At 38.4% G+C, this 144179-nt stretch overlaps 4 protein-coding genes across 7 annotated transcripts in view; 2 read left to right on the top strand and 2 right to left on the bottom strand.

Annotated features, from left to right (window-relative positions):
- Nucleotides 1–6566, bottom strand: part of atrx (ATRX chromatin remodeler) — a 106356-nt gene extending 99790 nt beyond the window's left edge. Inside the window, exon 1 of one of the 2 annotated variants that reach the window (XM_088924636.1) lies at nt 6338–6566. In XM_088924636.1, coding sequence (XP_088780762.1) covers nt 6338–6357 — 20 coding nt within the window. In that variant the 5' untranslated portion in view covers nt 6358–6566. The remainder of the gene's footprint in view (nt 1–6337) is intronic. The other variant, XM_088924637.1, reaches the window with a different exon arrangement.
- An 8193-nt stretch (nt 6567–14759) lies between these two features.
- On the top strand, nt 14760–29101 carry LOC148828544 (dolichyl-diphosphooligosaccharide--protein glycosyltransferase subunit MAGT1-like). Its single transcript, XM_088925192.1, has 10 exons — nt 14760–14901; nt 16874–17043; nt 17607–17724; nt 18334–18474; nt 20056–20196; nt 20983–21072; nt 22762–22825; nt 24881–24955; nt 26219–26309; nt 27178–29101. The coding sequence occupies exons 1-10, from the start codon at nt 14770–14772 to the stop codon at nt 27191–27193; spliced, it is 1038 nt and encodes a 345-aa protein (XP_088781318.1). The 5' UTR covers nt 14760–14769; the 3' UTR covers nt 27194–29101.
- Nucleotides 29102–64718: 35617 nt separating this feature from the next.
- On the top strand, nt 64719–73984 carry gpr185a (G protein-coupled receptor 185 a). The gene has a single exon (XM_088925092.1). The coding sequence runs from the start codon at nt 64719–64721 to the stop codon at nt 65724–65726; it is 1008 nt and encodes a 335-aa protein (XP_088781218.1). The 3' UTR covers nt 65727–73984.
- A 4767-nt stretch (nt 73985–78751) lies between these two features.
- LOC148828542 (actin-binding protein WASF3) lies at nt 78752–131237 on the bottom strand. 3 transcript variants are annotated; one of them, XM_088925702.1, is made up of 10 exons: nt 131058–131237; nt 108420–108585; nt 108086–108220; nt 95212–95365; nt 94126–94243; nt 91959–92134; nt 89204–89245; nt 86857–87132; nt 85298–85683; nt 78752–83087 (listed from the first exon to the last, which is right to left on the bottom strand). In XM_088925702.1, the coding sequence occupies exons 2-10, from the start codon at nt 108550–108552 to the stop codon at nt 82930–82932; spliced, it is 1578 nt and encodes a 525-aa protein (XP_088781828.1). In that variant the 5' UTR covers nt 108553–108585; nt 131058–131237; the 3' UTR covers nt 78752–82929. The 3 variants fall into 3 exon arrangements, with proteins under 3 accessions (XP_088781828.1, XP_088781830.1, XP_088781829.1); XM_088925704.1 differs by lacking the exon at nt 89204–89245; XM_088925703.1 differs by lacking the exon at nt 89204–89245 and having other exon boundaries at nt 108420–108588; nt 131058–131207.
- Nucleotides 131238–144179: the final 12942 nt, after the last annotated feature.

Raw genomic sequence — 144179 nt, 5'->3', positions numbered from 1 at the left:
GAGGAAGAGGATGAAGAGAGGGAGACTGCCTAATTGTCTTCTTACACAGGAGTAGAAGAGGCTGCCTGACAGTCTACTAACAATAGAGGAATAGGTGGAGGACAACTAGGTCCTGTACTATACCCAGAAAAGGAGGATACTCCTGCATCCTTCCAAGTGTCCAGAAGGGAAGCACTATCAGAGCACACAGCCTCTGCTGGTGTCCTCAATGCCCCAGAAGAGGGGGTGGCCGCAGCCATTGGTCTTTGATGCAACACACCAGGAAAAGCGATGAGGACATGATCTAAGAGGAGTCTGCCATTTGCCCCACCTACCCTCCTCTGTTTTCTTCTATCGCTCAGGGGATGAAGGAGGCCTTGGAATGGCTATCATCAGTTGGTTGATGGCCTCAATTATTGAGGTATTCAAGAGGACAGTAGCTGGAGACAATATGGTGGTGCAAGTCTGAATCACAAAGGTGGAAAACAACTGGTCTTCTACATCCAATGTTCAGACAAGATACCAGAGCCTCCACTATGCTCTGTATTAGAAGAAGAAAGGAGCAATGAAACAACAAAGACAAAGCCCAAAAGTTACCACTTAAGTATTTATCACCATCACAAAGTTATTTTGAGATGAACAGTCCTAGGCAAGGACAGTTTTCAAGCCATTTCAGGAATACCTCGCCATTTCTCGGTTTCTCCTTTTGCAATACATCTACTGACACATATCTGCAGACTTTTAATTTTCCTAGAACATGTAAAAATGTTCATTCAACTTAACATCTGATATGCTTATGCTTGTAATACCCACCGATGATGTCACTTTAGATTAATCTCCTAAAAACCTTACGTTCCAAAGCTCCAGACTCCATGCACTGGCTGTTTCCCTGGATTCTTGCTGTAAGGTCTGAGCCCATCTGTATTGCACACTGTACAAGGTGATGTGACTGTCTGCCATGCTACACAGAGCTGGCCCATCAGGAAGGTTTTACAGTAACACCTCGTCCGCCTGATATGGGCAAACAACCAAGCTGAAACAGAACCAAGCCAAGAAACTTCAGCCTGACAACAGATTCAAAACCTGCTTAGGCCCATTAGGCAATGGGCAGAGTTATTCATTTTTCTTGTAGCCACGACTACAGAAAGACCATGGCAATGCATCCAGCAGCATGTCTGAGTAAGGAGGTTTTACAACCTCATAAACAGCAAAAGTTTAAAAAAAGCAAGAAATGGATTCACTACAGAGAATAAAGGATAAATTCCTAATGGTAGCCGGGAATGCCATTACACAAATTGAAAACCAAAACACTTTTTTTGCAATAGCTAAACACATGAAGCAGAAATCACGTTTTTATGATACAAAATATCTGTAGTTCAAAAATACAGAAATAAAAAGAAATATGCACATTAATTTCAAAAGATAACAGATACTGTAATATACCGTGTTCCCTTCCATTTAACTATGATTTTATGACTTGGGGCAAACTGTTGAACAGGTTATTTAAGGTGCAAGAGAGGAGAACATCTGGTATAAATACAGTTCTCTCCACTTCATTGTGAATTCATAACCTGTCTCCAGAAACATTCTGTGAAGATGGTACTAAACTGAAACGAAATCTGTTAATGGATTTCTATTGGGTAACTGCGATGTGCAATTGTCCAGATGCCCAGAAAACGTTATCTTTTAAACAACATCATCCCATCACAGTGGTCTCAAACCAGCCACTGCCTCAAACCAAGGCTTTATTGAAATGGTTCTATAAGAGTTAACATTTTGTTTAAACCTTTAACCAATTACAATGCCATAACAATGATATAAATACTGCACAGGGGGAATGAAATGCTATTTTTATATTTTGGGGTTAGAAAGAATCAGCATTGGTGACTGCATTTCAATGTAAAATATACACAGTAACTTGTAAAACTTCCAATTTACAAGTATGCACAGTTCCAGGTTCTGCAATTCAGAAACAGGCAACAAAACTTCCAGTGATATGATGCAGCCTTATTACATTGTAAAGAAGCAGGCTTATGAACACATCTCTTTTAATCCAATAGAAATTTGTAACATTTTTCCTATAACGTCAAAGAATGTATTTTGTTACCAAGGTTTAATAAATGGTCGGAGAAATTGGGACTGCAATAACCCTTTAAAAGAAGATGCCCCAAAGTAACTGAAGTCCAGTTAGTTATTCTTTGCAAAACCACACAGTGGTAAACAATGAAACATAAATAAGAGTCTCAAAGACCACAGCTACAAGAGATAAGCAGAAGCCAACACACTTCACATGGTTAGTACAATATTTTCATGCTTGTTTTATCTAGTCCTTGGATATAGTCACCCACACAATTTCATCCTAACACATTCAAGCAAGTTGACCTACACCTTCACCCACAAACATCCTCTCAGACTCCATCCATCTTTACAAAATGGCAATATTTCAAAAAAGTATGACTGATAAGTAGACTGTTAGGGACTGCTACTGTTATTCAAAAGCTGTTCTGCATTTTGTATTTTTTACTCTGTTAGGCCTAGAATTTACAGAGGCAACAGAAATAATAATACTAATTTACACAGATTTAGACAATCTGGTTCGCTTGAAAAGAAATCAGTGCGCTAAAGCTAGCTGCAAAGATTGGCAAACCAAACTTGAAATCTTTAGAATTCCATCTTTAGTTTATTTGAAAATTTCTGTCATGAAAGCAGTTGGGGAAAAAAAAGCTCGAATATCTGAGTTTGAAAGAAACAAAATCTGAAGCCAGCCATCCCAAATGAATTGGGTGTGAAAGCTCTCTTAAACAAGTGATGAATGGGGTCCATGGCCTGGAACCTTTTAACCACAGTGGGTTTATCCTGCTTAAATATTTTCATCTGACAGCAACAAGCTTTGCTCTTGGTAAAGAACACATTTAAAATCACAGCTTTCTCCACATTTCTTTTGATTAATATTGCCGAGCAAAAGTTTTAAGACATCTCAGACACAGTCAGGAGTCACAATTAGAGTTATGAGCATCAAAAGTTATTCAGAGACACCACTAATGTTTTCTCCTACCATCACACTAACTAGTACTCTAACTTAGTTTGGGTGCCAAAAGTCCAGGCTTCTTATTTATCTATTATTCACATCGATAGGAAACTTGATCATAACTCACGATCAACTATGCGGCCAATACAAAGTATTCAAGGCAACCAATCAAAACTAACTGATTGTCAGGTATTTATCCCTTACACACCCACAGAACTAAATGATTACTTTTTCTGTGACAAGAGGCCTCCATTGGGATTAAAATAAAATTAAAAATTTCTGTAAAATATCATCCAAGTTGTGTTTTTGCAAAATGGAGAAAAAACATCACAAAATGTCGAAAACAATCTAGGTCTTGCCCTTTTTTTTACCAAGTTTACCAGTTGCTGTTTTGTAATTGTTCTTTTAACATAAAACACAAAGAATCTGTAACCACAGTTTAACACAGTAAATATATGCAAATTATCTTCATACTTTTGTAGGCTTTCTTGCTGTTTCTAGCTTGGCACTTCTTGTCTTACAGTAGATTGTATTTTCCCCAAACATACTGAGCATAATATACCAGAGTAATCACAATATCAAACTTCAACTAACAACGTCCTATTAGAAAAACAAAAAACTAAGAATTCCCATCTCAGGGAATCAATCAATGGTTTTGTATAAGGCATCTACAGCCAATAGAGTGAATTTTTAAATCATCCTCCATAAACATGTTTCAGTGATGGGCAAGACAACATAGCTCCCTGACACATCCAGACAATTCTAAACCCTTTTCCCAAGGCTATAGATGCCCCCCAGTACCAGTGTTGGTTGAGACCAGAGTCGTTGATGGAACTGCAAGCTAGCACTGCCACCTGCTACTTTGACTTCTGCTTCATTACTTCAACTCCATCCTTGGAGAGTTTCTTTCACGTTTGAAAATCTGACTGCAAGATGTGGACTGTAGGTACGGGATAACAGCTCGAAGCCCAACTCCAAGCTGCATGGCTCGATCTACTATAGAATGACCACAAGTTCAAAGCCCTTTTGGTTTTTTTTGATCCAACAGAGAAAGCTCATCTAGGAATGAAACTTGAGTCATGACACTTCTGGATGCTCAGGGATGAAGTGGGATTGTATCAACGTTCATTTATAATCCACAATGTTGTTCTAGGATGACAACTGTGAAGATCGTTCACATTCACTTTATTTATGGACTTGTAAATGTGTAACATAAAATCTAACTCGACAGACAGAAGAATAAGTGTGGAGAGCAGCATTGCGGAACTGTGGTTAAGGAACTTGAAACTGAAAGGCTGTGGGTTCAAATCCCAGGTCAGACACAAGTGTTGTACCCTTGACCAAGGTCATCTGAATTATTCCCGTAAAATACTCTGCTGTGCAAATGTAAGATGCTTTGGACAAAAGCGTCAGCCAAACAAATGTATAATAATAAGAAGGGTGTTAAATTCATGTTTCTGTACAATACAGAGATATTTGAAAGGCATACTTTCTACAAAGTCCCTAGATAATTAGCAGTGTGACCAGTAAATTAAGAAGAAACACTGACAAAAAAAAGTACACCACACAGCAGCAGGAAATCACTGTAGATCTCCAAATCTGTGGAGTCTTTAAGAATGGATTCTCCTTTTCAGAGACAACATAACAATGTGGTTAAATACTGACATTTCTCACAGAAGAACTTGGCAGCAAGCAATTAAAACTTTTCAACTTTTAAGTTCATTTTAACATTTACCATTGCTTAATGTCCATTAATACGGCAAAACCACGACTGCAAAACGATCACACCAAGTACGGAAATGTGTCTGTTTAAACAACCCATCTTATTAGCAGTGGACATACATGTCAGGCTGCCGGAATAAACGTATTGCTTGGATGACCATGGTTGAAAGCTCAATTCGTCCATAATGCTTTATTTTGTTTTACTTACATTCAGAGTTATTATATCACAAAATATCTAGATTTGAACTATAAACATAAACGTCATGAAACAATGTTCCAGATTTTCAAACACCTTAATTATGTCAAAATTCAGTAATGCTCAACAGAGAGACATTTAGGCAAACAAAAAACTTTTAATGCAAGAGATGAATTCAGGGTGTCAGCTTTGTAGTCTATTATACACGTCTTTAAAACTGCAATGTATTAAACTCTAACCATTGGTCATTTTAAAAACTAACAGTGATGGTGAAATGTCAAGCGTTTTGTGTCAGAACAAAGACAGATTTTTAAAAACAAATGCACAATGAATATTCTCAGCATAAATCCTAATAGCTTTCTAAACGCAAGAATTGACAGAGGTGTCAATGTTTATATACAAGTGTATGAATATGTATAACCCGTGGTGCGTTATCTTCTTGCTCAGGTTCTCACTCGGAGGGAAATCCAAACAAGCGCTGCAATGGAGTTTTGACAGCAACTTTTGTTATAGCTGCGGATTTTGCTGAGCACCGGAAGTTTAATGCACACCACAAAAATTAACGTTTTTCTCTCCTCCAAGTTATTTTTTTAAACAGTAAAACATAAATTGACACCATCGCAAAAACCACAGTAAACTGCTTCATTTTCTTTTATTCTTTATGTACCCACATAAAACGCTGAATGTCGACCTCTTAGAAACGTCTCACAAAATATTCTATATTCTTCCACTCTTAGAGGAGATCTATGCTCGATCATTACTGCAATCCCACAAATCCCAAAGCGCAAAAGCGGAGTGGGGAAACACTGTTTGTATTGATAGCATCACCACGCTTTCAGAGCGCCCTTCAAAATAGACACATTATTGATGATAACTGTGAGGACAACAGGATCCTGGAAGATGCCGAAACCTAAGAAATCATTTGAAACGATCTAGGACAGAGGTAAACAACAGACTTGAACTGAACTGAACTGGATACATTCGTGAAATCAGTGTTCGCTTCACACTGCACATGCATTGTTGTTGCTTCTATCACTGCAAAATAATTTTAAAAACTTTACACAATATAACTGTGCAGGAGTGATGGTGTAACCATATAAAATGAAGTCAGATTCGAGCACCATGCAGCCTGAACAAAAATGCACAATCGCTAGTGAGAACCGTAAGTGGTTATAAAAATATAAAACGGAAGATAATGCGGTTTACTGGTGTCTGAAATGAAACCCTCCATCCCAAACTACACCCTGCAATCGTTCTTACAAGGAGATCCCAGCATATACTTCAAAATACACGATAAGTGCAACACCGGTGCTAATGCATATAACGCTAGTGCGCACTAAACATTCTATACTGGGTTTCAACAGAAAAAAGGCCCACATAATAAATAAGCCAATTTTTAGTTTCACTCGTACCTCCTGATCTCTGCGGTCATCTCTCGCCGATCGAAGACACGAGGGGCGCGCTTCGCCTCTCATTGGAGTTGATGTCTCAGATAATCTCACCGGTTTCTACTGAAAAAAAAACAGGAATATTGAATTAACCAGATCCAGGTAGACAAAGCAAGCCCGCCATCTTGCCGGATGGCTAGAGACGCACTAAAATGGCGCACCCTGCTCAGATTTCACCTGCTGCCGGATTGGCTAAACTAGCAGAGAGCAGCGGGTTTTTTTTGACTGGGCAAACGCAAAACTCATTGTGCATTGGTTTGTAGACGCGGTTCTCGTATAAACTGTTGAATATCATTGGTACACTCTGCATAGAGAATTGTTTTTTCTCCTGATTGGTCAAGTCTTTATTTTTGTTTCATTCATTTTACGTTTTAATGAAGTGCGGCTGTGATTTCCCCTCTGAAGACTTTTTGTGTATGTGTGAGAGGGTGAGGTTTTGCATAGACAGCTATTATTTTGGTATACTGGACACCATCGTAAATTGCTTCATAAAGTTTTGTAGCTACATTAAAATAATATGACACTTAATATTGATTCGGTTAATAGTCTAGTCATAGTATGTATGCTTTTAACAATTTTTGACATATTATAAAGATAAGCTGGCTTTATGTTGTTAAATAACTTTAAAACATTGTGTTGACCGTCTTAACTGCAGTTTTTTTAATTCCCTTTCCCTGAAATGGCATATTAAGTGATATTAAACCTGTTCATTATCTGAAAGCCGCTCATTCCTAGTAAGCGTTATGGTAACCCAGAACTTACCCTAGTCATGGAAGCATTGAACACAAGACAATAAGAATATTTTCCATCTAACCCATTTGGTAGTTGGCCGTTAATTGATCCAAGGACCTCATCCAGCCATTTCTTGAAAGAAACCAGGGTATCGGGTTCATTAGTAATGAATAATTAATAATTGCTTACACTTACATAGCGCTTTTCTGGATACTCCACTCAAAGCGCTTTACAGGTAATTGGGACTCCACTCCACCACCACCAATGTGCAACCTCACCTGGAAGATGTGACGGCAGCCACAGTGCGCCACAACGCTTACCACACATCAGCTATCAGTGGGGAGGAGAGCAGAGTAATGAAGCCAATTCATAGATGGGGATTATTAGGAGGCCATGATTGGTAAGGGCCAATGGGAAATTTTCTCTTTTCGAGAAACGCCATTTTTAATGACCACAGAGAGTCAGGACCTCGGTTTTACGTCTCATCCGAAGGACGGCGCCTGTTTACGTATAGTGTTCCCGTCACTATACTGGGGGATTAGGACCCACATGGACCGCAGGGTGAGCGCCCCCTGCTGACTCCATTAACACCTCTTCCAGCGCTGTTAGGTGGAAATGCTAACCACTGCTCCACCATGAAAAATATTATGCATCTTGTTTATACATACAATGATATGAAAAATAAAGTACACCCTCTAAAGATTCTGTGGTTTTAGACACATCTGACCTTTACCTAGTCCTCACCAAATCCTAACAGTAAATGAATCTAACCTAATGTGACAAGTAACACAAAAAAATTTATGTTGTCATTACTTATTGAACAAAAAAATCAGCCAACATTCAGAAGCCTTGTGTGAAAAAGTAAGTGCACGCTTACTGCTTCCACATTGGTTAAGAAAGTGATTAGAACCAGGTACTGCTAAACGGCTGCTAATGATTAGTTGATCTTCAGGAAGTGCTTCCATCTGTATGTAAAATCAGAAATTATGTCAGTTTGGTCTGGAGCACCTAGATCACGCCTAGGTCAAAAGATATCCGAGACAGTCTCAGAAAAAGAATCATTGCTGCTCATCAGTCTAGGAAGGCTTATAAAGCCATTTACAAACAGTATGAAGTCTATCATTCCACAGTGAGAAAGATAATTAAGTTCCAGATGGCTGTCAATTTACCTAGGATTGGGCATCCCAGGAAATTCCCACCAAGTTCAGACCATGTGTTGCTCCTAGAGATAGCAAAGACCCCCAAAGCTACATCTAGTAATCTACAGGTATCTATCAAAATAGTAAACGTTAGAGTTCATGATTCAGCCATTAGGAAAAAAATGGATAAGAATGGCTTTTGTGGAAGGGTATCCAGGAGAAAATCCCTTCTCCTCTCTGAAAGGAGCATTGCTGCACGGTTTGCAAAACAGTACCTAAATGAACCACAAGGCCTCTGGAACAATATCCTCTGGGAAGACAAGACAGAGTGAGATTGTTTGGCTGTAATGCAAAATGACATGTCTGGTGATAACCAAATACTGTGCATCATCACAAGAACCTCATACAAACCATCAAGCATGATGGTGGAGGGGTGATGATTATGGCCTGTTTTCTATCTGCAGGACCTGGACGCCTCACAATTCTAAAGGAATGTATGAGACCATCTGTCCAACAGCTAAGCCAAAAAAGGATTCATACAACAGGACAATGACCCAGAACACATCAACACCATATGACTGAATGGCTGAAAAAGAAAAGAATCAGGATTTTGGAATGGCCAAGTCAAAGTCCAGATCTCAACTACATTGAGATGCTGTGGTGGGACCTAAAGAGAGCTGTGCAGAAACTAATGCTTTCAAACATCACAGAGCTGAAGCACTTTTGTAATGAGTGGGCCAGATTTCCTCCCAGGCAATGTGAGACTGAGAAGCTCTTACAGGAAACATTTTCTTACCGCTAAAGGAGGTTCCACATGTAAGTGAATCACAAGGGGCACTTACTATGATTTGGTTAGGACTAGATAAAGGTAAGGTACTGTATGTCTTAATATGTACAACAATAGAATCATAAGGAGGAGTATTCTTTTTCACATCGCTGTTTATTAACCAATACTTTTCTCCTGAATGGTTTCTCATAATATAGTGTTTAGATTTCCAGAAGATTTTTGTTAAAGCTGTACATTAGGTTGCTGCTGTGCTTGGTACGAATTGGTTAGTCGTTGGCACTCTTACTTCTAGACCAGAAACTCCAAACCAATTGCCCAGCATAGTTACATAGGGGCACTGTGCAGCAGTAAATTACTTTTTTTGAGGTGAGATGTTAAAATATGGTTCTGTTCCAGAAGTCTTACTAAATGGCCATTACAGATCTCATATTACTTTTTGTAGGAGTCTAGGTAGTCATCCCAGTGTCCTGGCTAAATTCGACATTGGACCTCCACAACCTGGCCTGCTTGAGTTTAGGCCTTAATTCAACTTGTAATATCAGTTCTCACTTCTCCACTTCATCTGCTGTGTAGTGGGGCTGTTGGAGCACAATGATTGCAGTGTATCACAAGTAGTGATACCTCACTGGTACTTGGTGGGTGAAGTGCCCTTTTCTACAGAAAGTGGTTTGGGATCCCCTGGGTAAAATGTTATGGGAGTATAATTATTAAAATAAGCAAGGTATTATTAATAAAATATAATGAAATAAACATTGAAGTAAAAAAAAACAGATATTATCCAAATAACAGCACTAATAAGTTGAGAAACCTCAAACTGACTCATTTATAATAATAATAACATAACATCACTTTATTAACCATTTACAATTTCTTGCATTAGGAATTATCTTTTCACATACCCCAGCTTGCTCTCCACGAGACACACAGACACACAGGTAGGGAGAGAGCCTGGGGTCAGAGCGCATGGTCTGCCATTGTACAGCACCCCTGGAGCAGTTGGGGTTAAATGCCTTGCTCAGAAGCCAAACGGAATAGGATTCCTCTGCCGGCTGCGGGATTTATCATCCTGTTTTGATAACATATACTTGGTATAATTAACAAATGTCACATTGTCAGAAAATATAGGAGCAGAAAAATCATAAATAGAATTGGTTGGTATTCAGAAGCTGTCAGAAACCAGGGAATTTAGGGAAGCGTAAGACATGACATGCAAGTGGGCGGTAATTTTCCTTACAAATATTTTATGAGTGGTGCTGGACTACAGGAAATAACTTATTTGAAAGATTATAAAAAATGCTTCGAGAAAATAAAAGTGTAAAACTGAAATCAGTAAAAAATATCTTGAACATAACTAATAGGTACATTGTGATTTAGAATTAAAATATTAATTGTAATCTAAGCTAGATTTTTTCATTTTACCAATTGACTTTTCCATTGTATCCCTTAAAACCACATCAGTATGAGATTTGTCTAACTTTGATCTAATAGGCAGTACCAGGGTCTTCTTGTAAATTGTAAAATGTCCTTGTAATCTCCTCTGTGGAATGTTTTCAATTCAATTTAAGCTTTATTATCCTAGAGGGGAACTTTTACAACACAGTAAACAATTCAACAATAACAACAAGAAAGACAAACATTACCAACAAAGCAGACAGTAAAATAGAGTTACAGGAGCTAAGAGAGTTACTTTACATTTTCTTAGAGAGAGAGAATATAAAGAGGGTATTAAATATTTTCTGAGTCTGCTACTTTCACACCTGTGGACACAGAGGAGTCTCCCAAATGGGGGTAATGGAAATTCAAGGTTCAAGATTCACTTTATTGTAATTCTACACTTATACAAGGTCCTGACTCGCTGTGGTCATTAAAAATCCCAGGGCGTTTCTCGAAAAGAGTAGGGGTGTAACTGGCCAAATTTCCCATTGGCCTTTACCAATCATGGCCTCCTAATAACCCCTATCTATGAATTGGCCTCACTCTGCTCTCCTCAACACTGATAGCTGATGTGTGGTGAGCTTTCTGGCGCACTATGGCTGCCGTCGCATCATCCAGGCGGATGCTGCACATTAGTGGTGGTGGAGGGGAGTTACCATTAAATGTAAAGTGCTTTGAGTGGAGTGTCCAGAAAAGCGCTATATAAGTGTAAGCAATTATTATTATAATTATTATTATTATACAATGTACCAGAGAGAACAAAATATAGTTCCTCCTGGGCCTCGTGCACAGTACACTAGAACAATAGGGTGGGGTGGAGGGGTCGAGTGGCAGTCAATTAGCAGCTGTTGAGATAGTATAGGTATTATACCCAGCTTATATGAGAAAACCTTTTGTCATCCATCACCATGGGGGAAGACAAAGAGACAAATCACAAATCAGGTAATGAATACAAAAATACAAAAAATGGTTAAAAGTTAAAAGGTTAAATATACCACTTAGCAGGGCTGTAATCAAGAAATTCAAAACCACATAAAGTGGTTAACTTACCAGGAAAAGGGCACATGTACATCCTGTTTGAAGGGGAGACAAAAAAGAAACAATGGATCACAGTTGGAGAGCTGCAGCATCTGATTGCATCTTGGGGTCACCAAGTCTCCAAATCAACAATTAGAAGGTGCATCCATGCCAAGAGACTATTTGGAAGGGTTGCCAGAATAAAGCCCTTGCTGACAAGAAGGAATAAATTGAAGCGGCTTGAGTTTGCCAGACGCCAAGGGGATTTGATTAGAAGAGGGTGCTATGGTAAGATGAGACCAAAACTGAACTCACTGGCCACTTACACCATCAGGACATTTGGTGTCAGAGGGGGATGCATACAAAGAAAAGAACCTCCTAGCTACTGTGAAATATGGGGGTGGATCGTAGCTTTTTTGGGACTGCTTTGCTGTCACTGACGCTGGGGTCCTTGTTAAGATCAGTGGCATCATGGACTCGACAAAACCTGGTGGCCTCTGCCAGAAAACTGCGACTTGGTCACGGAGGGACCTTTCAGCATGACAGTGACCGTAAACACTCCTCAAAATCAACAAAGACATGGTTGACTGAAAACAAAATCTATGTCTGAGTCTCCAGACTTAAAACCGATTGAAAACCTGTGGTCTGAATTGAAGAGGGCAGTCCATAAAGTGATCTGGAAATTTTCTGCATAGAGAAACAGTCCAAAATCCTTCCCAGTGTGTTCTCCAACCTTATTAAACATGATAGGGAAAGGCTGTGTGCTGTTATCCATGCCAGAGGAGGTTGCACTAAGTTCTAGAAACAAGGGATCCAATAATTCTGACAGCTATTCTAAAAATGTCTACACTAATAAGGATAAACCCCTTTTAACCTAGGGATTATTTATACTTATATTTATATTTTAATGCTAACAGCCATATCACCCTGCAATTCACACCTGGCAACCCACTGAAGCTCAGCAGCCTGGTCACTGACCTGTGAGCCTGGTCAGTACCTGGAGTGGAGATCTGTTGAAAAACTAAGGTCTCTGCTGGAAGTGGAGTTAGTGGGGCCAGTAGGGGGTGCTCACCCTGCAATCTTTGTGGGTCCTAATGCCCCAGTATAGAGACGGGGACACTATACTGTTCTCCTCAACACTGATAGTTAATGTGTGGTGACTGTACTGGCACTCTATGGCTGCTGTCGCATCATCTACTGTAGGTGGGGTTGCATATTGGTGGTGGTGGAGGGGAGTCCCCATAAAGACTTTGAGTGGAGTGTCCAGAAAAGTGCTATAGATAGATACTTTATTGATCCCGTGGGGGAAATTGCAGTGCAACAGCAGCTTAACACAGACAACACAGCCACAGAGTAACAAATGATACAATAATAATAATAATAGTACAATACATACAATACAATCAGTACAGTGAGGGGTGCACTAAAAGAGTTACTCACAGTCCGGACACACAAAGAACAAACTAGGACAGAACAGTACGCAGAAAAATCGTATTACACATATGAATATAAATATAGATGTAAATATAGATATAAATATAAATGTATTGCACGGGTCCCTGGCATATATTGCACAAAAAACAGTTGTAAATGGGAAAAGAAAAAGAACAGATGTAGCAGTAGATGTGTAGATGTGTTCAGTCCAGAAACAGGTCACTGTCAATGTTGCCTCTGCCCAGACGCAAGGTGGATGCGTTGTACAGTCTTATGGCAGAAGGCAAGAATGATCTCCTGTAGCGCTCCCTGTCGCACCGTGGATGAATCATTCTATTGCTGAACGTGCTCTTCATTTCTACAAGCCTGTCATAGAGGGGATAGGAGATGTTGTCCATGATGGCCTCTAGTTTGGACACCATTCTCCTTTCATCCACTACCTCCAAGGGGTCCAGATCAGACCCAATGACAGAGCTTGTTCTCCTGATGAGCTTGTTCAGCCTTTTAGAATCCACTGCTCTAATCCCAGGGCCCCAGCATACCACTGCGTAGAAAATGGCGCTTGCCATCACCGACTGATAGAACATATGTAGCATCTTACTACATACATTGAAGGACCTGAGCCTCCTCAAGAAGTAAAGTCGGCTCTGTCCCTTCTTATAGATGGCCTCGATGTTCTTAGACCATTCCAGTCTATCGTCGATGTGCACTCCCAGGTACTTGTATGAGTCCAGCATCTCCACGCCACTCCCATGGATGTAGACAGGAGTAGGTTTGACCTTTTTCCTCCTGAAATCTACCACCAGTTCCTTTGTCTTTGTTACATTCAGTTCCAAGTGGTTCTCCCCACACCACTCCACAAAGCTGCTGACCAGTCCTCTGTACTCCTCCTCCTGCCCACCCTTGATGCATCCCACAATTGCAGAGTCATCTGAGAACTTCTGCAGGTGGCATGACTTTGAGTTGTACTTAAAGTCCGAAGTATAGAGGGTGAAGTGGAATGGAGAAAGAACCGTCCCCTGAGGAGCCCCTGTGTTACTCACTCCTGTTCAGACACACAGTTCTGAAGTCTCACAGACTGTGGTCTGCCTTTCAGGTAGTCAGTGATCCACGAGGTCATGGAGGTGTAAGGAATACTATGTAAGTGTAAGGAATATTTCTCTCCCTGTCTGTGTGTCTCATGGAGAGTGAGTTGGGGTATGCGAAAAGACAAATTCCTAATACAAGAAATTGTATATGGCCAAGTGACCAGTGACAAGGACAAGTGACCTTATCTTATCTTATTAAAAGCAGAGGGAAAATCAAGAAATAAGATTCTTACAAATGTCTGTCTTGGTCAAGATGCTGATATACCAGATTTAAAATTGTGAGTATTTGGAGACTGTTACCCTTTTAAGCTACTTTATGATGTGCTGCGTGCTTTCGAGCTGATAATGTGTCGATTTTTGATTCGCAAAGTTACAGGTTTAATTTAGCAAAAACGTACACGGAATTTGTTTTTTTTATCAGTTAATGCACAAAATAAAAAAAAATCTGTAATAATAAATAGATGCCACATTTAACTAAGAAATGGAAGCAGCAAAAACGTTTCAAGTTTTGTCTGTAAAAATCTGCTGCATTTTATACAACACTCACAACTTTTTTTCATCAAGCCCCTCCTTAAAGCACTTTCCAACAAATGACAGAGCAACAGCTTGCTCCTAGATGATTCGTTGGCTAAAATTTAGTTTGTAGCCAATCATAAAACCTGGCCGAGTCTTTACGTCATAAACATGACAACGGGCTTCTGATTGGGCGATAGACAGAAAAGTATGCCAATAGAAAAATTACAGCAGAAAATTAGGCCATACGTAATGTATACGATTAAAGCACTAGTTCAGTCTCTTTTGAAAAGTGGAGACATGGCTTTGTGTAAAGTTTTGTATATAACCGTTTTAATTTTAGTACTCTGCGGAATATCTACACATGGACAGAAGAAAAAAGAGGTGGGTTATAGCCTCACTGTGCACATTATAATTGTAAACTAGGATCTAATATAAATTAGTATCTGCACTTTTATGGTGACTCGTGTGTTAACTAATCAGGAAGTGACAGGTTTTCAGTGTTTTGAGAGGCTTCATTTCATTCAGTAAATCCCAATCCATCTCCAAAAAGTTATATTGTTGATGTTCTTCGTAATTAAGTAAACGGGATCACAATTTTCTAGGTTTTAAATACGTTGGGATAAACTTTCTGAGCAATGTACTCGATTATTCCGATATCATTGATTATCCCAATCAGCAAAAAGACTGAGCGAAAATCTACAGTATTTATACACACCTTAGGACATTTTCCAACTGCTTTATAGTTTGAAAGTGAAACTATATGAAGCAAGTAACTCTTATGTTAAAACTGTACAGTATTCTAGTAAGACCTCTTGCAGAATATTGTGTACGACTCTGGTTACTATGTTACAAAAATATATGGTTTGTAATCGTCCAAAGTGCGACCAGACATTCCCGGGCTTAAATGAATTGCCCTGTATTGACACGCTAAATAACTGAAATATTTTAATCTTGAGCAGATAGACTACAGGGAAACGAAATTCAATTATTCATATTTCCGTAAGGTCTTGGAAAAAATAAGACAATGCGTTTTCGTTTACTTATTAAAGGATATTTTGCTGTTGAAGCTTAAGTAAAAAAAATCCCATTGTAGTTTTCAGTTGGACAATTTTAATGAATAAGGTTTTTATATGACACATTAAAAGTGTTCTTAAAATGACCAGAAAAGGCAAATGACGTTAAAGATAGATAAATAAAGTTGCAGCAATCATTGTAGCTATGCAGACTCGTCCAGACGCTTCCTTTCATTTGTAACCTTTTATAAAATTATCTTTAGGCTTATGTGGTTACTGTGATGGACTGCATGTAGTGACTAATAACTTACTGATTTTCTTAACCTTCTTGAATGAGCCTAAGGATAATTTTCAAAACATGACTGGGTATGTTATTCCACAGTATTCCACAATACCCAGATCATAGGCACATTACCATTTTCTGTCCTAAATTGACACATTTGATTAATTTTAATATGTTCTTGTGTCCCTGGTTTTCTGTGTCCAAATTCTGAATGAAATCTGAAATCAAATTATCTTTATTAAAAGAGAAAATTCTCTTTTCAGACACATATGAACATGGTAGACCATGCACTCTGCCCACAGGCAGACAATTGAGGCCAGAGTTGATCTGCTGCCCCTGGGGCTGGGAGACAGTAATACTCTTCACTGCAGTGGAACTCTGCCACCCTGTTTAATTGCCAATAACAGCTGATAAGTAAAAGAAGTGAGCCGATCACTAGTCCTGCTATCAATTCTGTCAACAGTTCAGCAGTGTTACTGATAACATCTATTCTTAACAGAAGATTAGTTTAAAATGTAAACAACAAAAAAAAACAATTTAAATGATGATTATATACTGGATTTCTTATAAAGAATGCTGAGGTGAGTGGCACGTTGATTACTCTTTGTGTAAAGGCAGCTTCTAAATAATCTATACAAAGTATTGTGGCTGTGAATATACAACAAACCCATTCATCCATTTTCTAATTGCTTCTATTAGGGTCACGGAGGAGGGTACGTGCTGGTCAGTCCAGCCAGACACACACAGACAGAAACACGCACAGACTCACACTTACACCAGGGTCAGTTTTCCCAGAAGCCAGTTAACCTATTAGTATTTATTTGGGTAGTGGGAGGAAACAGAAGGGCCTTGAGGAAAACTCAACATGGAGAGAACATACAAACTCCACACAGACAAAACCCCAGGTCCAGAATTAAACCCAGGGCCCAGCACTACAAGTCAGTAATGCTTACCACTGTGCCGCCTCTATATAGTTTATTAAAACATTGTTAAATACATGCAGAATATTATTATTGTAGCTTTTGAATGAAATTGGAATCTTTTTCTTTTCCTTCAGGCAATGTTGTCTGAGAAGGTGGGACAGTTGATGGACTGGGCTAGTAAAAGAGCGGTCATTCGTATGAACGGGGAGAAGTTTCGACGGTTTGTGAAAGCGCCCCCAAGGAACTACTCTGTGGTGGTCATGTTTACTGCTCTGCAACCTCAGAGGCAGTGTGGGGTGTGCAAGTAAGTTGCCTTTCTTATGCTGGGTGATGTTCATATAAATACTAGATTGGGGCTGTGACACCTGTCATGTTACAGGAGCAATGGCTCAAGGATAGAGGGGTCGAAGCAGTGAGCTTTCACTTCCTCCTCCTCCCCCGTGTGCAGTCATGGTGTCCATAACTGAGAGCTGAGATGTGAAAATCACACTTGGCTGTTGCAAATATGGAGGGTGTTATTAAATAATTGGTAGAAAAATCTATAAAAACTAATGCAATTTCACATGGGTGTCAGAGAGATATACCTCTTGGATCTCTCCCACAGCAATCATGCAGCCCCCTGCACCACTTACAAGCTTGTAGATAAGTTATATGAAAGAATAATACCAGACCTGGATCTTGGCAACACATTCAGATAATTTCCTTTATGAATGGGGGTCAACTAACTGGCCTTCCCCCCTTAAAGCCAGTTGATTGACAATGTATAGTAGGTAATACTATTTAATCTCTATAAGAGTAATAGCATACTGATGTTCTTTTAATGAGGTAAAATACACCTCGTAAGCTTTGATATCTCTCTTTGTGCAGGCAGGCAGATGAAGAATATCAGATCCTGGCCAACTCGTGGCGTTACTCTAGTGCCTTCACCAACAAGATCTTTTTTGCAACTGTTGACTTTGATGATGGCTCAGACGTGTTTCACATGGTACTTGTCTTTTTTGTTTCTATCCTCTTGTACTATATTTATAGGAAAGGTCCCCATAGATCGGGTCATTCAAGCTTCATCAGCCTTGCTTTACATTATGTATTTCTTAATCCTTAATCCAGATATTTCCTCTGTCTTGAAACACGTAGCAGCCCCTAAACTTGTAGCTGCCCCTAAAGATTGGTATAGTCAGAAAGATTAATCAAATTAAAATAATTAGACCAAATTGCGAGACTATTGCAAATGTACTGAGGTGAGGCACACCTTAACTATTCTCATCTTTTGGAATGATGTGTCCTTATCAAAGGAAATAAATTAATGGAGACCTATAGATTAATAACTATACAATTCTCAAGTAGCTCTAAAGAAGAAATAATTTGTTAACTTAATTTCTTGTTTCTTCTGAATTGTATAATTCAGTAGTCTCTTAATGTGCTGTGCTAATAGATTCTTTTAGACTTTCTTGTTCAGATTTATTTTATTCACAATTCAAATGTCATGTTTTTCAAATTTCTGATTTCTGATACGTTCCAGAGATAGCAAATTGTACAAAAAACTCAAATTCACTTTTCCATGTATGACCACATCTTGTGTCGTCTGTTTCTGCAGCTGAATATGAACTCTGCACCCACGTTCATGCACTTTCCCCCAAAAGGAAAGCCCAAAAGAGCTGACACATACGAGCTCCAGGTGCGAGGATTTGCAGCTGAACAGATTTCCCGTTGGATTGCTGACAGAACTGACGTCAATGTAAGCCGAGGATAATATTCTCAATACTGTGACCTGTCAAAACCATAGAGTAACACAGTTATGGACGGGATTTCAGTTCTTATGAAGCCAAACATTTAACTGTAGAGATAAATCTCTTTATACATCAGGTGTTGTGGGTTTTTTTTTATGGCTTGAACATTTCAATGTAGAAATAATAATGTAGTTTGTCACAACACAGCAATTAAGTGTTTGTGAAGCAGTTGCATACAAGTATTGGCCATCTGTGTTTGGAACGGCTACATTGGAACAGCTACATTTAGATTGTTAAATGTAATCTGCATTGTTTGAACACTTATCCATCCTGACAAGTGCGTGTTAAAATGTTAACATGCAGTTGGAAAACTCATTTCCAATTCTGGGTGTCTATATTTGATTCTGTAAATGTACATTTTGCTTGGTTATATGTTCTGTTAAGTAGTATTCAGTAAAAGCAGCATACAGTTTAAGTCTAGTCCTTAATGGTGCCATAATTTTTTTACTTTGCAAAAGTATTATTTGAGCTTGTACAGCTAGAGTGAATTCATTCTCCCTAGAATACCAATGCACTAGGGTGTAACAAAGGGTCAGTTTTGGCATTTCAGAGTACAGATTTATTAAGTTGAGGTTTGAATATTTTAATAGTACTGTGTGTAATTTGCTTATGCCAATATGTAATTCCTTTGATCAAAATGTCTAGAACAAATAATGAAATGATTTTTTTCTGTACTACTTTCTCTTAATTCAAAACTTAAAAACACATAGCATGTTCAATTTACTCAATTCTGGGTGGTTCCTCTTATATAATTTTAATATTTCAACAAGCAATTTCTCCAGCTGTGATTTTCTCCACTTATCAACTGTGAATTATCACAGTTGTAAAACAAATTTTGAACCTAAGACTTTGTGAACCAATTTATAGAAACTTATTTGTAGTTTTGCTTGCTAAATGAAACTCTGGGTCTTTGATATAGCAAGTCACTTACTAGGACATTTTGATGACCTCCATATTTCCCCTCTGACAAAGTGGACAGCTTGCAGGGTTATGGCAAATCATTATACTTCTAAGTAAATGAATGCAATGCTAATTGTAAACTGTACCTTATTATACTTCCTATACTTTTTTAATGATGTGTTCTGGTGCCTGTTGTTTTTGTGGTATGTAGGGAGGTATTTTTGAGTTAGTCTATTAATGTTAATTTTTCAGTTATTATAGTATTTATATATAGTATGTGTTTGCATGTATTCTTTGCTATTATTTTATGATGTAAGCTTTATATTTTTTATTGTGCATGTTCAGGAGTTACATCACATAATGCATCAACTAAGAGAGCACTTTGCCTGCTCCCCAGATAGAGTTGTTTTAAACGCTATATGGCACTTAATAAACGTCTTGTAAATCATGGCTGTGAGGGTGTTTGACTAAATTACGATAGAAACACAAAGCTGTCAAGCTCAGAACAATCGCATACATATATTGAAGAAAGAGGGCTAAAAAATGAGCATCATATATACCCGTCCCACTAACATAAATTGCTTTAAAAGTAGTTATATTCCAATTTATTTTGTTTTTCCTCTTTCCAGATCCGAGTCATCAGACCTCCAAATTACGCTGGTCCTCTGATGCTAGGCTTCCTGCTTGCTGTGATTGGAGGGCTTGTGTATCTCAGAAGAAATAACCTGGAGTTTCTCTACAATAAAAATGCCTGGGCATTTGCTGCTTTAGTAAGTATTTAGAACAATTCTATTAGACGTACAGTAGAATGAATGTCTATTTATCAGTTGTTTTTAAAACCCAAATGGGGAGTATGGCGGTTAGTACTGCTGCCCTGCAGTTCCAGTGTCCTGGGTTTGATTGTGTGATTGAGCATCCTTCTGTGTGGAGTTTGGATGTTCTCCCCTTGTGTGCACACTTGGTTTTCCTCCCACATCCTGAGGACATGATAGCTAAATTTCCAAGTCTATTCTAAACTTATCCCTTCTCTATGGCTCTGCAATGGACTGGAACCCCATCCAAGGGCTGAGGAGTTGTGTATACTGAGTGCTACGTTGAACCCTGTGCTTCTAGGAGACAGACTGGCTTCATAAAACCTTCACCAGGATTTGTGGTTCGCAGACAATGAATGGATGTTTTTATGAGTATTATAAAAGTGCAAATGTCCAAATGATCTCATGCCAAGAGTTACACACATCAAATATAAATGTTTAGGATATTTCCATTACTTCAGTGTTCCCTTTCATATTAAATTATATTAAATATTTCCATATTAAAGTTTGGATCCTCGCTAATTCTTCTCAAAGCTGTGATGATTTTTAATTTTAATTTGCAACCGGCTGTCATTATGCAAGCTCCGACACATGAACTTGTTTTTTAGAACCTTCCAAGCCTGGGAAATGAATTGAGTCGTCAACTAAATAAATTCCTCTTTTTCGGATTCATCAGACCCTCTACCTGTAGACTGGCATCTCTTCTGTGGCACTTTGTAGACCAGTTTGCTTTTATTTCAACAGTGCTTTGTCCTGATCATGACTTCAGGACAGATGTGGAACCACATTCGTGGCCCTCCATATGCCCACAAGAATCCACACACAGGACAAGTGGTAAGAAAGTGCTTTGTGAAAGCTGTACTGCACAGGTCCTAGATGTAATGTGATCTAGTTGACATTCAGACGACGTTTTTATAACTCTCTGCCTTAAGAATCACCATTGCACTGGTGCTGCTTTTGTTTTTTTCCCCGTTATCATCTTTTTTGTTTTTTAGAGGATTTGTAAAGGGCTATCTAACACACGATCAGTGTATTTTGTCTTTTGTTATTTGCAGTCAAACTGCTGACAGAACTGAAAATATGTGTAACCCTTTGATTAGTGAATTCAGAAACTCCTAATCTGCTTGTGGGAGTGGGTCAGTTTTCATGGTTCTTCTTGTTTTTAGAGCAGTGTAAATAAATTATATTAATGTTGTAGGCAAGCTGTGATACTGCTGTAGAAAGGGAAATCCAGGTTGTGCTCACTTTAGCAACCACACTGTCTCTTCAATTAAATAAGAAGTATCTGTGTATGGATTAGACCACCATGCGTTGTAGGTTATAGGCAGTGCATTTCCAAATATTTAGAACAGACTTATTTAAAAATGAATGTTTTATATGCAAAATTTACATAGACACAAATGATAATTTAAATGTTTAGATGCCTGCAAAAAAGCCAGGATTGCATAATGATCTGAGAGGTCATACCCAATAATACTGTACCATATTACACCCACATCAGAATGCTGTCTGGGGCATAAAGTTACAGGTGATAGGAACAGGATGTCCTGGATTGATTGATACATGGAAACAAATAAAGGTTTATTCCATGCTGAAAAGAGAAGAAAAGAAACACAACGTTTCGGCTGTGGAGCCTTCTTTGGGTGTTGGGTGTCCCACACTTGAAGAAGGCTCCACAGCCGAAACATTGTGTTTCTTTTCTTCTCTTTTCAACAGGGAACAAACCTTTACTTGTTCCTTTGCAGCCTACACATGCTGGTGTAGCTATCTACTTGATTGATACATGTACTAGTATAACCCACAGATCTTTTAAAATGTTTAAAAGGGTGTTTAAGTACTGAAATACGTAATGTATGGGCATGGCTTATCCTCTTTCCCATGCTTTCACTGCTGTTAAAGCTTATCATAATCTATTAATGTAACAGTAACAGAGGACAGCTCAGTTAAAAACACATATAACAGTAAGCATAGTTAGGTCTCTTCATGGCACCACTGCATAATGTACATTTTCAGAAAGAAACAGGACTGTTTTGGCCTTACCTTTCTCCTAATTTAATTCTCATTTAATGATTGTGTCTGATTTTCTATTACAGACCACAGTGGTCTCCAAAGCTCTTGTTTAATTACATAACGATGTGACAAAATATAATGTAATTATATGATGGTCTTATCACAATTGTTTTACCTTTCATGTAAATACTTAATAATCACCATATAGTTTCAGATTTGTTTTCATGCCAGCAATGCATAATTTCCATTCCTGCTGTTTTTATAACTGTACTTTTATAATGTGCAGTTCCCATGGTTTCCTTTTAAATAACTCCCATTAAATGGAGAGTTATTTTCAACTGTGTTGTATTGTGTCATATACAAATGAGCTCACATAAAAAAAACATTTAAAACTGTGATTCTGTGCTGTACCATGGCAAATGTTATTATGATTTCAAATGATCATTATATGGAGATGATAATGTACTCAGCCATACTTCTCAATCCTTCTCAATCCTTTTTTTTGTCTTACAGAGTTACATCCATGGCAGCAGTCAGGCCCAGTTTGTTGCTGAAACTCATATTGTTCTGTTGTTCAGTATCCTTTTACTATAAGGATTTTTTTTATTTTACTTAAACATGATTTTTTTCATTAAAAAATGAAGAAAAGGTAAGTTAAGGTATAGTAAAAATTTTGGATTTTACAAGGAACAATAGTGGACACCTCTATAAAACAGTGTCTTAAAACTCCATTTTACAGTATGTGTGTTAAGCATCAGTATCTAGTTCTTACAAGTGCGCTATCTCCACCTAAACACGTACAAGACGAGAAGAACTTGTCATTTCAAACAGCACTTTGGCATAGAAGAACAAACACTTCGACCTTCTTATGAAAAAGGACATTGTCCTTCAGCTGCAGGCCTGCAGAGGATGAGCCAGTCCGTTATGGACCAGCTCCAAAGGATGCAGCCTTTTTTAATAAAAATGCTGAGAAGGCAAATGAAGCACACGTATCATGTCTGAACAGAATGAGTACAAATGTCATTCCAGGCTATAGATCTATTAGTGATGCCACATTTGTGTCACAGGTGATAACATTTATGGCATCCATGAGATATAAACCTAATACCATAGATGCAAATTTCTGCATCTGAGTTCTGAATTAAAAATGCAGCTTTGCAGTATGAAAAGGTTAATTAATGAGAAAGAGTTTGAATACCTTGGAAACTGAAATAATACTACACCATACATACAAGAATTAAGTCAATAGGTAAAGTTAATTTGTTAAGCATCCTGCACAGTGGAAAAGACTTGATTTTCAACATAGTCCCCTTGCACATCCTCACAATTCTGGCACTGGGTTATGACCTCTGACAATGTTATACTGACTAGTCCCTGAGTCATCACTTCACTGCCTCTTACACCTGGTTGCCATTGCTAGGGGTGAGTATTTGAAAATATTTTAATGTTCATGGTTTAAATTTCACTTCTTAGATTCAGCGAGCAAATATTTTAGCGCTCATTAATTTCTAAAACAAATAGAGCAGCATGCAAGTCTCTGGTCTGCAGTGGCTGTCAGGGAAAAAAGTTCTTAATTATCCCCGATGTGTTCTTTGAGTGGATGTCTCTCAGGATCATTACAGAATCGACACGAAACATGTCCACCTCCAACTTGGGCCTCCTGCATGTGCACTGTCATGGTTATTGCAGATGACATTTTAACATCTCGGGAATATCTATGATCTATAGCCGATTTTCAACAGCTTCTTGCAACATTCAAGCTTAAAGCATTCAACCTTTGAATATGTTTGTGTTATCATGGCATCACTGTGTGTGGGGTATATTGTAGACTTGTTTTTCGTTAATCTGTGACTGCTTCACGTTTCTCCTTAAATACTGCACAGTTGCCACACCTGGTCAAGTAGTCATCATACTTGAATGCTCTGTCACCAAATTCCATGGTGCAATTGGGATTGTTTACAGCAAAATGTGTGAATCACAAACATTAGTTGGATGATTTGTTTATAAATTTGGCATAAGTGACTTAAACCGTTTTTTCATGTTTAAAGGTGAGGGGATTGAATGTCTGGATATTCAGCATTTTTAGGATTGTAGAATTCAAAGCTTCAAAACAATATATATCCTAGTCCAGTATCAGACCTGATGCTAGACCCAGACTGTGAGGTGGGTGGGGTGATTGACGAGCACTGTAAGGTCTGTTAGATTTATTGGGGTAATCGCTCAGCACTGTTAGATCTGTTAGCACTGTTGGGGTAATCACCCAGCAATGTCAGGTTTGTTAGCACTGTTGGGGTAATCACCCAGCAATGTCAGGTTTGTTAGCACTATTGGGGTAATCACTCAGCACTGTCAGGTTAGCCACCATCTGGTGAAGAAAGCTCTCCAAAGCCCTTCCTGTGGTGAGGACAATGAAGTCACTGTGGGAAGGCTCTGGGATCAACCAGAATTGTTTTATTACCAGGGCATTTAGAGCCTCTTAAATTGGTTGCAGAACTGTATAGCATGCAAATGAACTATGGTGGAAAAAAAGGTCTCTCTAACCTGTAAAGTGTATTTGCTGGACTGGCTCTCATTCATAACCATGATAGGTCCTCTGGTTCTCGTGAAATGATTCCTTAATTAGTTGTTTCAGATTCTGCTGTCACCTTGGGAATGGTGCTTTTGCATGAAGCAGCAACTTCAGATATGGAAATTGGAAAAAGGAAGAGTAAGTATTTGACCTAAGGCCATCTGTGCCTTCCATTATTGTGTTTTTTAACCACATACCATGTCAGGCCTTTAAACTGAAAAGAGAGCAGTTCGATTGAAGAGAACTTGATCTTTTCTGCCTTAAGCTAGAATATAATTGGGCTGATTTGTTTGTACATTACTTACTTCCATTCTAGATAGGAAAAAGAATGCCAGGTATCAGATGTTGGTACATTCTTGAACTGGTTTCTTAATCCCTTAATTAGATGTGTGCTGTGGATATAAGTACTAATTATATATGTGCACCAGGGTCCCGACTCATCAACCGATGTGAGGTCTTTGGCAACCATCCACCTGTCACCCACCACCTGCAACTTGCGGTTTCCCAGCTTTTATTTGACGTTTTAGCTGGTGTGTGTGGTTTTTGTTTTCATTCTCTTGGGGTGCCGTTACTCCAGGAGACTTTACTTCCCAAAGTCTATTTTGCTGAAAGTGCAGAGTCACACTGTCTCCAGAACCAGATATCTAGCCTTTAGTGACACCTGGCGTTTACTGGATTCTGGATTCTTTCATTTACTCCCTCTCTGGGATTATCAATTTCCGTATTTTTACCTGATGGAGAAATATCTCTGTTCCCATATTAAGACAAGGCTTCCTTTCCCCAGGTTGCTTTCCAGGAGCTTATTCAGCTCCAGCTCTTGGGAGTGCTCCTTGGTAACCACCACTCTTTTATCCAGGAGATTTATGTAACACATATATAATTACATATCTGAAGCATGTCCCACTTTAATTAGTGGGGCTTACCATTTGCTTGAATTTAACTCTGTGCTTCTTGGTTTAACCAGACTAAACCAGAATGAATGAGTCCCTTCAATATATTAGTGCAAATCTCGATGTCATTTGTTATTAAACGACAGTGTGTTCCTGGCAAGAACACCTCATCCAAATACAAGCCCCATTCATTCAGTTTTTTATTTGACAGCTGTTTAATATATTAAGGGATTGAAGCCCTGTATTAGAACAACTAGCTGTATTTTACAGCTGTAGCAGGTTGTGTTTTTTACTGTACATTAAACACTTAGCCAGTATTCAAGTGGTGTGGCTAGATTAATGCAAAGTAAGGAAAGACCAGGTCACATGTTGTGCCGAAAATAATTTGAAGTGGTGCAGTAGGATTGATTATGGCAACCCTCTGAATACAGTATGAATTCACATACTCTTTCACTTGGTGAAAACCAGCCATTTTGTTTATTTGCTGTTTTTCTGTTCTGTCTTCCTACAGTCATGTGTGTTGCTGGCGTTGCGTTGGTGGTGTTTTTCTTTAGCTGGTTGTTGTCGATTTTCAGAGCCAAATACCATGGATATCCTTACAGGTGAGAGCATCTAACATGTATCAAGGTTTTAAATTGTAATCTTTTCAGATTTGGAAGGTCCCTTCAACATGTAGCAAAAAAGCTTGTTCAGGTACATTTTGTTTATGCTTAGTTCAAAGAAAGGAGATTTCACACTTGAGAATGTTGCAAAAATCTTGGATTGTGTCCAAAAAGTTAAAAGGTTCATAGCTAATAGATAGGAAATATCATACTATGTGTATGTCTATTGAAAAACTAAGAATACATCAGCTATTCAATGTGTCTAGGATAACAAAATGAGCTAATCAGTTATATTACTCTCCCTCAAGCTGGAAGCTTTGAACCAACAAACTCATGATTTTCATTAGTGACCACCACAGTGCTCCTCTTTACCATCTGAGCCATTGAGGGGACTCAAACCTCAGTATCCTGTCAGATAAGAAAAGGCTTGATGCTACACTTCTTTAAAGTTTATTCCAGCAAAAGGGACACGTATTCAAGCCATTCTATTGTATTATTTGCCCTATTTTCTTTAAATTCTCAAATTATCAATATCTGGCTTGTACAGAGACCCAATATAGGTAGGATATTTTAAGCCCAACGATCACCAAAGCTTTTGGATGTCCATGCCAGTCTCTGCTATGTACATTATTTTTTAAACCTGAAAAGGTTAGTGAACTCTATTGACCATTATTAGTCAAGTGTATTGTTTAAATTTCCTTTTTGAAAGGCCATTTATGGTGTCTGATCACTGTAAATTAACGTGAGTTTGCTCACACTGTACTATTAAATCTCTCACAGGGCATAATGGATGCGTTGCATTTCAATACTAGTTGTCAGTCAACAAAAAGTTTTCACCGGTTAAAAGCAGTTTTATTTTGTGTTGCAGTTTCCTTATGAGTTAGAAAAAGACCTCAAAGGCAGATGAGAATGGGCATCTGCATCTGACTGTCCCATCGAAGGAGAGGCATTCATCTGGTCTGTTGTGGTCTTCTACGTGCAAGAAGCCTAACCAGTGGAACACTTGAACCAAATTATAAAAAGTGCCTTAAGTTTAAATGCATGGGAGTGCATTCATCAGAGTTCTCTGTACTGATGTTTCATGTCTTTATTTTCTTTTATTTTTTTGTCCCCAAGTAAATTATATATGCATTTTCACACATCTAAAACCAGACAGACAAATGCATAATTCAGTAGTATCTTCACCCTCAGCCTTTGAAATAAAGTTAGACTGTACAATTTAAAATGTATTGTACTCCATAATCTGGAATGGGATTGTGGTCTTGGCTTTGTCATCTAGTCACAGGTCGAACAGGAAACACCAGATACTGTCATCTAATGCAGTGAAGCAGTTTTAAGGTAAAATGTAAGACAAAATAATGTCCTGGTTAGGATACAAACTGGTGGAGTGCAGGATAAGCAAGATTATATTGAGCCTCACTGTTTTCTGTGAGTTACAGCAGTTTTGCAGCACTTTTCTCAAAGCCTTTAATAACCTAAAAGCCCTAAATCAAAGAATAAACACACTGGTTGATGTTCTGTGTTTTTTCTTCTTTTTGTGGTCAAATGGGTTTATAGTTCCCATCATACTGTTCAAGATGTACGTGATGCTATTAAAGCCAAACATCATTAATCTGTTATTCAAGAGAACTAAAGATATAGCACTAGAAATAAATTAATGTTTTTAGGCATTTATTCATGTCTTCTCTTCTTGTATGAATGTTACATGCATTGTTTATTTCCTTAGAGTACTTTCAAAACATTTCAGTACTTTGCATCCAAAAGCAGTTCTGTCAGTTGCTTATTTTGAATTGAATATGTGTTCAAGACTTTGCTCTGCAGTTTGGCAGTTTTAAAATTACACCAAGAGTGCCCAGCTGAAACATATCTCATTCCAAAGCAGCCTTACTTTGGATTTAGAATTGCTTAATTGCTGAAGAGCTTAATGGATTCCACCAAGAAGACCAAGACCTTTAAAGTAATAACATTAGTTTAGGTGTACAGTACAATGTTTATGTTTTAGAATTTTATTTGATTTATATTCAGTCAGTTTTACCATAAACTCATCTTTTTAATACATAAAGTTTCAGATAAAATTCAGAAAACCCACTAGATTCTCTCCTAGCCCAAGTGTTCCATCTCTGGTCAGTGAGTAAAATAAACCAGTTTTCATTTCAAACTCTGATAGATGAAGCTGTCCAGAGTTTTAAAGTGTGGGTTAGCAAAACAAAAGGTACTGTTTCAGGGAGTCTGATGGAATTGACCATTTGTGATGGTCATTTGAGTATAAGCATAACTCTTTACTTAATGTTTATGCAGGGAATACAGTTGTCCCAATACTTCTTTTCTAGAAAGGCACTTATGATAGGCAAATAATAATACCTCTTAAATCCCAAATATAAAAATATATATTTTTTAGAATTTAAAAAAAACTGTTGTCCTATACAGGGACAGGGCAGTCTTAAGCTCAGAGTCCTACCCTGCACTCTGTGCATTGGCTTCTCTGGCTCACTCCAAGAAAACCAGCTTACCAATAGATAACCTTTACTAGGTGATTTTCAGATTGCTTCAATTATTGTAAGCTGTGGTGGAAAAAAATTGTTAGGAGTAAAATGCTTTGATGCTAACATTACTTGTAACTTGCACGGTTTTGTTCACATTTTATTTGAAAAAACTGAATGTTTTAAAATGCTCCAAATAAAAGTTAGAGTTATCTGTTCTGTTGACAGGCAGAGTGACATTTTGCTGATGAAGAGGTTAGAGCTGACTTCCAAGATTTTTTTTTTGCAAATAAAAGGTGCTTTTAAAGAAAATGTTTGTTGTTTATTGTTTTGTGTGTATGAGTCTGTATCTGTAGGTATGATTGAGATGCATACACACAATATATTTTTGATAGATATGAATCATGCAAAATGTACTATAAAATACTATATATTGTGATATGGTGGAGAAAGGTTACAATATGAAGGCATGGTGAGGTGATTATTTTTGACAGTATAATTAAAACATAAAACATTGCTGTGACCTAAAAATTTTGTATCGATTAAGAACAGAATGAGAAAATGCTGTTCTCACCCAGTTTGCCTGGGTTTCCTCTGGAAGCTCCTGTCTTCTCATACAGTAAAAAGATAAAATCTTAGGATAATTGCCTTCTGGGAAATCTGGCTCTGGTGTGAGTGTGTGCACGTCTGTCTTTGTGTGTGCCTTGTGATGGACTGGCATCCCATTAAGGGTATTTCCTGACTTGTGCCCGTTTCTTGGTGGGACAGGCTCCAGTTCCCCCGCCAACCTGCATTGGATAAAGTGGTTAGAAAATGGATGGATGTGTTTGTTGTATACTCACAAGGCACAACACTTTTTCTCCTCCCCACATGTCTGGATGGTGCCCGGGCTGGGCACCATCTGAGTTGGATGCTGCATCACTGCCATGGATCCAAGAGGTACATCGTGGATATACAGTAGCTATCGTTTAGGAGGATTTTGTTGGTCTACAAAGATCTGCACGGAGTACTAACATACAGAAGACATGATGGATGGATGAATACCCTCATTCATTTATTTCCTTTTCTTAATTATATAATGTTAGCATGCCCAAAGAGGTTGGGCAGCCAGTTGACCTTGGACCCCTAGAGGGTTTTTATTCTCCTTAGGAGCTTTTGGTTCCTCTCCTCCATTGTCTTCTGGTCTTTTCTGTTCTGTATTCACAACATGTATGGTGACTTGCATTGTTAAGCGCCCTGGGGCCACCTTGTTGTAAAAGGTGCTATATAAAAATAAATTGAATTGAATAGATTTAGAAGCTGCCTTTACACAAAGAGTAACATGCCAGTCACCTATGTTTATTTGAATTGTGCTGGAAATACTGTTTAATATCCATCATTTTGCATATACAGTAAAATCCAATATATAACCATAATTTACATTTGTTTTGTTATTGTTCATATCTAAAATAATCTTTTGTTAAGAATAATGATTGAGAACATCAGTGTTTCTGTGCCTCTCAGGACACAGACGTGGAGAATCTTCAATTTTATCAACTGCACCTGTTGCAAAGATATCTTAACTGGCTTTCACCCATCTAGCTTCACTTGGAGTAATTAATGCCCTGTAAAACTATCTCCAAACCTAAAAGGTTTACGTGTTGTAGTGTAATGAGGCAGCCAAATTTGAAAGGTGAAAATAGGTGAAGCTGCCAGAGGGCGGTCTTGAGACAGTCCAAATACAGCAAACTCTGTATTATCAGAAGGACATTAAAGAACAGACTGCACCTGTGGACTAATAGGAGACCCTCAGAGTCTCTATTACCTCTGTTACCAGGTGTCTATTCTCAGACTTAGTTAACTTTATTTAAGCAAGGAATATTTAAGTACAGTTGATAACTTATATGGTGAAAACTGCAACTTAAGTCAAAACTGAGTCATTATTAATGTAAAAAAAAAATTCTACAATTGCAGTAGCAGCACACTACACACCAGAAGAGCACAGTTATCTTACAAATCTAAAACTAGTGATTAATGCAATCTTGCCATGTTACTGTGGCAACTTGCCACCTAAGGGGTAGCTGTGCAAGAACGTTGCCATGGTAACTACAGAGTTATTAGACATGGGGAAGACTAGACTACCCAATTAGTTGGTGTTATTAGTCTACAAATAGTTATTAGTATGGTGGCGCTGACCTGTGTGGAACTCTGGTCATGTTCTTGAGAAACTGGACTTCAGTTTATTATGGGGGAAATCAGTACATAAAAAACATCAGAGCTCGGTGAAATGTGCTTGTTTTAAATACTATTGTCATGGTCATATACTCTGCATGAGAAGCCTGAAACTCTGGGATACAGACTCAGACTCAGGGTCTGCATGTATGGTTTGTGATCTGTATGATATGAAATAAAGGTATTGTGTCTTATGTCAAGAGTTTTGGCGTCTGGTTCCCACTAGAAGACAACACTCCTCTTGTCATCTATAAAATGTGGTGTCCCTGTTCAGGCTCTTTTACTGGAGAAGGAGTCTTGTGCACAGGAACCCCTACATCTGTTCAAGTGCCTTCTGTGCTGTTCTAGATCTTTTTTGAACTCTATAATGTCAAATTGAAAACAAAATTCTGCAGATGATTCCTAAATTAATTATAAATATTGTTACAGCTACAGGTGACTAAGAAGTGTCTCTAAGAGTTTAAATAATGTGTAATGCCTGGCAGTGTAAACATCACCAGCTACAAAGCAGAGATGATGTTTGCTGAGATGTACAGTCGGTGATCCCATAATCAAAAACAATTGCAATGTTTACCTTGAAGAAGTTCAAATAGGTACTGTAGCTGCGTCAGCATAAATAGGTTGTAAGGAACAAGTAAAGGTTTATTCCATGCTGAAAAAAAAGACACAACGTTTTGGCTGTGCAGCCTTCTTCTTCTCTTTTTAAAAAAGATATTTCTCAAAAAATGTCCCCTCTTGTTGAGCACCAGGAAGCACATTAAATTGGAGAGAGCACATAGGATCAATGCTGGATCTGGCTCTCAGATGAACAGTCCTCATACAGTACACGTATTTTTAAACTCCTTTAACATGTCGCTAGCTCATCTAGCAAACTGCCAGAGATTGGATATGCCGCCTCAGCACTACAGAGGCTGACTGCTGTTCCTCCAGGACTATCCCTCTCTATGTACAGTGCAGAAACTGCTTCACCCTGGTGCAGAGATCTCTTCTCCGGTTAGGAGAACAGAATTTAGATTCTACCTGTCGAAGCTGAAGATCTTCCAAGGGAAGACAATATAGGCTTTCACATATAGTGAAACAGGGCAATAGCACAAGTTGCCCTTGCATTCTGGGAGGGAAGATTGTTTTGTAATGCTTTTTGTGTCTGTTGCTTGGTGTGTACATTACAATTGTTATTGCAGGACTTTCATTCCAAAATGTATTATGTTTAATGTATGGTTGTGAGGGGTTCCAGGAATAAGGGTAGTAAAAAGTTTAAATTGGACTATGTGGTACAAATAAAGACAAAGAATACAAGAGTACTGTGACCTAGACAGATAGCAGGAGTAAGTATTCTTGAGTTTCAGAATATTCAAAACATTTCAAAACAAAGAAATTCCTCATTCCTCTATCTAACCTTAGAAACATAGCTTTAGCTGCATAGAAGGAGCCAAAATTTAAAGTTTGTAGCTATTGGACAGTAATAGCTCTATATAAGAGCTCCACCTTTGTTGGTAGCATAGCAGGGGAAATCTGCACACAAAACCATCCCTTTACATGGGCGTTTTGGTGGCATACAGAACAACCTTGAAGTTAAACTGCCTTCTCAACTCTTTATTTGTCCATATAAGTGCATGCCTAATTTCTCCTTTTTTGGAAAGTTTGTATCCTGTTTAGGTCAATTCACTTGAAAAGTCTTTCTTCTTTTTATGGGCTGGTTTCGGCAATGATTGAGTCTGCTAATGAAATCAGTTAAGTATTAATTTTAGTTTTTTTATTCCATCCAAAATATTTTCCCCTTAGAATTTGCCACCACTGATCTCACCCTGAGATCTAAGGTCTCACTGTCTAGGAGTGCCTGAGTAACTGTATGTTTATCACATCACATCACTTTCAATAACAACTTATCCAGTTCCATTAGGGCCTGGAGCATTATGTGCACGATAGGATACACCCTGAGCGGAATGCCAGTCCATTGCAGGGAACACACAGACAAACATACTCGCATCAGGGCCAATTTTCCCAGAAGCCAAGTAACCTACCAGTATGTTTTTGGACAGTGTGAGGAAACTGGAGCTTCTGGAATAAACCCATGCAAACTTGGGAGAACTCCACACAAATAGTACCTCAGGAACAGTGGATCTGAGGGATTGCTTCCTTGAAGGTAAGGAATAAGGTAATAGATTTCTTGTTTAGGAAACTAATGTCCCAATATAAACTGTCCATTTCATGTAAAATTTTAATTTAATTACATTTCTAAGACAGATTTACACAGCTTTTATGCATAATGTTTGATCTTCTGTGTATATCAAGAACAGCATTGCCATTGTAGCCTGGTCTCATCAGATCTCAGAAGCTAAACAAGGCTGGGGCTGGTCAGTGCTGGGATGGGATACCTCTAAGGTTCCAGCTGTGATGCTGGTGGACTAGTAGATGGTAATCTTTCAGCTGGATCAAAATTTTCAGAACAATCCCACAGCATATTGACAAGGGACACTGTACTGTAGGAGTTATCAAGATCCTGTCTATTTCATTATTTAAGATACCACAGCACTGTTCCTAAGAGTAGGGTATGAATCCTGGGATTCTTGCAAAATTCTGCTTTGGGCTTATGCAAACCAGTATTATTAGATTTTCCCCTTAATTCAACAGGCATGGCAATTTCTTACTCTGTAGGCAATTTCTTATTCTACAACTGATCTGTAGTGTATGGGGTTGCTGGCACACATTGGCAGCGGTGTGTTTCCAGGTCGGGGATGTGAGTCAGGGATGGGTGAAGTGAGTTTCATACTATATGTAGAACACTTTGAGATTGATCCTTTGAGAACAAAGAAGTTCTATATAAATGTAAGTAAATCTTATATACTCTATGTGACACCACCTCTATCCATTTTGTAACCAAATCATTCAGTCAGGGTTGCGAGGGAGCTGGAGCCTATCCTGGTAAGCAATCCCTGGACGGGATGCCAGTCCATCGCTGTAAGTGACTGGAGTAGGACACAGGGGGAAAGACGGCAGGTTCAGGACGGGATGACACACAGGGGGGCGTGACGACAGTGATCCGGTGCTCAAGGGGCGTGGTGAAGGTGAACGAGTCCAAAACCATCCAAATAGGGAAACCAGGGCACAGTCCAATATCCAAAATGGGGAGGTCCATCCAAGACGACGACAAGAATAAAAACAAGGAACAGGGACATGGAACCAGGAACAAGGAAGTTAAAAGTAGAGAAACGAGGCCAGGTGCTCCGAGCCCCGGACTCAGCTGGTCAGGATGCTGTTCGGAAGCCTTCAAGCCGTAGATGTGGGGCGACTTGATGCTAGGCAGGTCTCCGGGCCTCCGGGCGTCCGTCTTCCAATGCAGAGCCCTGAGCTTCGGAGGCACGAGATTTAAATAATAGACAGGGAACAAGGGGCAGGTGAACGTAACAATGAAACTAAAGTACAAAAGGGTTGGAGTGCCCTCTAGAGGAGGGATGATGATCGTGACAATCACAAGACAGATAGAAACAAATAACGTACACAGCAGGGCCAGTAAACCTAGCACTATGATGTTGGGCTGCAGGAGGAAACTCACACAAATACAGGGAGAACATACAAACTATACACAGACAGCACTGCTATTCTGGCATTGAACCCAGGGTCCTAGGACTCCAAGGTATTAACAATTGTGCCACCATGCTGTCCTGTGACACCATCTATTAAACAAAATCACAGGCATGTTCTGTTTCGAGTTAATAGGTCAGTGCACATTTTAGCCTTGCAAACTGTAGCATTTTGTGAGCTAAACCTCAAGGTTATTCTTCAAGAATCTATTCAAGATTTGAAACAAACCAATATAGAAGAGCACACCAAGGATGTGACAGAGTAAAACAGATGCATGTAAAAGATGTGACAAATATGATTAGAAACTTGTTTTTGTACAAATATGCACAGTCTTTTAAAAATAGGACATTGTCTTCATTAGTTTAGATTTTGTTATTTTTGTTATTTTGTCCTTCATTTTGTAGTAAAATACTGTGTCGTTATGGAATGTATGACTTACATTGCAAACATATTATTTATATCGCTAGTCTGTACTTCTGTGCTCTTTGTTCTTTACATATAGTTGTATGAATCTACAGTCTTTACAATTTTCTGTAACTGCTGCATATCATAATTCCATAAAAGTGTACAATGATTAGGTCAGATCAGTTTAGATTTATTATCACCACCAGGGGGAGAACTTTACACGCACCGCTACTGAGAACCTCGTCTGCAGCGAGACACGCTGCAGTTTACAACCATGGACGTTCATATATTATTTTTGGACACAACGACTTGTAGCTGGAACTTGTACCTGTCGCTGCGGAGATGAATAAAGAATAGACTGCTTTGTAAAAAGACATGTTTTTATTGGAAAATGAAATACAGTGATATCATAGGTCCCTAATCTACTGTATATCGGCTTTGACTTAAGTGAGATACAGATAAGGAATTACAAACAACAGTTGCAGATTCTATTTTAAGATAAGAAGTACGTATAGATTTGGTAGAAACCAAGGCAAATACCTTCGCCACAGTGTGAAATATGTTTAAATTGCAAAGTTTTAGATCTGTCTTTCTCTGAGGTTTTCATAATATCCAAAGAAAATATGCCCCCTATTCATTCCAGATTCAGAATTCCAATAAGAAGGTGGGTAAGTACTGTAGCTCTGTGCGTGTTTCACAACTCTAAAACTGCAATACACTCTTGAACCTCCGTGTTGCCATTCGGGTTCTGCTTCTCTAGACAATAAATCCTTTGCTCTCAAAAAAAAAACCTTAATTGCAAGAAACGATTAAATCTCTGAAAGCAGAATGTATTACTTTCCGGAGTTACGTTACATGTATTTCATCCTTTACCTTTTTGCGTGGTACTGTGCAATCAACTATCGCAGGTTTTAGCAGGAAATAGCATTATAACCGGTAAAAATCAGCTAATTGATAATTTATTATAAATGATAATTTATTAGGCGTCGTCAAGGCGATCCATTCGGTTTTTAAGCCGAGTATGATGTTTAACATAAAACAGACGTACAGTATGAAGGAGAAAGAATTCAAAGGGAAAGCAGCGGAATTACAGAGAAAAAAACTACTGTATTTAGCAAGAAAAGCTAAAAGATTTCCGGTTTCAAAGTCAGTGGAGGATCCCTTAAAAACTTATTAACTGTATGCATAAAATCGTATTGACCAAATGTCGATGCTTAAATGGAACCAATAAATCCATTCTTATTCACAACAACATGAATTGTATTTAAAGTACTGTCGTGTTCCTTATGAACTTTTTTATTTTTCCGTCATAGTCGTCAATGTAGTTTAGAGCGTACATTTTAAGTTAAGAATTCCTAAAATGTACCAAATACATATTTGCAACTACTCTGCAATGCACCACATTAGGTGACCTGTGTGAACATTCATTCAGTTAATTGAGAACAGTTAGGTCATATTTGCTAAAATTATCCAAACCACACGGTTCAGATTAAAGAAGCAGAATTCTTTCTGTGGGCATCAAGGTGGCACAGTTGTTACTTTGAAAGAATGTATTGGCTCCATTTAAGCATCGACATTTGGTCAATACGATTTTATGCATACAGTTAATACGTTTTTAAGGGAAACAATGTTAGCACTGCTACTTTTCCAAGCTGGGGCCCTAGTTTCAATTCCAGACTGCTATCTGCATGGAGAATGTATGTCCTTTCCATCTTTGCATGTTTTTCCTCCCACAGTCCAAAGACAAACTGGTAAGATGAGTGTCTTCTGGGAAAATTGAGGGTCCTGGTGTGAGTGTGTGTTTGTGTGTTTTTCTGTCTGTATGAATCCTGTGATAGACCAGCATCCTTTCCAGCTCCAGGGTGTATATCTGCCTTGCACCTGTTATTTGTAGGTGCTGTATAGGCTCCAGGTCCCTTGGGACCCTATATTGAATAAAGGGGTTTTAGAAGATTCATATATGGATGAATCTGTGATTTAACAACTGAATGTAGAGGTGAGGCGAGTGGTGAGCTACATCAACGTGCATCAGGAACTCATAAAGGTTGATTCCACACTGAAAAGTAGAGAGAAGAAACACAATGTCCCAGCTGCTGAGCCTCTTACAGGTGTGCAGGAGAGAAATGTAGGCTGGAATATAAAGCACAGGAGAACAAAGGACAGAGAAGATGAGAATGGGAACAAAGGGATATCTGTGAAAGGCTGAAACCTATTAATGAATAAATGAGAATTTAAAAAAAAAGTTGAGAGAAGGACTGATCCTCCTAAGCAGATGAAGCAGTGCTTCTTCTTTCTACTTACCAGCTGAATGTAGTCATACTGTATTGTTCAAACTTTCAGTTGCCTTAAAGAAGTTATAGAAGTTACAGAAATACAGAATTACAGAGGTTTCTGAAATACATCCAGGGTAATTGTAAATATACTTTTTAACCATTTATTTCAGATGGCATTCTGTTGTCTACCCATGAGATTTAAAATGAATAGAAAAAGAGGAATTAAAACAGAGCTGGCTGCTACTCTATCTTGGATAAATTGCTGGGGTTGTTCAACAGTGCTCCACATTTTAATTATGCAGACATCAAAAGTATTTTTTCTTTCATTGCCTCCCCTACACTAACCACAGGACTACAGTCCACCATTAATGTAATAAATCAAAGCCTTACACAGTTCACAGTCCTATTGAATATTGATTAAATTCACATCACCTTTTCCTGAACACTACAAAATAAATCCTGTATGTGACTTTCTTTACCCCAGATAAGTAATATGGAATAAGCTTCTGATCACTTTAAAGCCTTCACACAGAACATAGACAGTTGAAAAATATATTTTCATCAATACACAGCTAAACAACCACAAGAGATAGTGTAGCTCCATGTTCTCTAGTGCTGGTATATATTTTCTTTTCGGTTCCTTTTTATTTTCCTTCCATTTTTCTTATGAGTTACTCTTTTCATGTCTTTTCATTAAATCACACTTTTCATTTGGATCATTTGCTGTGCGGGACCCCATTGTGAATTTGCCTTAAAGACTGTATAGGGCCAGGGGGTATTTTATTATATGTTAATGAACTGTGACTTTTAACCCCCTCCTTCTGTAGAAATAAATACAGCCACCCGTGAGGTATTTACTGTAAATGTGCTTGAGCAGAGACATTTCAAATATGAAGAATACAGTATTGTTAAGATTTCTTCCTGGAAATTGGAGGTTAATAGCCTCTAGGGAAAGTCATGTGTTTACTTTAAGTCAGATTTGAATTTCTAATGTCTTAAAAGCCATTTGTACAGGGTGCAAGACTTAGTTTGATTCACTTCAGTTTTAGGAGCTGAAGGCTTTCATATAAGCTAGAGACAGATATTGGTACTCCCGAGATTATCTCTTTATTTCCAGTGAATCTTCATAGGCACATCAAGTTGAAATATTTAAATGTATTGCTTTCTGCTTCATCTGTACAGTTTGCACAAGGGTCTGAAGCTACAGTACTGTATAAAAAAATAAAATGAATCAAGTCACTATACACCAAAAAGAGACACGAGAAAAACTCTTTTAGAAATGAGTGTACATCCTTTATTAAGGATGTGAAAGAACATAATGAACAAGAGAGTGTTATCTTTTCTTAAAAACAAAGTGGAAAGGGTACCCTTGTACAGTATTTAAACCATAGAGTACATTGTATCTTAAAACAGTATTCAAACATACTGTATTCTCACTGATCTTACATTTTGGTATAACTACTCTTAACACAACTGATAGTACCTCAGATGTGAGCATTTGTCCATAATATCAGGTGTTAATGTAAATGTGGGGAGTGGAGAGGAGAAGACAAAAAAGAGTAATAAGGAATGAAAAACACACAATCCACAAAATAAACAAAATCAATTAAGTAATTTTCTGTTTTATTTAATTTCACACCCTTCCCCATTATATATCTTTAAAGGAGAGAGAACCTCTTATTATACTATTAAGCCCTTTTCTCAGTAAACCTAGGGCTGTCCCTGGGCATAGACGAGCTAGGTGACTGCTTAGGACCCCAATGCCACCAGGGGGCCCCCTCAATGTGCAACAACACATTTTTAATCTGCATGTTCAAATTTGAGCAAAAAACTCCCTGTAGTGGCTCTTTCTGTTGCTCCTGTGAATTATCCTAATAGAAGCCCAGTTAAAAAAAATAACCAGTCTAATCGAGCATACAGTATAATGTTGCTGAAGCGTAGAAAAGAAGAGTAGGATAACCGATCTCAAAACAGGGGTACAGGTACTGTATGTCTAGTCAGGTCATTGTAATAATGCACAGTAATAATGTCATAATTTGTATTTCATTTGGTTTTAAGTCTGTTAGATCCACGTAACTAGCGAACGGTAGACATGTCACATTGTCAAGCTAGAGACGTAGACTACTTGAGGTGGACAGGAAGATGAATTGAACTGATTCACGTTTCCCAGAATTGTACACATGCCGTGTGGGTTGCCTGGCTAAACATCGGCGCTGCCTGGCCAGACAAGAGCGTGAAAGCAAATATTTAGCACATAAAGACTATTCACTTAGACGTTATCGGCATTCAAACACATTGTTTTCCTTGTGGTTTCCTCCTTGCAAAAACATGGAGGGTATTGTGAACTCAATCTATAGCTCTTCGGATTGCAGTTTCTCTCCTACTGACGGCAGCAGGAGCACAGAGGAGCTTTTCAGGGCTCAAGTTAATTAAAACATACCAGAGATCGAATAATTTGTAAGCTATGATTGACTAAAATTTGGAGATCCTGTTTATCACAATTGATTGTTATTAGTGTTCCTTTTTATTACTTTCAATGTTAAAATATGTCATGTTTATAAAATGTTCAGGTGGGTAGCTGCGTCAGCATGCGTAGGCTGCAATGGAACAAGTAATAGGTTTATTCCATGCTGAAAAAAAGAAGAGAGAAAACACACCTGAAGAAGGCTCCACGGCCGAAACGTTGTGTTTTCTCTCTTCTTTTTTTCAGCATGGAATAAACCTATGTTTATAAAATGTTTGCCTTGTATTCTTGTTTAGAAGCTATTATGTGTTCCTTCAAAGCTGGTTAATACAACTTTTCTAATTATATAATTAATGTATTTATTGTTCTGAATAGTAAAATTAGATTGTGTTGAGAGCTGATAATAGTAGTGTATGTGCACATCGTGATCTGGAGAGGACCCTTTCCAGGGTCTTGTCTAGGGCCCCCAAAAAGCTAATGCTGGCCCCGGGTAAACCACATGACTCCAGTAAATCAAGCTGGAGATTTCTTTGATGCAATAAAGAAAAGAGGACAGACAAAGTTAACCTCGTCTCTCACTCACTTTCCTAAGGATAGCAACAGGATTTTTGAAGATGAGCAAAATTTTCATACAAAAACATACAATTTTCATTGGTCAATAACAGCTTGTTACCATATAAGGTGTAAACAAGGACAGAAAGCTAGGCAGTTAGGTCAGCCTTGGGCAATTAACCAAGACCCTTATTAGCTAAAAGCCCCATTCCCTTTCATGTTTCTAAATCGTGTAGGATAAATCAGTTACACCTCCATTCAAAAGGCCTTGGAAAAATGTAGGGATTGCACAAACCAGTCAAACAGTTCTTGAGGGCTTAATTGTTAACTCCTAAGAGACATAGGTTCCTTCAATACTCAAGTTCTATTGTTCTGCTTGTCCAGACGAATTCACAGGCAAGACGCCAACACAACTTAATTTGACATTCATTATATTCAAATAAGACAAGAGCACCAAAAAGAGCTGCATTAGATGGATGTCAAACAATAACTCCAAGGACCACAACATCATGTGTGAATAAAAAAGTGTTGCTGTAAATAAAATAGTGAAACAACCCACTCTCTCCACCTTTAAAAGATCACCCGCTAAAGTATCTTATAAGGTCACCCACACTAAATGCAACACAAATTACAAACTTCAGTCATTATTAGTTTATTTATATAAAAAAAACTAAAACAGAATTAAAATTGTACAAAAATCCCAACAAGGAGCATTATAAATTCATACAGTTATGATTTCAACTTTGAATTAAAAAGAAGGGACCATAAAATATAGAGAACTTGAGCTGAGAGGAATGGAAGTTCAGGAGAGGATCACTATTAAAATCTCCAAACAATCCACTTTAATACTTACTCAAACCATGTGGAGAGAAGATAAAACTCAAGAATACATTACTGTTTCCCATCTTTCTCAGAACCCATCCAGTACAGCTTCCCAAATCAAGTTCCCAGCTCAAAGACACACCGATCAGCAATTACAAAACACAGGTCTGTCCCCCCACTTAGTCAACTCCAGCTTTTAAATCCGCCATCACTGCATAGAGAACAGAAGACAATTGTCACGGATGTCGAAAGGACAAACCGTGGAGAGGCAGGAGAGCGGAAAAAGACCCATATGTGTAGCGGCAGAACAGGGAAAAAGCCCAGGCTCAGCAGTTCAGGAGTCGTATAGAAACCAATGCCCTCAGACGGAGGACGTGAGGTGACCTGGTGCTAGGCGGGTCTCAGGACATCCAAACGTCAATGCTGAGCGAAGCAGAATAAGTGACCCAGAAATATATAGCCCCAGAGAGAGAGAGACCGGAAGGAGAGCAAAGGACAGGAAACTAGGGACAGGACAGAGTAGGAGCGCCCTCTGGCTGCAGAGGGCGTGACAGCAATAATAAAAACAAGCCAATCGCTCGGCTACTCTTATCAAGAGAAAACCATGAAAAATGAGCTGCTCAATCAATACTCCTTCCCCCTTACCGTACATTAACACAACTGAGCTACAGTATACAAGGTGTCAGCTAGCAGTATGAAAAAAGAGACCTCTGAACTTTAACATGTTCTAGTATCCACAATCTCCAACTTATGTAAGGGTTTTGGTTTTGCAAACCTTTATGTAAGCTGCAATTTTTGCAAGCTGGAAGATACTCTTGTACTTTTGTATGTGTTTAGTGTACATGTATGATAAGTTTTAGAGTTTGATGGTTTCTGTCATGCATCAGAGTGTTTCATTGTATCTAATTTAATGCAACACTTAGTTATCTAACATTTTTACTATACCAGGAAAAAGGCAGGTAAACAGATCACCAAAAGGGGTTTCCAATGGTTTACTCTAGTTAATTAACTTCATTAACTTGGTAAATAATTAGAGTCATACAGTACAGCCTGCAGTAAATAAAGAGACAAGGAAGGAAGAAAAGGAGAGAGAGAAATAGAGGGCAGGGCAGACACAACAGCACAAACGGAGACACACACATCAGAGCCAATTTTCCCAAAAGCCAATTAACCTTCCAGTATGTATTTGGATTATGGGAGAAAACCAGAGCACATGGAGGAAACTCACACAAGCACAAGGAGAACAAACTTCATGCAGAAAGCACCCCAGGTCCAGAATTGAACCTTTTGTGGTATTGTGTAAAGTGCGTTGTGTGGTTGTGATTTGTTAATAATTGGTTTATCTTGTCCAAGTTTGAGTCTGATTAATTATTCTTTCACTTACATGCCTCATTTTTACCTAACGCCTAGGTAATTTCCTGAACTTGCTATTTCAGTACTTCAAGTAAAAATGTTTTGCAAAAAATGAATATTAAATAAGAAAAAATAATTTTGGGAGTGCTTTTATTGATGCCTTTGAAGATTATTATTACTAAGATGCCATCTTAGACTCTTTTGCTTAATGAACCAGAAGGCATCAGGATGCTTGTTCTTTAGCCAATGCTGAGATGATATCTCTGGACACTTTGGCCTGTTCCTTTGAAAGGAAGTGCTTAAGCTCCTAGACAACTTCTGAATCATTTTCATTCTCCTTTACAACCTTCAGAGTCTCCCGCTCCTTCAAACCCTTGTTCACGAGCCCTTTATTGTGCAAGCCAAGGACATTTTCAGTGTGCTTAACTCTCACTTTTTACAGTTGACGAGAAATGATTATGACTTTACTGACACTTCATAACCCCTTCAACCCACCTGAAACAGTTTACAAATTTAGCACAAAAACACAAGAAGTTAGAAACACGTAGAAGATGCAATGTGCAGATATGGACACAAATTAAATAAAAACCTTTCTGAAAAAGAAGCATAAGTCTGGATTTGAATGCACTCAAGTAGGTGACTTTCTGATATGCCTGGGAATAGAATTGCAGAGCTTTGGGGCATAGCAAGAGAAGTCCCTGTCACCCATAAAATGTAAATGAGCTTGAGGGACAAACAACGGACCAGAATCAGACAAATGAAAGTTGCAAGGTGGAGAGTAGGAAGAACAAAAAAGACATCAATCCATCCATCCATTTTGTAACTGCTTGGTAAATTGTAGCCTTAGAAGGAAGTTTCCCACTAGCAGTTTCAAAAGATTTAGTAAACACCAGACTGTATTAATCACATTAGTCACACATTAATAATAAAGTAGAATACACAAGTCAACCTTAGACAAAAGCTGAAGAAGGGACTAACTTGCTATGTATTCTAAGCTCCACCCTCCAGCTTCTCTTGATGGACAGGAAGCCTCCATTTAAAGCAAAGGTGAGACAGGCTCTGTAACTCTGACACAACATGGTGGAACACATATATCAGGATAAGACTGTGGAACCACAGCAAGACAGATATACAATATACCCAATACATAGATTAACTATACGTAATAATTATATTAGTCTAAAAGTACAAAGGAAGCACCTTTGTTTCAACAAACCATAACAATAGGTGAGCAAGTGACTAGCTGAGTGACCTCAGCAGAGGGCATGTGATGAGGGTGTGCACCAGTCCTTTGTCGCATGACTGACAAAAAAAATTTTGAATTCTCTCACTGTGCTCAAACAGTGACTTCTCTTATTGTAGATAAATCTTGGGTTTGCATCTTTAAAAACAGAAAGTGACTGTCAGATTTGCCATATCACAAATTTTCCATTACCTTCCATGGGAAATAGGTTATATTATAGAGGGATGAAAAGCTCGGTTAAGCCAAACATGATGTGTGAATAATTAAGCTGGTTATATTAAAGTTATTATTATTCAATATCCTCTAGTCTGTGTTCCCTCTAAACTGTGCATATGTGAAGGTGGACAGTAACTTTAAAGTCCTGTGCACAACATATTCTACTCCAGGCAGTAACATTTAGGCAGTAACAGCTTCACTTAACCATTGACAATGCTGGCAAAAACAGCAGAAAGATTCTCTTGATTCACAAGTCCCAGGACAATTCATTTGGTACAATACAATGAATATTAGCACTGATTCAGCAGTCACATCACAACTGGCAACCCACTGAAGCTAAGCAGGTGTGAGCCTCATCAGTAACTGGATGGGAGACCTCATGGGAAAAACTGAGGTTGCTGCTGGAAGAGGTGTTAGTTGGGCCACCAGGGGGCGCTCAACCTGTGGTCTGTGTAGGTCTTAATGCCGAAGTATAATGATAGGGTCTCTATACTGTAAAAAGATGCTGTCCTTTGGATGAGATGTAAAACCGAGGTCCTGACTCTCTGTGGTCATTAAAAATCCCAGGATGTTTCTGGAAAAGAGTAGGGGTGGCATCCTGGCCAAATTTCATTTGACCAATCATGGCCTCCTAATAATCCACATTTATAAATTGGCTTCATCACTCTGTTCTCCTCCACACTGATAGCTGATGTGTGGTGAGTGCACTGGCACACTATGGCAGCCATTGCATCATCCAGGTGGATGTAAACCGCCCCATTACCTGTAAAGCGCTTTTAGTGGAGTGTTTAGAAAAGCACTATATACAGTATGTGTAAGCAGTTATTATTATTATTAAGCAATTGCAGATTCTCAAACTCATGAAAATTACACATAACCCTCTTATTAATAAGGTGCACGGAATTGAAAGTTAAACATTTATGAATTCATCTGTATTAATTCCAAAATCTCAAATACGCAAAATATATCAAACTACAAACTAAAACAAACTTTGGATAGAAACAAGGGGAATGCAAACTTTTGTCGATGCTTTAAATTTTCTATAATATATACATAATGTCTTCAACTGTGAATACAAATGTGTCTTAGAGTAGGTAAATAAAAATGTGATGTTGCTCTTTTATTAGTTTTCCGTTATCAATTCACTTAATAATGAAAGGAGGAGCTATGAGGAGCTGGCTATATGCCTTTCCATCCAGGCATGTACAACAGTGAATAGCTCAGCAAAAAGTGAATCCAGATTCTGGAAACTCTGTCTTTCTCTATGTAGTTTGAGAACACAGTTTAGATTTCACAAAAGATTTTCACATTTGCCTGCTGGACTTTATATACAGTAGGTTACTGTATGTCGTTGAAACATTAAAACAGCATGTATTGAGCAGAATATCAGAATGTGTAATATAATCATAAGAGTTGCGAAGTGATACTGTCCCATTATCCTCAATAAGTTTTCTTGCTAATTGTAACTATCATCTTCAAAATCTTTATCAAAATCTTTTGATGGCATACACAGAACTCATTGCCAAACCTCAGACATAAACATATGGAGGGAGTGATTTAATAAATATCCATTTTAATGTGGCATAAAACTCCTGTATATGACAGAGATTAATAATATAATTTTCTTAAAGCAAAGGAGACAAGTAAAATGTAAAAGCAATTCAGGTGGGTAGCTGCGTCAGCATGCGTAGGCTGCAAAGGAATAAGTAATAGGTTTATTCCATGCTGAAAAAAAGAAGAGAGAAAACACAACGTTTCGGCCGTGGAGCCTTCTTCAGATGTGCAATTTACTTTGCACTTAAATGTGTTTTGCTGTCCGTTCTGTAGGTCTTTGTTGTGCTGTATTTAAAATGCAGTAGTGGAAAAGCAGTTCTCTCTGAGGAGAGGAAAAGTAAAGGAGGCCAGTGAAATGCCCGTGGCTGCTCCTAATACACAGACTGAGGGAGGCAGGGCTCAGATGCCAGCCAAATCTTGTGTCCCGGGGTCCTACTATAACGAGGAGCAGTATTTTCAATCTGGGGTGATTTCACGCCTGTCAGGATGACAGTGTCACAGGCTCTAGCTGACATTCTGCATCATTATTATTACATTATAAAAAGAGGATGCTTAAGATGGTGGCACAGTAATGCAGTGGCTAGTTTTGCTGCCTTGCAGCACTGGGGCCCTGCTGCCTGGGTGAAGTTCTGGTGTCCCATTCAGGGTGTACCCTGCCTTGCGCCTACTGCTTGCTGGTTTAGGCACTGGCTCCCCTATGAGCATAAATTGTAACAAGTGGCTAGAAAATAGATTCTTAAGAAGTGAACTTCAAACCCCTATAAATTACTCTGTCCTTCAGTAAATGTATGTTAATACAGCTATCTAATTTCATACTGCTCAAGAGTCCTTGTTATGTTAAATATGTAAGTGGACTGTGTCTTGCAATTGTTATACTGTATTCTTTTTCATATTGACATAAATATGTAGTCACTTTGCCTCGACAGATACTATACTTTAAGAAAAGTGTGATGACTATGAATAAATAACATGTCAATATGGGGGTCCTCTCCACTCTAAGATTTCTATTTTTTTTTCTAGCACTATATAGGACTACATAATTATTTTCTCAAAGCAATTTCATTTTTTTTTTACTTTGAAAAAATCCAAGAATTGGACCACTCCTCCATTTCTGCTTCTTAATCATTAAATCAGGTCACCATCATTGGGTCCACCCAGAAGAAGTAGGCAGATCTGGACTTGTACCCTGCCTAGTCATAACCTGTCATACTGTAAATCTATTGACACGGCTGGAATGATCCACCAATGGGGAATGTGCCATGAAGAACTGCAGCTTGCTTGCAACAAGCAACCACAACCACCAAGGAAAAAGAGCTTCAGTCAAGGAAAACTGCTAGGCTGAGAGAGGCAGACTGTAGTCAAAACAGAATCTGTCCAAAACCTGCTGGGCAACTAGAGAAGCTTTCAGATAATGTGATAATGTTTCTTTATTAGCCCTATACAATTTCTTGCATTAGGAATTCATCTTTTTGCATACCCCAGCTTTTCTCCATGAGACACAGACAGGGAGAGAAGCTTGGGGTCAGAGCACAGGGTCAGCCATTGTACAGCACCCCTGGAGCAGTTTGGGGTTAAGGGCCTTGCTCAGGGGCCCAACGGAGTAGGATTCCTCTGCTGGCCACGGGATTTGAACTGGTAACCTTCCAGTCACAGGCACAGATCCTTAGCCACCGCCCCGCCCCTACTATATACAGTATAGGATAAGCACCCTACTATAATTTCATCTGATCACTGATCACATAACTTAATATCAACTGATTCAGCAAAGCAGCTACAAAATATGGACATGGAAATATGGACATTTTTCTAAAACAATTGTTTTTTTCTGCAGGGTTTCTTAGCACTAAGATTACGTGCGTGGTTTGGTTTCTTTCTCATTCTCACCTATTCGATGATGATTCTACATGCCCTGAGATAGTACTCTTGTTCTATGATAATTGTAATCATTAACTTTCAAATAAGCAGAAAAGGGTCTTGCTCTGGTCTTACTGTAGCTAAAAAAACATTGGAAGCCTCTGCATTCCTTCCCTTTTCAGCACTGGATCCTATCCCATCTCAACATTGTTACCATAGGTTTTGGGAGCTTGGATAATTCTGTGAAGTTGGCCTCCCCTACAAATAGCATAAACGATTAAATCTACCAAAGTTGTTAGTGTTGAATTTGTGTCAGTGTGTGCCATTGAAAGTAGTTTTTGTGCTGCTTTCATTTCTGAGAAATAGCGCCTTCTTTTTTCAGGGGTGTGACATCACTCAGCCCTCCTTCAACGGTGCAGGAGAACTGAACTGGTCTGATTTGTCAGTACTTTATTTGTGCTGGTTTGTGCCGGTTTGTGCCTTTGAAAGTAGCTTTGCAGCTGCTTTCGTTTATGAGGTATAGTGTCTTTTTTTTCAGAGCCATACAAATACAGAAAGATCACAAGCACCAGACCAGTTGAACATTAAAGGCTGGGGTCAACTGATTAAAAGATCACAATTGAACGATTTGGTAGTGATGTCACACTCCGCAAAAGAAGGCGCTATATTGAAATGTAAAACATCCACCACCCCCCAACAAATTGCACCTGTTGTTTTCATCACATCCAGTAATTTAAAGTACAAAGTGTGTTGGTACTGTACCTGTAAACTTACTTGTAGACAGTCACGTGATTACCGGAAAAAACAAGGTTCTATATCTTGGTAACGAAAACAGCAAAATCGCTACTTTCAATGGCACAAACCAGCACAATTGGTGCACTAATGAATGCGGTTGGTTTCGTTGTTTGTGCTGTTTGTTGGGGGGGCCAACTTCACGGAGCTGGACAAGATGTCTTTGGTCATTACATTTCATACTGCAAAAGACACGATTTCAGCCAGGAGAAATATGATGACTTACCAAAGGCAGTTATATGTGTGTCTACAGATGTCAAGGTGTGCCATCATGCTGTATTCTACACCAAGGATTGACCAGAAATACACAAATAAAAGGACTATGACCTAATCATGTTAGGTTTGCACATGTAAATACAAAGACATGGATAATGACAGTTTAAAAAAAAAACATTGACATACTGTATGCTCAAGTATTTTATGTAAAAATAAAAATATTTTCAAATATGTCCAAGATATGAATGTGTTAAGACTGTAAGAGTTTCCAATGTTGTTCTGCAGATGTGTTATGAACTAGGTCAATTTAGTACATAATGCCTATTAAAAAAAACAATTTTTTGGTAAAGAAATTCTCTGGTAAAGCTCTGATGATGGAATGATAAACAAGCTCAAACTAAAAACTCAAACACAGCAAATACATATTTATTAACCAAAAATTACGCAACAAGGGAACAAGAAAAGGCTAATTCCACTCTGAAAAGTAGAAAGAAGAAACACAATGTTCCCACTGTTCAGGCTTTTTCAGGTGTAAGGGAAAGAGAGGAAGGTAGCAGGGATATAAAGTGTGGGAAAACAAAAGGACAGAACAGGTGAGAATGGACATACTGTACAGGTGAGAAAGGGTGTCCAAACATAGGAAGATCTGGAGAAGAGATGTGAAAGACTAAAAAACTCTAAATGAATGGAGAGGAATTTATAAGAAATTAGCCTATCACTGAGAGAAATGGGGAGATGTGATCCCAGTATAAGGCTTCAGATGTCTTTTTCTGGAGTATGCTTCCCGAAATCCCTGTAAAAGGAACAGAACAAAACGTCATAGCCTGAGAGGTGAAATGGGGAACTAATGGCTTAGAGAGATCTTTGATCCTCTCTGCACTGATGTGTTTCTTGGAATAGTCAGCCAGTCTTCTTCCTGTCTTGCCAATGTAAAGTGCTGGGCATTTTCTGCTATCATTTTATGTATGGTACTAGACACTATATACTGTATACTCTACTATATATGGTTTGCAGTATATAGGTATAGTATCTAGTATGTTGCATATACTGTACATGGCCCCTCATGCCATTTCAAAATCGCCCAAAGAACATCATGTGCATAGAGTAATATCATTTACTGGATTTCTTACAGAAAATGCCCTACAATGGCAAATAAAAGCCTTGTACTACAAAGGTAAAATAAAAGGTAGAAGGCTGGGTTTATGTGAGATTTTGTTTAAGATCTCATTGATTTCTGCATCACTGAAAAAATGTACCATGTAGTTATTGGGTTTCCACTGGGACAAATGTAATAAATCAATAAATTAAAGCAAGCTTTCATTTTCAAAGAAATGTTTTTTAAAATAGTCACCATGCAATATGTTAAGGCTGAGGGTGACAGAGTGAAATTCATTTTCCCTGACTACATCTTGTATGTTCCTTAATAGTGTGACTCCAACAAAGTTAATATTGCTTTCAAAAGCTTTAAAATGACGTTTCTGGACAGGGCACAGGTCAACAATTAGCTGGTTATAAAATGTGGTAGATTTGATTTCACTCATACTTAAAACTCAATACTGAGATGAGCATTGCATGACATTCCTCTTCACAACAGTGGAACTCATACAATATCTGTCATTAGACTTACTGGAGAAATGTAAGTCTTCTGTAACGAGAAAAATAGAGGTCTGCCTTTATTTAAAGACATACAGTACATAAATGGGAAAGTCGGTTATTTTTAATGATCTTAGTTTTTAGTTGAAAAACATACAAATCCACAAGACTCTTAAATTCTAAGAGAAAAATTTTTCTGTCTTTAGTTTTTATCTCACCTTTTTAAAACGTAATCTTCTGGATGGTTTACGATAAAAAATTGTTTGTACATATTTGAAAACTTGAACTGTGCTAGTTAGGTCTGTCAAGATGACGTAGGTTTTCCTTCAGTATTAAAGTACTCAAATGAAAAAAAAATGTCAGCATGAAATTCCAAATCTAGAACCTACTTACGGTCTGTCAGTTCAATATAGTCAGCTGAAAAGACCTGATATTTAATTTAAAGTTCATAAAGGTTTCCTGAAGCCTCCATTTGTCATCTCATTGGGAGGGTGGTTGGTCTCTCTGTCCAAATAAATACAGTACACAGGTGTCTAATTATTAACTGATCAATAACGATATTTAGGTGAATGATTTTTAGTAACATATCTAAAAAACAAAAATCTGTGAGGATTGTATGGGGAAGGTGGACTGTTCTTTGTATATTGTCCTTTGACAAGTGTGTTTGTAAAGGAGCCTTTAAGAGGTCAGTGGGAGGAGTTTATGAATAAAAGGCAGACTCCCGAGACAGTGGGCATTTTCCTGTACAGGAGAATGTTACTTGCAGTAAGAATGGGAACTTTTATTTGTTGAGACTGTCTTCTGGCTCTAGTAATAACACTGCTCCTGAGATCTTTACTTTTGTGGTTATTTTTTTCATCATCCCCCAAAACAGCACTTCTCAAAAGGTGTTTGGTGACAAGAAACATCTGGGTTTGTGACTAAACTATATGTTCGTGTGGTTCAATTTCTTTTATTTTCTATGTCTAGAAAAATGAAACATGAAAAGTGTAAAATAAATAATCCAACCATCTTTATATTGAGGTGCTCTCCTCAAAGTAACCATCTCAGCCTAGACAGTTATCTATGTGCCCAATGTCACTCAGGCAGATGGTGAAGAATCTGTTTCTCCTGAAAATCTCCAATAAAAAGTGATTAAATAAATGCCCCAATATTTCTGAGGTGTTGTAGAGTTTGCATAGCTTTGAGCCTATAATAGGCCCAATAAAACTAATCAGATTGTATTTTTACTTTTTTTTCTCCTATTTAATAAATAAAACTTCTAAATTCACAGCACAAAGTGCTTCTGTATTTCTGATTAGAAACAGGATTACCTTAGAAGGCAATCAAGTAATGGCTGAAATAATGACAACAGTTTTAAACTGTTCTTTCAAAAAACGGCGGTACTGATTAAAATGGGGTGGTGGGAGTGTGAAAAAAAAACAGACCTCCAAAAACCAGCTGTAAAAATCCACGTTGAAGCCCCAGTGTGCAAATGTAGCAACTGAGAATGTTATCAATGAGAGTAACCGACACTTCATTCTTATTCTGATCACACGCCATGATTCATAAGCTTGGCTTTGCCATGGGGCATGTGCAGTAAAAATAGAAATGCTTTGAAAGGCTTGGTATGCAATGTTTTCATTGAAGAATTAGCACACACTGCTTCTGGTACTGCTCCAACTGGAGCATCAGTGATAGTAGCACACATTGTGCAACAGGTAAGAAGAGTCCATGGGATAATGAACCTGTATCAAAGATGACCATTTCAAATCAACCCCAGCACTACCAATCATGTCCTGGGATGATCAATAAATGTCTATGGCTGAGACAAACTAATCAAATCACAGCTATATAATATATGCACCTTAACTTTAAACCTCTAGTGTTAGTGGGGCCAGCAGGGGGCGCTCACCCTGCGGTCCAGGTGGGTCCTAATGCCCCAGTATAGTGACGGGGACACTATACTGTAAATAAGCGCCGTCCTTTGGATGAGACGTAAAACCAAGGTCCTGACTCTCTGTGGTCATTAAAAATCCCAGGGTGTTTCTCGAAAAGAGTAGGGGTGTAACCCCGGCGTCCTGGCCAAATTTCCCATGCTTCCTAATAATCCTCCTCTATGAATTGGCTACATTACTTTGTTCTCCTCCCCCCCCCCCCAAACTCCAATGGCAGGCGGAGCGACGCGCCGGTTGGAGTATTTCTCGGTCGCAGTTAATGGCAACGTCAGCTCAAAGATTTGGTTCAAACCACCAAATGGAGACTGGTGTGCCAACAAGCGGACCCTGCTGATGCGGGATTAATGCTAGGAAAGAAAGAAAGAAACTTTAAACCTCTAAAGCTTCAGTCTGAAGTTGGGGTTTATCATTTTAGAACAGGGAATTATGAAAGAATGAAGCCGATCTTAAAAGCGCTGAACTGTAAACAGGTGGGGTCAACAGAAGGATGGTTATTGTTCTAAAACAGTGTTAAAGGCTCAAAACAAGCTCATCTAAAAAATAAAGTTAGGAACATCTTTAGGAACATATGAACCAATGCAGCTTTTTTAAAAAGTCAGGCAGAGAAGGAAGATACATCTATGGAGGGGTTGTTCAGTTGGCTATAGCAGCTGGAATTTTAAGGGTCTTAGCCTTGTACATCAAGCGTTCCATCTTTCATTACATAAATTTAATCTCCACACAGTCCTTTCAAAACTCCCTGTTTCTATTACCAAATTACACTTGTCTCAGACCCACTAGTCATCAGTGCAGTTAGCGACTTGACACCGGTTCTCAATGTCCTAACTAAACTTATTTCAGTATTGAATGGTTTTCAGACATTTCTTTTATTGGTGCAGTATCCTTCACCGTGCATCTTGATATTCCAGTCACCACGTTTTAATTTCTTAAGCACTGTGTAACAGAAGCATTCTTTTTAGACCCTATGCAGACGACACAATCCGGGGTAGTGAGGAAACACTGGGGAGAAAAGCCATGCAGAAATGGGGATTGAATACGGGGGGGCGTGTCCAAAGTGCGCAGGTGTAAAGGGGGGTGAGTCCGGGGCAAACAATCCAAAGAAGAAGTCCAAAGGAGAATCTAAAACAGCACAAAAGTCCATGGCCAGGTGATTCATCCAAAACAAAGGATTAAAAACTGGAACCGGGTCGGAACAGGCGGGATGGGAACGGGAACAGAGAATAAAACCTTAACGTGACCAGGTGCTTTCAGGTCCCAGACTCGCATGATATGGAGATAAGTGTAGAGCCCGGATTAATGTCAGCGCCTGGCTTTTAAGGTGGACTGGGAACAGGCTGAAACAGGGGACAGGTGCACAAAATCAAGTCCGAAGTGAAAGGGCCGGAGCGCCCTTAAGGGGGAGGGACTGCAGTCGTGACACACTGATCCTCTGAAGTTCTAAACTTGATATCAGATTCCAACCGAATCCTCTTTAAGTACGCTTACCTAGTTTGGCAATGGAGGATTCTACTTTGATGATCACAGGATTTTCGTTCATTCCCTTTCTTTACTCTTGCTCAAGCATCATTCTCTGGCACATGTGACAACCATTCCTTGGCAGTTTGGAAATCCAATTTCCATCTGTTAACTGTATACCAGTTCATATTCTATCTTTAGTTTTCATAATTTAGAAATTCAGCATTAACATCGTGGGGTCTCTCTTGATCCTTTTGGAGCTCTAACAGCCCCATCCTTATAAATTGTTGTCGTTCTTCTCAGCCAGAAGAGCAACAAAACTCTGTATTTGAAGGACAGCTCCTCTCTGTCATATATAAGGTTTGCCCAAACTACTGAATTGTAATTTAAACTAAAACCAGCAGCTTATTTAAATAAATTTGATCAGTTTCCAAGAATGCAATAAAACAGATCTCAAGTGCTGGTTGTCCCAGCCCTTTGTCATTTACAAGTAATATTAGCCTTGTTGAAGAATGTGGGGTTCGAAAGTTGGGGGTGTGCTGTACGGGTTACACAAAACAAAAACTTTGTTATCCTACAGTTAGGGATGTGTATTTTTACCTTGTTGATACTGTATGTGTAACTTGTTGACATAACTTTGCATGAAGCCAAATAATGCATGGATATTAGATAATCAACCCATTATCTTAGTCTCCCCAATTCTTAATCTTAAATTAAGAATCAACACACTTAAATTTACTTGTCTTATTCTTTCAAAATATTCAATAAATTGATTAATAGCCACAGACATTTAATCCAACATCTTTGTGTATGGTTAAATGTTTGTGATTACCTTGTGATTGCCTACAGTGACTGTATTTACCAGTAGTGTCAAATTTCATGGTGCAGCTTTGAACAATGGTTTAATAATCCTTGATATCTGAACCTTGGTGTTGCAAATATTTAATTAATTGAATAAACAAGATTTATGACACTGATTCCTAAACAGAATAAAAATCAGGGAGCTTGATTAATACCCCAAACATCCTTTAAGTTTATGACTATGAAAAGACTTAATGCTATTTGTCTTTTATTCAAACATGTCCTCTTTACATTAAGCCAGTTAAAATGTACAAGAATCACCATTTGCTTGTTCTTAACATGATGATTTGTCTATAGTGGATACTTTTGACCTTGTAAAGATTACAATATTGCTGTGTAGTTGTACCCCTGAGGTAATGTTTAAACATTGCCTGGATCAAAATAGGTTTATTTGGTTGCTTTTGGTCCATTTACCTGCCTCCTGGACATATTTTCTAGATCCAATTTAAGGACAGCAGGAGTCAAATGTACAAGATATAGTAACAAGCCTCATTGAACTTCATTGTATTTGTTAATCTTGTCAGGTTGTGAAGCAGATGATTAAGAGCAAAACAGTGCAAAGCTCAAAACAGCCTCATAATCACCAAGTCCTTTCAAGACTCCTAGGAGTGCTGGCAAGAAGAAACATAGGTCATTCATGTTCAAGCTTAGATGTTTGCATACTTTTAATAATTAAAAACAGAATTACTATATACGTTACCCTGATTGACCCACTACTCCCACATTTTACAATGAAGATCTTCAAGAAAGTGAGACAAGTAGTTAAGAAGGCACTGGGAGAGAAACAAAAGGTAAAATAACACATCTTTCTCAGTACATCTACTTACCTAACTCCTGAAGGCTGATTTATCTTCACTTCAATTTCAGTTCAGGCAAACTTACTGTAGAGTCACAATCATTTCCCCAATTCAGGGCACCAACAGTGAGCAAACAGACTAGCTGCAGAATCACAAAAATGGGAGGAAACACATTTATAGTACCTGTCAATGGGAGCAATGAATTGGGTTCTAAACTGAATTTTTCATTCAGAGCAACCTTTACTCTCATACCTTTTAACTGTCTCAATGAAAGAACAGTGCCAAAAACAAAGTTTTTGAACCCCCAGTGTAAGTATGGGAATTCCAATTTTGTATCAATGTCACCATTGTTGAATCAAATCAATCTTTTCTTATTTTTAAATTAAATGCTTTTTTAACAAGCAATAGTGTCTTTAATGGAACAGCACTACTGAATCTGTGTGAAATAATAAGTGAACTCCTAGTTTACTCAGCACAATTAAAGGTAAAGGAGAACCAAGTCTGGGTTGCCCTGTAATCTGTTATGTTCATAAATGTTGTGAGTATGGTCTTCACAATATAGGTTACTGAAAACGTCATGCCACGATCAAAAGAGATTTCAAGGGACCTCAGAAAAACACTATTTCTTTCTCATCAGTTTGGTGAGGATTACATGACCATTTCTTAACATTCGGTCATCCAGTGTCAGTGTCTACAAAAGGAAAATATTCAAGACCATATATTTCACTGAAAATCATCTAGGAAGTCATAAAGTACCCCAGAGTAACATCTAAGGATCTCTTGCAGCAGCTAATGTCAGTGTCCATACAGTACCTCAACCATCAGGAAAAGACTGAACAAACAGACAAATTAAAGGTTGAACTTTTTGGCCACAATGAGAAACATTTTATGTTACAAAAACTAAAATACTACCTTCCGAAGAGCTTCATCTAAGTCATCAAACATGGTTGTGGGGGAATCATGGCTCAGGGCTGCTTTGCTACCTCAGGATCCAAATGGCTTTGCAATAATTGATGGAATCATGAATTTGGCATATTAGCAAATTATGGGGGACGATGTCAGGCTCCATAAGGCACCCAGAAGTGAGTCATACAGCAAGACACTAATAATAAGCAGATGTACAACAGAAGGGCCGAAGAAGAAATCTGAGCCAGTTCAAGTTAGGAAACCCTCATCTGTCACTGACTTGAAGCAGTAAAAATGGACCAAAATTCCTAAAAGCCAATGTGAACAACTGATGAATTGTTACAGGAAATGTCTAAGTCATTGCCACTCAAGGAGGTGCCATTAATTATTGAATCTAAGGATTCACATACATATTCACACAAATATATTTACTACTGGATCGTTGTGTTAAATAAATAATCCAAATATATCTTACATATTCGTATTATACATACATTCATTAAGGCTATTGTAACCTTTTATTAAGTTCTAAGTACATTCTAGTTCTAAAACACACAAGAAGAATCAACCTACAGGTAGGGGGTTCACAAGTCTTTTTTCTGTTTTGTATGCAGTAAGACGTAAGAAGCTCTTTGAGGTATGTCCTTACCTATGAAGTACTTAACATGTTGCAGTTGTACTTTGCAATCTAGTTGACAACACAGGAAACTGATATGAAGACCTATGAAGACCTAAGTATAGAAGCTTGTGGTCTGACACTCTAGCAGAAAAAATTGCATTGGTCATGACATGAATTTATAAAGGTATTGACAGGCTTTGACTTGTGAAAACTCTCTCAATTGATAAAAATAGTGTTTATTTAAAATTTAGAGTCTCAGAGTACAGAATGACACCCAAGTTCTGAAAACTTCTGGACAGCAAGAAGTGCTTTATCTGGGTTTACCTTCAACCAGTTAAGCCCATCCATGACTGGACGTCTGTATTTACAGCTTCTAGCTTCTACATAGCACAATCTGCAAAACTGACACCTCTATGTGGCCAAGCTTCAACCAAAAAGAAAGAGCTGGTACAGCTCTTTCTTCTTCTGGCATCCACTGCAGCTTTTTATAGCAATTGCCTTTCTGCCAGGATGCATAGGAAGAGGCTGGAATGTCAACAAGCTCCTGTCCTTCAGGTGTGAATAATCAATAACACAGGTCAGAGAGGGATTCTAATGCAAAACTAATTGCAGTAAAGTAAGAGGGGAAAACACATGAAATCCATCAATAAAACAAAGGCAAAGGAAAATTATAGCATTATTTAATAACCTGGGTTAATAATGAAATAGTCATAATGTGAAAATGAGTGAGAAACCTCACCTGAAACCTTGTATCATCCATCCAACCATCCATTTTCTAACTGCCTATATTCAACACGGGGTCGCGGGTAGCCAGAACCCATCCTGGCAAGCAGTGGGCAAAATGCAGGATACACCCTGAATGGAATGCAAGTGTATCACAGGGCAAACACACAGCCACAAACAGACGCTCACACTAGGACCAATATTCCTAGAAGTCAATAAACCTATCAGCCTGTCTTTGGACTGTGGAGTGTTATGTCCCCAATATGGCTTAGTCTACAGGCGAAAGGATTTAGCCAGGGTTTAACGGACGGAAATACACAAAAAACCCACTAATTCTACAACCCAATACCCTCTAAACCTGTCTCCCGAGAAAGGGGTGGCAAAGACAAAACAAAGTCTTCCGCCAGTTTTCTGTCTACTCTATCTAAACTAAGCTATAGTGGAAAACTAAAAAAACACGGATGCCATAACAATCCCAACCCTACACCACAGCCAAGAAAACAAATCCGATACGTCTCGCGTTTTTGCTGTTTCTTCTTCTAACACCTCTCTTCCACACAACTCTCCGGACGTCCCATACCGGCATTTAAAACCGGAACACTCTCTTCAACCAATCCAGAGAGAGACCCAATTTAGAGACACACCCACCTCCAAAAATTGACCTCCACATGGGAGGGGAATAAAAAAAAACAGAACGTTACAGAACGTAGCGTAGCCTCTGGAAACTCACACAAACACAGGGAGTGTGTACAAATTCCACACAGACAACACCACAGGTCTGGAACTGAACCCAGGGCCCCAGCGCTGTAATGTATTTAGAATCTAGATAAGTTGTATCTGCTAACATAACTTTAAATTCTGGTCCAAATGTTCCTTTGTGTACCTGTATAACACCGATCTTTACAGTCTGTAAGCTCATCAGTGGCTGTGGAAAAAAAAACTGTGTGGTGCTTAATCAGCACTTATATTTTGCTTGTGATAATCTGCAGTTTTGAGGAAATATTACCATATCAAGTGACTTGCTGATGGAATTTTCCTGCTCCCCTTCTACCCATTTACCTACAGTACTTGCAAATTTAAAACTTCATAACATTTTTTCCAGCGATATTAGTCGAGACTCTTAATAGGGATATTAGTACAGACTAATGCCTCTGCCAAATTTAAAAATTTCTTTCCCTTTTTGATATCTGACAGTGTCAATCTGCAGCTTTTGTTTGTGTGTCTTAAGATGAAAAATATTAGTCTGTTGTTTTCTTTTAGTTATAATCCAAGTTTAAATAGCAGCTTGTGTAAAATATGCTATGTTTATCAGTATACAGCAGACATTGCTGTGTGCAGTAGCAAAAAGAAATCCATTCTTATATAGTCTATCCATTTTTAAAGAATGTGATATTCTGTAAGGTGCACTACTTGATTTAATGGATATACTTGCTCCTCTTACTTAGATAATTTAAAAGTGCTGATGAGGCATTATTGTTTATATGTACAGGTATATAGACACTGTGGCATGATGATTATCACTGCCTCACAGCTCTTGGACCCTGGGTTTGAATCATGTCCAGGGTTGAATCTATTCTGTGTAGAGTTTGCATGCTCTTCCCATATTCCATATCCATATGGGTTTTCTGAGTGTTCTGGTTTCTTCCCCCCTTCCAAAAACATGTTGGCTGGGCTCATTGCTGTTTGTACCTGTCACGATCGTAATCCCTCCTCTTAAGGGGGCTCCAGCCCTTTCGTATTTTAGTTTGATTATGTGCACCTGCCTCCTATTTTGTCTCCTTATTAAGCCTGGCTCTGCATTGGGAGATGGACGCACAGAAACCTGCCTACCAGCGGGTCCAGGAGAGACCCGATGTTATAGGCTTCATCACGGCATCCTGACCATCTGAGTCTGGGGCTTGGAGTGCCTGGCCTTGTTATCTTGGTTTTATTCCCTCTTTTTGTTATGGATTTTAATCCGTTCTGGATTTTAACTGTGCTTGTCTCGTCTTGGATGGATACCGCAGTTTTGGACTTTGGACTTTGGACTGCGCCCTGGATTTTCCCCTTGGACTGTCTGAACTTGTTTTTCAGCGCCATACCCCCCAAGCACTGGATCACCATCGTCACGCCCCCCTGTCTGTCAACCTATCCTGTCCTGCTGTTCCTTCCCTTGATGTCCTACTCCACTTACTTCCCGATTATACCGTCTGCATAGGGTCCTGAACTAAGCTTTGTGGGTGCCTGGACCGGCTCTCGTTACAGTACCAGCATGATTGTGTCTACATATTGATGGACTGGTATCTTATCAAAGGTGTGGCACAGTGTTCTGAGCATCAGGGATGGGTTATTGCCACCCTTACTAGGAAAAACCTCACTATGGTTTCATTAGATTAACTTATTCCAGCACTTCCAGTGCTGATGCATTGAAGAAATTTAGAAAATCTGCAGACTCCCTAGCTCTCCAGGACTAGCACTGCATACCTCTTGTTTACACAATCTTTCTTTTTTCTTCTGGAAAATAACCAACTTTCCCACCATGTTTAGAAGTCTAAACCTTTTATATCTGGAATAGCAATGGAATGAATTTCCTGAATGGACAGATGGATTCCACGACACAGGAAATCCGAATTTCCTAAAATAAGACATAAATTGCTCTACTTGGTTAGGAAATAGATGGATAGAAGGAACATTACAATAGGGAGATGCTTGGTATCACATTATTGCAATGGAGCAGACGGGATAGGCCACAAGTTAAGTAAACCCACATTATAGACCTGGAAAATAAATGAGTTCACAAGACCATTGAGTTATTTTACTCCATCTAACAACCCTTCCTCAACTGCTTGGATCACATTGGTGACCTTTTTTCCAGATGGCAAAGTATGGCTACAGTATGTGATCAGTTCTGTACTTTGTCTTTCTCCATTTCCGTCTTTTTAAACTGTCATTGGTTTCTGACTTTTCCAGAAGAATCTGCACCTTTTCTTGTTAGAGATCATTTGCCTCCCCATCCTAGGAATCGTATTTTTCCTTATCCCCTTTCTGTAACTTCATTGAATGAAAATACAATGTAAAAACATATACTTGACGCCATAAGTCTAAGAATCCTGTAATGTGAATGTTGAAAAGAATACAATTGTTTTGTATACAGTACATTGCTTGTCCTTTCTATTCTCTAGAAATGGGCTGGAGAAAGAGTCATTATTCTGAGTAAGAGTTCATCCCAACATAATCAAGACAACAGCTCTTCTGTAGTTAATAATAATAATAACTCCTTACACACAAATAGCGCTTTTCTGGACACTCTACTCAAAGCACTTTACAGGCACTGGGGACTCCCCTCCACCACCCCCAATGTGCAGCGCCCTCCTAGATGATGCAATGACAGCCATAGTGCACCAGTATGCTCACCATCAGTAATCAGTGAGGAGGAGAGCAGAGTGATGAAGCCAATTCATAGATGGGAATTATTATGAGGCCAAGATTGGTAAAGGCCAAGGGACACCCCTACTCTTTTTGAGAAAGACCCTTGGATTTTTTTAATGACCACAGAGAGTCAGGATCTTGGTTTTACATCTCATCTGAGGGACAGTGCCTTTTTACAGTATAGTGTCCCTATCACCCTACTGAGGCATTAGGACCCACACAGACTGCAGGGTGAGCACCCCCTGCAGGCCCCATTAACACCTCTTCCAGCAGCCACCTTAGTTTTTCCCCAGGAGGTCTCTCATCCAGGTACTGACCAGGCTCACACCTGCTTAGCTTCAGTGGGCTGCCAGTTGTGAGTTGCACGGTGATATGGCTACTGGTTCACCATATCAAGTAGTTAGTACCACAGATCGGTTGCATTGCTCATAGGAAAAAGGAAAGTGCAACACATGGATAACTTGTTTTCCTGGAACTTTTTCTTATTTAATTCAGTGATTAAAACAAAAAATCACCAGAAGACATGTAGGCTGGTGAAAGGTCTTAGCTGCAGGAGATATTTTTTTTAGCAACAGCAACAGCTTGCCACTTCACTTACAGTACAATTTATATTTTACTACAAGACTGAAGCGTTTTTCTTCACAGAGCAGGTCTCCACAGAGAAAATCATAGATTTTCTTCATGGGGAAGAAAATGGAAATCAGGGCAAACCAGTAGCCTCAGCAGATGCAAGAGCATCTAGTCATCACCACATATGAGGTGAATGTAACACAGTGGGAAATCTCAGGTTTCTGGCATTGATCAAATGCAGCCCTCGCTCACTTGATTTGTGTAATATTGATTCCTCAGTTTTTGTAGTGGCAAGCGGTTTGCTTTATGCTTAAGCTCGGTGTTATGTGTTTGTGTGTGTCTCTATACTGTATATACTGGGAAGGGTGCTCTTTCATAAAATATGATCACTTTAAAGGCAACAGTGAGAACTTTAGCATGGTATTCAGACCCAAGGGGAAAATCTCTGTGTGCAAATGTGGACTGACCTTCTCTAGGCAGTCTATAAACGTTTCCTATAAAATGGTGTTTCCAAGCTTATAATTTACTAACATTGCCTGTTTTTCTGCCCAGCTCATTTTTATCACTGAATACTTTCTAAAAAAAGAGACACCTTACCATTTTTTTAATGGAACGTCATAGCCAGTGTAAGCATGCAAAGGTTCGACATATAATTATTATTAACAAGAAACAAATAGCCTTTTAAGCAATACTGCGAGCTTTTTAAACATGCCCTGTCTGAAAAAAAAACTTAAGGGCTAATATAAGAACTGTAAGATGTCTTCTTTTCCTCTGACGAAATCAGCACGTAATTTCGGGCTATTATCAAGAAAGACAGTAATAAACATAAAGGAGTGATTTGTTTTTCTGGTATGGGGGATCGTAATCGTTTTAAAGTAAATAAATACGTATTGCTTTATTTGTAAACAAGAGGAAAATTGAGTTATTATTTACAAATAGTTTACAGGAGCATCTGGAGTGCTCAGTGTATGCTTGAAATGTCATAAGGATTTGCGCTGCGCAAAGAGCACCGCAGGAGTTTCTACTGGGGGATCTAGCCTGAACACCACTTTTGAGCACTCATCATCATCTAGACATCAGCTTCGATTCGCGGAAAAGCTTATGAATGAAACAGCAGCATTGTAGTAAAACGTTACTCATTATTCTGCTCACGTTCTTCCTGATCCACAGACAGAAGAACGAAACGTGAATGTAGTCATTATGTATTTTTTAACTTAAAGGTATAGTGCCTAGTTTTATAATAACAATCCATCCACCCATTTTAGTAACAATATTGTTAACAACATTAGGGTGCTCTTTTATGGTACTGATCTAATGAATCCCCACTTAAGCTCAAATATGAAAACATACTCCATATTTTTCTATCAAACAATGATACACATATACAGTAAAACAACCTTACCTTTGAAAAGCATTGACAGACACCATTGAAATGTTCAGGCTTGGAACCCATATTATCTATGACTATCTGATTCTTTGTTTATTATCACAGCTTACCTATTTTGTGCAATGTCATACAGGTTGTCTTTATTTTAAATAATGATGATTGACATATGGCACCTATTCTCTAATAAGAATATTATGGTAATAGATCGTGACACGTGACAACAGAGTTCTGAACATGATTTATAAAAGAGAGCACCATTTACTTGGATTAGGACAGGAAACTCAGGCCAGATATTTTTAACAACGTTTAGTTGGTCAAAATTAGTTTTTTACTGGAAACAAATTGTCAAATAATCTAAATATAAAAATTATGATGTCTGAGCCAATTTCACTTAAATGACAGGGCATTTAATTTAATCGATGGGCAATAGAAAACGCACTGACAATTTAGTGTAATCAGAATAAACCCATACATTATACTGTACATTACTTCAATTAAACACAATTTTTACCCCTCTCTCACACACATGTACTGTACGTGTATAATTCAAATGTCAAATATATTAATATGATTCCTCCCGCGTTCTTCTATTTTAATCCCGTACAGCAGGCTATAGTAGACCACGACAATAGTGAACTGGCTTCCATCAGAGAATGCGACGTTTTTGAAATGAGATGTTGAATTTTAATTGACTTCTTAACTTATGTTGCTGGTAATGATTATTCATTCATTTTTTGAAAGACGTCTTTTGGCGAGGTTTACGTCGATTTCTAATTTTTAGACTATGAGACGGAGCAGTTTTTATTGCTGCCGCACCTGAACGTCGTGGAACGACCTTGGGGTGAAGCAGCTACGACGTCCACAGAGACGTTATGAATGAAATTCCAGCAGAAGGAAGAAGTCGTTATTATTATTATTCTGATCACAGCTTCTCTGATTCACAGACTAGGGACCTGATCATGAATATAGTGAACACTTCTGACGTCAGAGCTGAGATTTATCAGCAGACCCAATGGGGCAGAATATTAAGTGCAAGTCAGTGCCAGAAATCTGCCAACATTATTAGCAATGTTAACCAAGGAATAGCGCTGAATTCCAAGGACCCGAAGACGGAAAAAAAGACTTGATCCGGCGGCTTTAAACAAAGCGGAATCAGGAACTGGTAATTTTAGTGTTTTTACCCCCTAGTGTACCTTTGACAGACTACTAGTGTGTAAAATAAAACCTTGCAGCGCAGTATAACAGCGTTAGATACTGTATAGGCTACATTCTCTATGTGCTTTGGGAGAGGATACGCGCGGGCGCTAGTCTTTCCTAGTCTTTTTTCATATTGTACGTCTTAAAAGGATGCACCCTCGATGTACTTGGTGACCTTTGGTAGTCCTTTATTGCTGACGAAGGAGTGTAAGTGAAATATCTCTCTAGCATGCACACAAGAAATAGCTCTGCTTTTTATATCGGAAAGCGTGTTGAGGTTACTGTTCCAAAATACTGCAAGCGGTAGTAGCTAATGCTTATAATTAAAACCCTACGCGGCTTTTACCTTGAGTCTATAAATAGCTACTTTAAAAATAGCGGATTTCATGTGGTTTTATTTTTTGCCTTTTGTCATGCTGGGCTGCTGCATCTAATTTTTATTGTTTTAATTAAGTTTTATGGGGTGTTTGTATTTGTGTTTTGAAATGCATAATATACAGTAGGGTGGGTTTCTATGAGCATTATATAGGTGTTTCTAACGTTAAATTAAAATATAGTTAACTGTTCCCACTTCTGTAAGGTTTATGATGTCTTCTCAATTTGTCTTTCGTAGCATAGTCGTTTTTTGTGATTATTTAAGGCGAGCATGTTAGCATACAGTATATGACAGAGGCGTCTTTCGTATAATAGGCAATGCGCTTAAAATATACGTAAAATATACTGTACGTAAGCATTTCTGATATTTTGTGTAAAGCACAGCAAATACGATGCTTCTTTGATTCAAGTGTATGTTCGTTTGTATGCTCAGGGTGGGGTAGGTGTATGCTGTGGAGATATTTCCACCCCATTTGCCCCTGTTTTTCGTATTTTTCCGTTGCAATCTCCATGCTGAATCTTCTCTCTCTCTCCTAACTCCCTCGTCTTCTTCCCCCGTTAGCTATGATTCACACTCTTGCCGCAGCTATGAGCAACCAACTTCCAAACACCTCTTCTCTTAATTCGCTGAACTGGAATTTCCAAGACGGTAGAAACTCCTCGCTCGTCAGAGCCTCTGATCTGCGGCAACTGCCTGTTAGCCCGTGGGACATCGCACTGTGTGTCACTGGGACACTCATATCTTGCGAAAATGCCATTGTAATTGCCATTCTTTTCTACACTCCTACCCTCCGAGCGCCTATGTTCATTCTCATAGGGAGCCTTGCCTTTGCAGATCTATTAGCCGGACTTGGCCTGATTCTGAATTTTGTTTTTATCTACATGCTGAACTCAGAATTTATTTCTCTCATCTCCGCCGGACTACTAATCGCTGCTTTTTCTGCGTCTGTGTGTAATATACTGGCTATCACCATTGACAGATACTTGTCTTTATACAACGCACTGACCTACCACACGGAAAGGACGGTAACTTTCACCTACATGATGTTGGTTTTCATCTGGCTAGTCTGCATTAGTTTGGGATTGCTACCGTTGATGGGCTGGAACTGTTTGGGCAACGAGTCGTCCTGCAGCGTACTTAGACCCGTGACCAAAAACAATGCCGCCGTCCTGGCAGTGACATTCCTGCTGATATTCGCTCTAATGATGCAGCTGTATCTTCAGATCTGCAAAATTGCCTTCAGACACGCACAGCAGATTGCAGTCCAGCATCAATTCATGGCCACATCCCACGCCTCCTCAACTACTAAGGGGGTGTCGACCTTGTCCATTATTCTGGGGACCTTCGCTTTGTGCTGGATCCCTTTCGCCATGTATGCCCTGGTGGCGGACTCAAGCTACCCCATGATTTACACCTATGCCACGGTCCTGCCTGCTACGTGCAACTCTGTAATTAATCCCATCATTTACGCCTTCAGAAACCCCGACATGCAGAAATCTCTCTGGCTGGCTTGCTGCGGTTGTGTTCCTTCTAATTTCTCCTTGAGACCAAGGACGTCAAGTGATGTATAGGTTCAATTTTTTGTGTTCCACATCACAATTTCATCAATAGTACCTTCCCCGAGGATTTTCTTGTGCTCTGTGGTGCAAACTATGCATTGCCAAAAAAAAAGGTGAGATTCTCAAGAAATTACACGATGTAAATTCAGTATAATAAGCATACCATTACGATTATACTTAAGGTAACAGGTCCATGGGTTTAAGGGAGCGTTAGTAATGAGTTGGAAATACTGTAAATGAATATAAAAATAAATGCACTCTTGCCGATACAGTTATGAAGCTATTACAAAACTTAATTTCCCTTCCTTTGTTTCTGATAAGAATTTCGCAAAATCCAGGTGTATGGAATTAGAAACTGCACATATCCGTTCTGCTTAGGTGAGTGCACCTCGGGAGTTTCCATTAACGGAAATCATCCATTTGTGTGACATTTTTCTGTCTCAGACATATATTACATATCGATAGTACAACGTACACATTGGCACCATTGCCAGAATATTCGCCATTTTTATTTATTAATATTCAGGATGACAGGGTGACCTTTAAATTCAATCTGTGGTTTTTGTAATCCAACAAAAAAAAATATGGCAAAACTGAAGATTTGAAAAAAAATTTAAAACATACGCAATCTAAGAGTTGGGTGAATCTGAAAGATGGATCAGGCGTCGATCTATTTATAAATGTGTCCCAGAATCTAACTATAGTTTAATATATATGAGATATACATCAGTAATAGCTCCCATTGAACAAACGGAATATCTGTCCTGCTCTTATTAATCGTTTATGCTTTTTGAACATAAACAGTTTAAATCCTGTTTATTCAAACGTTGCAGAACTGTCTGATAAATGCATAACATGAGCTGTATTCCACTGTCCCATTCTGCGTAGTTATACAGTACACAGTACTTTAACTCGATTTCAGCACCATGGACAGCAACAAACTGATTAAAGGTTTTGAACTTGCTATTCCTGCTATTTAACTTTCTCTAAATGCGTATACACAAATCGCTTTTTTACACTTGATTGTCCTTGTTGACTGGCAAATTCTTTTTTTTTGCCAGTTCCCATACTTAGGCAGTGCCATGGGTTTGGAAGATTAATTCTTGGATACTTGAAAGGCTTATGGCCAGCGACAAAATTTAATATTTTTTAAAACAATAGATTAATGGAGCGACTGGCAATCAGTTCAATAAAACTAGACAAATGGCAGAGCTTTTCCTAACCCACACAATTTTGACAATGCATTGAAAATTATATTTTCATTTAGTTAAGGTGTACTTTTCTTCAAAGGAGCTGTAAGGTAATTAAAACGAAATACAATCTGTTTTCAATTGAATGCTGATTTTTGTATCTTTTCAAAATTGTTATGGAACTGCACTTCTGTTAATGCCCAAATTGTGTTGATAAAATCAATATCAACTGCAGAAGCCATTAAATTTATATGATAAAGATTGTGATATATAACTGCTTAAAATTTCAAGTAAAGAGGTTCTTAACATGCTGACCATTCAATTAATGTCACTGTTAGCCTGCAGCAGATGATTGCATAGATATTCTATTGGTTTTAATCAGTTTTACTAAATGTTTACACTGATAGTCATTATATATATATATTCCTGCAATGGAATGGACTGGAAGATGATTGAGGAGATCACTGCAGCCTCACTTGTTTCCTTTTCTGACATATTGTGTTTCAGAATTTTCATTGATTAATTGTAAAGTAAGGTTGATGAGGACGTATTGTACAGTACAATGATGCAGTTCTTCTGTTTGTGAGAATCTAGTTCTGAAAGGCTAGAAGGCCTTCTGATTGTTGTTTTATTTTGTGCCCCAAAATGCTTTATCAAATTTCACGATGGATGACATGATGACACAGTGGTTAGCATTACTGCTTTGCTGTGCTGTGTTCCTGAGTTTAATTCTGGACCTGCGGAGATATCTGTATAGAGTTTCCATACAGATTTATGGTTCTGTGCATATTTGTGTGGGTTTCCTCTGAGTGCCCCCCACAATTCAAAGACATACAGACAGGTTAACTGGTTTCTGGGAAAATTGGCCCCGGTATGAGTCTGTGCATGCTTGTGTCTGTGTGTGCTGGATTGGACATGTAGTTCAGCTGCCTTGCTCCTGTCAATTGCTAGGAGAGGATCCGGCTCCTGTATTGGATAAAGCAGTTAGAAAACAGAGAGATGTACAGTAAATCTTTTGAATTATTTTTTTTAAAGAAACCAGTGAAACAAACTGTACAGTTATCAATGGAAATACAAGTGATATGACATCAGTCTAAATCTATATCAGTAGTTGTTAATCAATTTTGCTGCAAGAATGTATGCACCTTCTCCATAGGATATAGTGCTTATTTGAAAAGAAGTGCTATATTTTACTGAAGAGAGGTTTACAAAAACTCCAAATTAAAAAAAAAACCTCCAAATGTAAGTGTTTTAGAAACAAACAGATGTCAGTCAGTCTGTCAGTCTGTCAGATGTCTGTTTGTAACAAATCAAGGACTTCGTTAAAGTGTGTCTTATAATCCTGCACTTAATAAAAAGCAGTACTGATGTCAAGAATGTGATTTTTATATCCTAGTAATCAGGGAGCCAAGCTTTGGTTACAGTTATATGGTCATCTAGTTTTCATTATGAATTTTGTTTTCTTTAATTATTGATATATTTACAGAGGTTTTTCTCCCTTTGCCCATATGTAAACCAGGAAAGTATTTGAAGAGACATAGGAAATGTACTCTGCTGCAGTTCTTTATGACCAAAGGTATAAAATGAAATTGAATGATCAGCATGTGGATTTTATCTCTGCACTTTTATGAAAATAATTTGTGTTGCTTTCTTTATGTACATCAATTGATGAGGAAACTATAATTGACATATTATACAAAAACATCTCAACCTTACATGATATTCTTCTTCTTCTGTAGCTTAGATACATATGGACTTTGGTCCTGTTATTTTGTTTATTTTTCTTGTTTTGTTGTTTGGTTTCCAAGGCTACCATAAATAGTCAAGATGATCCTAAAAGAAATACTAAAACAATGCTGTTACCAAAAACTTGACTCCTGTGAAAATGGCGCATATGAGCTAATGTAAAATAAATAATTTAATAGTTTTGTATTTTGGAAACTTTTTAAAGTCGTCTTTTTTGTATTTTGAGCAGCAAATCAAATTAATATTATGCAAATAATTGGGTCACATGAAGTCTCTTCTTTATTGTTTAGTGAATCACCACCTCAGTTTTGACAAAGAATCTGTAGAGATTTTTTTGGCCTTACCTAAGCATGACTGCAATAATGTGATGTGTTTTTGTGCTGTTCATTAATATTACTTAAGAGCTAAAATGAAATTTGTCTTCACTTGAGGCCTTAGGCTGCTTTCAACATATGCCTAAATTATCTTAAATATATATATATATTCTGAAGTCAGGCTCTCTGTTCTTAAAAAATGTTGACAGCTGCAATTAAAAAATAAAATGTGATCCTTTCAAATAATGCTGATAGGAGATAAATTCACAATAGAAACAAAGCTACATAGGGTAGGCTAGTGCAGATACAGTATGTGATTTATTTTTACTTTACGCCTTGTAGGCTAATTGAACAGTGTACTAGTGTGTGTGCAACAGTACCTGCCAAGCACATTTGAGTGACTGACCTAAAGTGATGTCCTTGTGGATACTGTATGTGTATGTTTTTTGTCTAATGATGCACTTTTAGGTATGCATTCTACAGCATAAATTAACCTTAAGAAATCATGCATAAACAATTGGCACATCTAAGGAACATGTTGCATTTCGTTAAGTCAGTGTAATTTTCTCAGGTTTTAACTGCAGTAACAAAGTGGGTTTCTCAGATTCAAACTGGTGAGAATAAAACTGCATCATTTATTCAGTTTATTACTTTCACAGTATGGTCAGTAAAAAGAGACCCACAAGACATTTTTACCTGAGCTCGGTTATCTAATCAAATTAATCATTCACTTAATTCACTTTTTACCCAGGTTAAGCAACTTGTGATGTAAAAAGACTTGTAATTCCTGCTGCAATGCAGTTCTCGTGAGCACTATAACAATTTGTGGGCTCTGAAACAATTTCTCATTTACTACAAAAGAACTACTCAACTTGTATCCCCTCTAATTCACTTCATTGAAACATTTGGTAAAGTAATGGTACAAATTATGCTATGTGTATTGGCTAACCCTGCTTTATGATGTGGTATACTTAGCACATTACACTACTGTGTACCAAACAAACAGTCTGACTGCATTCATATCTGAAGGCTTTTAATCAGTGGAGTGTTTCGAAAATACCATCTCTATGACCTCATAGTTTAAAGCACACTGTATATAATGATAATGGCAAAATACAATGTTTTAATTCATTTCATTAAGGAAACAAATTATGACAAGTTAAACTGGTTTGACTTGGTTTCATTATCCATTTAAGCTATACAAATTAAACACACATATACATAGTGTACAGTATATATACATTTCCCAAACCGTTTGTTTCTGTAAGCACAGTGGAAATTTTCTAATTGAAAAAGCCTCCATAAAATCATAGGTAAAACCACTTCTTCTAAGAATGAAATCTTAAAGAACAAAAGAAAAAGAGTTGAATTGTTTTTTGGGTCTCTTCTACTTGCCCGTTCCTATCGCTGCAATACAGCAGCTCACTTGTATCCCGAGAAATGAAAGGTGTTTCAGTAATATGAAACTTGCCAGCTGTAGAAAGATGTTAATTCAAGGGTTTAAGCAATTAAAATTTCAGGCCTAAAAAATTGGGGAGGGCAACATCTTGAACAGTTGTTAAAGAAGATTGTCTCACTAGTATTGTTCATTTTTTGAGAACAAAATTGAGATTGGTTTGATTTCCAACAATGGCTGCTTGAATGTGTTTTATTTTTGTAAAATTGTACAAGAACTGTGACCTAATGTCTTACATTAAGGTTCAAATGTGTAGGAAAAGATGTGTGTGGTCTGCTTCAGTCATTTGTCTCTGCTCCCTTGAAAGCAACACATGAAAAATATTAATGTTCTATTGCCAATGTGTGTTGTGTTGTAATTAATTAGATAATGCTATAGGGTGCATAAATTTTCCATTCCAGGGACTGGGTTTGTTTTCTTATGCAATCCTGTAAAATACGAAATCTATATTTTTGTATCAACCACAATGATCTGAGTTACTGTGTTTTTTCTGTGTTATTTATTTTAAATCTGTAAAGACATTTTCTTCAATAACTGATGGAGTATTTCAAGTGCCATTTTTAAGTGTATTGTTTATGTAATTTGTGATTGATTGCACTTGAGAGTTTAAAGTCATTGTGCCACTTTTCAACTAAATGAAACAGCTAAATGGACATCTGTTCTGAAAGATCAATTGGGTACAGTATGTGGAAGGATTCAGTATTTTATCCCCTCTGTCTACTGTGCAGAAAAAGGTGGTGGATTCAATTTCGGCAAGCTGCATATTGTAACCAGTAAATTCTTAATTAGAAAGCTTCCTTATTCATTACTTTGGAAGCCCTGGTTTTCTCTATTTGATTAATTTCGTATTTAAAGAGCTGGTTTGTACACTATATTATAGACATAATATACTGTAGATATTTACAGAGTAATTCCCAGTAGTTGTTAACACTTATGCTTCCATTAGCCATGCTAGGAATGCTGCGAAATATAGCCCAGAACACATTTTTGAATTTTTCTTTTTTGCTGGTGGAAATGGCTTCATGTTGAAGTCTCCCCACACCCAGTAACAATTCCTTTTAGTCAAGTATTGACCATCCCTGTAGTTGCTACTGTTTACTGTGTGTTCATACGCATTGTAAATAACTGCAGAAAAGTTACAATAAAAGTTGGCTTATATCAGGCTGACCTGCAAGTCATCTCAGAGGCACCCAACATAAGTCCATGGTCAATTCAAGCCTTTTACTTGTACTGCTAATCTCACTAGCTTGGACACCTTGCATCGCAGAGAGCCCTCTGCCATTGCTCTTTACTTTCATTCGCAACTACAGTACACCCTCAGTTTAATGGACTACCAGGGAGAAGGGATATTGGTGAATGTCCATTAAATCATGAATGACATTTTTTCAGTCCAAAAACACACTGTTATATGAGAAAAAAAATACATGTACTGTACAGTATAAGCTTTCGGGATCTTTTGACTCATTATTTGCAAAAAACACAGTCAATGAAAATTGTTTCTGTGCCTTGTATCATAAATATACAAGCTCTGTATTTCATGTATCATAAATATACTGTATAAAATTTGCTAAGGCATACAAAACATAAACAACACCCATCGTAAACCATTGACCTACCCCTAGAGGAGTCCATTGATATTCCTGAATTTTAAACCTACAGTATGTGTTGCTTATTTTTATTTTGTTTTATTATTTCTGCGTTTTATTGTAAATGTGGGAAAAGTCCTGTATTTCTGATTTTACAGACACAATTCTCTGTTAGCAGAATTTGTCCATTAAATCTGAAGTCCATCAAGCCGAGGGTTTACTACTGTTTGTTGAAGTTACAGCCTATACATTAGACACACATAATGTAAATGAGGGTAGTGCCTTTTGTCTTATATAAAGCCACAATATGCTCAGAAATAAGCAAATTTTCAACAAAATCCATTTTGGCACAGAGGATGAGTGTGTCCCTGAATGTGGGTTCACTGCTGGAGGGGTTGAGGACAGCCTTCCTGTACCTATTTGTGATTTATTTCTGGTGATTGGATAAACTATGACATGGCTGACCACTAAAGTTATCGTCTGTTTCCAGTGTACCCAATCTCCATATGAATATGCTGTGTATCAAAACAAAAATAATGTATAACATTTTCCCAAGGCTTAATATAAATAAAATAAAACTTTCAGACATTATATATTGCCATGGTGTGATGCCACACAAGCCAGCATTTAAACAGAAAATATTTAATGATTTCCATTTTTGTATCTTTGATTGCAAGTGATTTCCTTTGACAGAATATTCAAGACATCCCTCCATAATTGGTGGTTATAGAGTCTGCAGTCTTCATTGTGCTTTTTTTGTAGAAAAAGAATAGAAGAACGTTTTTTTTCCCACAAATAGCCTGATCTACTGGAAGTTTGCTGAGAATAAATTTAAATATTCTAAAAACAAATAAATATTATTAATTAAAATTCCCTCATTTGCCAAATAACACTGAACTTTCAATCTTTTTCCCCGGTAAACAATATGCTATTTATTACTGGATTGAGTAATACAGTAGGTGTTGTTGGTTTTAGATTGAATCCATCCCAAGAGTAAAATACCTTTTCAGCAATGGCATTATGATACAGTACATTATCTTAAAAACATTGGTCACTGACATTAATTATTGTAACAATGTGACCTTTTTCTACAATTCATTGAAATATGTTCCCCCCTGCCCTTATTTACAAGACGTTTTCCTCTCTAAGACTACATTTCTTTACAGGGCTTGTTTTTTTTACTTTGTCGTAATTTTGACTTCCAAAATGCATCACGTATCTTCTCGTCTTTCACAAGAAAATATCAGCATTGTTCAGTTATCTTTTAGTTTTATTTTTTAATGTTAAACCATCGGGTTGGGCTTTATTTCTAAAATGTGGTGCTATATAATTTAAATTTTAAAACAGATATAGTCTGGTGTAATTCCTTCTTTACTTCTTAATTGAAAGCAACAAATAGAAAAGAAATAGGAAGCATGGTGACATGGTCTTTCGCACTGATTCCTTACAGCTCCCGAAAGGACAATGGCTCCTTCTGTATCAAAGACAGCTGGACAGGTTTATTGGTGTGCTTCTAAAGTATGTGTGAGCCCTGAGATGGATCGTTGTCCATGGTGTTGTTTCACCTTAAACCTTTCGATTCTTGAGTATGATTTATACCCCACCTGGAATTAGCAACTCTCTGATAATTGATAAATAAATAACATCCTGAAAATGCTTGAGCTTAATTTTGGGTGAAAGTCATTCTTTCATAGGATAGGTTGTGAAAAACATAGTCCAGTATTTTTCAATGTACTGTAGTCAGTTTAAACTGATGCTATGGCTACTTACAAAATAATGCCATTTTACTTTTCCTTTTTTGTACCATGGAAATTCTTTCTGATGACAAGTACAAATGCACTTTACAAAAAAAGGGACATGCTACTTCTTGCACTGTAAGTGTCGAATGTATTCCTTGCGGAAAATAATTTATTTTTATTACTGTGAATAGAAAAAGATGAAAACTGTCAACACAGAAATAAAAGCAGTTGAAAGAAAATGTGTCCTCTTTTTTTACACGATGCATGAATGTGACTCAATAAGAAATGTTAATGTTGGCACTATGGTCCATTTTCGATTGAAGGATCTTTTTAGTCAGTGGTGTGTAATGGAAGGAGGTTGGTCAGTAAGTCAATAGAACATGGTACATAAATAAATGTAACCACATGGTGTCACAAAACTCCCATTAATGGCCTCAAGTGACTTTGAAAGACAAAAGCAAGCCTTCAGATTTTGAGAAAGAGAATTATCCTGCTAAGCCCCTGCGGGACTATAGGCTGGATGCTCCAGCCACTTGCAGCTTCAGAGACATGGGTCATTTACACAGGTACATTGTCATAAAACTGCTTCACTGCTTCTTATCTCCTCTATATGCATTCCATGGTCTCACTCCCTCAGTTAAATTCGAATGACCTCTTTGCTGCTTTCAAGGACTTTGGAACTCCCCTACCCGAGTGTGTCATCATTTCAGTAGTTTTTTATTAGATCCTTTTTTTTCTGGGTGGTGGTGGGGCAGCCTCAATCCAACAGTTGTCCTACAGCCAAGAACAGAAACTGAGAGGTATTTGAAATTATTCAGTAAGCCATGATCTGAATTACTGTGATTACTTTGATACCTTGTTCTCTGAACTGACACCAGAATCAAAGCAGCTTTTAATATTACTGGGGTAGGAGGAGGAGACTTTGTAGAGCTGTAAACCTACAGTAGTTTATGTCCTGTCAAATCCAAAGGAACAGAGACCAAACCTCTATAATAATAATAACAATAACAATAATAATAATAGTAAAGTTCTAAATGTTTGTAACTTTTTTCTAATTGTTTTTGCTTTGGCAACACAGTAATATATCAGTCATAACAAAAAACAAATTAAATTTGAATTGATAAGTGTATATAAGTCCGCTTTAAGAAACATTAAAAACTTTAATGTAAAGCAAGACAACTCTGTGATACAGCAATACTCTTCTTAAGAGAAGGTTTGATCTTTGGGCAGCTCTCAAAATTCAATGAGAAGGGCTGTCAATGAGAAGACTTTCTTGCACTGCTGGAAATAGTGTGACTCAGATGCAACTGTGCTCTGTGTAATGCAAGGTGGCACTTTAAAGTTCATCATCTTCAAAACAAGTATGTATTGAAAATAAAGCTTCTAAATCTTTGCCGCTGGCTCTTTCATTAAGAGGATGCATTCTATAGTGACTCAGATTAATGGCCGTACTTAACTGAGTCATTGCAGTTACAGCAATAAATTCATTTCATGTGCAGAATGTTCAAGACTGCTACCTCCCTCAGAACATGTTGAATAGAGATAGAAATATCCAGCTTTATGCAAGTTACATTTTGAAAAAAGCTTTTATTTTGAAACCATGAGAGGTGTAAATGATAGAATGTAAATGGATATGAATCAGATGATGGATTAACAAAAGTGACTTCTGCCCAGTCTAAACCATTTACTCTGTTTGTGCAGGATACTTATGTGGTTTCTAAAATTTTTGAGCTGTTTTTATTGGGAGAGAGGTCTGTCACCTATAACCACCATGCCATCCCCAAAATTAAATAAAATAATACAATAAAAAAGTTACATGTACAGAACAGCGTTTGGTATATCGGTGCTGTTCTGTACTATGTGGAATTCCCATCTGTGAAAGTTATTTAAGGTTGTTTTGAGACTATAATGACTCAGTCATGATGCATTCACATTTAAACCTCCTTAGTTGTGAGACAGAGAAGCTGATGACTCAGTTTTATCTAGTTTTCTAAAGCATTATCTTTAGGATAACCTGAGCAGGAGCACAAAAAAGGTCTGGTATACAATTAAGATAATAGTAGTATTTTCTTTTCCAGTGTGGTGACACTTGAGGAAACTCACATAAAAAAAGGTTAAGTATCACAAAATAATATTCAATTGTTTAAGCTATATGCTTTCAGATTCTGTTACTTTATCCAACAATCTTAATGCATACTCCTTAGAGACTGGCTTTCAGTGTTAATTCCACAAGCTAGTGCCAGGGCAATGCCCTTTCATTTAAGTATTTAAGTTGTTTAGGAAAGCCTCAACAGACCTGTGGGTTGACCTTTCACAAAACTGTGAACCGAGATGAGTTACAGAATTGCCATGTAACAAGATTCCTCCGTATTTAAAATGGTCCTTCAGCTTCATACCAATGTCTTTGGAATTTTAGACAAAGCCTCCCAAATATCCACTGTAAGGGTATATTTTTAGAACACTCTTGACAGCAGTCTCAAACATGGTTTACAATGCTCTCAACGAGCTACTGTGACATTCTGAGATATTTTTACTCCTTCAGCAGTACACTGTATGTCTATTAATAACTGGTCCCTTTATGGGAAATAGTGAACAAATAAGAATGTTAGGCTTTCTAATTAGAATTCAATTAGATGATGTTATCACTATCGTTTATGGTAATATTTGGAATTAATGTTAATAATATTAACGCATTACAATGTTGTTACTAATGTTAGATAAAAAAAGCAGTCTAAGGAAAAATATGTTTCTGATTCAGGTCAATGAATCATAGTAATCATCATTAAAATTAAAAGAAAACTAAAATAACAAACTTTATGATTTACAAAATGACAAATGTTGGAGTAGATATCCAGCACTGGAATAGTATGTGCACAGTACTTCAGAAAGGACTCCAGATATATACATTTCCCATTCTTGTTGTTTTGAAGACCATCAAAAACTTAGAACTGGGAGGAAACTATTCAGTTCACCTCGCCCATTTGGTAGTTAGTATTTCATCCCATCATATTCTGAAAATACTAAGGGTCCTGGTTTCACCAACATGTCTGGGTGGATTCTTACATACTCCCACAACCCTTAAAGAAGAGCTTCCGGTTCTCAGTTGGACTGTAAATGTACTTCGACACGGTTTCCACTTGTGTCATACTGTATGGTTTGTAATTCTGTTAGATCCTTAAGAAGTTCAGTTTGCCACTGTCAAGTAGACTACAGCCTGTCTATGTACGACATTCCCTGAAGCAGAAGGATATATAGTTGCTCTTGTCTAGAACAATTCCACAGCAATAAGCTATTTTCTATGATGTGGTTACTTGAATTGTACACAATGTTCTAAATAAGGCCTAACTCGTGTTTTATACACTTTAACATAACATCCCTAGATTTAAATGTAATATTTTTAACTATATATCCTAGAAATCTGTTTGCTAATTTTGTTTCCCAACATCTTCTAGGAGATGTACTGTAAATAATGTATCAGTACAGTATCAACATCTACAGTAAGTCTGTTTCATAAGCAGGCTCTTCTGTCTCAGTGTTTTCTAATTGATACTTATAATTTATATTTTTGCTACCTGATTGCAAAATCCTCCAGTTGTCTCCATTAAACACCGTCTGCCAGGTGCTTCCCCAGTCCTTGCCCAGATTTTTATCTAAGTGCTTTTGAATTTTAATTGCTGATGCATTCAAATTTTATTTGCTGCTTCTACAGTCTTTGATTATCCTAATTTGCTAGCAACTGCAATTTTGAGACATTTCCAAAATATATTGGTATATAGATCATTGATGCATTAGTAAGAACAATGTTCCTAGAAAATATCCCTGTGGTACTCCACCAACTACATCGCCCGAATTTGAAAAAAACTTTATCTTTACCTATTACCTATATTGTTTCTTTTTCCTATTAACCAGTTAAAAGTGTAGGGACCTACAGAAGAGAGAACTGTGAGCGATCAAATACCACAGAAACAACAGCTGGGCCTGAAGAGAGCCGAGTGATAGTCATGACAAGCTCACAGGGTGGGCCTTTCTTCATGTAACAGCACACAACAGAGCAAGATGCATTTTTAAATATCCCTTTAAAAAATGTACATGTATCTGTGATATATAGTAATTTCAATGAACAAGTATAACATGAACATAGCCTACACGATGTTCATAACAAAGCATACAGTATGTTGATATTGAGCCTATCAGTGAATGGCACCTCTTAGAAAAAAATAAACTGCGAATTAATGTACAACACTGAAGAAAAATAAAAGCTTACAGAAATGACAAATTCTGAAGCAACAAATGATTTTCAGGAGGAATGAGGCAGGCTGGGAAGTTGTAGTAGCCATTTTTCTCCATTTTATCTCCTGGGCCACTAAATACTATGTCTTAGTTACCTGGAAGATATATGCCTCTTCTCAGATTCTGTGCATAGACAATGACAAGTAAATTATTCTGCAGGTGCTATGGTAGTCTGGCTAGTCCCTGTGTCCATGAAAGCTAAGAAAAACAAACGGATGTTGGTTCCTTTGAACTGTTACACAAAAAAAATAAAACAAGTGTTTTTTCACAAACAGAATTTACAAATATTCCCCTTATCAACATAAAGAAAACTTGAAAAACAAAAATACCAATTCTCCCATTACTCTGAAAAATTATGTCATTGGAATAATCGTGCATCTGTACAATGTGTTCCAAGTCTTTTGTGAACTTGCCAACCTTCTGAGTACGATTTAACTATAAGAATGTCTAAAAATGGCCTGCAAGGAGGAAATTGTAAGATCAGTGACATCTGTGATTTCTCTGCAATGCTGAATCAGCTATATATGGATTTTTCCAAATGCAGAAAATAACAAACAGTAAGCTTTAATTACAATGGGGATCTTCATCTTCTAAATTGCCATGCTAATTTACTTGTATTTTCAATGTAACCTCTTGATACTAACTGTCCTAGTTTACAACTGCATAAAAATGTATCACATGCATTCATCTTATAATGTTTAAATAAAGACAGATTCTTTTGTGTTTGTTTAAATATAGTTTATTAGGTATACATGCACATCTGCCTACATTTATGCTCCATGTGATACATATACGTTTCTTATCTAGATAATATCCAAAGTTACTTACGAGCAGTCTTACCAAAGTCTATACAACAGTTTGTTTAAAAAGACATGAAGAGCTCTTATCAACTGCAGGCTGTACTTACAGCTTTTCATAAAGTTATGTTAGAAAGTTGCAGTGTCCCTTTTCTTTTGCTAGGCAAAAATGTTATTCAGATGTTTAACATGAAAATAAAGTTTAGTACATACAATCTGTGCATACATAGCAACTGTCACCTTGAGAAGTCCTTTTACCTGTCTGATCTGTTTAGTATTATCATGAAAGTTATCATGTACTTGCTTCCGTTATACCATGCTACAATATATTTCCATGTAGCAGTTCAAAAATGTTAGAAAAAAAACAGTTTATTAGAAAGCACCAAATGAAATGTCCATAGGTAAACAGCTTGCAGTGCTCATTAATGTGACGGGTGCTTAGTATGATGGGTTTTGGAGATACTTACATTCTCTTCATAAAAAAGGAAAAAATACAGCACACCACAAAGAAACTGGGTGAAAAATTCTCATGAAACAAGCCAACTGTTAATTGTTTAGCTCCCTTGATAAATGTACTTTTCTCAACCTCAAATTACTTAAAAGCCAAATAAGGCATCAATATTTCAACAATTTACACAAAAAAGGGACACTGCATCTCTGATTACACAACACTGTGGGAATTACATTTGCTTTGTGTGTAACAATACAAGCAAATACAATGACTTTTCACTGTCCTAAGTGTACAGTACATATACTCTCTGAATTGCTTTATATGCAAACTTCTAAATTTATATATATATATGTTTATTTCTTTTAAAACAAACCTATCAAATATTCTGTACACACTGCACGCCCTCCATAACACTGATATTGGTATCCATAACGGTGATATTGATCCTGATCTTATTTGCTTAGTAAGTAAAAATACTACAAGGCAACGTTAAATAGTTAGAGGAGATACATTTTACAGTAGGGAACCACAGAAATTAGAATGATGCAAGCAAGAGACACTTTTGTTCCAAGGAACAGAGAGAATGTTTCTATATACAATAGGAAAGAGGAAGCTTTATGGCAATAGACTGTTCAGTTTACTATGCCAAGCCTATACTGTCGCTTTATTGAGACCATAATGGCAAAATGTACAGATGGAAAGAGTATCCTGCTTTTCTGATGACAATGTTTTTCAGACAGGATCAAATGTTTTTTCCTAAGGACAGCCAAAATTGTTTTCAAAAAGTTCTTAAGGGCTGATGCATAGGAATTGAGTTCTCTTTGCACAGATTCACGTTAAACAGTCTGCCAAGACTTACTTTGGGCCTTTAGTAGGAGTGACCTCAAAAGCCTTTAATACTTTCAAAAATCACCAGCAGAGCACTGAATTTTGACACCTTTATTTTAGTAGGACCACACTTTGTAAACTTTAAAAGAAGAATTGAGCAAGTCTGCTCTTAGTACTGTAGTATTGGGATAGATTTGTAAATATTGCCATCAATCACTTCTTCAGTGGTAGTGTACCTTAAATCACCCTCTGGTGCATTATCAGGGCCAAATTCCTACATCCTTAAGATATTAATGAATTAGAAAATTAAAAAAAAATTCTTCCGTTTTCCTTCATGTAAGGGGGAAAGTTTGGATGTGACCCCTGGGCATCGACCGGACCACTGTTCTAACTTTTAATCATCATTGTAATTTTTATATTGGAGCCACAGAAATATGAGAAACAACTTTCATTAAAATGTGTCAAACGACTTGTTTGAAGGGAAAAGGCTTGCAGTATAAATATTAAATTCATTGATGGGTCTCTTCATATCATTTTGATTGACTTACTCCTTTTCGCTCTTACTGTTAAAGATGCAATTAAGACTGCAAGCAGTGGAACATATTGGTTTTGTAGGTGATATCTCTAGACTTTTTAAATGGATGCATAGCTTTGCTTTTCTGAGCTCCTACTGTTTCCTCTTAAAGCCCTTTCTCTGGATCAGTTCTCTATACAGGCCAGCTGAAGCCAGCTTCAGGTTTTATATAAATAAATATTCATTACCAAGGTTAAATGGGAGAAAAACACATTATTTGAAGTGCTGTAGTGTTTCACAAATTTTAGGTTAAGTAAATTTGGAAAAAGATGCCTTTTTACACTTCCTTCTATCACATTTGAGAAATATATTAAAATATATGGTTTTGAATGCTCTGCAACCAACATAACTCATTTACCTTTTCATTCATGAATTGTCAAACTTAACTCACTACATGATACAGCTCCCAAAGTTTTGGTAAATTATGATTATTTTATGCTACTCTTTTTTAAAAGAGTAAACTTTAACATGTGGCTTACTAAGCACATATTTGTTTTATTCAAGACTAGAAAATGCATGTTTTACATTTTCAAAAGGTTCTGTTACAATCTTTGTGATAATGGTCTTTACATGTCTTTTCAATGGAAATCTCTTATTGCCTGATTATTTTGTGCAGGTGTGATTTGTATTTGAGAATGCACGTCAAAGTTTTAAATGTTGAAAAGTACATTTCTCTGGCTGTGCAGTGTGGTGTAGGTCATTTAGGAATATTTAATGCATTTGTACAAATTTTCTGAGTTTTTGTGCTGAGCTGTAAATGGAGCCTGAATACCAAACTGTGTAAAATCATCTAGTAAACTGTGCATGACCACAAATCAGGCCTCCTCAATTCCAGCACTTCAATATTGTGTTGCTGTGAGGTAGATGTGGGGTTTCTTACTATAACTGTCTCTTTTCAGGCTACCAGTGTTAATGACTTGCTATTGGTTGTTTTAACCATCAAATATTCAAATGTTTCCTTTTTCCTGCACTCAACCCCCCCCCACAAACTAATATTGTATACACCTTGTCTTTTATAAGAGCTAAGAAAATTAAGGGTTTCATATGGTACTGAACCACAAACCCCCACCAAACATGGAGGAGCCTATTAATTGTGAAATTGATAAGAATAGATCATAGGACACTACATGACCTTAAAAGCTATTTACTCCATTCGTTTTCATTCTGTGTGGTCTCTGACCTGTCTATACCAGAAATCTAAGACCCCTTATAATCAGAAGATAATCTTATAATCTTGTTATTTTAATACATTATTTTTTGGGGGAAGTCTTTTAAATAAATGTGTACTCCAGATATGTACGAGATCTCACTGTTGAGGGTCAGAGGTTTAAGGTAGCATATGTAGCATAAAAATTTAATTTCCAATTCTCTTCCCTTGTTCCCAAAATTCTCTCACTTGCTAATCAAGTCACATTATCTTTTTATTAATACTTAAAGTGTACTGTATGTGACTTGCCATTATACAGTAATTTTAAGTTGGAAAACCTATTGTGAATGTTACACAAGGCTTCATTTAAGTATATAATTAGGCATATATGAGGCAAAGGAACATATTTATCAGGTATGTTCTATACTGCAGTGGTATTCAGATAGTTTCACATGAAATAACCTTTTTCAGTTAAAATAGGTTATCCAAGGACTAGTCTGACAATTTTTCTGTCAGAATACACATCAAAGCAGGAAATCTAAAACTTCTACTAAATCACACAGGACAGACACTGTTGTTAACAGGCCACAGTGTTTATACTCATGTTTTGTTAATGAAAATCATTTATCTTGATTTAGATCTTATTTTTGTAAACTCAAAACAGCAAATTATAACATATTCAACCCAAAATTTATTCCACTTACAATAAAAGGCAGTGAGTGTCATCCACTTAGCTCAAATGTTTCCCTAACAGCCAAGTATTAGAAAAACTCCCTGAAGACAAGGTTCATGAACAAGTTCAGAGAACTGCGACAAATCAAATTACTATGAAGTCCTGCAAAAGCTGAAAATTGAAAAAATCCTAAAACAGATTCCAAAAGGCCACAACCCCCCCCCCACTACTCCAGTCTAGCCCAGGCTGACTGTACTCTCCCAGTTCTGGAGCTGTGCATTGGTACTGTATGTATGCTACTTTTGACTCAACTACCATCGTGCTCAACAGGTTGTTATGGAGTTGCCCTATGAGCAGGTGAGAGGAGGCCCTGATCTGAAACCGAGACTGAGCAGAACGATGACCCACTGTTTCCTCCTGTGCCTTAGTCAGACCACTCATTCTCATCAAGTTCCGAGTCGTCGTCGGATTCGCTGTACTCCACAGCAATGCGCCTGGACAGGATGGTGGCCACATCGTTGCCCACTGGCTCTTTCTTTGCTTCCTGCTCTCTCTGCTCTTGAACTTTTCTGAGCTGAATACCTGCAAATGAATAGAAACTTTACTCATCAATTGAAAGGAGAAATTAAAATCTGGCTCCTATTGGGCCTTCTATTACTACAATAATTCTATTTAGTTGTTCAGCTGTCAGCAAAGAAATTATTTTATTTTGTTTAGCAATTCAAAATCCATGTACGTTAATGTTAACACGTTATCACATTAGCATTTACGGAGGATGCATGAGGAAACCCATTTCAGCTGATAACCAGTGTAGTAAGATTCTTTAATATACAGTATACTATTCAAAGCAACTATGTGCTATTGCTTTGAATATCGCTTTGTTTTTTAAGTCCTTACTCAAAATAAAGTTTATTAACCCATTCTGTAGATATGAAGCACAACAGTAGAACTTCAAGGCTTCAAGAATTCAAGAATGATTCATGAATCTGCAGTCTGTAGTCTGAGAACCATGGCAACATACATAAAAAATACATGTAGTTGCCAAACAGCAGCTAATTGTTTTCCAAATCAAATTTCAATGGGATCCTCTAGATTTAGTTGGCTAAAACATAAAATTTTGGACAACCTCACCACTTTTTGTTGAAAACAACACCCCTTTTATAAAGAACAGATATGGATCTGTTCTACTTATGGTTGATTAACATTGTCTGGTCCTGGGGTCAGTTTAATACTGAAGAACAAACAGATTACCAGTATATTTTATGCAGGAAACTGGTGCCTTCTGTCATAAAACTGAACTTGATAGCATGATAACAATACTGAACATGCACCAAGCTCAATGAGGTTGAAAAAAGGATACAAATCATTGGTTTTGATTTGTTAATTACAGTCTCTGGTAGAACATTTATGGTATGATCTGAAGAATGATTATATGGACATCCTGGAGAAACTAGACAGGTTCAACATGGGGTTTCTGGGTTTGATCTGAGTGTATGAAAGGGTTCATTCTAAATTTGGATTCTGATCTGTACATGCTGAGGAGGAGATACAGACATCCGATGTCAGGAAACAGTTATTTCCGGGCCCTATGCAGACGACACGATCTGGAATTGTGAAGAAACACTGGGGAAAAAGTCATGCAGGAGAGGGTATGGAGACAGGGGGCGTGTCCAAGTGATGCAGGTGTCCAGGGAGAGTGAATCCGGGGTGAACAATCCATGAGTAAATCCAAACGGGTAATACAAGACAGAAGGTAGTGTCCAAAGCCAGGGGATCCATCCAGGAAATAAAACCATGAACCAGGTCGGAACCAGCGGGGCGGGGAATCAGGAACCGAAGGTTAAAAGCATAACGGAGCCAGACGCAGCAGGACCCTGGGTTCTCACGAATTCAGTGAGGATTCAATGAGGAACCAGGAGTGAGGTCTGCGTCTGGCTTTTAAGGGGGAACGGAAATAGGGAACAGGTGCAGGTAATGGGAGAAAACAAGAAAGGGCTGGAGCGCCCTTAAGAGGAGGGGTTTGCGATCGTGACATCCACAGTGTGGACTATTTGCAAGAGAGTGGATGTGACAATTTAGAACAACTGGAAAGAGAGAATAAGCTGTGTCAAAATTAACACTGTATTGTGTATGGTGATCCTTATGTTGGTCCTAAATACATATGCAAGAGTCTCTCTCCTAAACATGACATTTATGGCAGAAGAATGCATTGAAGAATAAAAAAATGGAAATGTTCATGTGTTGTGTATAGCAGGAGAAGATACACTTTTTTGTGTTCCAGTTCTTCTCTCTGAATGAGGCCTTTGTGTATGAAATAAATGCACTTGGAAACTCTGAACCGCACTGTGCCTTCTCGCATGGCACTGTGCCTTCTCTTGAATGGTCAAGAATTCCTTGGGAGCAGTTTAAGAACCTATCAAAAGGCTACAGGAAGTGCTTTATCCAGGTTAATAAAACCAAAGGAGGATTCACAAAATACAGACAGGTCCAGTACTAAATACTAATAAACATCATACAAATCTGTAGTTTTTGCCTTCTATCAAAAACTAGAGAATGCACACCTGGATTTTCATGCTAAAGTAATGTTTGATTACAGTTCAGCTAGGATATGAATGCATTTGAAAGCTTCTATATGATTTAACCCCTGAGTGTGTCTAAGATGACTCTAGACTTTTGCACAGCAGATTATGTATGGCTCTGTACACATCTCAGCCTTTTTTGTAGCAAAGGATCTTGCTTTCCACTCTTTTTGTAGGACATGGAGCTTCACTACGGTAAAGCCAAGCACTTACCTCTGCGAATGGCAGCCAGGAGGTCACTGCGGGCATCGCTCATGGGGATGAGAGGAACCTGGCTCTTCCTGGGCTCTTGGGTGGCAGGGGGAGTGGCAGCGTGAGCTGGAGAGAGAGTGTGAGTGGGGGGACCAGGAGGAGGGGGTGGAGGGGCCATAGGAGGACCCCCAAGAGGAGGATGGGGAGGGGAGGGGATGTAGGACGCAGGGGGTGCTGGGGGAGGGGATGGGGTGTAGGGGCGAGACACTGCAGCGACCGTGCTGGAGGGCAGAGACGCAGAGGGGGCAGCGGGGCTGTCGAACGCAGTCTGAGCAGAAGGGATGAGTGGAGGAGGGGGAGGTGGTGCAGGAGGCACAAAGTACTCTGGCATCTGCATCTGCTGGGAGCTGGTGGAACAAGGCAAGGAAAGACTGAGCTGAAATTTCATTGCAGATGAAGGCGCCTGAAGTACTGCTTAGGCTGGATCAACAAAATTACACCTCTGTGTAAAATCGACAGGCTCGGTATGAATACTAAATGCAACCCATTGAGGCTGAGAACAGAGAGCTACTAAATCTTTCTTTTTAATCTGGTTACTAGCAGATGATTCAATTATTACGATGCCACCTGGCGGCATCTTTAAGTATTTCAGTGAATTACAAAATGGCTGAGTAGTACGTGCCAGTTAGCCTTTTACATTTGCATAATATCTGTTCTAAAAATGAAAATACTTAATGTATAACATGCCTGAACAGTGTCTGCAAATCTGCAGTAGATCATTTTCTGGTTTTATAATCATCTGTTGCTCTCAGGAGCTCTCTATTGAATTTTTCACCATTAGGTGCATAGAGAAAAGAGAAATGCCACACAGATTGTCTGATTTGATTAAAGACAAACAAAAACCATGCTGTGCAAGACTTTAATAAAACCACATGGCATCAAATATTTCCATGTTCTCTGTCCAAGACAAAGGCAGAAATGACAAACCCGTGTGACATACCCATCTATGTATCCAATCACAGTCATATCCATCTGAATTTTATAATTTCATAGAAAATCCCAAAGAACTTTATACCACACAGAACAGAAGCTTTAACTATTTTCTGGTTTTCTTTTAATCACAGTTAGAGCAAAACATGTTTGATACTTTGGCTTTCTTCAGCCCTATGCTGCACTATCCCAAGCTTCTTAATGAACTGAACAAGTCTATATTCTTTTAGTCTTTGTCTTGGTGCAAGAGGAGCACATGTGTATCTCCGCACCTGCTTACAACCAGGAAAAATAAGAATCAGTGTATATACTTACATGACTGCAAATCTTAGATACGCTTTCCCACCTTATATGCTTACTTGTTGTCTTTCTGGTGTTGTGTATTCTTTGTGATCTTTTAATTATTCAATTCTGAATGATGTGTTCTAAAACACAAGTTTTAGAAAATGAGATGGCATTTATATGGCAAGAAAGGAAGCTGGGTTCTCCAGCATTTGTGATTACACTTCATTCACCTGAAAGCGGGGACCATACACACTTGCTTTGCTATACTAATGAAGAGAGAGGCAAGTAAGAAAATTGTCACAGACCTGTAATCTTTCACCGCATGAGGCCGGGGTCCGTTGAGAGCTGGGTCAGTGGGCGGAGGTGCGTGTGACTGCTGCACACGGCCTAAGGAGTTCTGGCGGCCTGGGACAGTGGCTGGTGGGCGGTAAGGTCGGTCCAGGGACTGGGTCTGACTGGGAGCCGCCAGCAGCTCTTTGCTCTCATTGGCCGAGTAGGAGCTGGAGGTGCTGACCTGTTGAGAGGGATGGTTCGGGCTGGCTGGGTAGGACGAGTGTTCGCCTGCGTCTGATGCCACTGACCTGAAAGACGAGGGGGAGGTAGAGGAGGAAGGAATTAGCTTGGGAATATTCATTTCAGATCCAGTTGCAAAAGAAAAGACGAGGTCTCTCAAAGATGCATAAACAAGAACCTGAAAACGTCCGCAGCTGAAAGCAGACATTCGGGAAAATTCACAGAAAGGAAATGCTTTGTAACCAGTGACATGATGGGTGTTCAAATTTCCAACATATGTTCTGCCACCCAACACAACCTTTGCCAATCAGTCATTTGTTATCTTTGCTGCGTTGCCTGAGTGTTACATTTGTGAAAGTAGAAAATCTGATACACAGAATAATCAAAATCAATGAACCGTGTTGAAAACAAAGCCATTTTTTATTAATAATGCTTCTTCCAGATTCTGACTTTGTTAGGTGATAGTAAAAGGACCAAGTGCTTATATACAGTAAGTTATAATAACTTTAAGAATACTTTTTACTACATCTGTTTTGCTTTCCTTTAACCCAAATCAGTGATATTTTGCCACGGTGTTATGCAGATTACACTAGTAATATTTCTCTGGACTTCTTTTTGACCTGGTGAGCTGATATCTAACCCCAACAATTAATCTGGTGTTAGGATGCAATCCCTAACGAGGGTGTAAAATTGGCCAATCTCCATTTTTACCTTGAAACCGAGCACAAACATCAGGAAACACTGTACGATCCGCTCCTGGTCTGAATAAGAATCTGAATAAGGTTTTTAAAACATTTTTTGTGCAAGCCACAGAATTGCTTATGCTGGAAGATCTTGCATAATCACAGAAAACACATTGGAGCAAAAGGTTTGACAATAGCAACACTGAGTTAAAAAGCAGCCAAGCAACTTGATTGAAGACCTCTCTCAAACACCACTGTTTTTTACAAAGCTGAAGACAGATCTTAATGTCCAATATAGGGACACCTGCTACTTCACTTTACACCTTAATGAGAATAGTTATTTTGAAAGTGCTACTAAACAATGCCACTTCTAGTGTCTTCTAGTAGAATCTTTGTTTTATTCCCGTACTCTTCTTAACATTCATCCATTTTCCAATCACTTTATCCCTGTATTTATTCGCTTTAACGCAGGGTCACAGGGGAGCCAGAGCTTATCCCAGCAAGGAACAGGCAAAGGCAGGATACAGCCTGGACAGGATAGCAGTCCATTGCAGGGCACACACAGACGAAAAAATATATACACTCACACCATTGCCAGTTTTCCCAGAAGCCAATTCATCTACCAATACAATATGTCTTCATGCTGATAGTAACCCAGGTACTATTGAACCCAGGGCTCCAGTGCAGCAAGGCAGCAATGCTAACCAATGTGTTATGATACCACCCTCTTCTGAACATGTTCAGGGGGTATATTTAGTGTAATTTCTTGAAACAAAATAATAATATGAGTGATATGATGAATGACAGCATTTATTCAATGCCAGGGGGGTTATAGAGCTAGCATTCAGAGCATAGTCCCTCTGTAACAATACAAAAGAAACTGATTGTTGATTGGGAAGACTATAATGTGTCTGTACAAAACTGGGGGCTTTTTATTTTGAATCCAGTGCGAAAAACTGACACAATTGTAATTGCACAATGAATTAGTAATGGTAGCACTGCAGGGAGGACCTTCTTCAAAGGAAACATATTAAGCAAATTTAGTGCCAAACACTGTGAAATTGAATACAACTGCTGTTGAATCCTGAGCTGTAAAGGACAGAAAAGCATTAGACCCAGGGTACATTCTGATTTTGTACAGGACACAGGGATGATCAGCCCTCATCTGTCTCCAGCAATGAGGAAGCATGGATCAATTTATCTGAAGAAAACAAAGTTGTATATGGAAAGATACTTTGTAATTGAATTGTAAAAAATGATTAACTTCATCAGAGCTCAACCAGTGCATTTATATAGTTATAGCTCTGTGTAATTAAATAAGCATACTGAAGTGTGCTGACTATCAAAAAGTGAAGTACTTGTCTGCTTTTTGGGACAGCATTAAAAAAATGCAAGCTTTTTTCTTGGCCATCCATGTCATCTTGAAAATCAAGCATAACTTTGCTGTTTTGCTTACCTCTCTGATATTTTCCTACAGCTTAATGACCTTGACCTAGGACTTTAAGGAAAGAATGCAACAGTATTTAATGTGCATGGAAGAATAAAGGCTTTCACAAAAAAAAAATCTTTGAGTTTTTCAAGTCAGGGAAAACAGATTTGCCATATTGGAAATATGGTAAATATTTGGAAAATAATTGGAAGTTTGGCTGAAAACAATTTTATACCAGACAGAGCTGTGAACAGTAAAACAGTGAGCAGTGACTATTTGATATTTGGAGCACAAATATCAGTTTCAAGTCTGCTTCCCTGAAATGCAAAAAAATCAATAAGTAGCAGACAGTAGCTCAGTACCCTATTTTAACAGAAAAATTGACCAACATGACCTTGACTACATCATAGTAAAAGTAGTAAAAAAGAGCTTTATCATGACTGAAAACCAAACCAAGGAAAATCTACAACTGACAGTATTGCACAACCAAAGGTTAAAACCAAAGGTTTTACTTCTGTGGTACCAAAAAGTCTCAAATGTTTCTTGACACAATAATTTGAGCTACTGTTACTCTATTTGTATTGCTAAACTCTTTTATTATTGTTTTTTGTACAGGCGTTCCTTTGAACAGTACTTCAGCAAATCAAGAAATCTGTGATCTGCAGCATTGCTTTCAGAGGTTATATTTCACAAGAGGGCGCTAATGAGAAGCTTTTCCAGTTCCATTCATTCTGGATAGGTAAGCCTAGGTACTTTAAGTTCTATAACTGTTTTCCACAAATTTGGTTAGTTTTGTCTGAAGATTATAAACCTCCACAAAAGCTCTAACACAAGTTACTTAAACAAACATGGCATTTATGAATACAATACAAACTGTGACATTATATTTTTGATTTCCTTCTGGCAGAAGTGTCTGCTAACTGATTTATTATTAAATATTTTGAGCCTTCTGTGAGACCACAAAAACAACTGCCCTGAAAGCCCTGAAAAGTAATGTTGAAAATGTAGTATCTGTTAGAAAAAAACAGTAAACAGAATAATGCTACAGTACATTCCAGGACAGTGTACTTTCACACACAGTGTATTTTTATCCTTTGGATATATAATACCTGTATAAACAGTAGATATAAATATACCTTGTAATGCATCAGAGGTGTTTCAACACCTCCTAAATTCAAAAGAGAAAGGGTGTTAATTCTCGTGTCCTGGCTGAATTTCATTTTGGGCTTGTAAATCAATCTATCCTACATTAGTGAAGTAGTTTCTCACTTTTCTGATCTTCATATAGGGGGGTTGCTCAGGGATAATGGCTGCTGTGTGTCTCCCAGATGGGTGTAGCACTTTGGTGGACCCATCAACTATGTAAGGCACTACTTGAACACAAGTAATTATTATTTACATAGCCAGTGTAAGCCATTTCCCATTTTCCTTATATCTCATCTCCTTTCAATTGTGAAGAATTCATCAAGAGAAAGTGCTTGAAATTCATCATCAGAAGAATAAAGTTCATACCCAATTACTCAGTTTTTCATATTGGTACAGCTGTATGACCCAACAAGATCTAAGTTGATGGAGACCACAAGACAAAGCTCAGAGGCTCTGCCACACTCTCAGCAAACTGTTGGCTATCCAGTCAATGATTTTCTATAACAAGATACTCAACTCTGCCTTTACGTGCTCCAGAGTGTAAACTCGAGAAGAGTTTGTATAATGGCAAGTCACACTCCAGAATATTCCAGAGAACAAAAAATATACAGAGATACTATGAATCCAAGAGAAAAGTACTGAATTGTGATATTAAAAAATGCATGGAGATTTTTAAAATCAAGGTCAAAACAGTATAAAGTGTCTGGAACAAAGAAATATTGTCCGATGACGACACAAACTATTTTTGTGCTTTTCAGCACATACACTCTTCAACAGTGCATCGTACTAGCATTGTAGATGTGTACAGGAAAAGGAAGAACAATAACTATTTTTGTGTTTTAATTAACCAAGTAATTAAAACATCATCTTATTTTGTCCTGAACAAATCAGGTTAATCCTCATATTTTTAAACATTTCAAGCCATTTCAATTAAAAATGGTATATAATCATAATGGTAATGTCATTATCACATACATTTCTGGGCTTAAAGGAATGTCCTACTCTGACCAAAGTTTTATTTGAAAGGATTTATCTTTTTATTTTAATATAACTTTATTTTTTAATCTTTTAAGTCTTTTCTTAACAGAGAAGATTACTGGAGAATGATGAGTCATGTGCTGTATACAAAATCCTTAAAGGTGCTGACCATGTCAACAAATTTGACTCATTCAGAATAAACAGTAAAAAAATGATCTGGAGAACACAAGTGTGACCTATGGGAAAGTGGTTTAAAAAATGAGAAAAGGAGCCACTTCTTTACTCCGAGAGGGTTGTGAGACTTTACCTAGTTATGTCATCAAAGTTGGCACATTGGCTAATTTCACGAAATAGCTTGAAAAGATTCTTGTACCAATTGACTTCTAGCAACCAAAAGAACTACTAAAGACCACCCAACCTTTTTTCTCACAAAAGAAAGAAAATACAGTGTGTCATTGTGGGTGATGCTGTCTTGATTTTGACAATTCCACATCTTCTTAAAGGGAATCTTCTGTTGTATCCATAGAATCTCTCTATATTTTATTTTCCCTTGATCATTCCTTATATCCCTATGCAATTCTTTCCCAGAAATCAAGCACATTGGGGATCTTGTTATAGAAGACCTCTGGCCCAGTTGCACTTGGCAGTTCAGCAGTACCTGCTGTCAGGAGAGAGGGAGCCCTCGGAGGACATGGCATGGTACGGTGATGGGGAGAAGCGCGTGTCGGGTCGGAACTCCTTGTCGTAGGCCATTATTTTCCACTCCTGTTGACGGTTCCGGGCCTTTCTCACCTTCTTCACCTCTCTGCTCGGATCCTCAACCTGCTTCTGCTCCTTTGAGGGAAGAAAAAATAAACTTGAGGGTAGCATAGTGGCACTGTTGTTAGCATTGCTGCCTCGCAGCGCTGGGGCCCTGGGTTTAATTCCTGGGGTGCTATCTGCATAGAGTTTGTAGGTTCGCCCTATTTGTTATTTGTGTGGGTTTCCTCTATGTGCTCCAGTTTCCTCCCAAAGTCCAAAGATATACTGGAAGGTTAATTAGCTTTAGGGAGAATTACCACTGGGGTGAGTGTGGGCATCTTTGTGTCTGTGTCTGCCCTGTGATGGACTGGTGTCCCATCCAGGATGTATCCTGCCTTGCGCCCGCTGCAAGCTTTGACCTGTGATTCTGTACTGGAAAGAGCAGTTAGAAAATGGATGGATGGATCTTTAAATTGGTCATGCCCACAAGAAGGTGTCTAAGCCCATGTGATGATAATAATATTAGTTTTATTGGTGCATAATTGGTGTCATGCTTTCCAGAAAGCCTCCACATATAAACAATGCCAGTGTGGGAACACCCTAATTTAATAGAGAAAACACATTTTGTACACCCAGCTAAACAAGGCTGCACAGAGTATAAATTAAAGCACTTTTTCGTTTGATGTTTTCCTTGTTCAAGCCCACACTTAAACCAGAGTTGCTTCCACTAAATACTACAATCTAAACGTAATAGGTAAATTTCCTTTTGTAAAAATCTAACATCTTGTTTGCAGGTTTTGCTGACATCCAGCCTCCTTCATATTTAACAGTGGTCAGTACGATCATTTACAGTTTTGTATAAAAATTGTTCATTTAAAAAATTAACAAAGGAAGTCCATTATAAGTTATTCCAATTTATATTTCACTGTGCTACCATTGTCAAGATATTGGGGATGTACAATAAAAATTCTTTTTTAGAAAGGTCTTGAATGTTACCTTTTGTATAGCTGGTGGTGACTGTAGGCACATATACAAATGTGCAGTAAGCAGTAATAATCAAGTGCAAATTATCCACTACTCAAGGTAAGATCATATAAACATGTTTGTTTAATACAGTATATGCTTGTTTGAAGTGTCATTCAAAATTCTTTAAATTACACTTTGTGTCAAGTGTAACCTAAATTAAGATAAAAATGAGGTACAGTCTAACGTAAAAATGGTTTAATTACATTATATTTATATGTACAGTAATTCACGTACTGCACTGTATTTCAGTAGCTATAAGTGAAACACACTCTTTGTCTAACTCATAGTGCTTGCCCTACTCTATTTCAATGGTACTGGATGGATATGAAAATCAGGATGGATTCTAATTTTGCATGGGCATAGTTTACTCTGTGTTATGAGGTTGCTAACCACCCAAATGTACATTGTTCATATGGTGGCAAACTGTCCTGTATATTTCATTTTGCTAACCCTAACTCCTACTTAGATATGAGATCCCCATACATTACTTCTATTAAATAAAAAAAGTGATATTATTGGAATTGTCATCATTCACCAATGTCTTTACAGTTACACATATGCTGTTTTAGGATGAAAAATGATAGAATCAATAAGGTCCAATAGGCCCTCATTCCTAGTTTACTGTATAAACAGGTTTGAAACGATTCAGTCGAGGGTTTGAATCATTATACTGTACATCCAATTCAATTTCTTTATGAAGATACAATTTTCACTTAATTTGTTGTCAATAAACACTGGTAAAACCTTTTGCTGTATTGAACACCCCGTAGGAAACAAATAAAAAATGGATCAACAGTATGTTTTGTTTTCTATTTACAGAGTTTGTTATTTCGCAGTTCTGATGTAAAGGACTAGGTCTCACTGTTCTGACTGATTCTGTCGAGTTAAGCAGGGGTACAACCTCCCTTGTTTCAAAGGCTGCCAGACAAGATCTGCACTAAATTTGTTGTTTCATCTGATGAAGATGTTTATTAATGAGCTGATTATTATATATTGTACTATTAAAATAAACTTCACAAAAGGATATTTTAAGAAGATCCAGGAATCTATGTACATACCTTCTGTCTTCGTTTCTCTTTCCTCTTGTCTTCGGTGGCTTGAAGCATCTTCTCTTTCCAAAGATTGAAGAAATAGGAGGGATCTGTGTAGAACTTCAGCCCATCCTTCTTATCATCCCTACAGAGGCCGGACAAAATACAGGAGGACTTTGAGATGATACAGAGCACTGAACTAATAGCTAATAGTTGTATGAAGTGCAGTTAACCATCTATTGACAAAGCAGTGGAAAAAACAAAATTTGTATGCCTGTTTTTGTAGGAGTTTTGTCCTGTATTTTAAAGATGATTTAATGCTGTGCATAAGTAGGTACATAAAACACCTGTTGTGTTGTATTTGTACAGAAAATTAATGTAACATTTAAGCTGTGTAATGCAGTTGTGTGATATATGGAAATCCGTCTGTAGAACCAAGGTTAATTCTACGTATGTGCCAGTCCTAAGGTTTTCCTAAACATGGCATTTAAAGTAACACCAGAGATTTACTGGGGCTATACTGAGATTATAAAAAAAAACCTTGAGAATGACTGAATGCAGGGTATTTCAGGAAGATGTATTTGAGTGTGTTTTCTGGAAATGACCTTTTTCGTAACAAATTAAAACTCATTTCAAACCTTTTCTTGAACTATGCTGGACTTCTTGCAGCCCTACACTTTACAAAAATGAAAAGGGATGATCTAACAGTATAACGTTCACAGAAAAAGAGGAATAAAGAGGGCTCCTGAGTGGCCTAAGCACCAAAAGTGCTCATTCATTGTGGAGACATCATCAGTACAAGTTACTGTGCCTTGCAAAAGTATTCACCCCAATTATCTTTAATTTAGTAAAATGTCTGGATTTTTTTTTTCACTTTGACACTGTAGAGTACTCTGTGTTGATGAGTGGCAACAATTCTCAGTTAAATACATCATGGTTCCATGCTGTAACACCATAAAATGTGAAAGTCCAAGTGGGATGAATACTTTTGCAAGGCACTGTATGTCATTGGTGAACTGGGACCGGAATTCTACAAGAAAGGTGCTAAACTGGCAAAGAACCACGAACGAGTGAGACCCTCCTCTCAGACCTGTACAGACATGCTGAGCTCACCTGTAAGGACTGAGGATGTTGAGAGGAGGAGGTTTGTCGCAGCGCTGGTACATCTCCATTACTGGATTGGGAATAGAGTTTCTAGATACCACCTGCTGATCCTGGATTGTGGAGCTCTTGAAGGCCTTCCTCATGTTGATGTCCTGAAGGGAAACTGCAAAAAAGAATTGGAATAATAACGACGTGAGCACCACACTGGGGCTCTGAGAGGGTATTGCAAAGCTTCCACTCTTAAGTTTAAGAAGCCAAGGTAACTTTCTAAACAAATACGTATGGAGAGGAAACACACAGCTGTGTCTAATGCTAATCAAGTTCTGTCTTTCATTTACTTCCAAAGCAAAATTTGGTGGCACCGCAAGAATTGCTTTTCCAGGGGGGTGTTCCAGCTAAAGCACAGAATTAAACTTAAATCTGGTGACAGACACATCAACAGCTGTGTTTGTTTGCAACTCACATGGTGATGTAACACTTTTAGCAAGGCACAGATAGCCTACTGAGCACACAACCTGCTGCTTTTAATTACTACCCATGAAAAGGAGGATGCTGATTGATGGATTTAATTCAGCTAAAGGGGAATATTAACTATAGGAAAAGTATAATATTCAGCCATTACAAGCAGGGGAAGAGATCCCTTGCTCGGTATGCAAGAAAAGCCCTGATCAGTATAGACAGTACTAGCTGACCTTGACAGCTAAGTCTGTGTATGCCATGATAATGTATGCATTGACTTATATACAAAATCCCTTATGGGCTACTTTGTCTGAATATGTACAGTAGGCATAAATGCACTAGAAGACAAAAGTAACAAACATGAATGTATTCTAACTGTTGATCAGCAATTTTAACACTCCAAACAATTAATACTTAAGTGACCACCTGGTTCTTGTTCCTAGTTCTGGCACTACCAGACACTTAATTAACAATTTATGGAACCAGGAAGAAGAAGTATAACATTTATTTTTCCTGGGATATTGTTGGGTTTTTCAAGTCTAAACCCATCGCTTTTACAGGAAAAATGTGTGATAGGAACAGAAGAAGGAAGGGAAACATTAGCAGCCGTCTGGATTTTCATAGCTTACATTGCACATCCTCAGGATATTCACAAAAGTAATCACATCTGCAAATGCTAAATCTCTCTCCTTTGCTGTTTTAGTGTGCAAAATGATACCCTAGTAAGACTGATTCACAGTGAATTTCAGAATTTCATTGTCTAAGAGCTTTAGACGACAACCCAATACCACACTGAGGCCATCTGCATATTTTAAAGTGTAGCTGCAAGCTGAAAAGCTTAAAAAGCTTTGTTTAACTACACTATTGAAGCTTCTAGGACCATAGCTGAAGGTTTGCAGAGACCACAAAGTTTTGGGTATAGCTGCTTTAGCTCTGAGTCACTGTATCAAGGAGCATCTTTTGATAACAGCCCGTTGTGTAGAATGAAAGACATATGCAGGGTTTAATTAGGCTTCTACTGAATTAAAAAGTAACACCTGGATTCTTACAGAATCTATCATTGCCGTAACAGTTAACTAGCATAACCTAAGGATTCCAAAGACATGCTAGCTACAGGTAGAAGACAAGGAAAACAAGGAAACACCAAGGTAATGTAAATTCACGTAAGGGTGTTGGACAATTGTTCAGACAATAGAGGCTGTTTGCATAAAGAGTCTACCAGTGTCTGAAAATATGTAGGATTAATGTGGTCATTGACCATTCTTCCACAAGAAAGTCAATCAACTCATGCCTGGTTGATTAAGGTGGAAAACAATGTCTCAGGCATTGTTCCAGAATATCCCATAAATGCTTGATTAGATTCAGTGTCAAACTCACATCAACCCATTGGGCAACCACATATTGTATGTGCTCTGTGGATGGGGGCATTGTCATTGTTTAAGAAACTCCTCCTTGCAGGAGAGAAACGCTGCAACATAGGTTGAAGATGGGCATGCAGTAATTAGTATTGAGTATTCTAAGGGAATGAGTGCCCTCATAGTACCCTCAAAGCTTGTCGTCAAACTCCAGGACCTGGGACTGAACACCTCCCTCTGTAATTGGATCCTGGACTTCCTGACGGGACGTCCACAGGTGGCGAGTGTGGGCACCAACATATCCTCTACCCTGACTCTAAACACTGGAGCCCCCAAGGCTGTGTACTGTACTTAGCCCTCTCCTCTACTCCTTATTTACTCATGATTGTGTCGCCAGGCATAACTCAAACTCCATCATTAAGTTTGCGGACGATACAACGGCCATCGGCCTGATCACAAATAGTGAGGAGTCTGCGTATAGGGAGGAGGTTGAAACCCTGGCAGCATGGTGCCAGGATAACAACGTCTCTCTGAACATCAGTAAGACTAAGGAGATGATTGTGGATTATAGGAAACATCAGGGAGGAGATCACACACCTAACTACTTCAATGGGACTGCAGTGGAGAGGGTCAGCAGTTTTAAGTTCCTGGGAGTTAACATCACAAAGGACTTAACCTGGTCTCACCACACCAACACCATGGTGAAAACAGCATGGCAGGGCCTATTCTATCTCCGCAGGCTCGCAAAGCACTGCAAAAGGTGGTGAAGTCAGCGTAGCTCATTATCGGCTGTGAGCTACCAAACATCCAGGACATCTACTCAGCTAGATGTCTTAAGAAGGCCAGGACTATTCTCAAGGATCCAAGTAATCTAAGTCATAAACTGTTTTCTCTCCTACCGTTCGGTAAATGGTATTAAAGCATTCAAAGACCAACAGATTACAGAACAGCTTCTACCTCCAGGCAATAAGACTGCTAAAATGCCAAGCTGCAGTCACCTTCAGCAACCACCCTAATGGTCTTTGTTAAATGGTCAGGTTACATGGACATACAGTTTTCCATTGTATTTGGCACACTGCATATTGCATTATTTGGGCATAATGTATTGCGTACACCCTGGATATGTAGCAGTTCTATTTATATTGAGTTTTTTTTAAATCAATTTTTAATGCACTTTTATTATGTAACCTTATTCTGTAACTTTTAATTTTGTGATTTTAAAATTTTAAAACCCCCCGGTGAGCTCGCAGAAAAGACATGTCATTGCCAGCAATTACTGCTGCATGCTGTATTGTTGTGCATTTGATAAATAAACTTTGATTGATTGATTGAATGAGTGCACGCTCGTTTGTCAAGAATATGGTGAAGGAAGATTCATGTGTGCACAACACATTTCTCCACTGCTCAGCAGACCATTACTTTGTGCTCTTGGACCTCTGGACTTAAATGTGCATTGTCAGGTGTAATACGCAGTGTGTGCACTGCCAACACAACCATTCTTTATGGAGTTCTCGGCCAACATTTTTCTATTTCTATATTTTCTATTGGCTGCTTGTGCCTCAAGTTGAAATTTGCAGTCAATGGATCAGGTATTGCTCGTCGGTTTCTCCTTGACCTTCTGAATAATGCACAGATATCATGATCCTTGTGTATGCACTTCTGTGCACTGTTGGCCTTTGCCGAAGATGTCTTTTCCTCAGTTTCATGCCGACATCACCTTAGACACAGTTTCTCATGAAACATCAGCACATTCAGCTGTCTTGGTCACTAATGCTCCTATCAAATGAGCCCCAACAATCAATTCTTTTCAAAGTCACTGAGGTCATGCAAACCATAATTATAGACAACTATGCCTGTCCAGCATTTTTATCCATGACCCTAAGGATGATGGGATGTTATTAGCTTAATGCATGAAGCATACCTATGTGAAAGCTCTTGCTTTAAATATATTTGTTGTCCCTCATGTTATGCAGTTATTTCCATCTTTTAGTCTGCTACCTGAAGGGTCACTAGTGTCTCTAAATTGTCATTGTGTGTATATGTGAGTTTTTATGTGTGCTCTAAATCTAAGAACAACCTTTCCAGGGTGTAGTCCCACCAGAACCCTGTGTCTGTCACAGCTCTCAATCACCTGCCAGAGATATTGCACTAGCTTGCTTTAGACCAACTTCCAATGTGTCCTTACCTGGTTTTCTGTGCATTATTTAAATTTTCTACATTTTTGCATAGTATACTAATTGATAGGCTGTGGAACAATGGTATCTTGCTCATGAAATATTCAGTGTTCACCCAGTTTGCTTTTGACTGTCTGCTCATTCAGTGAATGGTGTATTTGCATAGAAATGTTAGAAATGCTGTCTATATTTCCGCTTTAAGGCAATATAGACTTGTTCCTACTGTTACCTAAAGAAGAAAATTCATAGTGGTGTATATGGAGTGAATGGATTATGTTTAATGGTAAAGTGAAATATATGAACAGTATATGCATTGTTGCATGTCTAGGATTATTGTTTGTTTTTAATGTTGATTTATTTTATGTTGAAATTTGTTTTTTTGTAGTTTTGTATGGAGATGCCAGAAAAACCTTTCCACCCTTTTGGATGGACAATTATAGTTATATGTTACCTTATTTTAGGTACTAAATACTATGCCTTGATGGTAGGAGATCCTTGCTCTTAGCTTCATTATTTCAATACATTTTTAATTTCTTGGCATACTTCTCTTTTGTTTTATAGAATACATATAAAACATATAGATCTATAGACCCCTCAGGACCCCTAATCAAAATGATCATGTCATATAACTTATCCAATTCTGCAGGTGAAGGTGTTTTATTGTTGTAAAATGATTAAAATATTCAAATGTATTTAATTTACTTTATAAATTCTGTACATGTACTGTGGTTACCAGCTGTGGCACTGTGCCATGCCTGTAAACAGGATGTAAAGCTAAGTGCACTTACTCACCTGCCTAAACAGAAAAAAAATCTACCCATATACATCAGCATCTTGGAAAGCTCTTTTGTTTCCTGTATTAGAAACCTAAAATTGTGTGGCTGTACCATGTACATTAAGACAGATTGATATAGAAATTTGCAATTACAAACCTCAAACTCTCAGTAGTGGGTGCAGTTATTAAGCAGACAAATGTTCCTCTTGAAACACTGAAGAATAGCTTACAAAATTTAGGAAAGCCCAGGCAATAAATGTAACTGGCCTGATTGATAAAAAGTACTGTTAACAACAGTTGTACTGTAAAATGTCTGAAAGATGTACTAATGGAACAAAACATGTGCTCTGGTTAAGGTTACTCCACTGTATGTCTCATTACAGTCATATTGGCTCTGGTTACAGAACCAACATGTGACAATTATGCTGGTTTACAGACTCATAGCTGGTGGATCTCTCTGTACTTTGCAGTGAATGTCATGGTTTTTCTCCTACTTTCTGGAATGATTCTTGTTAAAGATGGCAGATTCATGCCATGCCACTCTTGTTAACATGACAGCCCCTGAGAGTATATGTAATGGGGGCAATTATTAAACGCAATGATGATGCTGTGACAGATACTAAAACTGGCCACCTGCAACAGAGCAACAGTATTCCTCAACTGTCTGCAATAGTTTTCGCTTATTGTTTGTGGTTTGGAGACCCATCAGGGAGATAGAAAAATGCAGGGATTCACAGAAGGAAGCTAGAATAGTGTCTGGTGCAGCTGTGTTAAAAAAGGTTCAAAACACAGGTCTTTAAGTCTAATCATACAGTGGTAATGTAGACTAGATAAGGGTTACAGTTAGACAAGGAAAGTCTATTCATTTCTTGTAGATTAAAATGGAGAATCAGTGTGTCTTTCCCATAGGTTAAGGAAAGGTTCAGCAGGGACTGCTTTTCCTGAAGGGTGAGGTGAGAAGGCAGAAGAGGTGCTCTCTTATCATTTAATATTTGGTTTACAGAGAAATCTGGTGAGGGAGAACCAGGTTATGGACCATTGTGGTAGGGTTTTTACACCTGGATTTGTCCAGCCTCAGCCATATTTTCACAATTTCCCTCTGTTTATAATATCAGCTTTATTAAAGTTGACCAAAAAGGGGGCAGGTACCCTGTAACAGGGGGTTCACGTGCATATGTCATCCACACCATACAGGTTAAGGCTAACCTGAGCCATATTTCAGTAACTGAAGTACTGTAAAGTGTTTTAAATTATTTCAAAAGTTATCTAGTTCTGTTGCATGCTAACATATTGTATCTGAATATTTTTTCCCCATTACATCCAACAGCCAAAAAAAGGAAAAGCTGTCTGTCTCTTCTGTCACACAAATTTGCTTTTCTGTTGGCTTCCAGAAACCTAATTGTCACGAAGACGTTCTTTCAGGACCCTATGCAGACGACATGATCCGGGGTAGAGTGGGGAAAACAAGGGGGAAAAGCATGCGGGAGTCGGGGATGAAAACAGGGGGCGCGTCCATGGCGCGCTGGTGTTCGGGGGAGTTGTGGCCGAGGCAAACAATCCAGGAATAAGTCCAAGGGAGAATCCAAAAGGAGGCAAAAGTCCAAAGCCGGGCGGTCCATCCTAGACAAATGGGGTTAAAAACAGGAACCGGGTCAGGACCGGCACGGGAACGGGAACAGGAACAGGAACTAAAAACTTGACAGGACCAGGCGCTTCCAGGTCCCGGACCTGTCTGGTACGGAAACCAGAGCAGAGTCCGGAATAGAGTGAGCGCCTGGCTTTTAAGGAGAACTGAAAAGGGGGTTGGAACGGGGAGCAGGTGCGGTGGATGAGTAGAAAACAAGGAAGGGCTGGAGCGTCCTTAAGAGGAGGGGTTTACGAACGGGACGCTAATGTCATGACGAAAGTAAATCCGAGACTGAGGACAAATAGAGAACAGGATTTGAGTACTTGAATTCTACAAGCTTTGACTATGATGTAATTTCAAAATTAAATTGAAATTATAAAATGATTTCCTTTCATTCAATGGCCAGAATACTGAAGATCACCCGGTGATGATATTGTAGATGTTCATGTACACATTTAGCATACTCTTCCCAAAAATGCATGCCTGGCTTGCAATGTGCCATTACCAGGAGCCAATGCATGTTACTGATTCCACATTAAATCCAGATTGAATGAATGTAAATTTAATCTGGATTTAATGTGAATGAAAGGTTATGTTGTACCAACTGACTGAGACCAAGTCTTAAGGTGCGGCCAATATAACATTACACTGCCTTCCAAAAATATTCGCCCTCTTCCAATGATGTCTCATCCATCCATTTTCTAACCACTTTATCCAGTACAGAAATGTGGAAAAGCTGGAATCTATTCCAGCAAGCAACAGGCAGAAGGCAGGATACTCCCTGGATAATCCATTGCAGGGTACACTCAGACACCGACAAGCACACACTCATACCAGGGCCCATTTTTCTACCAGTATGTCTTTGGACTGTGTAATATATGTGTAATACACAAATCCCAACCTTGGTCCTGGAGAGTCCTAATCCATTAGATATTATATACCGATTTATTCTTTAAGGGCATTAAAATAAATTTTAGAGAGCCTGGCACGACAAGATTTACTATTGACTAATAAATAACCACTAAATTAAAATCAGGCTTTTAAAGGCTCTTATTTCTTTGGCTCTGCGGGAAAAACTAGAAGTACATGCTGTCTGGTACACATTCAGCTCCCTGAAGATTCTCAGCATTAATGCCATGAAATGTTAATGGAATAATGTTCACTGTAGTATTCAGTCTGTACCTGAAATGATTTGAAGAACATCTATCACACTTAAAAAAAATATTCATATGCTTCCATTTGTTGCTTGGGGTGTGCAAGTAAAGCACCAGTAATTGTTTTTAATTGTTCAAACGTCTCCACCAAAATGTCAGCTGTATAGAGGTAATGTACAGATCTAACCTCAGAAAAAGCTAGTTGCTGACTCCCAGGAAAGCAATACAAAACCATACAAATAGATTCTGGTTAATAAAAATAGATTTATATTAAAAATACATTTTCTTAATATCTTTGAAAACCACAGGGGCACAACCTGGCACTAACATAACAGTTACAAACGATACCTAATGTTTACGATTTTTTGTAGTGGAGGTACAGTAGCAACTTTGGAGTCACTTGAATGGCAGAACAGAAATAATGTATTTTCATAGGATAGACATTCATTTTTATTTACTAAACTATTTACTACTATTTACACTTTGGTGTTCTATAATCAAAGAGTTTGTTTTCCTACAGCAATCTTTACCAGAAATGTGCATTTAAACAGTATACATGTTATTTCTGGTGCTCTGCACCAGCAAACTGCGACTCTCATCTACAGTCTATTTGCAGTGTTTTACATTAGGGACTCAAGGTCACTCCTGTCCAAGCATGACTGTTGAGCAGCAATGTGGAGCAGTGGTTAGGGCTCTTGATTCAAGACCGGAGAGAGTTCATCCTCCAGCTGAGATGCTGCTGTTGTACACTTCCACTTTCTCGCGAAGAGGTGTTGCCACACGGTGATCCCGTTGGTGAGGATGCTCTCGATGGTGCAGCGGTAGAAGTTCACCAACTTGTGGCCTCACCAACCTGTGTCTCCGAAAGTCCACTATTAGCTCTTTCGTTTTCTTTACGTTCAAGTCCAGGTTATTGCTATGACACCACCTAAGCAGCTGTACGATTTCATCCCTGTAAGTGGACTCGTCATCATCACTGATCAGTCCTATTATAGTGGTGTCATCTGCAAACTTAATGATGCGGTTGTTGCTGTGTCTTGCTGTGCAGTCGTGAGTGAACAGGGAGTACAACCTTGGACTCAGACAGCAGCCTTGTGGGGTTCCAGTGCTCAGGGTGAGTGGTGTTGATGTTTTATTGCCTATCCGCACCACCTGTGGTCTCTCGATAAGAAAGTCCAGCAGCCAGTTGCAGACAGTTGCACAGACCTAATCCCCTGAGCTTTGTCACCAGTTGACTGGGTATGATGGAATTGAATGCTGAACTGTAGTCCACAAACAGCATTCTCACATACGAGTTCTTAGTGTCCAGGTGTTCCAAGGCTGTATGCAGAGCCAGGGAGACAGCATCATCCACTGATCTGTTGTTCTGGTAGGCGAACTGCAAGGGGTCCAGGGACTCTGTGATGGAGGAGTTGATGTGTGACAACACCAGCTTCTCCAGGCATTTCATCACCACAGATGTTAATGCTACTGGGTGGTAATCATTCAGGCATGTCACTTTTGCCTTTTTGGGGAGTAGAACAATAGTGTTTTTTTTAAAGCAGGTGGGGACCATGGACTGTGACAGGGAGGAGTTAAAGATGTCTGTAAACACTGTGGTCAGCTGGGCTGCACATGTCCTCAGGATGCGAGGTGGTATCCCATCAGGCCCTGCAGCCTTACGGATTTTCACCCTGCTCAGAGTCTTCTGCACGTCCTGCTCTGAGAGTTTCAGAACAAACTCGCCCTGCACACTTGGGGTCTTCTCAGCATTGCCCGTGTTCAAAGCATCAAAGCGGGCATAGAAATGGTTCAGCTCGTCAGGCAGGGATGCGTTGTTCGTGTCAATCTCCTGGCTGCAGCCCTTGTAGCCTGTGATTGACTGTAATCCCTGCCACAGCCTCCGGGTGTCAGCGCACTGCGTTTCAAGCCGCACTCTGTAGCTCCGTTTGGCACGTTTTATGGCTTCCTCTAATGCATACCGTGATTTCCTGTACAGCTCTTTGTCCCCCGATTTGAACGCGGTGGATCTATCTTTTATTTTATTGTGAATGTCGTTGTTGAACCACGGTTTCTGATTGGGAAATGACCTAATTTTCATTTCTGGAACACAAATGTCGGTGCAGTATTTAATATAGCTGGTGACCGCGTCCGTATACTCATTTAAATCTGTGTCGGGAGCTCTGAATGCGTCCCAGTCTGTACTATCAAAGCAGTCTATTAACCTGCTTTCCACCTCCTCAGACCAACAACGCACTGACCTGTTCGCAATGGGGGAGGTCTTCAGCTTCTGTTTGTACTCAGGAAGCAACAGGAGAGCGATGTGGTCCGACTTACCGAAACTCGGTTTGGGAAGCACTTTGTATGCTCCTTTTATTGTTGTGTAGCAGTGGTCCAAAATATTGCCTCCTCTTGTCGGTACAGTGACATGCTGAATGTATTTTTGCAGTACTTTCCTCAGATTGCAGTGGTTGAAGTCCCTAACTACAATTGAGACGGCTTCTGGGTGGGAGTTTTCGTGCTTGTTGATAATGTCGTGGAGTTCGCTGTGTGCTGCTTCCACGCAGGCTTGTGGTTGAATGTAAACGGTTGTGATAATAGTGGCGGAAAACTCCCTCAGCAAATAAAAGGGTCGACATTTTATGGTCAGGTGTTCTAGATTCGGCGAGCAGGATTTAGAGATTACCTTCATGTCGGTGCACCACTTGCTGTTGACCAGGAAGCAAACGCCTCCTCCTTTGTGTTTGCCTTATCACATAGGTTTAAGATGTGGAAAACTGAATCATAACCATAAAGCAGAAGTAGGAGAATGCCATCAGCATGGAGTGAAAGGCTGTATTTGAAACCCTGCACATTAAGGGGGATGATGCTGACAGTTTGTATAATAGCCTTTGCCAGTGAAGCTCATGATAGGACAAACAGCAATGTCGAGTTTGAGTGCCTCTACACAGTGTGATCCATAGAATCCATTAGTTGTAAAATAATGAGTAAGTTATTTAGGGCATATGTGTTTGTTTTGTGTCTAACGTTTCAAAGCACATTAAAGCACTTTATGGTAGGTGTAAAAAAAGTTAAAAACAAAAGAAACCAGTTATAAGGATAGTATTTTACAAAACAAGCAGAGACCATATAAGAGAGACCAGCAGTCAGAAATGCAGCAGAAGATACAGTACATGGCATTAAAAAATGGAGAAGCCACAGACATTACATAAATAAAAGCATTTCCAAAAACAAAGGTTTTGAGTCTAGATTTAAATGCACTCAGGGTAGCTGACTCCAGAGCTTTGGGACGAAGCAAAAAAAGGCACTATCATCCATAGAATAGAAACAAGCTTGGGGGACATATAGTAGACCACTCAGATGAATCACAACCTTATAGGAAACCAGTGCAAGGACTTCAAGACAGGTGTCTCTTGCACACGACCTGGTGAGGATTCTGGCTGCTGAATTCTGAACATATTGGAGTTTGTTCAATATGGATTTATATACTCCAGTGATTAGAGCATAGCAGTAAAAAAACAACACCTTTTCTGTTATAGTCAAAGACATCATAGACTTTCGAAGAATGGTATTCTTACAATACTCTGCCCATGAGGGTCATAAGTCAAACCGGGACCAAATATCCCCCATACATTCTTCAATTGTGATTCAGCATAGTGCTGCTCACAGAAAGGCTTTACGTAGATGATGGGAGGTGCCGAGTAGCATGACTTCAGTCTTGTCACAGTTTAAGTTAAGGAAATCTTGAGAATGGACATAGAGTTGAGTATCATCAGCATAGGAATGATAATTCACACCATGTGATTTTAATATCTGACCAAGTGGGAGCATATAAATGCAAATTACATGTTCCCACATGTAATGTTGCACACACTTACATGTTGTACTGCACACCCTAGACTGTGTTCAGACAGTATTTGCACTAGGCTAGCCATGGATGATCTTCAACTTGGCTGGGTAAAGCTCTTCAATCCATGTAAGTAATTTCTCCACAAAACATTCTGGGCAATATTGTGGGATTAGAACATTCCAGCAAGACAAGAAGCAAACCACCATCATGCCAAAGTGGTGAATCTAATATCCAGGCTGCCTAAAGGATGAGCTGTCAAATCAATGTAGTAAAGAATTTTAAAGTTGAAGGTTCAAGGCCTGCTCTCCATAAACTGTGATCATCCCAAATCCTATTTGTCTTCATGATTTTAATGAGCCTGGAGATGGCCGGAAAGGGTACCCAATTTGTAATGAAAGTTTTGGAAGGAAGTTCTTCTTCAGTGTTCTCTTGCAGGTTAACAATACGAAAGCTAGATCAGGTGCTTCTATCCTTCAGTTCAGGCAGACAAGATTTAGACAGGGTTATCTCATTCTCTCTCTCTCTGATTCAGTTTTTCTGAAGTAAAAACACCAACTAAACTTTCTTTGTTGACACATGACAGAGCAGTTGCATTTTCCTCCTACTTGCCTTTCCCAACTCCTGATTTCCTGCTTTTTAACAACTATTTTTCACACTAATCTTCATACAGGCATCACAACAGGTGCAACTCATCTAAATCAACTAAACCCAACTAAATACTGTAAACACATCAACTAAAATGTGTTGATTTACTGGCTCAAACACAGAATCAGTTGCTCACAAACAAGGGGCTGCATCTGGGTCAACAATTTAATACAAATAACAGAGACAGATTTATTATTTTGCAATCTTCATTATGTTAATTAAAACTGAAAGTGTCTCTTAAAAGCAGTTCCATAAAGGATACCCCACACAGTCTCAAGACAGCAATGTTGTGTGAAATGTGAGGAACAGTTTGTCCAAAGAATTTGCAATATAGGCAGAATATGAAAAGACAAAAATGTGTCTCAAAAATTATGTCCTTTAGAAATCTGCCACTAATGTAAAAAAAATCTGTTCTGTGCAATAGGTTGAATACAAAAAGGAGTGGATTGTTTTGAATTTGATAACTTCTTCATGTTCTTTATTAAATTCTTCACATGACTTTGTTGTTACTCATCTCAACTCACATCTATCCTTCACAAGCAAATGTCATTTCTCAAAGATGACTGCCGAAGAGAAAAGGTAAAACAAAAAGCTAGGCAAGCATTAACAATCTATCATTCTAAGCATAACTCTAAAATACCATTTTTATCTTCTTCTCAATCTGCGACTCATTTCGAAAGCAGTAGTTATTCATACAGTAGGTACTGTAGTTAGTAATATAATTGAAGCAGCATCCTAAAATCACACATCTCAAGCAGATGGTAAACGAGCGCAGTGTATGGAATACTAAACTGATTATATGTAAACAGCTACTCTTTCATATTTTAATGAAATCAAGCAATATTAATGACAAATTACAGCCTACCTTCTTCCACAGTGGAATCCAACTGCGTGACTTTAACTGCAAGGAGATCCACCCTCTCCTGAAGGTTATTCATTCGCATGTAGAAGCTGTTTGCTTCATTGAACAGCTCCCCAAATATATCTTCAGCATGTCTACCTGCATTAGACACATATATATGTTACTTCTTAGTAACACTGACACACTTCAGGAAACTCAATCACTTAGTTTCTGCTTTCTGACTAGAAAACTACTGTTTAACTCTCAGAGCTCAAAAAGCACGGCCTTTATTAAGCCAATATGCGGGCAAGCATGTGAAAGCAGTAACATTATGTTTCAGTAGAAAGTGTGTACTCACTGAGGCTGCCCAGCTGTTTGATGATGGCAGCGAGGGTGCTGTTGGTGACACACTCGAGCTCACTGGTGACCCCTTCTGGCAAGGCGCCACGACACAGATGGCGAGGTTCAATACTCCTCTTCACCAAAGGCATGTCTGCCCGTGAATGTCAGCTAGACACAACTACCTGCTTTCAGAAGACAGAAAAAGAGACAGAAAGAAAGAGGTTTAACACATCTTTACTCCATGACTTTCTGCCTTTGTGAACTAAAGCATACACTTCAAATGTATTGTTTTACAAAGAATTTGATTTTTGAGGCCGACAAAAGTGGAAAAGAACGACACACAAAAGGTGGGTGAGGATTTTCATGGTTGACTTTGGCCACCCTGCATTGTTAGAAAAGACAAAGATACACCACTCCTGAATTTAAAAACAACAAGGGAACTGTTGATGAGAGTGACTATACCACGAATCTATGAAGAAGAGAATGACACAACAAAAAAAAAAGATAATGACTTTTCTGCTCCACTGAGTTATTTTTAAAATGCAGTAGTTTACATTTTGCACATGCGGTGCTTTGGAACTATGCGTTATCCACTGTAGTGTACTGTGTCTCTTAGCATATGCATCTACTGTATTGGATATATGTTGTTATATATATTGTTATCCTTTAACAGCTGGACAACATTTGCTTATAGATTGAGATCCAAAAACCAGTTAACTTGAATGTATTGTGCAGCACTCTAAGCACTTTGTATAAAGCTTTCTTCAGGTCGTGCTGGTTAGAAAGACAAGAACAGAAAACAACTAGTACATACCAGTCACACAGGGACTATGCTGAAATTAAAATACACAATATTATTTGTGTGTAAATAGAACACCAAAGCTTCATTGCATTTTTTCTAAAAGTAAAAACTAATTTTTGATTAATGCTATGCAAATACAAAACAGTAAACATCCTTTTTATAAATGTCCATGTCTATATTATTTCCATTCACCTCACAGCATTTATTATAACATATACTGTAGACAATTGGGTCTCAGATTATTTACCATGGAGTATAATGTGTTCATGCTCTCACTTGCTCTCTGCTTTCTCCTACAGTACAGTATATCACATATCTCAGACTGCTCATTTCTTCCTGCCTATGGGGAGTCATGTGACGCTGCTTAAACTTCTCTTCAAGTGCTTGACCTAATTTTTTCCAAATATTTACCAGGGGTCTGGTCTCATTCTTATCTGGCTTCCATCTCGCATGAAAAATCAGTCCGCTGTCAGTTAGTTTTATATGGGACATTGCATTAGACAAGCCTGGCATGTACAGTACAGTAGTTTGGCACAATATTTTTTTCTTCTGTTAAAAAAGTTAACACATAATCCATTTTAAACTTCCACACTGAGTCTATGCAACACTACGCAGAGACTTTTAGAACAAAAATACTTGGAGAAAAAAATTGACACCGCAAGACCTGTACACACACTTTCTCCAAACTCCTCCTCCAAATGAGGGAATATTTTCCCTCAAACTGCACCTAATTTTTTATGATCTCAAAAGGAGATTTTTGATAACATGATAATAAGTGTCTTGTTACTAATGAAAAATAAGAAACAGTGTTGAGGTGTTTTAAGAGAAGCCAACAGATTAATATATATTTACCAACAGTAACTGAAAAACTGACGTGTTTTTTAGCTGTTACCAAAGAACAATGTTAATACTTTAGTTCTGGAAGAGACTTTTGCTGCTTTAATATTGCTTATATAGAGAAAATAAATAATACGAGTAGGCTTAGGAGTAGAGGCTTAAAAATAATGATTTGGCAAAACGAGAAAACATGCCTATAATAGCTAGCCCATTTAACTATTTCTAGTAGTTAACAAGATGAGATATGTAAAATTTGTAAACGGTTGAACAACAGAAGATACAGAGCAGCAAAGTTCAAGGCAATGCAACAACTGTATCTTTCAATTGCTTGCCCTTTTGAATTCTAACACTTCAGATTTCCCCTGTATGTAAAATGCTGCTCTTGTAATACCTGAAGCACCGGCAACACATTTTGCTGACATAAAGTTAAAAATAAGGAGGATGTTCATTGGTAAAACTAAGAGAGATCACAAAGGAAATTACTACAAAGGAAAGTGCCTTTGTTGTTGCGAAAAATGCTTCATTTAAAGAAAAAAACAGGTTATTAATCCTTTTATTATAGCAAACAAATGCAAATCAAGTGTTCATAAAGCAAGGTGAAGATTTATATTGTGGATCATTAATTTTCACTAGTTACTGAATGAAATAACTGGTGAAAATTACTATCCCAACAATATTATTTCAACAGTATAGAGATTTACATAGTGTACAATATTTAAAAACAGAATAGTTGTGTTTAATTAGGAAATAATGCTAAAAAACGAATGCTAAAAAATGCTAGTGAGTAAGTTTTTTTTAAATTGTCTGCAATTACTTCTGGTTGTATTTGAAAGGATGTACCGTATACAGGTATTTTGTAGTAAAATCCCCAGAATGCAAAATACTAAATTAATGTGAAAAAACACAAAAATAATTTAATAACATGTAATGGTTGTGCCTATTGTTTACATACAGTTAAAGTGACCATATAGTATACAGTATGTAGGTCTTGTAGCCAACTAGACAACTCAGTATTTACAGTAGGTGCTAGGACCTTTCTCAGTCTGACACCTTGTGCTGTCAGACCCCCAGAACCACCCACACACCACAGACCAGCACATGACAGGAACACTACATAATTCCAGTTTTAATGCTCTAATCAATTACAATAAGGTATCACTGTCTAGAAGAACAGAAGAAAAAAAAGTATCCATAAGGGACACCCACACTAAAACAAATGGATGCCATAGTTCCCAGTAACCAAAACAAAAGTCCCAAAGAAACATTCAATAACAGCATTCCCCAGAATCAGTCCAGTATTGTGGCATACTTCCTTCTGGCGCACAGAAAAAAAGAAACAAAACTCTTGTTTTACTACTGTACTATATACTAGTATATACTGTAGATAGTATATGCTATAGGTAGTATAGACTATAGACTATATACTACCTATAGACTACCTATAGTATCTTCTCCAGTCCCAACAGTCCCATAGAACATATTTCATTATACTTCCCCTGAAATAAAAAAATAATAGTAATAATTTATATAGTGCCTTTAAAGGTAGCTTCTCAAAGCACCTTACAGAACAACATCAATGAAAAAGAAAATATACACAAGATGAGGGAACGGAATACAGAAGGAGCAAAGGGGAAAATAACAGAACCAGTTAAGTAAAGGCCCTTCTAAAGCAGAAGGTTTTGAGTTTAGAGAAGGTGACTCTTTGATATCCTTGGAGAGAGAGTTGCAGAGTTTTGGGACATAACAGGAGAAGACCCTGTCACCCACAGAGTGTAGACGGGCTTGTGGGACAGATGGGAGACCAGAATTAGAAGGGCGAATGTTGCAAGGTGGGGATTAGAAGAATAGTAGCTCAGACAGGTACTGAGGTGCCAAACCATACAGAGCCTTATATTGTTGGTGAGCATGAGGATTTCGAAGTCGACACAAAACCTGTTGGGAAGCCAGTGCAAGAACTCCAGGACAGGAGTAATGAGATCACTTGCACTAGACCAGGTCAGGATTCTGGCATATGAATTCTGGACATACTGTAGTATCGGGAAAGAGGCAGTACCTTTGTCTTTCTGTATCTGTCCTCCACTGGCCAAGGTTTATGATGATTTGGGTCAGGACTCCAAAACTTGATTGAGGGATGGGCAGTCTAGGTAATCATGGGGGGGTGGGGTTGACCTTGTGTTGCGGTGCTCTGCTCCTCCTTCCCTCATCCTGTCTTTCCTCTCTGTCCCTCTATTCTACAGTAGGTCTGCTTTCAGTCTGCGTAGCACCCCCACACATCTAGTGCGTCACCTGTGACTGTGTGGTAATTGACCAGTGTCTAGACAAACAGTGTATCGTTTAATTTGTTATGATTGTTGCCTGCTGTAATTTATGTGCTACAGACAGGAGAGATAAACAGAGAGAAAAGGCACCACACCTGACAAATCCTGGCCATTATATAAACAAAGTGAAGTAAATATAACCCCCAAGCCACTGTCTTATTCCCATGACAAATTGTGTTTCAGCAATTTGTGGTGTGGATGGCCCGCCTGAAGTATTTTAAACAAATACAAGTATGGCTGCGATAACAAATGAGTTTGACACCTCTGATTTAAATGGGTGCAATACAGATTGCCCTTGACCTTCTCTGGCACAGGCATACTTTGGATATTAATGGAACGAGAATACCTTCATGCAACAGGTATTGGATTTAGCAGCGTAACCATATTAATGAGCCCCATATATATAGTTCCAGATTCACAGCCCAACATTCACAATTCACAACCTGTTATCAGTCTTTTGATGTCGAGCTGACTCAGCTGTGGGGTTGGGTGTCGGCTGTCAGAATCCTGACAAGGTCTAGTGCAAGTGATCACATTACTCCTATCCTGGAGTCCTTGCACTGGCTTCCTGTTAGGTTTTGTGTTGACTTCTAAATCCTCATGCTCACCTACAGTATGAGGCTTGGCACCTCAGTACCTGTCTGAGTTACTATCCTCGTACTCTCCATCTCACAACATTCACACTTCTTATTCTGGTCTCCTGTCTGTCAGTGGGGTACATTTCCTATAAAAAGAAACACTGCTAAATTACATTGTTCATTTACATTACATGCAAGGACTTTCTCAACCTAGACAAGGATTATCTACTGTACATTTACTAGCTTCAATTTGAATAGTTACCTCTTTCTTTTCTGTTTTTTTTCTTTTGGCTGTCTCATTGTGATCTCTTCTTTATAATCTGTGTTGAATATTATATTCTAAACAACAAAAATGTTAGAAAATACAGAATTGAAATAGAATAATGTTTTAAATTTGATGAAACATCATTTATTAGATACATTTATTTAATAGCTGTGCCTTAAAAAGCTAATGAGATGTGAAACACAAAGTATACAGTGTCCTAATTATGGATCTCAACAATGGCCCATCAACATGGGAGCACTGTTATTTTTTTAAGTGTTCATTTGTTATAATAAAATGGATTTCTATATAATGAAACTGCAAAACTACTAGTTATGCGGCAACACTGCTTTTCTTTAATTCTTTAGCTGGAAGGCTTTACAATTTAAATCACACTATGAAACGTCAGTCCAGGAGTTAAAATTTCCTTGCCAATAAAATTTAATAAATAACAAATAGTGGTTAGGTCCACGCAGAAAATTACAAAGAAACCACAGAGTTCAGCTGTTCAGCCCTCTTCAGGGGTGAGCAATTAAGCTTTAGTAGAAGGTATCTTAGGTCACAGCAGAGGTAGTCTGAAGAGGTTCAGTAAGAGAACAAGTAGAAAGCTCAACTGTCAAATCATAGATTTTTCATTCTACCTTTCAGTGTGGAATTAACCTCTACGTGCTCCTTTGCCATTGGCACACTGATGCAGCTCTGCGCCTGACCCTAATACTGCTTTCTAAAGACAAAAAATTGTATGTTAGTACATACAACATTTTATAATGCTATTTCAAACTGCAGTAGTCAATCAATGCAATATCTGGTTAATAAGGTTTGAAAAAATGATGACCATGTCCCAGTGTGGATTTCCATACTAGTTGTAACAAATGGACAAAACAGACACTGCCACTTTTGTCTGAAAGTTAGCACAGTAGGTGCACATCTGGTGACCATGCCCATGGCACCACGATGACCAGCTTCCATTGATGCACTTCACTGAAAAGAAGAACTTACCAGGCAGCAAAGCCACAAGATACAATCACACACTGATTACGCAGACTATATCTCTCATCTGAGTACTGTAACATGAGTGAGGTGAAGTTTCAAGGGCATGTGCCAAGAATACTAGGAAAAAACATTAAAAGGAAATCATTGGACACTTGAAATTACACATCAAAAAAGACATATTTGTAATTAACCTTCCATCACAAATGTCCCTTCAAAGTTTCTTATCTCAGGCACCACCAACTTTCTATGAATCACGGTTGTTATCTCTTAATTATTAAAATCTTTAATTCTGCTACAAAACATTGCAAAACATACTTTGATATTTTGATTACTGTTGAAACACATGAAATGACAAGAAACTGGCATGCAATTCACAAAGCAAATTGTCGCAATGACAATGACTTTTGCGAGATGCACAAGGTTACTATTTACCCAAATAAGTTACAATATGGGTGGCATGGTGGCGCAGTGGTAAGCATTGCTGCCTCACATCACTGGGGCCCTGGGCTCAGTGTCACGATCGTTATCCCTCCTCTAGAGGACGCTCCAACCCTTTTGTATTTTAGTTTCATTATTACGTTCACCTGCCCCTTGTTCCCCATCTATTATTTAAACCTTGTGCCTCCGAAGCTCAGGGCTCTGCACTGGAAGACAGATGCCTGGAGGCCCACCTAGTATCAAGTCGCCCCATGTCCGCGGTTTGAGGGCACAGGCCTCTGAACGGCATCCTGATCAGCTGAGTCCAGGGCTCGGAGCGCCTGTCTTCGTTACTCTTCTTTTAACTTCCTTGTTCCTGGTTCCATGTCCCTGTTCCTTGTTTTTATTCTTGTCGTCGTCTTGGATGGACCTCCCGGTTTTGGATATTGCACTGTGCCCTGGTTTCCCTATTTGGACTGTTTTGGACTTGTTTGCCTGCGCCACACCCCTTTAGCACCAGATCACTGTTGTCACACCCCCCTGTCTGTCATCCCGTCCTGATCCTGCTGTTTTTTTCCTGGTGTCCTACTCCAGTCACTTCCGGATTATACTGTCTGCACAGGGTCCTAAACTACGCACTTCATGGGAGTGAGGACCGGCTCCCGTTACACTCAGTTCTAGATCTGGGCTGCTATCTGCATGGAGTTTGTATGTTCTGCCCATGTTTGGGTGGTTTTCCTTCAGATGCTCTGGTTTTCTCCCACAGTCCAAAGATATACTGGTAGGGAAAGTGACCCTGGTGTGATTGTGTCTGTGTGTGCCCCGCGATAGACTGGCATCTCATCCAGTGCGTATCCAGCCCATTGCTTGCAGGTACAGGCCACAGCTCCTCCATGACCCTATGTTGGATATTGAGGATAAAACAGATGGATGGATCTGAGTCACAATATTAGGCTCATAGGAGGGATATCCAGGTTTACCCCAAGAACAAACAATCATGCATTTTTCTGTCCCCTCTCTACTGCAAGAAAAACTCTCCTTATCACAAAATCTATATAATCTCCTGTATCACAGAATTTATTTATGCCTTGTCCATTAGGGTTAAACATTTTAATCTTAAACTTTCCAATATTCTACAACACTAAACACTACTGGGTATTTTGTAACGTATTTCTAACTCCTTCTATGAATCATTTATTTATACAAAGTAGAGCACTGCACAGCTACAATCCAGTCATCCGTGTATCCAATAAGCTGCTCACTGCCAAGGGGGCTTATTTCCATAGCAAACATGATTTTTAGAAGGGAAAGGGTCAGAAGGGAATGTATAAAAACATACAAGAATACATAAGGAACATAGTGAAGTTAAAGTAGAATGTGGTTTCTAGAAGGGTGATAAAGCACCAAATTGATCAATTACATCATTTAATCTGCCGCCTCATACTGTATTTAGGATACATGTGGAAGCACAATATCGTAGATGGCTATTAACTGTTCAATAGTGGCTCATTAAAAGTCATTCCTCCTTACATAATGATCATTCAAAGTCTACACTTGTATTAAATATAAAAAGCCTTACACAAAACACTCCAGATGGCTAATTCTAACATTACAAGTACCAACAGTTAATGCACTCCTTGAACATTCAGATTTAGGTCTATTAAAGAACACAATAGGGCAACGTTTATTAGAAAATAACATCAAATCTAACCCCAGGCTATGGTACTGGAAACAGGCTGGAATGATTATGGGTCTCATAAAAATGCCTTTATTAGTAACAAAGGAATTCTTTAACATACTAAAAGGAAAGCCACAATAGAAATGCTAGTGAAATATTTAGAAAGATTAATGAAGCAGTTTATCAGGGCAAGTTGAGGCATTGCACTCAGATGGAGAGTCACATTCAGCCAAAACCAACACTGTCATACAGCTGTATACTAAGATCAAGTTCCACAAAAGTTTGGAAGCTAAACAGAACCTCCTCTCATCTACATTTTCATAATCATCTGAAACATACACTTTGCTCACTTTGACTGAGCTGAGGAACATTGATGTGGTCGGACTTCAACATGGTGCACAAAACAGGAAGCACATCAGCAGGTTGTGAATGATATTCTCACATTCCACTATCTTAAATCTTATTTTTAATGTCACTATAAACCAGTTAGAGCAGATCCAGCAATCAAATAAAACCTAAACTCCTGTTTTTAAATCAAATCGAGTGCAGGCAGCAGAGCTGCTATTAGTGAGATGTTAAAAGCTTTTTCACTGTGAAGGAACATTGCCAGAGAGCCTTTTTACTGAGCATGCGGGGTTCAGTGAATTCTTCCCATCAGGCTAATAGGAACTGACCAAGCAACCTCTCCTTGCTGTGCTCTCCACTAATGTGCCATGGCATTCTCAAAACAGCCACGGCTGTCGCTGAGCTACTGCACTGTAGATGTCACCGAGCACACAAAATATAATTTTAATTCACCTTGTCCTTTAGACAGGGCTCTGCATTTTAATAGTATACTCTTACAGTGTTGCCTCAAGAAATGCATTAATTAATATAAATACTGCAATGCTCAGTGATGATGAAAGCTGTTGGATGACACATCTTAAGTCCACAGAGCTTATGAGCAGGGCATATTGTAGTGTTTGTGCCACTTACTCTACGGCCTCTAGACAAGACTCTACACAAACGTCAACATCCAATGTTATTAATTCTGTTCTTTTGTAAATTGGGTGCAGTGGACGAAAAGCCTGAGACAATTGAACACATTTCATGAGTGTCCCTGGCTGTAGTAGAAAGAAGGCCTCATGGCTAATCTTTTAAAAGCTGTAAGAACTTGAAAACTCTTCTCCAAATCACTTGGTCAGGACAACTCCACCAGGAGGCAGGGTCATGCTCTAGCAGGAATGCAGTCATTTGGAGGAGGGACCCAGCCAGCTTCCTCCTTGGTGTTCCTCTAGTAGTGTTCTTCCTTCTCCACAGAAGAAGCGGTACCATGGACCCCTCCATCATGGAGGGAAGTGTGGTTTGGAATGGGAGAATGTTCTTGGAACTTGAGGCCATTGGCTATCCAAGCACATTGATGTCCTGGACGCTCCCACTTTGTATTATTTGTCATCTGTACCCTGTTCCCCTCTTTATTATTTAAGTCTGCCGTCTCTGGTGTTCAGGGTTCTGCACTGGAAGATGGACGCCTGGAAAGCCGCCTACCAGTGGATCCAAGAGTGGCTTGATGGCATAGGCTTCAACACAGTGTTCTGACCATCTAAATCTCGGTTCTCGGAGCACCTGGTCTCGTTATGGTTTTTAATTTCCGTGTTCCTGTTCCTGGTTCCACGTCCCGGTTCCCTAGTTCCTGTTTTTAACTGTTTTTGTCTTGGATGGATCTTCCAGTACCTGTACCCTGGACTGCGCCCTGTTTTCCCTTTTTGGACTTCCCTTGTTCGGACTCGTTCGCCTGTGTTCCCTCCATGCACTGGATCACTGTCTTCACTGCACCCCTGTCCGTCATTCTGTCCATTCCTCGCCATGTCTTCCCTGATGTCCTTCTCTAGTCACTTCCGGAATATACCGTCCCGCATAGGGTCTTAAACTACACGCTCCACAGGAGTAGGATTCAGCTTATGTGACACTTTCATCCACTGGCACTTCCTTTAAGTGCTTATTTTGATGGACAAAAGTTCTGTAGCATCCGCCATCAATCATCAAGGGGGCTCCAGGCCTCACATCCCCCTACTTGCTGGTGATACTGTATATTTTCTACTGTGAACACAGCCTTGCTTGCATCTGTTTTGTAGTATTCCAGAGAAGGAATGTTTTATGAAATGTAAGTGACCAAATTTGTACACAATATTCTAAATAAGGCCTAAATAGTGCATTGCATAACTTTGACATAACATCCCTTGATTAATACTCTACTAGCCTGCCAACAAACTAGCTATCTTATTATTGTAACTAAACAAGATTACCCTGAACAAGACATTATTTCACCACAACAACTAGTTTGATTATATACAGTAGGATTCATTAACGATGTAGGTAACCCATGAAATGCTTTGGAATTTGCTGTTTTCTTTATGCATCAAGCCATCATAGTGTTATTTTTGCTATTGAGATGCTGTTTATTATTTTGCACTCATTTAGGTAACATGTCTTTTTAACTCTGAAAATTAAGTGGCAAGTGCAGAAAGGACACAGTTTTTGTCCTGATGACCCGATGATTCTGCTGTGAGAAAAACCTGTGTTTTCTTACATACAGCAGCTCTTAAAGGTTCCAGAACCCCAATGCGTATAATTAACCATTAAAAATTGTGTGTATTTGTATTGCTGGTTTATTTCATTTACATACAGAAACCACATCGGTTGTCTCTACAACAATTTCAAAATTTTACACTGATTACTTCATTTTTTAATTAATCTAGACATTAGATTTTCAGACCAAAGCATAAGACGGTGAGATTTGCATGCAATGCATGAGATTTGATAGCTATGTGATTACAGTATGTACTATCTTGGCTACAAGCTGGCAAATGATGTTGTGTATTACTACAAAACGATATTTCCGTATGTATTCTTGTGTACTTTTTATCGGCATTTACGGATTTCTTTGGCCAGATGGCACTGATTTTTGGCCAGGTGGCTTGCCTAGCCTGCATACAACTGCAGGAAGCCCTGACATCTGCACTTTGCTTTTCTAGTATGTACTGTAGTCTGTAGTCTAGTGCAGCCTGCACAAGTCATCTGCCAAGTGTTGAATTTACAGTCCTGAATTTGGTCTAAGTCTTTATACATTTTTCTTTGGAGCTTCTGTGTTTCTATTATGTTTGCTAATTCTAGTTTGGTATCATGTGCAAGCTTGATTCATTTACAAAGTAAACCATAATCTAGTTCATTGATATAAATTAGAAAGAACAGTAGTCCTAAACAAGCCCACAGACTGTATGTTCTGCTGCTGTAGCTGGGCTACAGTACACACTTTCTCTAGGTTTTACCACATTGATGAGGCTGATCTGAGGCTGTCTTTGTGTTTTAGAGATAGCATGACATTTGCAAACTATGCCTAGATATATTAGTCTTGGCAAAACTGAAACCTGCTAAGGCCTACTATATGATGGCATTGGCATATTTTCCGGCAAGTTCATGTTTTTTTTTCTGTAAGATGAAACGTTACTCCTCTAGACCTGCTTCCTGAAAAAAGTCATTCTGAAGATGTTGAGCTGTTACTGTTCCTAGGAAGAGAAGGGGGTGTGCTAGCCCTGCATCTCCTCGGGAAATCAAGAAGAAATAGGGCATCATGCTCCTTACAAAATGACTCAATCCATCCCTTTCCTTGTGAGAAACAATATCCCTATAGTTGGTTTTCTCTTTCACAGAACTGGGCTTAAGGATATAAGCTAACATTTACTTTCCTACAGTACTATAGTTTACTTTGTGTGATTTTGTTTTATTTTGGACAATACCTGGACAAGAAATTTGCTGACAATTATTAAATTAGTAGAAAAGGAGACAGAAAGTCATGCTCGACCATCAAATGCAATCAACAAGTGAAGGACTGGAAGTATTTTGTTCTCACAAATACCTCTAGCCTTATTCCTTATTTGAGTACAGTATGTACACATTGAGTCACAGACTAACGTGTCTTCCTCAACTACAAAGAAACACTGACTACAATATTACAGAAAGAGCAGTTTCCAGTTTGTAGTGTTTTTTCTCACTGCTAAGGTGATAAAAAGGGGTAATAAGAGTTCTGTTGAACAAGCTAACATACATATGTGAGTGTACCACCTATGTCAATCTGATCTAGCAGGGTTTGCCTTTAAGCCTGGCAACAACTTCAAATGAGAAAATGGACAGGAATTGAAGCACATTAAATTCAATCAATAGAAATGGAATTTACTGAACTTTGCCCCTGCTATTAAAGGATGTCCAGTGTGTTGCATATATTCCTGAAAAAGCAGATTTTACTCAAATATGTTTAGATCACATTTAAAGGAATGTTCCATGGGATTTGAGCATCTCGGGAACCGTGGCATAATAGAGAGATATTCCACTGATACTGGAAAAATAAGATCATGAATGACAAAAAATCCCCTTAACATAACATTGACACAGTGCTTTTATATTTCACTCCCAAACCTACTGTGGTTACCAGCATGCTAATAAGGCGCATGAAAGGCGGTATAATAAGAAAGTGTTAAGGACGCACATCGCAAGAGCAAATTCAGAGTCAGTGGAAAGCATAATTGATTTGATTTTCTCACCATTTCCTAGCAAATTTATCATGCAGATTATGTGATTAAAATGTCACACCAATTGCCATTATATTGGACGTGATCTTTTGGCAATCAGTGCAGCACGGTAACAGCAATGTTTAAAAGCAGCATGACTGCTATCAAAACCAATTTTTTATAAGGTTTAGGGGGCAAACCATAGAGCGTATTCTGTGATGTCTTAAGAAAAGACATAAAGGTGACTTTGGGTATGTGTGGAGAGGATCAGGGAACATTTCATATGAAAGTTGGCACGTCCCACACCACAGCGTTGGTTTTCACTACATGGAATCCTTGACTTGGATTTTTTAGATCCAAACTGTGACACAGACTAGTTTTATACAGCTACTGAGGTCTTGCTAAATACTCAGTCTCTGAACGGATTTGGCTACAGAGAGATACAGCTAGCAACATGCTACAGTACTCATTAAATTCCTATAGGGCATCACTGAATCTAGAATCCTTGCTAAATGAAAGTGTTTGGATTTTGTTTTCAAGGTAGACATAATTAATTATATGGAGTACTGCACAATACATGTGTAAATATCAAGTCTAAATAAATATAATTTTATCATACATTAATACAGTACTGTTATGAAATACATGTTCACTTTTTTTGTATCACTGAACGTTCTAAAATATTACAGTAAATAAGGGCAAATGTTCCTACAGAAATCACTAGATTTCCTGGACTAAATAACAATAAAACATACATCTAAGTGTAACCTAAATATCTTTCAGGAAAATAAACTATCCCTTTAAAGCTGTTCCAGAATGGTGTGGTATCAGAGGGCTGTGAAGGAACACAAACTGAGCTGGCCTGCAGCCGTCTCTCTGTGGCCAACTCTGAAGTGCTTGCATTCTGAGACAGTCGCTATGGCAACCTGCGAGAAAGCTTGCATGCTCTGTTGCCCATCGCAACAATAGAGAAGTTACAAGAAACTACAAAGAGATGGAAGGGAAAAACATAAAAACTCAGTCTCGACCATCAGTAGCTTTCGTTCGTTCCAGTTCTGCAAGAAATAGGACAGGACGGTCCCTTAAGGCTTTTGCTTTTGCATCACACATCTGTTTTAATATTTTGAATCTGAAATAAAAAAAGGGTGAAACAAAACGGTGTGTAAACAACCTTAAGGTTAAGAAGAGAGATAAAAACTTCCGTTTACTGATACTCCAGAGAATTCCTCACAGTGGGTTCAGAATTCCAGCAGTAACTTGGTAAAGGTCACAAAAATGGCTTTGCCACAGGATAAGAAAAGGACAGATGGTACCACTCAGCTCCTGATGATGTGACATTCTCTTCAAAGGACTTTAAAAAGTCTAATATGAGATCTAACAGCAGGTCATTCAACTCAATTTTCACTCTAAAAGTATACATTACTTCACTTTATTATTGGTCTGTTGTACTGTATAAACCACAAAGCAGGTGTGCTTGTACACCTTTTACTATTATGTCATTTCTCTATCTAGAAAATACAGCGTGTTCAGTAATGAAATTCAATACTGCTGACACTGCACTGAAAATCTAAATTGCACATATTGTACAAAATATCTCTATTTATATCAAATTCTTATTCCTACTGTAGCTAAGGACCTAGTAGATTTAGGGCTTCCAAAATTAGGGATAGATTATGTGAATATAAGCATACTAATGCTTGCTAAGGACTTCACTTTTTTCATAGCAGTATTGAATAGGGCTATTCTGTGCATACTTCTTTGTCCAGAAAAGTTGTTGATTAAAAGATGTCATCTGATGACATTGTTTTGTTCACCAGGCTCTGCAGACAAGCTACCAGCACAGCACTCATGTTTATAAGAGAGTTTCAAAAGATGAAAAGAAACCATGGCAACTTACCCAGTCTGTTGATTGAATGCATGTTATTTTCGTGCTTCTTTTGTACACAGTTTTACATAATTTGGGTTTAGGATTAACAATTGAGTAGTCACATTCCACTGCTCTTTCACAGAGTATTTCATGTGCAAGACTGGAAACCATTTTCTATCTACACATTTTTAAAAATTCTACATTGATAGCAAACTTCGACCATTTTTTAACGAACTGTTGACCACGTTTAACTGAGCTTTTCTCAGTATACGATTTCAATGGACCAGTAAATATTGAGAAAAAAAACTTACAAACCGTATTCACTGATAAAGGAATAAATCATCTCATCTGAATAGCCTAATTGTAAAATAGTCCTGCTCACAGAGATTTCACTAAATGATAAATTGATAAAATGAACGATCCTGAAACAGACATTGCTAAATTATCAGGATATTTGGCAGCAACTCAACCATGTAAACCATGCATTAAGGTGAAAGCTAGATGCTAGGATCACCTTGGATCACGCAGCCACAAAGCAAAAAAAAAGCACCAACACTAACTAGCCAGTTACTGGATTTTCTAGAAGCTTTTCTGCTGGGATCTTTCATGAAACAACCTGATGTTTTTTTTAGAAAAAAGCGTAATGTCACTAGCAGCTGAGTGCCCTAGATGGGCCAAATAACCTTCCCATGTCTGAGGCCACTGTTTGCTTTCAGTGGTCGATTCACTAATTATAATAATTTCATGAGGCTTTATGTTTCTCCAAAATAGCAGAGATAATAAAGGAAAAGTGTGGTTCACAAACTCAACCTTTAAACTTAGTGCTCCATTTTAGAATTATTATTTTACATCTATTTTATTATAAATCTTATTCTAGGCTAAAATAATTTGACTTACATTTTTGCACAATATTTTAAATCTAAAACATGTGTACACAAACCAGTATACTGCAAATAGTTTTAGATAATAGCAACAGTTGTTCATTTTTAATATAAAATCCTGTATTGCGGATATTTAAGGTTTTCAGTTAATGTTTTTTTCTGGGTTTAGGGTATACATGGAGAAGTTACCATATAGTGCTCTGCATAGCACACCACAGAAGTCACACCACAGTGTCCTTTTCACTGAAGAAAAAATACAATTTTAAAGTCTTGGATACTGTAGAAAAAACAAAACTGTAACAACATAGAAAATGCTAATAACAAAACTGACCTAATACCACTGTTATTACTGTATAACATAAAAAGAAGAGGAAACTGGTTATCTACTGTACACCTCTCTTTTGCCCTAGAGCAGAACCTTCCATCTGAACTTTTCCCACAATTAATGTGTCTCCATCAGCAGAATCACATCTAATGAACCGTGAGCCCATGTGATGGTCATTCTGGTGTACAGGGCACAAAGCACAGATTTAGAGGCAGTCCCTCACAATGCAGTGAATTAAGTGAATAAAGTTTTCATTCTGCAGCAAATACTGAGAAAATGTTAACTTCTTTCCTGTCAAACTGTAATGATACCAATTAGTTTTACTGAGCTCACGTCACAAAGCTCTTTTTGTCAATTTAAAGATTTTTTTTAATAAAGGCAACAGCCAGAACATTAATTAGAGTACTATGGTTAAATATGCATATTGATTGTCAAGTAAGAAATCAGCTTAAGTATTTTTGCAGTTTTTGAAAGCCACAGCCACCTGTGATGTTTTTGTGCGCTGCTGACACCCACAAAAAAACTAAACATTCAAAAACATGCAAAGTGTGTAATCACATGCTACAAATGCTCCTGTGTATTTTAAAATCTGTAACAGGGTTCTGTAAAACATATGCTCACACTGTAAAAACCAGTTCATGTGAGACAACATATCCTGAAAGCAATGAGAGATGAGCTTAGGGTATCTAAAATATGGGAAGAAAAATTTCAGTATACCGTTAAGTGTAGCAAATTACAACACCTGGGAAGAATATAACTGTTTTTCAGAAATCTGCACTTAAATTCACTTCATGGTGAGGAATATATGATGTTAGAATATGCTGTGCATTGAGGGTATCTCTAATATTTCATTCAGAGCATCCTTCCTCATGGTGGGATCTTTTAGCTCCATTTGTAACTGCACAAAAACGAAAAAGGTACCAGGGGAGTGCTGACATGTGTCGCATTTTATGAATCTTTTTAAATATTGTACAGTTCTTACTCGAGGTATAGTAAAGGGATGACTGTATTATGATTGGAGTTGTGACTGGAAAATTGCAAATGTAGAAAGCATTTATAAACAAGGTGACAAACGAGACAGGGAATTACAGACTATTTTTTTTAAATCTAAGAGCCAAATCAGGAGAGCATCTACATGAAAACTACATTCTGGGAAATAGCCATTAAGGAGAGATCTTCACACATCAGGTCTTGTTCATGTTTTGCTAAAAAGCACCTTAAAGGCGCTATGGTCATATGAGACCAAAATCAAACCTTTTGGATGGAATTCGGAATTCAACACGGTACATCTGGCGAAAAACCAATACATGTTACCATCCAAAGAACACCATTCCTACAGTAAAGCACGGTGGTGGCAGAATCCTGTTGTGGGGGTGTTTCTCTTCAGCTGGGACTGGGGCACTTTTCAGGATAGAAGGGAAGATTGATGGTGCAAAATACAGGCATATTCTTGAAGAAAACCTGCAGCCCTCAGCCAGGAAGTTGAAAATGGGAAGATGGTTCACCTTTCAACATGACAATGATCCAAAGTACACTACCAAAGCAACCATACAGTGGCTAAAAGACAGGAAGGTGAATGTCCTTGAGTGGCCTAGTCAGAGCCCATAACTTAAATACCATCGAAAATCTTTTTAATGGCTTGAAGAGGGCAGTCCATCAATGGTCACCATGCAGTTTGACTGAGCTTGAACAACAGGAGGAATGGGCAAATATTCCTCCCTCTAGGTGTGCAAAGTTGGTAGAGATGTATCCAAACAGACTCAAGGCTGTAATTCAAGCAAAAGGTGCTTCCATCAAGTATTAACTCAGGGGGGTGTTCTCATATCCAACCCAGCTATTCTACTTTTTTTTCAGAAATGTTGCTTTCTTTTTTCAGATTGCAAGGTACAATTTGTAAATAAAACTGAAAAAGTCTGATTTTATTTGTCTTCCTTTTGGGCTTTAGGGCAACAAAAGGTGAACATTTTGAAAGGGGGTCGTGACTTTCTATACACACTGTAGATCTTGCCCCTGTATAACTATCATACTAATCATTCAAGATTTGTTTGAAGAACAACTGTAGTAGCCTTTTCAAGATCAGCGATAATGCAAAGACCTCAGGATGATAGCCTAAGTATCTACAGGACATAGACATTTCTTTACACACAAGATTGAAGGAATCTGGAACCAACACCCTAACTATATGATAAAAAACATGCTCAGCAGGATCCTGTACAAATGGCCTGTAGGAATCCTCGGATCATTAATGAAAATTAAAGACTGAATGGCCTCCTGTTATCAATAACCTTCCTTAGGTTCTTCATCTTTACTCCAAAGGTTCACATGGCTCAGGGATCCAGTGCCTGAGTGGACTGTCTGACACAGGGGTTTGTGTGTTTCTGCAACACACTGGGGCTGCAGGTGATCTGCCAGCCAGAAATATTAAGGCCACAGCACAAAGTAAGGCAGTACATGATATGATTTATTTTTAGCATCCAATTGTCAACATTAGGTTGCTTTCTCACTGACAGTTCTGTACAACTAATGCAAAAATCACTGCAATATTAAATGCCAGATGGCATTAAATGGTTATTATGTTGCACCTTTAGTAGTACACACAGAGATTGGTAAGGTGGTGCAGTGGTTAGCATTGCACTTTTACAGCGCTGGAAACCTGGGTTCAATTCTAGACCTGGGGTGCTGTCTGTATGGAGTAGGTATGTTCTCCCCGTGTTTGTGTGGGTTTCCCGTGGGTGTCCCGGTTTCCTCCCAAAGTCCAAAAACATATAAGAAGGTTAACTGTTTTATGGAAAATTTGGCCCTGGTGTAAGTGCATGTGTCTCTGTGTTCGCCCTGTGATGGACTGGCATCCTGTATGACTTACAGTAGTTATATGTATATTATAATACAGGCTACATTTACTGTATATATTGCAAAGAAAACATCACCTTTTCATGTTGACATCTATTACAATAAATGTAATTACTATATAAAATCATATTAATTTGAAAAATGTTGTGCTTCATGAATGAATACAAACTCAACTTTTGTTAAGCAATGAAAAACAAAGTACAAAAACTGAAAATCTAACACTAAATGAAATATGGAACCCTTTATAGACAGGGATCATACAGTATGTACATACAAATTGCACGCACCTGTTTTGTGAAAAACAATTACAATTATTATTACAACTTATATAATATTTAAACATTTTTAAAATATTGTATATCTCATTGCACAAGCACAAGAAAACCACTCATAAAGTGAACATTCCTGTGATAAATTCCAGAACTCAAACAATTTCCCTTAAACATCAAAACTTCACCTTTATACAGTACAGAATGATACTTAAGAGAGTGTTGTCAACTAGGGTTACTTAGTGGAGTTAGTTACTCAGGTCGTCAAACGGAATTGTTCAGAGAATGTCAAAATCTACATTTTATTCTGTTCTGAGACCTCAAGGTTTGGCAGCAGAAACAGTGTTGATCTTAAAATCCAAAAAGCAGTTTTTCAACTCTGGCCTTTCAATTGAAGATCATGTTATAGAAGTCTGCATAGTTAAAACACAAACCTGGTCACATTGCAGGCTGAAAGGATGTACAAAATAATGTAAGGTTTAAGATGCTTTAAGAAACCCATTAGTCTATCACTTGCCAGACAGGTCAAAAGTTAAAAGCACAATGCCACAAACTACTTTGTAAGAATGCCAGAAGAATTCTACCCAGTTACGGAACAGACAAGTTGCACCTCTCTCTATCAGCTCTTGGCTGTCAGTAATTTTCTACCTTATTTCTTAAAATAAAAAAGACACAAAAGGGTTAGTGCAATTTAGTACAACTTGATCTTAAAACAAGATTCTCTGATCTGCTACAAAATCATGTCTAGTTATAATGATCTAAGCCAAAAAAAAACATTGTCATTATCACCAAAAGAATATGGTGTTTCACCACAGGACATCCACATCTGTTAAGTAAATATCAGCCTTCTGCATGAGCATCAAAACCTTTCGGAATGGTACAGCTGATCTGCAACAAACACATTTAAAAATATGGACATCTATTAACCATTGGGTGACATTTAACAAAACCAACCACTTAAGAACAAGCAAATATCGCAACAATGCCTCTTAAAAACTCGAATCAATGTTTTGTGTTTAAAGTCAGACTTTAACTATACACGTTTTATAAAACAGGCAGGGTCCTAGCTTTTCTTAATTTTCCAACTCTTCTGCTTTGGATCACAAAATTGGAGTAACTGAGGTGTAAAAAGCTGTTATCACCCAAATTCAACAGAATATAGTTTTGTAAAGATGCAGACAGTAAGTCAAAAAGACAACTTTTTAAGTGTTTGTTTTGCAACCTGTTGCGTCACCCTTTATCATAGAACCAAAAGAAAGATTCAGAAATAGATAAACATCAATCAGGGATACTTATAAGAGGAATGTAAATACATAAGAGGACCATAGTACATATAGGGTATTGAGGTATGCAAAGCAGATATGTTTGCTTAGATGCAGGTGGATCTGGAATCAATGCCCCACACTGGCTCAGTGCAGAAGTCCTCACTGTTGGCATAAAATGAGTTCATGTCTTAGAGCTGAGTGGTGAAAAGCTTTTTTTTCCCCTGTGCAATGATGTACTGACAAGACTTCCTGGCTTGTAGAGGACAGATTATACTTTGTCATATGCAGACAACATCCCAAATTCCAGGACCAAAATCATCCAGAATGATCCCTCTGGAATTCAAAAAGTCTGATGCATGTGACCAAGATGTACACCTTTGGCAGGAACTCCCATCTTTGGCCAGGCCCTGTGTGCTCAGCCATGCCATATTAAAACATTCTCTGCCAAAATAACATTGAATTGTTTAAGCTTTGTCAGTGCCGGTGTAGATCAGTCTTCTGCAGGACCTCTTGCCCCTACTTCATTCACAAGGGCATTTTTGCTTGGTGCTTTGTCACAGTTGTACACAATTACCTCCCTGCGAAGGGTACTCATTTCAATACTGCAGGGCCCTGCTCCTAGAAGCTGTGTCACACCTCCCAGATGCATTCAAGCCTCGCCTTTTCTCTTTCAGAGAAGCAGCATGACATGGAGCATTGCATTACTGATTTCCTAGAGGCACTGCAAGGCTGTGCTGATTTCTCTCAAAGGCAACTAATGGTTTCAACTTCTGTTATATAAGGAAAATTATGGCAATTCTAAATAATCAAAAAGGAATAAACAGTATTTTTTATTCTTCCTTGCATTTTGGTTTTTACTTTTATGTGATTTCCTTTTTACTGTAACACGGGGGAATCTGGCATTCATTTTTTTAACCATTTTATTTACTGGAATCTCTGTCATTGAACATACAGTTCTTTTTCTTAGAGTAATCACATTAACTGCAAGACTTCCATTTGGTTTTAAGCTTGGAGTGCCCATGTTGCTCTAGCTTAAGAATAACCAGCGGGTAACTTTGATTGGTTGTAATGGGAAAACATTACTCATGTTTAAATCTTATGTCTGATCTCTTAAAATAGACAGAATATGAAAATTCTGTAATTGAGATTATGTGAAAAAAACTCTGTACTGGGTCAGTCCTGTATATTTCTGCATGACACTCTGTACTTTGCACATACCTGTTTGTGTGTAAACCAGCATGTTATTTACTATTTAAAACAACCACTACTGTGAACACATTTATGTTGAATATACCTTTTCCCATAAAAATTAACACATACTGTAGTTCTTTATAAACTCTCAAAGCATTCTTCTGGTAGTAAAATACAAACTCCTCTAACAGAGTAGGCCTCCAATCTGTGTCGGTGAGCAACACAAAATCTGCAGTATACTGGTCTTTAAACTAAAGGATATCTCACTTATTAGAGTGAAGTGAAAAGTGTGAAAATCTATTTCACATTTCAGATAGAACTAACAATTATGCATTCTAAAAGAAAATTCTGCACAATGACATTTAGTGCATCAAAGAAATATGAAATTGTTAGTAAAATTGCTGAAGACAAATGTGTTTCTAATTTAGCCAATAATTCTAATGAATTAATATATATATATTTAAATAACAAAAATGTATATTCTGTCTATATTTATGAATACTATTACATGCATGCACAATATCTGGCATTTATACCTAAAATCTCATTTTACTAATGTGCATTAAAATAAATTTACCAAACATAATCTACAGCGACTTGTTTGAAGCACTCAATAAAGTAGTAGTAGAACCTGTAGATTTCAAAATTTCAAACCATTTCAACTTTTATTTTCTTCTGCAGAGTAAAAGTAAGTGTATTCTTGTGTACGATAAAAATGCGTTAATTAATATAACGTCGTCTATACAATCCAGAATGTGGCTGTCCCCGGTATGGTAAACTAGTAAAGTCAGTCTTACAGTACATGCAGTACTGTATTTCAGTCGTCTTTGTAGTTTGCTACATAAAATGAACAAACGATATTCCATGAACGCTTTTAAACTCAAACAAAAAAACAAAATAAAACTATATGATTTCGGAATACTGAAACTAGTTGAACCGTAATGTGAGAAAGGTTGTATTTAGCAATTAATGCTACAACATCAATACGGGATTGGCTACAAATTCCATGAATCAAACAGATACCAGCATTCATTTTTTTATCCAAAATGTCAGTTCTTCAGGAATTATTATTATATTCACTGCTAGCTTTGAAATAATCAGTTGTCCTCGAATTCCTTGTATGGTTTATTACTGTACATACACCGGCATATTCAAAGTAACTAACTTGAACACGAATTTACGATTTAAACCCATAGCTAAACCAGCTGCTAGATGTGTCTTGCTAATGAAATCCTGAAAAGCAATGATTGCTGGTCTTTAAGACACTAGGTTAGACGGATATCCACCTGAGCATTTACTTGTCTATTTCTAGAGCATCATCTTCATCTTAACCTCGAAACGGCATTTGCCCGTGGGAAATTGTATCCCTGCTAAAGGATAAAGCCAAAAACATCACTAATCCCCCAAACTTGTTCAATTGTCATCACCTAAAGCAAAACACCCATCGTACTATCTGTACAATATTATGCACAAACAGCATCGCATCACTTAATTTCCACTTGGGGTTCGCAGCCGGATTCCATCTGATAAGAGGCTCAAGAATCAGCAGGCAAGGATTAAACATATATACCGCTTACCTTTAGTTACCGGTTTTTATTCTCTTTCTCTATTTCAGTGTTAAGACATTACAAATCCGATGCCTTGTAGTGATCAGTTCCCGTTATTTTCATGATGGAACAGGGAATGGATGCCATGAAGCTGGGCTCGGTTGAGCTGCATGTGTTTCTGTAGGAGAATCGACTCGCCTTGCATTCTGCAGTGAGAACAGAGCATGCGCGAAAAAGGCGCACAGACCACCACCCACAGTGTCACGCTTACACAATATGCAGGAGCGAACTTACACACACCAAAATTTATAGTATGGTTTTCTAAAGACTCCTTTGAGAGGACCAATTTCTGTCTCCAAAAGACCAAAAAATCATTTAGGCCACTAAATGATTATTATATTATAATGTCTGTGGTAACAAAGGCCTCCAGCAACAGGGCCTCTTAATTTTAATAGGATTTCTGCATAGATTTTGAAGGCTTATCGTGTTAAAGATGTTACTGACAGGCCTATGAAGGTACAGCATGTAAAGTTTTGTGTCTACCCCGTGGAAAAGAAGTAAATGTTTTGCACTGACAAATCTTTTTAGAGTTTTCCAGTTAATGAGAAAATCAGAAAAGTGTGTTAGTGAAAGGTAATGTTCAAAATATCCACTAATTTCTAAAAGACATTCTTCTCCAATAAGTGAATAGGAATAGTATTTGTGTATGCATAGGATACAACTGACTATGCAGAAGAATTAAGTATATTTCTAAGCAATGAAACTTATGTCACTGTGAAAAGTGTGAATAACGTATGATTAAGGAATGTGGTACAGAACAGAAGGCGTCAGTTATGTAGAACAAATGTCACATTCACTAGAATAAAGATACTTGTTTATGGGCAAGAAGAAGATTTTTCCTTTAGAGTGAGATCAAATGAAGATGACAACATAACATCCTTATAAGTTTTTGAGCTAATGTGAGCTCAACAGGCAATTTGAAAAAGGTCAGTGTGAGAATGGATTAAAAGATTAAAAGAACATGAGATAAGATATTTTCAACTGACGTTGATTATTTTAAAATATTTAAGCATATATGATTTTAAATCATCACCCTGCAACTCACAACTGGCTACCTACTGAAGCTAAGCAGGATTGAGCTTGGTCAGTACCTGGATGAGAGACCTCCTGAGAAGCTATGGTTGCTGCTGGAAGTGGTGTTAGTGGGACCAGTGGGACCAGTGGGGAGTGTTCACTCTGCAGTTTGTGTGGGTCCTAATGCCCTGGTATAGTGGCTGGGATACTATACTGAAGTGGGTGCTGTCTTTTGGATGAGACGTTAAACTGAGGTCCTGACTCTCAGTGGTCATTAAAGATCCCCGGGCATTTCTCGATAAGAGTAGAGAGTTATCCTGATGTCCGGGCCAAATTTCCCCCCTCAGCCTTTACCATGGCCTCCAAATGGTCCCCATGTATGATTGGCTTGCACTTGCCCTGCGATGGACTGGCAAACCATCCAGGGTGTACCCTGCTTTGTGCTTGTTGCTTGCCGGGTAGGCTCCAGCTTCCCACGACACAGTATGGTATAATGCGGTTTGGTTAATGACATGGCATGATCTCAAATCATATTGATGGCATAAAATCTGTACAAAATCATAATTACATATGATAGGACATGTAAATAGCAGGAACTTTGCAAATATTTTAACACCCTCTAGCAGCATTGTCTGTCTAGTAATATTGATAGACTTTTTTAGGTTGCCTACAAATTATGAAGCAAAATATTTAGCATGACCTTAGGTGGTATATGAAGTCCCGATTACCATCCATCTATTTTCTTACCGCTTCTTCCAATGTTGGGTCATAGGCGAGCTGGAGCCTGTCAACCAAGCAACAGGCATAAGACAGGATACACCCTGGGCAGGATGGCAGTCCATCCCAGGGCAGATACACAGACACTCCCATGCACTCATACCTGTTTTTCTAGAAGCCAGTTAATCTACCAGTATTTTTTTTGACTGTGGGAGGAAACCCTCACGAATACAAGAAGAACATATTGTAACGCAATAGGGGCTCAGGCGGGCACCCTTGCTGCATTAGGTCAGCCCCGCACCGTCAGGGGCTTGAACCCAGGACTCCCGCGTCACTCTGCAGGGACCCAGCCCGGTGAGCCAAAGAGAGATCTCTCCACAGCCCACGGGCTGTGGTCCTGCTATTACTGGGAAGGGCGGTGACGTCACCTGCTCTGGTAAGCCGGCTCTTACACAGTACCTGTCGGCCGTAAGCGTTACAATATAGTACAAATTCCATGCAGGTCTGAAATTGAATCCAGGGCCCCAGCCCTGTGAGGCAGTCAGCATTATAATATGCTCTATTATTGCCATTATTGATTATATTATAATGCAATGCTATGTATTAATTTATAGGCTTGCCATATAGCTTAATGTTCATCTGGACAAAATACAGTATATTACAATTACTAAAATTTCCTTTAAACACTATTGCATGACATCTTTATTTAAACGTTAAACCTTCAATAAATTGAGTACTGTTATTTAATTAACCCAAATAAAAATAACAATGTTCATAATGTGTTTTTCTGGAGTTAAACTTTTCTGTTGCAAACTGTTTTTTTTACAAGTGGTATGATACAGTGACTATTTGGCATTTGATAATCAGTCTTATGTCTTATAATGTCTGTCACACATAAACAGTGCCATTGATCAGTTATTCAGTTAGTCTTATCTATGGCACAGATAGCAAACAGCTTGCCCATATGATTAGTCATTAACTAACTATTAACCTCAGTAAAGGTGTAATGTTAATTTAAGGGCATTTTATAAGCTCCTGTCCTGCCTCAAACTGTTCTACTCAACATGGATTAATAAGTCCCTTATATCTGATATTAATTGTTAGGAACGGTATCATTTTTCTATTTAATTAAGTTATCAAAATTAAACTGCTTGTTTTGTTATGCAAACCAGATTTACAGTAAATTTACTGCATCTTTATTTAAAGACATTTATTTAAATGTGGGAAATACTTCTAAAATTATTTCTAGAAAAAGAAACTGGAACATTTTCACATAAATCATGTAGAAAATAAATACACAATTTAAATGTATTTTTCATATATTCATATGTATTTGTTCTGCATTGACTAATATATACACTATTTATTTAGTTTTTTAATGTTTATAGCCCAGGAAATTCAACAGTAGTGAATACATTTCCACACATCACTGTACAGTGTTTTTAGACTTTAATATTTTAAGAAGAAGTTTTATTTCTGTGCGGCATCAAATTTTGTTACTGATAATAATAATAGGGTAATAGGTAAACAGACCTTCCTGACTGCACTTTGTTGGTGAATTTGCACTTAACCTCAAACATAAATTGTTTTCTTATTCTCACAATGACAATGAACAGGATTAAAGCATTTAATAATGTACAGTGAACCTAACAAATCTGAAAGGATCAAAAACACAGATTGCAGCAGAACGTCATTGTGATGCATTTTGTGACAATTTATGACAACAAAGAGCACAATTCTCCAGACCATGTGGGTTTTAAAATGTCACAATCTCCATAATGTTTTTGAATAGTTGTCAGTTGTCTTTCAATCATCAAATAGAAAAATGAAATGTGGCACATGCACCACCAAAAAGACACAAATAATTTAATGATTTCACTAAAGAAACCTTCATTGAAACATTCAGATCAGTTAAGTTGTAATCTCAAGTAGGCTGTAAATGCCAACAAACATTAAGGCCCAAACACTATTTCTTTTGTAATCATCTTACCACTGAGAGAAGAAATGAATGAGAGGGTTCCTCTTATAACATGTAAAATTAGGCTGAGAAAAACAGTGTAAAAGGAGGAGTAACATTAGTGGGAGAGGGTGTACAAAGAGATAAACAGCAGGTAAGAGCAGAGAGGTTCAGACAACAGCAGGTAAAACCAGGGTTTGATTGGAATGTGGATGGTGCCAGTGAATACAGTGCCTATAGAAAGTCTACATCCCCCTTGGACTTTTTCACAATTTGAGAATTTTTGCCACTCGTCAACACAAAGTACTCTATAATGTGAAAGTAAAAAAGAAATCCAGACATTTTACTAAATATATTTAAAATTAAAAACAGAAAATAATTGAATGCGTAAGTATTCACCCCCTTGCTTTGACACACCTAAATTACCTCTGAAGTAACCAACTCTCTTCTCCAAGTCACATAATTACTTGACTGGAGCCCACCTGTCTGCAGTTGAGGTGTTTCACATGATTTCAGAATAAATACACCTGTGTCTGGGAGCTTCCCCTTGTAGTTATTGCATTTCCAAGGAAACACTACACCATGAAGACCAAGGCACATTCTAAGCAGATCTGAGACAAGGTTCTTGAAAAATACCAGTCAGAGCAAGGATATAGGAAAATTTCCAAGGCATTGAATATACCTCGAAGCACAGTGAAGTCCATCATTATAAAGGTGAGAAAGTACAGAACAACTGTGAATCTGCCCAGAACTGGCCATCCTCTAAAACTGAGTGTCCAGGCAAGAAGAGCCATAGTACGAGAGGCCACCAACTCTAAAGGAGTTACAGTCCTCCATGACAGAGATGGGAGAAATAGTGCATAAGAAAACAATAGCACGCACACTTCATAAATCTGGCTTGTAAGGAAAGGTGGCAAGAAGAAACCCTTTGTTGAAAAAAGCTCATATCACATCTCACTTGGAGTTTGCCCAAAGGCATATGAGAGATTTAACAATTTGGAGGAAGATTCTATGGTCTGATGAGACCAAAATTGAACTTTGTTTGGTGCAAACCTAACACAGCACATCACACTGAGAACACCATCCCTACAGTAAAGCATGGAGGTGACAGCATCATGCTTTGGAGATGCTTCTCTGCAGCAGGGACTGGAAAACACGTAAAGATAGATGGAAAAATGGATGGAGCTAAGCACAGAAAACTCCTGGAGGAAAATGTGCTGCAATCCGCAAGAGCACTGGGACTTGGAAGATGATTCATCTTCCAACAGGACAATGACCTGAAACATACAGCAAAAGCCACACTGGAGTGGCTTATAACCAAAAAGGTTAATGTCCTGGAGTGGCCCAGTCAAATCCAAGACCTCAATCTAATTGGGCATCTGTGGAATTACTGTTCCAGAGAGAATTGCTGTTCACAAACGGTCCCCATCCAACCTGATGGAGCTTGAGCAAATTTGCCAAGAAAAATGGGCAATAATTCCAGTGTCAAGATGTGCAACACTGATAAAGACTTACTTATGTATTCAAATATTTTCTATTTTTTATTTTTAATTAATTTAGTAAAATGTCTGGATTTCTTTTTCACTTTGACATTATAGACTACTTTGTCTTGATGATTGGCAACAATTCTCAGTTAAATACATTATGGTTCCATGCTGTAACATATTAAAATGTGAAAAAGTCCAAGGGGTTGTAGACTTTATATAGGCACTGTAGGAGCTACATGAATAACAGTAAAGGACAGAAAGAGCAAGATGAGCACCAAGAGTTGTAGGAATATGAAACAAGTGACTCTGCCATGTTGTTGAAGCTAATAGCCTGGATCAGTGGTTCCCAACCCTAATCTGCTTGGTTTCATCCCAGTTGAGCTCTAGATCTCCTTGGCTGATAACTTAATTTGCACAGCTGCTCCAGAGTGACTTCAGAAGTTACTTCTGAGTACAGAAAAAACATCCTACTCCAAAGGTAAGGTTTCCGAAAGCTTCTGAATAGAGAACCTTATCCAGCTGCTCTTGAACTTGCTTGGTTTTATAACTAAACTAGTCTTACTACATGATCAATTTATAATGAACAGACAGATGGGAATGACTGCAGACCAGACACTCTGCAACAATGCTGGCACACCTAAAGTCTGACACCTCCAGCATGTTAATTTTGTTTTTTACTTTTTCAGTGGTCCGTCCTTGTTTTTTGGACCCCAGATCTAACATGTTGGTCCCCTCTCAGCAAAGACTATGATACTCTTCTTTCTCAGTGGCTTTTATTTACTCAGTTCCACTATCACAACCAACACCAATGCTTTCAAATTGGCTCAGTGACACCTGTTTTTTTTTACTGAAGAGCACTTCTTAAATCAATTGGCACCAGACAATTATCAACTCAATTAAATCCATGTTCCATGTTTGCAGCATTCACTAAAATATTATAAATACTACATGCAGTATATCTCCACTAAAAACATTAATTTTTCTCCATCACCATTCTACTGATCCTGCCTGTCCAGGGGACACTGATCTTTAATAAGAATGTGTTCCCCCAGAGACATCAAGGAGCCAATTTGTTGTTCTCTCTGATTAAACTCAGGCCACCCATCTGCTGATGTTAAGACTCGGGGATTGTTAGGAGTTTGGATGACTAATTTAAACTTATCCCTTGCTTGTGAAAGAAGTATACTGCTACTCTGAAAAGGAATGCAGGTCCTAACATATCTTGTCAATCCTGGTATGGATGGCCCACCCTGTTCATCCACAGCACACTTCACCTTCACTGAATTTGGTAAACAAAGACCCACCTCTGACAACCCTCAGTACGAACCTAAGCTGTTTAAGATGCATACCGTATGTGTAAGCAGAGACGTGCAGGGACCTTTTGGTGGGCAGTGGCTCAAAAGGGGAGAAGGGGCACTTTCTGGGGCAGGATTTGTTACATTAGAGTATCCTGGACACAAATCAGTGCCCGCTTCTATTTCTGTGTTTTTTAATTTTACAGGAAGTTTGGATGTGACTTCAGAGGCCCCCTCTACTGAGCATATACAGTACATTATAACACATCTGAACAAGAGGACAGAGCAAATAAAATAATTACTTTCTAATTACATACAATACCAAATGTAATCTCTTTCCATCTTAAGAGCAAGAGTTCACAAGATGACACATCAAATCAAAGAATTTGTTTCCCCAAAAAGTGTCTATTTTTGGACAAATATTCAGGAAACCACTAGAAATTATCATCTGCCATCTTAAATAAAGAAACAGATAATTTACTTGTCTTATAAAGCATTATATCTCTGTTGTTATTATTATTATTATTATTATTATTATTATGTACTGGATATCTGTTGAAATTGCTCAATATACACTACTACAAGTTTAAACATATTTTATGCATAACACATCAGTTTTATAATTACATATTAAGCTATAAATTAAATTCCAATAGAATAATTTGTTGGTCGTGTCCTAAAAAATACTTGGCAGAGATATCCAAAAATTATAATGGAATTACTACTCATATAGCCTGTATATTTTTTGTAAATAGGCTACAGGCAGTTTTGATATTCGTCAAAACTTAAGTCGTACAACTTTTACCGATGTAATCATTCTTGTGAGGCAAGACTCTTCTGTTATAAAGGCGTACGTAGAATGTAGCCTAAGGAACTGGCTTTTTTTATGACCATTTACCTGTTCGTCTGCTGCTAGTTGTGACCCAGTTATGAAGCAATGTACTCCCTTTATCTGCCTCCCTAAATTCATTCTCTTTTTTTTCTTCTTCTTTTTTCTGAAGGCATGCTCTCCTGTTTCTGTGACTGAACATATATATATACAACAAAGAATATTCATGTTAATTGTTTTTATCAAATACAAAAAGACTGGCTTGTCTACTCAGTTACCTAAATTTTCATGAGGAAATCTCATATCTAGCTAGCTAAGTAGCCATGCAGACAATAACGTGGAGAGTTCATCGGTTTGCAAACCTAGAATAGGTGAATGAAAATTGTCTTTCTTAAACACAAAGTGCTCAATACAACACCCTTGGTGTATTAATTTTGTGCAGTCCTTCTGAAAAATCTGTGTATCTTCCCATCGTTCAAAAATGTTTAACACGACCTCCACAAGTGTAGTAGCCTACTGTACGTTGTTTATTGCAAATGAGGGCAAAGGGGCATAGGCTTGACCCACTGCAGCCAATCTGCTCTGCACGTCCCTGTGTAAGTGACTTCAGCCTATTACAAACGCCAGCAGCTACTGTATATCACTCTGCACCTCACAACTGGCAACCCACTGAAGCTAAATAAGTGTGAGCCTGGCCAGTGCCTGGATGGGAGACCTCCTGGGAAAAACTAAGGTTGCTGCTGGAAGTGGTGTTAGGGGGGACATTAGGGAGCACTCACCCTGCAATCTGTGTGGATCCTAATGCCTCAGTATAGTGACGGGGACACTATAGTGTAAAAGGTTCAGTTCTGTGGATGAGACATAAAACAGAGGTTCTGACACTCTGTGGTCATTAAAAATCCCAGGGAGCTTCTCAAAAACAATAGGGTAATCCCCATCTTTGAATTGGCTTCGTCACTCTGTTCTCCTCCACTCACGTACTGTAGCTGATGTGTGTGGTGAGTGTTCTGGTGCACTATGGCTGCCATCCCATCATCCAGGTGGGTGCTGCACATTGGTGGTGGAGGGGAGTCCCCATTACCTGTTAAGTTCTTTGAGTGGAGTGCCCAGAAAACTGCTATATAAGCCAGCAGCCATATCACCCTGCAACTCACAACTGGCAACCCACTGAAGCTAAGCAGGTGTGAGCCTGGCCAGTACCTGGATGAGAGCCCTCCTGGGAAAAACTAAGGTTGCTGCTGGAAGAGGTGTTAGTGGAGCCAGCAGGGGGCACTCACCCTGCTGTCTGTGTGGGTCCTAATGCCCCAGTATAGTGACGGGGACACTATACTGTAAACAGGCGCCGTCATTCGGATGAGACATAAAACCAAGGTCCTGACTCTCTGTGGTCATTAAAAATCCCAGGGCGTTTCTCGAAAAGAGTAGGGGTGTAACCCCGGCGTCCTGGCCAAATTTCCCATTGGCCCTTACCAATCATGGCCTCCTAATAATCCCCATCTATGAATTGGCTTCATTACTCTGCTCTTCTCCCCACTGATAGCTGATGTGTGGTGAGCGTTTTGGCGTACTATGGCTGCCGTCGCATCATCCAGGTGGATGCTGCACATTGGTGGTGGTGGAGGGGAGTCCCCATTACCTGTAAAATGCTTTGAGTGGAGTGTCCAAAAAAGCGCTATATAAGTGTAAGTAATTATTATTATCATTATTATTATTAATTAAAATAGCTCTTCTCTTGTCCCAGAACAACTCTTACTCATCCTCTCATCACAGACCCAAATCTAAACACAGACTGAAACCTTTTTCTCCCTAGTTGTTCTTATAAGCCTTATACGAGTGACTCTTAAGTAGCTCATATGAGTGACTTATTCTGCACTGACCTTATCCTGTCATCTGTTTTCGCTCATGTGGAATTTCAGCTCTCACAGATTTCTAAATTATTTGGAGAACTACAAGGGAAACTTCAGGGCCAATTTCCCAGATCCCAAAAATATTTTTTCTACTGCGGGAAGAAACCAGGGCATCATGAGAAACCCAAGAAAATACATGATCTGTACCACTGTGCTTCCAAAACTAATTATGATCAATGAAACGATCAGAAGCCACTGATAACAACATTTCCAACAGTCACTCAAGATGGGGGTAGTAGCCATGTATTTTGCTAATATACTGCTCACCTATAAGAAGGGTGACAAAACTGACCCAAGTAATTATAAACCAATAAGCCTGACTTTAATTACATGTAAGTTTAGGGAAACAATTATTAGACCTTTAATATACAGTATGGCAGTACCGTCCTAGGGAAAGGTCATCATGGATTTTGAATGGTGGGTCTTGCCTTGCCAAACTGTTAGTTCTTTGAACAAGGATAATGGAAACACATGGAGCATACAATATAGTATATTTACTGTAGATTAAATATTAATTTTCAAATAACATGTGGTTGGCATTCAGAGACTTGTGTACATTTTAATTAAAAAATAAATAAAAATGATTAAAACATAGAATATAGCAAATACAACTTGCAAGTGAATGTTCAAATGTGAGTGATCTAATTAGTGGAGTACCACAGGGATCTATACTAGAAACATAGCTCTTCCTAATGATCTATATTCTGATATTTTTAGAAACGTGTCATGTTTGTAGATTACACTAAATTAGGAGAATTATTGAGCACTGCAGATGCAGCAGATTAAATAAGATTTTGATAAAAATGAAGACTTTGCAGATGACATTTAGTGTAGACAACTGCAGGGCTCTACAAACATAAACTTTTTAATGATCCATAATGCTGAGTTAGAAGAGCTTGCTTCAAAGACAATTTGAGGAAGAAATAAAAATGGAAAACAAAATGTTAAAATATTTATGTGAACGCCAGAATTCAAATCAACGGATGCTATGTTAAAGTTGTATAATATACTAACTGGGTGTATGATTTTAGTGACTACATTATAAAGATTTTGCTCCTCTGGAATAAGTCCAAAAAAAGTTGAGAGCAGAATTCTGGGAGTGTCCAGCACTGACAGACTGAAATAACTGAACCTTATACAAGCTTATACTATATGTGCTATTTAATCTTTGCTGTCTACTTTGTCTTTCTCACAGCTGAAGAAGGCTCCACAGCCAAAAATGTTGTTTCCTTTCTTTTCTTTTCAGCATGGAATAAACCCGTTACCTGTTCCTTTGCTGCCTACGCATGCTGACACAGCTACCTACTTGAACTACTTATATAAGCTTATAACTTTTGTAACAGGACCTGGGGAAGGGTCATTTATAACCGGTATTTCTGGAATGAAACACTGAAAATACTCGATATAGACCAGGGGCAAGATGGCCACCCAGGATAACCAGCTGACCCACTGTTGGAAAAGGCCTATGCAGCGAAACAAGGAGACACAGCTGAACTAAGGTAAATGCGTTTTGGAGGAAGGAGAGGGTTAGGATTGTGCTGGAAAGAAATAAGGAATAACGGACTACGGGATATGGTTTACGACTAAGATTTACGGATTACGACTTGGATACGGTGCGGATTGGTGTGGACATAGGGACTTGGAAATTTGGATTGTTTAAGGATACTGGCAACAGATTACGGAACAGAATTGGGAAACGTATGGACAAAGAACAAAGAAGATCAGTGTGGTGTGAGTTATATCCCTTTTACATCTGCTTTTCCCCCGGCGACACCACAATTGGTGGAGGATGCGGGCATTCGCTGCTAGGGTTTGAGAATCGAAGAAAGTAAGTTTTTTTTGTGTGTGGGCTTCACTTTGTATGTGTGGAGAAAAACAATGGAACAGTTAATACAGCAATTGTCCCAGGCCACCCTCGCCCATTTTCAGGCTTTAAAAGGACAGCAAGAAGCTATCCAAGCGCAACGGGAGGCAAATCAATGTCATTAAGAAGGACATTTAGCCAGCCATTGCCCCTGCCTGTCCGAACCCATGCAGGTAGACCCCAGAGATGAAGCCAAATGTAACTACCTTACAGCACGGGTCCCAACCTGGGAGGATTCCCACCTTACGAAAATCGAGATAGGGGGAGAACCCGTCGAGGCCTTGTTGGACTCCGGCAGTACTGTGACCCTGGTGACCCCTACCATACTTCCTGAAGAACTGGAGATCCGGGGAACGGAGGGAATACCTATTACTTGCATTCATGGGGACACCAAGGTCTATCCGACAGTAGAAATGAACATCTCTACGGAACAGGGGACATACCGTTCAACTGTATGTGGTTGAGCAGTTGCCTTACCCTGTGGTACTGGGACGAGACTGTCCCCACTTCCTCCAAATTTGGAACACTGTCCAGACAGCTAGGCAAAGACCAATTCCCTGCCCTGAAGGCTGGGGTGACGCCCCTAACGATGTCCCTGATGAGACGGACCCACAAGAAGGAGGAACTGAACTTGGAGATGAATCGTAAATATGGATTTACCGGACTTGGAGCCACCAGAATGTCGTGGTAAGTTTGGGTCGGCCCAATTAGAAGATGGAAATTTGAGACATGCGTGGGGACATTTCAGGAAAATCGATGGGAAGTGGTGTACTGATCCTAGTACTTTGAGTTACCCATATTTCATGATAAAAAATGGAATGAAACACTGAAAATACTCGATATAGACCTGGGGCAAGATGGCCACCCAGGATAACCAGCCGACCCACCACTGTTGGAAAAGGCCTATGCAGTGAAACAAGGAGACACAGCTGAACTACATCAGGAAACAGAATATAAATGCCCCAGAAGCGGTGAGCCGGTGTGGAAGCCGATAAGGTGAATACGTTTTGGAGGAAGGAGAGGGTTAGGATTGTGCTGGAAAGAAATAAGGAATAATGGACTACGGGATACGGTTTACGACTAAGATTTACGGATTACGACTTGGATACGGTGCGGATTGGTGTGGACATAGGGACTTTGAAATTTGGATTATTTAAGGATACTGGAAACAGATTACGGAACGGAATTGGGAAATGTACGGACAAAGAACAAAGAAGATCAGTGTGGTGTGAGTTATATGCCTTTTACACCTGCTTTTCCCCCGGCGACACCACACTTAATATACTATATAATTTTCAGCAGACTACAAGGACATGATGCAAGTACTCAAAATCATCAAATACTAATATTAATACACTTTATATATTGCCTTTACAGAAAAGTAAAGAAAATAAGTTAAAAAAGTGATAACAATTAAAACAGCAACAAAGTCAGGAGATACAATTAGCACAAAGACACCGAAGGACCTATAATGTAACAAAAGATGCAAAGGAGCAGACAAACACCAATTAATAAAAGCCTTTCTATAAAAGAAGGTTATAAGTCTGGATTTTAATGCCTTGAGGGAAGGTGTATCTCTGATACCCCTGGGGATTCCAGTTTTGAGGCATAGCAAGAAAAGGCCCTGTCACCCAAAGAAGCTTGAGGGAGAGTCAGACTAGTGAAGGCTGTCAGATGGAGAATAGGAAGATAACAAGTTAGACAGACAGTAAGGTGCCAAGCCACGTAGAGCCTTATACTGTACGTGAGCATGAAGATTTTGAAGTTGACACAAAATCTGATAGGAATTTAGACCTAAATCCAAATCAGTGCCAGGACTCCAAGACAGGTGTAATGTGATTGCTTGCGCACTATCTGGTCAAGATACTGGCTGCTGAATTCTTAACATTTAGGAGTTTGTTCAGTATGGATTTAGATACTCCAGCAAGTAGGGCATTGCAGAATCAATTCCAATGTGTTGACCAGCTTTTCAATGACAGTCAGAGACAACATAAAACATAGTGAGGCAATACTTTGATAAAG

Source organism: Atractosteus spatula, chromosome 9, assembly GCF_055471065.1.
Source record: "Atractosteus spatula isolate fAtrSpa1 chromosome 9, fAtrSpa1.hap1, whole genome shotgun sequence".
NCBI lineage: Eukaryota > Metazoa > Chordata > Actinopteri > Semionotiformes > Lepisosteidae > Atractosteus > Atractosteus spatula.
This window is presented reverse-complemented; position numbering and strand designations above follow the sequence as displayed.

Coding starts and splice junctions, on each gene's coding strand:
- gpr185a (XM_088925092.1), top strand. CDS start 64,719: ATGATTCACACTCTTGCCGCAGCTATGAGCAACCAACTTCCAAACACC.
- LOC148828544 (XM_088925192.1), top strand. CDS start 14,770: ATGTATACGATTAAAGCACTAGTTCAGTCTCTTTTGAAAAGTGGAGAC. Junction 14,902..16,873: donor ATGGACAGAAGAAAAAAGAG/GTGGGTTATAGC, acceptor CTTTTCCTTCAG/GCAATGTTGTCTGAGAAGGT. Junction 18,475..20,055: donor CTGACAGAACTGACGTCAAT/GTAAGCCGAGGA, acceptor TCCTCTTTCCAG/ATCCGAGTCATCAGACCTCC.
- LOC148828542 (XM_088925702.1), bottom strand. CDS start 108,552: ATGCCTTTGGTGAAGAGGAGTATTGAACCTCGCCATCTGTGTCGTGGC. Junction 108,221..108,419: donor CAAACAGCTGGGCAGCCTCA/GTGAGTACACAC, acceptor TGTCTAATGCAG/GTAGACATGCTGAAGATATA. Junction 94,244..95,211: donor AACATCCTCAGTCCTTACAG/GTGAGCTCAGCA, acceptor CGGCCTCTGTAG/GGATGATAAGAAGGATGGGC.